This window comes from Diospyros lotus, chromosome 8 (assembly GCF_014633365.1).
Source record: "Diospyros lotus cultivar Yz01 chromosome 8, ASM1463336v1, whole genome shotgun sequence".
In the NCBI taxonomy this organism is placed as follows: domain Eukaryota; kingdom Viridiplantae; phylum Streptophyta; class Magnoliopsida; order Ericales; family Ebenaceae; genus Diospyros; species Diospyros lotus.
The window spans coordinates 12,092,257-12,236,435 of record NC_068345.1 but is presented as its reverse complement, the minus strand read 5'-3'; the positions used below and the strand labels follow the sequence as shown (position 1 = coordinate 12,236,435).

At 36.8% G+C, this 144,179-nt stretch overlaps 3 protein-coding genes across 5 annotated transcripts; 2 read left to right on the top strand and 1 right to left on the bottom strand.

Annotated features, from left to right (window-relative positions):
- The first annotated feature begins 2,788 nt into the window (after window positions 1-2,788).
- On the top strand, window positions 2,789-7,553 carry LOC127807946 (leucine--tRNA ligase, cytoplasmic). Its single transcript, XM_052346189.1, has 3 exons — window positions 2,789-3,169; window positions 3,640-5,726; window positions 6,095-7,553. Exons 2-3 carry the CDS (start codon window positions 3,665-3,667, stop codon window positions 7,315-7,317), a joined length of 3,285 nt encoding a protein of 1,094 aa, XP_052202149.1. The 5' UTR covers window positions 2,789-3,169; window positions 3,640-3,664; the 3' UTR covers window positions 7,318-7,553.
- Window positions 7,554-24,537: 16,984 nt separating this feature from the next.
- Window positions 24,538-95,075, top strand: LOC127808900 (uncharacterized). The gene is made up of 11 exons (XM_052347608.1): window positions 24,538-24,927; window positions 27,968-28,006; window positions 42,966-43,098; window positions 43,265-43,326; window positions 44,072-44,131; window positions 79,843-79,910; window positions 80,232-80,281; window positions 83,639-83,708; window positions 84,558-84,681; window positions 93,407-93,523; window positions 94,571-95,075. Exons 1-11 carry the CDS (start codon window positions 24,604-24,606, stop codon window positions 94,667-94,669), a joined length of 1,146 nt encoding a protein of 381 aa, XP_052203568.1. The 5' UTR covers window positions 24,538-24,603; the 3' UTR covers window positions 94,670-95,075.
- A 1,053-nt stretch (window positions 95,076-96,128) lies between these two features.
- Window positions 96,129-118,495, bottom strand: LOC127808121 (uncharacterized). 3 transcript variants are annotated; one of them, XM_052346503.1, is made up of 10 exons: window positions 118,211-118,495; window positions 115,703-115,877; window positions 115,445-115,603; window positions 110,162-110,255; window positions 109,357-109,427; window positions 108,500-108,551; window positions 108,076-108,124; window positions 107,850-107,987; window positions 96,880-96,999; window positions 96,129-96,793 (listed from the first exon to the last, which is right to left on the bottom strand). In XM_052346503.1, exons 1-10 carry the CDS (start codon window positions 118,423-118,425, stop codon window positions 96,658-96,660), a joined length of 1,209 nt encoding a protein of 402 aa, XP_052202463.1. In that variant the 5' UTR covers window positions 118,426-118,495; the 3' UTR covers window positions 96,129-96,657. The 3 variants fall into 3 exon arrangements, with proteins under 3 accessions (XP_052202463.1, XP_052202464.1, XP_052202465.1); XM_052346504.1 differs by having other exon boundaries at window positions 108,076-108,121; XM_052346505.1 differs by lacking the exons at window positions 107,850-107,987; window positions 108,076-108,124 and having other exon boundaries at window positions 96,880-96,994.
- Window positions 118,496-144,179: the final 25,684 nt, after the last annotated feature.

Sequence of the window (144,179 nt, the reverse complement as noted above, 5' to 3'; positions counted from 1 at the left end):
ATTTCCAACATATTTCCACTTGGTATATGGTGGAATCTTCCTAAAATGCATGAACAACTCACGATCTTTTACAATATGACTGGTTGCTTCTAAATCCAGAACCCATCCTGAGTTAGAATCAACCATAAAAGTACATGATGCAACTAATGCATCAAACGTAAAAGGAGTATAGTGTACCTTTGGTATAGTGTAATCACGTGCAAAATGACCCTTTTGGCCACAGCTAAAACACTTGATTTTCTTGGGATCTTTTCCCTTCTTGTCTTTGACCTTATTTATAGACAACTTTCCATTCATTATTTTTCCTTTCTTGAAACCTTTGGTCCACTTCTTTTTAAAAGAATTAGTTTCAGCTACAAAAGCTTTAGGATTTGTAATATCCATCACTTATGTTTCTAAAAGCAAATGACGGGTAATATCCTCAAAGGTCTTAATTTTAGTGTCATGTCCCAAATTGATCTTTATCAATTGCCACTCACTATTGGGAAGTGAATGAATGACAGCATGTACTTGTTGTTCATCAGTTAGAGTATGTCCCACAACCTTTAATCTAGTGATCATTTTGGACATCTCTCGTAGATGCCTTCCCATTGTATGATCAAGTTTTTTCATATAATTTTTCAATTTGAGAATTAATGCTCTTTGCCTCTCTAGAGAGATGCTACCAAACTTTTCTTTAGCTTTGTCCCATATGGCTTTGGTTGATTTAAGCACGACGAAATCCACCATGATATCATCAATCATTGCACTTCGCAAAAGTAATTCTTGCCATGGTATCTTTCTTTTTGAAATTGACATAATCTATCTTTTGCTAGGCTGTTGCCTTATCACTAGGATCTTTCATGATTTTGGTGATCATTTCAAGAGTTTCTTGTTTAGTTAGTATGAATTGAGCCTTTTGTTTTCATATAGCATAATTGTCATCATCAAGCTTCAAATCTTTATTAAGCTCGGCAATTATGCCCTTAGTAGCATTAGCCATTTACATACACATGCACCCATTAGCAACTTGTCCATGACTTTTTATTCAAAGTATTATACTAAACAACAAATCAAATAACATACATACTCAATCCAAAAGTATGCTTTTATCATACAATCAAAACCTCATATGCATGCATGTGATCAATGTGCTTAATATAATTTGTGAATGACAATATAACCTTAATTTTTTTAATATTTTCAATGACTGTAGCTTGCTGTAGATCCAATATATGATAATCAGTCACAACTGTAAATCAATACCAAGGATAATCAGCCTATTGACTCAAGTCGGATTTTTTCGATACCAAAGATCAGCCTAACCCATTCTTGAGTCACATTTCTTTAACCATGGATTTTCATCTTAAAAGCACCCACATATATATGATTCATCATAGTAACAGAATAACATGTATCATAAAACTAAAATAATTAAATATGAATATGAATTCGTAATATTGCTTTAGTCATGGCTAAATAAGATAACACAAAAGAAAGGTAGAAAAGAGAGTAAAAGGTACAAAACCTTGCTCTAATACCATTGAAAGATTTCTTACGGTAAAGTAGCAGAATAAAATCTTATTTTGATAACTCCAAGATAGATAACTCTACCTTTTAAATGCTAGGATCAATTTGAAGTAGAAACACAACTCCACACCAAAGGCAATTTGACTACCAACTTAAATAAGTAACAACCAAAATATTTTCACAATCCAATATGCCTTCCTTGCTTGTTTCTTATTCTTCTCATTAGAAGAATACTTATATAATCATTCAATCCTATTCTCTTTTCTTTTACTTTGTGATATATAAAGAAAAAGCTCTCAAAATTGATACCTTGGATGAAATGGGTGGTGCTCTATTTATATTTGAGTGTCACCCCTTCCCAAAGGACTTGTCTTTGGTAAAATGGTGCATGGACCTTCCAAGTAACCACCCATAACCAACTTGGTGCGAAAAGATGTGTGGTACCTTCCAAATAACCACCCATAACCACCCCTGACACCCTTTCTTGATGAAGAGACACTTATTCATCATGGCGACCTTTCATCCATAAGGAAGAGAGAGAGACTTATGTGTTGTCATGTGTCAGCAAGTGGTTAAGTCACATGTCAATTGCCTAGTGGTCCATGTACGCTTCCATGTCATCACCCGATGACATGTCACTGCCACCTTACGTGACGATACCTCACTTAGCTAGCAGTGTCACTCCCTCAATCTGGATCCAGCTACTTTGAGTTGACTTGAGTTAAAGTGAGCTGGAGTTGAGTTGGAGTGAGTTAGCTTAAGCTATTATGAGTTATTCAAAACTCACGTTGAGCATGATACTTATATATCGAAGATTATATTTTGAATTATACACGTATATAAATGACTAAAATACTTATCGTGCCTTATCACCTTGTGTCATTTTATTATTTTAAGTGAGAGATATTTTAGTCATACACCTATTATTTGAATGAGAGGTATTTTTGTCATTTTAAATATATTATCTCGTTTAAAGAATACAAATAATATTTTCCAACCTTTTTAACTTCTAATTTGGTGGCAAATTGTGCTCCCCTTTGCATATGATTCTTCCCCTTTATCCAATTTGGTGGTAAATTGTGCTCCCCTTTGCATATGATTCTTCCCCTTTTATCCCCTGCCCATAGAGATCGACAGATAGAATAGAATCAATGGACGATATATTATGATAAATAAACTCCTTTAACCCTAACAGGGTTTGGGGGAAACTAAAGAAATTTACAGACTGTTTCCCTCCGAGATTGGGGATGAACAACGTACATGCTTTTGACTATTTTAGCCCTCTGCTATATAAATGCTTGCAATCGTCTCTCTCCTCTATCAGGACTCCGCCACAGCCACCGGCCTCTTTCTCTCCTATTAACACTCCGCCCACTGGTCCGTTCGCCGCCTCCGGCCCTCGTCCTGTTTCCGAACCTCTCTCTGTGGTATCCCCGTGGACGGTCTTCTTCCAGAAATTGACTGCCTTTCTTCTTCCCGATCTCGCTCTTCTTCTTCTTCTTCTTTCGTCTTGAAATCTATTTCACCAGTTATACCTAAGGAAAAAGAAAACCCTAGTTCCTGCTTCCCTTTGTTCCACTGTGGCGTCTCAAGTCCTGAGACGTCCTCTTCAGTCAAGGATTTCTACTGATGGTCTTTTCAGGTTACAGGCAAAATTAAGGTGAGAAATGAACTCCCACGTTCTTCCATTTTTTGTTTTTATTTTTTTATTTTTTATTTTGGTTGCTCATATTCACTTTATAACGCGTGTGATTGATGTGTTTTGCTCTTTTTTCTGTTACTGGTCTAATTGCTGTTTTTAATGTATGGTTGAAACTTTGACACTTTCGCTTCATTTTCCCTGTGTGATTATTTTGTGCACAGTATTGTTAGTTTCTGCGCGTTAATGTCTGCAAGTTCGAATAGTAAGTAAACGTATATGGTTGAAAATTATACATCCGTTCTTCTTTGGTTTTAATTTTTCTTTCCTTTTTTATTATGCGAATTGTTTTTGCTTTTCTGATGTGCTAAGATCTGTTTGTTTGCTGAGGTAATGTGAGGGCCAAATTGTTTTGAGGATGTTGTCTATCTCATTCTCAATCTGCAATGGTGTACTTATCATTGAGATGATTGCTTGTTTGCGTTCTCCAGTTTCTGTCGATTTTGGGATCAGCAGATGGCAGCAGCTGGCAGTGAAATGTCTTCAAACACCGAGAGTGGTAAAAGCTATTCACGGAGGGACCGGCTTCTGGAGATCGAGGGGCTGGTCCAGGAGTGGTGGAAAGAGAAAGACGTTTTTAGAGCTGATTCTTTAGAAACGCCTCCCAACCCAGGCGAGAAATTCTTCGGGAATTTTCCTTTCCCTTACATGAATGGCTATCTTCACCTGGGCCATGCATTCTCTCTGTCCAAGCTTGAATTTGCTGCAGCATATCATCGACTTAGGGGAGCTAATGTGCTCTTACCCTTTGCTTTTCACTGTACTGGGATGCCGATTAAGGCGTCGGCTGACAAACTTTGCCGGGAGATTCAGAAATTTGGTAACCCGCCTGCATTTCATACTGTTGAAGAGGAGAAAAACGCTGACCCGGATCCACAACCAGATGAATCTGATGCAGGAAACCAGGGCGCACCTGATAAATTTAAAGGGAAAAAGTCCAAGGCAGCAGCAAAGTCAGGAGGAGATAAGTATCAGTGGGAGATAATGCAAAGTTATGGCCTCTCAGATGATGAGATATCCAAGTTTCAGGACCCATATTACTGGCTGACTTATTTTCCCCCTCTCGCTGTAGAGGACCTGAAGGCGTTTGGCCTAGGCTGTGACTGGAGGCGCACTTTTATCACAACTGATATGAACCCATTCTTTGATCGATTTGTTCGATGGCAGATGAGGAAATTGAAGAAGTTGGGTAAAATTGTCAAGGACCTTAGATACACAATCTATTCCCCTTTAGATGGCCAGCCATGTGCTGATCATGATCGTGCTTCAGGTGAAGGTGTCTTACCCCAAGAATACACTCTGATTAAAATGGAAGTTGTTCCTCCTCTTCCTCAAAAGTTGAGTGTGCTGGCAGATAGGAAAGTATACCTTGCAGCTGCGACATTGAGACCTGAAACTATGTATGGGCAAACAAATGCTTGGGTATTGCCACAGGGGAAGTATGGGGCTTTTGAGATAAATGAAACTGATGTTTTTATCTTGACGTACCGGGCAGCTCTTAACCTTGCATATCAGAAACTGTCACGAGTCCCAGAAAAGCCTTCTTGTTTGGTGGAGCTGACTGGTAATGATTTAATTGGGTTGCCTTTAAGGTCTCCGTTAGCATTCAATGAGGTTATATACTCGCTGCCCATGCTGTCAATTCTTACTGACAAAGGTACTGGGATTGTGACTAGTGTGCCTAGCGATTCGCCTGATGATTTTATGTCTCTTCATGATTTGAAATCAAAACCGGCTTTTAGGGCCAAGTTTGGTGTGAAGGATGAGTGGATCTTGCCATTTGATGTTATTCCAATAATTAACACCCCTGAATTTGGAGATAAACCTGCTGAAAAGGTCTGTGTAGACATGAAGATCAAGAGCCAGAATGAGAGGCAGAAGCTTGAAGAGGCCAAGAAAAAAATCTACAAGGGAGGGTTCTATGAGGGAACTATGCTTGTTGGGGAATATGCTGGGATGAGAGTCCAAGAGGCAAAGAATTTGATCAGGAGCAGGCTTCTTGAGCTTGGAGAAGCAGTGATGTATAGTGAGCCTGAGAAGAAGGTAATTTCAAGATCTGGGGATGAGTGTGTTGTTGCTTTGACCGATCAATGGTACATCACTTATGGGGAACCAAATTGGAGGCAGGAGGCAGAGGATTGTTTAGCTGCTATGAATCTCTTTTCTGATGAGACTCGGCATGGCTTTGAGCATACATTGAGTTGGCTAAACCAATGGGCCTGTTCTCGTAATTTTGGTCTTGGTACTCGAATTCCTTGGGATGAGGAGTTTCTTGTAGAATCCTTATCAGATTCAACCCTTTACATGGCATATTATACAGTCTGCCATCTGTTACAGAAAGGTGATATGTATGGATCTGATACTTCATCAGTTAAACCAGAGCAACTGACAGATGAGGTCTGGGAGTTCTTGTTCTGCGGTGGTCCATACCCTAAATCTTCAGACATATCTTCTTCTCTTCTTAATAAAATGAAACAGGAGTTTGAATATTGGTATCCATTTGATCTTCGGGTTTCAGGTACATGTATCTTTCATATTTTTGTTTGTTATTGCTTTAGATTTTTGCCTCACATTAGTATGACTGTAAGTTTTTGCTTGTTGATTGGCCGTTAACCTTGTGGTTTGTCCCTCAACACAAAAGAAAAAAATGAAAGAAATTAATGTAGCTCTGTCTTTTTCTTCCCCCCCTTAAAACATTCTATACAACTTTGTCACCATGACTTTTGTGGTTAAATATTCGTTGTCCTCATTGCAAGTGTTATGTTGGCTGGTTGATGTACTAGTAGTACAAACATCGTATTTTCTTCCTATCTTTCTTTTCTTTTCCTTTTTATTTCCTCCTTTCTTGACATTGTCATACTGACATTATGCTTTTCACATTTTCAGGTAAAGATCTCATTCAGAATCACCTCACTTTTTGCATCTATAACCACACAGCTCTTCTGCCCAAGCACCATTGGCCCCAGGGGTTTAGATGCAATGGGCACATTATGTTAAATTCCGAGAAAATGTCCAAGTCTACAGGGAACTTCCGAACACTTCGTCAAGCTATGGAGGAGTTCTCAGCTGATGCCACTAGATTCTCTCTTGCTGATGCTGGGGATGGCATGGATGATGCAAACTTTGTATTTGAAACAGCTAATGCTGCAATCTTGAGGCTCACGAAAGAGATAACATGGATGGAGGAGCTTCTTGCAGCTGAGTCATCTTTACGAAGTGGTCCTCCTTCTACTTATTATGACCATGTATTTGCTAATGAGATAAACATTGCTGTTGGAACAACAGAGAAGAACTACAGTGAGTATTTGTTCCGGGAAGCTCTCAAAACTGGATTCTATGATCTGCAGGCTGCAAGGGATGAGTACAGGTTTTCTTGTGGCACAGGGGGCATGAACCGTGACCTGCTATGGCAGTTTATGGATGTCCAAACAAGGCTTCTAGCACCAATTTGCCCGCACTATGCTGAATATGTTTGGAGGAAGCTTTTAAAGAAGGATGGGTTTGTTATCAAAGCTGGGTGGCCTGATGCTGATTTACCTAATCTTACTCTTAAAAAAGCCAACAAATATTTGCAGGATTCAATTGCCTCAATGAGGAAGCTGCTTCAGAAGCAAGTTTCTGGTTCAAAGAAAGTGAAGGGAAATGTATCTGCTCAACCAAACAAACCAATGATCGGTCTAATATTTGTCAATGAGCAGTTTGATGGCTGGAAAAGGGAATGCTTAAATATACTCAGAAGCAAGTTTGACAGCACAACCCTTTCTTTTGCACCTGACAGAGAGATCTTAGAGGCGTTGCAGCAGAGTTTGATTGGTCAGGAAACAAATTTTAAGCAGATCCAGAAGCTTTGCATGCCTTTCTTGAGGTTCAAGAAAGATGAGGTCATTGCTGTTGGGGTTCACTCCTTGGATTTGAGGTTGCCATTTGGTGAGATGGCTGTTCTGGAGGAGAATTCAGAGTTGATCAAGCGGCAGCTTGGTCTTGAGCGTTTGGAGATTTTGTCTGCCACAGATCCCGATGCAGTTAGAAAAGCTGGCACCCATGCCTCACTGTTAAATCAGAACCCACCATCTCCAGGAAATCCTACTGCTATCTTCCTCAGCGAGTAAAGCTTATATGAACGTGGACTAGAAATTCTTGTTTAACTCTCCTAAATTATTCTTGTTTTTATACTGCTTAAGGATAGTTATTGCCGTTGAGTTTTATAGAGTGATGCAACCTTTTGAAATGCTTTATGTTGAGAATGATGCGTTTTATTTGAAATTTTGAGTCCCCTGAGTGGCTACAGTAATTCTGTAACAAAAGTAGCTTTGTTTTTATGATAAATTGTTTTTGCATCTTTATTAGTACTGCCTTGTAATCCTGGGTCATCAAATGATACTGTTTCGTTTTTTCCCTTGGGACGGGGCGAGTGTGACCAGAGGGTATGTTTTGAAGTTGCTATCATTATAAATGATAATAGCACTAAAAATGTTCTAATGGTGCGTAATCCAGATATTGAATCAGAAAATCCTTCTTTTTTTATCAGTTGATGCCGGAATTTGATTTTGGCTGTAGGAAGTGACTGTGCAATGTAGGGCAGAGAAGTAGAAATAGGAATTAACATTGTTTAGTTTATTTCTTTTGTTTATCTCCTATTTCCTTTTGTTTCCTTTAGTCAGTATGTTCAATCAGATCCTAATTAGAGTGGGATTGTGGAATCCTATTTAGAGTAGATAAGGTTATTAGTTGCCTACGTATGGTAAGTTTAGGATGTAATTGAAAGTAGCTTTTGATTATTGATGTTGGTTTGAGAAATGATTGGAGTTTATTGATTGAGTTTTTAGTTTATTCTTGGGTGCTCTTGTTCTTGGTTTTGCTTCAATTGTTACCAAAGCTATCTTTCTCTTGATCATTCTGTGTCACTTTGGATATGTGCATCTTTTCACAGGCTCTCTTATTTTTAGAAGGCGAACAGGAGACTTGCATAAGCTTGTCTATGGACACAGAAGGGTTCATTGGAGCACTACACTGTATTTATCAGGCAAAAACAAAAAAGGATGTAAACGTTATGCTGTATTCCAAATTTCCAATCTTCTTGGTTGAATTCTAGTGTTGAAAGATGCATTAGTTTTTGCACCATCTATGCCTTAAACTTTCATTGTTTATCATTAATCTCAAATCTGTTTTGGACTGGAAAAATACTAACTTATAAACTAGCGATGTATAAATAAACTTCTTAGTGAAAATGGACTGCATAAATAAACTTCCTATTGATGCATATAGCTGTAGGAAAATAGAAGAATGCTGCTAGTAGCTGAACCTCGCAGGCTTCCCAGGTGGGTGATTGGAGTTGGAGAGAGTTGAGTCACTGCGTTTGCTTTCTGAATAATATGTCACTGTATCAAGTGATTTTGCTTTCTGGGGATCAAACTGATATGTGCTTTAGAAGAAATGGCAGTGTGGATTTCACATTAGGTAGCCTTAAGACTCTAAATGGAGTTCCTGCATCAGGTTATCAGCCATGTTCATACTGCATTCCAGGCTCTGGCGTGTGAATTTCTGTGATTGAAGGTGTTACTGTATAGTCATTAATAGCTAGATATGGGTTATATAAGGTTATTCTCTCAATGTTTGACAAATGACTTTTGAATACTGCACTGACGTTGAATATCTGGAGAAGGTAGTTACGCCTGTGGTGGCTGGAAGTGCACGACACTCACTGTATTTTTATACAGCTTTTTGCCCGCTTCCACCCAATCGCCTTTTGCAAAGAGGTCACTTTTATAACTCCAACCAATGACCTGGTCACGATGAAGCAGCCTTATTATTGTTGTTAAGGCTCATGTAGTAGAAAGAAAAAGTATTTCAAATGTGTACAACAGAATGCTGCAGGTAAAGATGTGGTTGATGGGTTTCTCAAGAGAATTGATATTGATCTTTTATTTAATATATATTGTTTGTGATGGTTGCATTTGCATAGTAAATTTAGCTAATAGACTTGTTTGAATGCGTTTGTGATGGAATGCATGGTCAAAGTTCAATTTAGCTTATTTTTAGAGACAAATTGGGTGTGGGCTTTTTCCCCCGAGGCTTATTAGAAGGAGAAGGTGAACCAAACTCGTAGGCACCACAGTAAAGTGTTCTCATGAGGAGTGTGAAGGTGTGATACTTGGGTGCTCCTTCCTTTTTCGCTTGAGGAGCTACATCTTTCAGGTGTATGCACTGCCACGTGATGGTATGCCTGAAGCTAACTACGTGTTGCTTCTTCAGTGCATCATTAGACTCTTGGTAAGCGCTGAGTAGGTGGGAGAAGTCTTGCACTTGCACCATAAAAAAGAGAGGCTGATTGAATGTTGGATATCCCCTTGATGGGAGTAGGGGTAACCCTTGTAGAAGCTTTCGTCGCAGTTGATTGTGCATAGCAGCATGGCTTGCTGGGGCTGGCGAAAATGTGTTGCTGGGGCTTTCATCATATAGATAACTCATCATTTTTAATTGATTAACGATGTTGTTTGCGTCATCTCAAGGGGAAGCTATTGTTCCAAGAAATTTGGTGCAAGTGTTTCTCAAACTCAATTATTTTTAAGTCTTTAGTTTAAGGGGGAGTTTGTTTTCAAAAGTCAAACCTCTTTTATTTATAACAAAAAGGGGGAGATAAGCATTGAAATTGAAATTGATTTTGTTAGAGAATGATATTTTGATATTTGTTTTGGTATTTTGATTTTGATGTTGAAAAGTGGTTTTGATGATGAAAAACAAAATTACCTTTATATGTTATCTTATACCATTACTTTTTAATTAAGACAAACATCAATTTCAAGCTAAAATAAAAATTAATTTCATCTTTCTCAAATAAAGATTATCTCATTAACAAAATGTCTAAATGGAGATTAGAAAAATATAAGTATTATGATTTATATGACTCTCTTAAATGATTTTCAAAAATTAGTTTTGAACCATTGATCAAAATAGAACAAAATTTTTTCAAAGGCAGAAGATCATTTGTCAACTGGTTCTAGAAACCTGTCGATCGTTTTGACATTTTGGACAAAATTGTCGATAGAACTCTTGTAAATTGTCGACCATTTTGGTTAGTATGCTTCTGGCTGTCGACTATTCATCTTAGGGCTGTCGATCGGTAGAATGCTTATTCTTGATGGTTTGTAATTTGCTTTGAGATTGTCAATAGTTTTATTATAAATTGTTAACCGACAAAATGTTTTCATAAGAAGGTGTCAACCGTTTTTCATAAACTGTCGACCGATTTTCAAATTTAAGTTAACTTGTTGATCGATTCCTTAAATCTGTCAATCGTTTCTTTGTTAGATGCTTCCAATGGCTAGTTTGAAAACTTGCTCAAGACGCTCCACCTATCACAAACAACTATATTTTTGAAAGAGCTCAAGCACTATAAATAGAGAGTAGATGGATGATTAAAAAAAAAAAAAAACAAGCGATCATATTATAAGCTTTCAAGTGCACATTCATTTTGTGTTTCATTGTTCCATTCATTTTTCTCTCCAAGGCTTTGCATTCACTTTGTAAAGTTTATTTTCAAGCCTTGCATTATCATTTGAGATATTTTTGTATCTAAGAGATTCATCTCTTAGAATCTATTCTCTGTAAAATATTTTGCATAACCTAGCTTGTTGCTAGAGGGCCTACATTAATTGTAGAAGATAGTATTGCCTAACTTGTTGCTAAATGTCTTGCTTGTCTAAGCAAGAGGTTGTATTACCAAACATGTTGCTAGAGAACCTACTTATCAAAGTAGGAGGCTTGTAATTCCTAGCGGTTTATGCTAGAGAGCTTATTTGGTGTGATAGGAGGTTTTTAATGGATTGCTTGAAAATCCTTAATAAAGAGCTAAGGAAGTGAATTAGGCTTAGTTTAAGTTGAACCACTATAAATCACTTGTGTCCCTCTATTGCGTTTATTCTTAAGATTCATTTATTGTGATGAGTATTTCCCAAATGACTTTCAAGTATTGGTTTTAAAAACTCATTTTATAAGCAAATAGTTCTTTAAGTTCAATTATTTTTTAAATAACCCAATTCACGCCCATCTTGGGTTATGGTGCCATTGCTATACAATTATAACAGTAACCTCTTGCCTTTTAGGGATCAAATGTAACCTCAACAAGATAAGAAAGGTTTACAATTTAGAACACTTAGAGAAGCTCTTACAAGATAGAGTACAAATCACAAGTTTAGATTTTCACAAAGATAAGAAAGATAGAAAGAATATGAAGATAATAAGCAATTTTTCTATCTTTTTCTAATTGAAGATGTAAGCTTGAAGAATTTTTTTGGCTCAAAATAGTAGAAATAATTTCAAAACCCACCGTCTTGTTCTTCATCTTCATCTCATTTCATAGTTGTTGTAAAAAAGAATGAGATTTGCAAGGATAACATTCTTTTTCCATAAAATAATTATTAGAATATTCAAATATTATGCTAAATGATTTATGAAAAATTTAGAGCATTTTTATAGGTTAATGTTGAGCCAAATTGCTCAAATAAACCTATTGTGTATTTTGATGTTTAACAAAACATAATTTTAATAAAACTATTTTTGTTATATTTATATCCCCTAATAGATTTTTAATATATCTTATGGTGGAAAACATATTTTAAGTATTATAGTATTTTGTGTATCAAAATGAACCAAGAAATGTTATTTTTCTAAGTCTGGAAGATTAACGCATTATAATGGGGTATATAAGAAAATATTTTATTTTGAAAAACTATTTTCCGGTATTTTGATAACTAATATTCATTGTTGTTAAAATGGATTTTAATGAATTTTTTAATAAATAAAATATATGTATTTTTGGAAGTGGTAAAATCGTTAAATCCCGAATTTGTACTACATCCAAAATTTTATTTTTTTATTGTTATAGTTTTTGATTTTTTTTAAATTTTTATTAAATCCAAATGGGGGTAGTTTCTTATTTACATTTATGTAGACATTTACTTAAATTAAATAAATGTAAATATGTTATAATATATTCATGCTATGCATTGTATCATCAAGCAAATCAAATTTTTCTAAAAATCTGGATTGAGAGTCGACTCTTGGTGAGAGACAGTCGACTGTGGGTTATGTAGAGTCGACCCAGCTGAGAACAAGTTATGCAGAGTCGACTTGACAACATTGGTGTATTTTGAAAAGTTGACTCTTACTTAAAATGGAAGTCGACTTTTGTTTTAGAACAGTCGACTTTTAGACTCTAACGATCAAATTTTTCTAGCTGTTATAGATTTATTGAAAGCTCAAGTATATATATCAAGAAGAGATTTTTGGAGAAGGCTAATGTACTATCAAGATCTATTATTCTAAGGCACACCCAAGCTCTCAAGATCTCATGCAAAGCAACCCAAAGCTCAAGTTACAAAGATCAATCAATATGGAGCTCAAGGCAAAGAAAAATAAAATTTCTTCTTGTTGGTAATTCTTGTATCATTTATATATTTGCCTTGTAATATTTGTTTTTGTATTCATATCCATATTAGTCAAAGTTTATTGTATATAGAATTATTTATTTGTATTAATTGTGGATTGTGAGTGGCAACCTGGAACTCGTTGTAATTTAGGTGGGTTATATTAGTTGTCAGGGTGAGTTAAGGGGAAAACCTTGGTGTTGTGTAAAAGTTTCCTAAGTGAACTTGTTAGAAAACCTAGGTGTGGTTATAGTGGAACCTCAAGTATCGAGTTGACCTTGAGAGAGTGGATGTAGATGTTGGAGACACTAAACCACTATATATCTTGTGTTAATATTGTGATTGTTGGTGTATTTATATTGCTATCACTCTCAAATAACATATATATTTATAACAAATATTTTTTTTTGTATAAGAAAAGCTCAAGAGTTTGAAAAGGAAAAAAATAGATTTAAAAAGTTTTTATCACTCAATTCACCCCCTCTCTTCTTAAGTGGCCATTGTGTGTCAAGAGACCAACAGTTAAATGGTCAAAACTGTGCATTAAATGCACTTGTAACGTCTAATTCAACAACTAGTTTAACAGCTATAAAAATCAAGTTTAGCACGCATTTACTCAACTAAATTTGGCTCTTACTCGACTAAAAAAGGTATTATTGATGATCAATTATTAAATTTCAATAATCGATTATCTTTTAACTGTACTCTATTATACTCATCAGATAATTAATTATGCTCATCAAATATTTGATTATGTTTGAGATACAAAGAGCTTGTATAAAATACTTGATTATCACTTACTAATAGTCGATTATACATCAACATACACTCGATTACTCATGAAATTTTTTTATTAAAAGATAATAGAACTTCATAATCAATCCCCAAACACAAATACTCGACTATGAGCTTGACATACTCGACTAATACAAGAATATATTCGATTGTGTATAACTCTCAGTCAATTACAAAGGCATTTCACTCGGTTATCACTATGACTACTTGATTGCTTTTGACATAACCAAAACTTTACAATAATTACTCAATTACAATGAGCATTTACTCGAGTGCTATTCAATCATACTCGACTATACTCAATACCTAAATCAATTATCATCTAATCAATATATATTGTTTTGAATATCATCAAAATAACATCTAAGATATCATAAACATTGAGTTTAAATATAAAACTCAATTTTCTCATCATCTAAATACTATAAGCCTTAAGCTCAAACACATAGGATACTTAAACATAAATGTCCTTTATGAAAGTTTGTTAAAACTAACTTTCCAAATATATTCACTTTGTTGCATAGAAAGTCTTAAATAATAAATGAAGTATTCTTAAAACACATGGTTTTGACAATAAGTTGAAAACAATATATGTTCCTCAACTAAAAAACTTCCTTTCTCTAGATTCAAATAAGAATCATTCTTCAACATATTTTATCCACATAATAAATATACACATGAAACATTCATAAATCAAATAATTCACCATTACTTGACTGAAATAAAGAACATAAAACATTTCAAATATATTAAGCACAAAACACAACATATATCATAAAGACATACTTATTCAAATATCTATTCATTCATACTATTACATACACACTTTTGAAATACGCATAAGTCAAGTAGCTTACTTGCTACTTAACTAACACAAAATATTTCAAATATCTTGAGCACAATACATGATGCTCATGTAAGACAAAGATTCCCTAGCTTAATCATCATGATATATCATTTATATTTAACAAAACAAGAGCACACATAAATCATATCTATGATATATTCTATAATCTCTAAAGCATCATCATTTTTCAATCATACTTACCAAAACAAGAATACATATAAGCTTAACAAAGCATATATGACTTCTATACTATGAGCTCTAAGCCATCATACACAAATGCTACTAATGCATATTTTGAGTAATTCTTGAAAGATAGAATCTTTATATTTCTATTATTCAAATGCACTTAAGCTAAACATGAGCAACACTAGGAAGTATTACTTGGAATACATCAACATATAAGTTCTTTCAAGAACTGTTCTAACTATATCTAGATTCTTTAAGATAGTACTGCTTAATTGCATCTACATACTTACTCGAGTGACTAACTATCACTCGACTAAAAGCTTGAGAAGATAGATTTTCAGCAGTTTAACCAAATGCTGCTCAACAACCCATAAATACTTGAATGATTTTGCTTATCAAGAAACATGCATTCGATATTATAAGTTTTTCAAGTGTTCTTTCATTAAATTTCATAATATTGAGAACTATAGGAATTTGATACTATATATTAAATAGACAACTTTGGCTCTATGATTTAGAACTTAGAATAACTTGCCTAAGCATGAATACATTTACTCAAGGGCAAGGATGATTGATACAAATAAAACACATTTCTCCTAGAATTGAGTAATGCTTTCACATATTTAGAGTGCGTAAGATATTTTTTTTAACCTTAAGTTTACTCTAAGTGTTATGAGAATATATGACATTTATCCATGACACTAATGCATTAGGATATTTAGGATATCCCTTGAGATTCTAAAGTAGCCTAATGACATAACAAGCATATTGACAACAAGATTAATTACAAATATATTAAGGTTATTAGTATAACTTTAACATGAAGGATAAGACAATATAAACTCTATAAATCAAATCTTAAGTACCATCTCTTGAGTATATGATCATTTACCTAACAATCTTAATGTCTAGCACTTAAAACATCAAATATGAAAAATATAATTCATTACTCTTAACCTTTGAATAATGTTGCCACATAGAACACTTAGAATATTATGAGCAAAACACTCATACATAATCTTTAGGATAACTCTAAAGAGAAACATATTAAAAGACATATCAATAAAACATATAGTTAAAACAATTTTAGCACATATAAGAGTATTTACCATACTTAAAAGATAAATCTATTCAAGGTTCTTTGACCAAGGCAACCTCAACATATATTTTATCAAGATAAATTAAGATAAGCTTAACAAATCGTTATAAAGAGGGACAACATAGTTTGCACATATAAAATATATTAATAAGCCTATGAGAATATAACAAAACAAGGTTCCTTGAGATAAATCTCAAAGCATCCTTACCATAGAACAATTCTTACATTAAAGTTTTGCATAAGATAATCACCATCAAAACATTCAAGAACAAAAACTCAAAATATGTCCTCCTCGTCTTCATAATTAGCTTCAGCAAATTCATCCCAATTAAGGGGCACAACTATTATGCTCATCATACTAGGTACTTCTTCTCATTATACCATTCTCTCAATTGTATAGTTGGTTTCATCAATGTTGTTGCATAGCCTGCTAGCCCCCCTTCCCCCCCCCCCCCCCAAAAAAAAAAAAAAAAAAAAAGAATGTGGAAGGTGAAATCATCCTTACACTATTGATTAGAGAGGATTAGATGACTTGGGTATCTCTAAGCTGCCAATGGGAGACCACATATTGCTTGGCTTAACATTATCTAACTCGCTAGTGCCAAGGATAAAAGGCTAGGCATTATGTTGCTTATTAGTCCTTAGGTGCTAATGAGAGACCTATATATTGTCAGCCCTCCCAACATTTATTTGAGTGTGAGGAGTTATTTGTTTAGACTCTAATGTTAGGCATACATTGATCCATCTTAACCCTAGATTCTTTAACAATTGAATTATGTTGCTAAAGGACGCATTGTTAGTAATCCTGAAGCCCTATATGTGCTAACCATATTGTAACTTAGCCTTTAATTGAATCTTGTACTAACAATGTCAATTGCAGTTGTAAACTAAAGCAAGAAAATTAATCATCATATGTGTGTCCTCGATCCACCTCGAACATCACACTATCTCCATTGTAGGTCGAATTATCTCTAGAACCAACCCACTCTCTATTCCAGTAACATTGAATTGTAAAGGGTTGGTTGTTCATACCTATCCAAAACCCATGTGTAGAGTAAGTTTTTGCATCCAATTGTATATACCTAGGATAAACAATTACAAAATTATAAATATGTCACACAATTTTTCATTTATATTGAGTACCTATTTACCAATTTGTACAATTATAGAAAAAAAAATAGAAATACCTATAAAAAATCTCACCTAATTTACAATAATTCTAAATCAAAAGACCATTTCTTTAAATTAATTCCTAATCAATAAATACCTAATTCACAATCAACCAAATCCCCTAATCAAAGAACTTTGCATCAAATCCCCAAATCAATAAATCCAAATTAAAACCCCAATTCAAACATTCAAAAAATCGCATCTAACGTTAAATCAAATAATCGTAAATCACATCAAACCAAAAATCGAAACCCCAGATGAAGTAATCTCAAATCAAGAAATGCAAATTGCAAACCTTAATCAAATACCTAAATTTTAAATACTAAATTAGAGTATTGTAGTCTAAAGGAGGGCACATGTATCTAATTTTGGGAGCCATAATGATGGTAAAAAGGGAAGAGACTCGTTGTGTTACGTGAAGCTAACCAACCTTGAGTCTAAGGTCATCGTCAGTCAACGAGAGTGAGTAGGCAAGTGATAACGAGATAGACAAATAGAAAGAAGATGACTTTCGACACTGTCAGTGACCTTGTCTATAGTTTATTAAGAAGAGGAAATGGGTAACTTCAATGTCAAACTAAAAGTTCAAGAGGCCAAGACTGAAGGATAACTTGTTACTCATAGGTTTAAAATTTGGGCAAAGCTAAAACGAGGTTGTTTGACATTTACAAAACTAGCTATCGTTGGTAGCATATTACTTATATACATGCTATTCCAAATAGCAAGCGAGGTTGTAAATGCTAAGTAATCTATTACGTTATTAAAGTTTTGATTTGATGAGAAAATACAAAAATTATGTTAAGAGATGATGACCAAAACAATGTGTTATGGTTAAAGAATGAGTGTAAAAAAATCAAGTGAGATACATATATTAATTGAGTAAGTCAAGATTTTAATTGAGCTGTATTATGTGTTAATCGAGTAAGTATTCTATGTTAATCAAGTAATGAAGTATTATCTCTAATCAAGCCAGAATATTGGATTTTATAATCGAGTAATAAGTTTCATGTAATCGAGTCATTTTGTGGTTTAATGTTTTTATTCGAATAAAAGTCTTATGTACTTGAGCAATTTTTCCTATCAAGAAAAGCCTTAAGACTAATTCAAAGTAGGCATGTTATTTTAATCGAGTATATCTTGTTTGTAATCAAGTAAGCATAAGTTGTGTAATAAGTAATCGATTACAAATGTAACGACCCGTTTAATGGGTCTTAGATGATATTTACATTGTGGTGTAGAGCATTTCATGTGGGCCTTAATTGTTATATGCAATTAAATAAAAATAAAATAATATTTTTGGTTAAGATTTTTGCTTGAAAATAAATTATTGTATGTGTGATATTTAAGGCATAAAATGTGTCATGAAGTGGGCTTGGACCAAGGGTTGTAGCCCCAAAGAAAGTGATGGGTTGATCAATTTCATGGGCCTAGCATGGATGGGCTTTTGAGTGGGCTTGGACCATTAATATAAGTGGCCCTTTGTATATATATATATGTGCGTTATATTGTGTGTAAAATTGGTGATTAAAGAAAATGGGATATGAAAATGGAAATAAAGGCAAAAGTCCATATTGGGTATGATAAAGTAGTGTTGTGTGTGTGTGTTGTGTAAGGGGTAAATGTGGAAAATGGGGTAAAGTGGTTGGGTTAGGTGGTTGGCGACAGGGCTTGCCATGCCCTCTTGCTTCTTCTTCAATTCATCATCTCATTTTCTCTCTCATTTCCTTGGCTCTCTCAGCACTTTCTTCTTCTCCATCATCATTTTCTTTTTCATTCATTCTTCTTTTCTCTTGGTGGAGAATAAAGCTTCAAGTGGAGGGTCTTCATCATCTTCTTGGTCTCTCCATCAAAAGGAAAGCATTCCAATTCTTTCCTCATGTCTTTTGATGCAAGATTTTATCTTTATGTTTAGCCAAGTTGATATGCTCATATCTCCAAATGATGTTTTGAAAACTTGAGTTATTGGTTGTCTCCATCTTTTATGAAATGGGGGTTTCTTCCAAAGAGGTCATTGGGTCTTGTTGTTTGGATCTCTATGGGGCTTGTTCTTCCCCATCTTTCATTCATGGAATGGAAACTTGGGGGTTAGGAGATTAGCCATGGTTGGTTTTGTGTGTTTGGTATTCATTTTGTGCTTTTTTGATTGCGCCGAGTCAACTTGGTTGGGGGTCAAGTTGACTCGGTGGAAGCTGGATTTTTTGGGCCCTTTTCTCCTATTTTTGGCCAAGTCGACTCGTCCAGGAGGTCAAGTTGACTCGGATTTTTCCTCGAGTCACCTGGCCACGGTTTGACTACACTGCGCATGCTTCGCTTTTTCGGTCATAACTTTTGATGTAGAACTCGGAATTACAATCTGTTTAAAGCGTCATAAACTAGACTTCGTGGGATTCGATTTGATATATAATATGATATATTTTGGATATGGTTGAGTCAGTTAAGGCTTTCCTAAATCTATATTAACCACAACGAGCATGTTTTGGGGAGTCGTTAAGTAATGTTTTTGGTGGCATGTCCTAAAAAATCTCTTATCTTGTGTGATACATTGATATCATTATCTTAGTGCCTCTTATTATTATTTTGGCGCGGCGGCTAAGTTCCGCAAGTGTGAGACGAGATATCCCATTGAGCGCCTTGCGCGGGTGAGGTGGCCATAAACCCGGCAGGTGATGCTCTTGCCGCTGTGGTGGCTGATGATTTTGATATATATGTATGCATTCTAGTCATGGATGTGGATTCCTAGAAGGCTAATGTGGCGCATGTATTTTCTATCATTATATATAAAATTACATGAACATGAATTAGTGGCTTCTTGTGCTATGAGTCACATATGGAAATGAATGGGTTTATGCCAGCATTTAAATTGTGAAAATATCACTCTATGAGTTGCATGTGGGCCTTGTAGCTAAGTGAAGAAATACCAATTATTGAGGTATTAATAATGTAGAAGGCATGATCTAAAGCTTGTGCTAAATGTCGGGTAGAAGTCTTCCATTGACTCTTATCTTATGCATGCCTTAAGGGATCCATATATCTTATTCCCTTTGCTATATTTATGCTTGCTGAGCCTTGTGGCTTAGTTGTTTTCTTGTTGTCATTCCAGGTAAGGGAAAATCTATAATAGGAGGAGAGTTTAGTGGGGCTTGAAGTGGATTTTAGACGTGTACAAAGATCTCCCCTGACCTAAAGATTTTTGGGATTTGTGATTAGGGCCAGTGTCGAAGATTATTTTCTTTCATATGTTTATGGACCCTTTGTTTATTTTGAGAATTGTATAGCTTGTAAGCCTTAAGAAATGTTGTAAGAATGGTTAGCGCTCATATTAGAAGTGAGTTTGTTTATTATATGAAGTTTTTGGATATGTATGTTCTGTGTTCCAATTTGGAATGGACCTTCTTTCAGATGTCCTATGCTAGTGGGTATATCCGGAAGCAGGCCTTAAATGTGTCATGGAGTAGGCTTGGACCAAGGGCTGTAGCCCCAAAGAAAGTTATGGGTTGATCAATTTCATGGGCTTAGCATGGATGGGCTTTTGAGTGGGCTTGGGCCATTAATATAAGTGGCCCTTTGTGTATATATATATGTGTGTTATATTGTGTGTAAAATTAGTGATTAAAGAAAATTGGGATATGAAAATGGAAATAAAGGTAAAAGTCCATATTGGGTATGATAAAGTAATGTTGTGTGTGTGTTGTGTAAGGGGTAAATGTGGAAAATAGGGTAAAGTGGTTGGGTTAAGTGGCTGGCGGGAAGGCTTGCCATGCCCTTTTGCTTCTTCTTCAATTCATCATCTCATTTTCTCTCTCATTTCCTTGGCTCTCTCGACACTTTCTTCTTCTCCATCATCATCTTCTTCTTCATTCATTCTTCTTTTCTCTTGGTGGAGAATAAAGCTTCAAGTGGAGGGTCTTCATCATCTTCTTGGTCTCTCCATCTAAAGGCAAGCATTCCACTTCTTTCCTCATGTCTTTTGATGCAAGATTTTATCTTTATGTTTAGCCAAGTTGATATGCTCATATCTCCAAATGATGTTTTGAAAACTTGAGTTATTGGTTGTCTCCATCTTTTATGAAATGGGGGTTTCTTCCAAAGAGGTCATTGGGTCTTGTTGTTTGGATCTCTATGGGGCTTGTTCTTCCCCATCTTTCATTCATGGAATGGCAACTTGGGGGTTAGGAGATTAGCCATGGTTGGTTTTGTGTGTTTGGTATTCATTTTGTGCATTTTTTGTTGTGCCAAGTTGACTTGGTTTGGGGTTAAATCGACTCGGCTAAAGCTGGGTTTTTTGGACCTTTTTCTCTCGTTTTTGGCCAAGTCTACTTGTCCAGGAGGTCGAGTGGACTCGATTTTGGGCGAGTCGACTTGGGCCAAGTCAACTCGGATTTGCCCTTGAGTCGACTCGGCTGCGGTTTGACTACACTGTGCATACTTTACTTTTTTTCCCATAACTTTTGATATAGAACTCATAATTACAATCCGTTTGAATAATCATAAACTAGACTTCATGGGCTTTGATTTGATATATAATATGATATATTTTGGATATGGTTGAGTCAGTTAAGGCTTTCCCAAATCTATATTAACCACAACGAGCATGTTTTGGGGAGTTGTTAAGTAATGTTTTTGGTGGCATGTCCTCGAAAATCTCTTATCTTGTGTGATATATTGATATCATTATCTTAGCACCTCTTATTATTATTTTTGCACGACGGCTAAGTTTCGCAAGTGTGAGACGAAATATCCCATTGAGCGCCTGGCGCGGGTGAGGTGGCCATAAACCCGGCAGGTGATGCTCTTACCGCTATGGTGGCTGATGATTTTGATATATATGTATGCATTCTAATCATGGATGTGGATGCCTAGAGGGCCAATGTGGCGTATGTATTTTCTATCATTATATATAAAATTACATGAACATTAATTAGTGGCTTCTTGTGTTATGAGTCACATATGGAAATGAATGGGTTTATGCCAACATTTAAATTGTGCAAATATCACTCTATGAGTTGCATGTAGGCCTTGTTGCTAAGTGACGAAATACCAATTATTGAGGTATTAATAATGTAGAAGGTATGATCTAAAGCTTGTGCTAAATGTCGGGTAGAAGTCTTTCATTGACTCTTATCTTATGCATGCCTTAAGAGATCCATATATCTTATTCCCTTTTGCTATATTTATGCTTGTTGAGCCTTGTGGCTCATTTGTTTTCTTGTTGTCATTCCAGGTAAGGGAAAATTTATAACAGAAGAGGAGTCTAGTAGGGCTTGAAGTGGATTTTAAACGTGTAAAGAGATCTCACCCGACCTAAAGATTTTTGGGACTTGTGATGAGGGCCAGTGTTGAAGATTATTTTCTTTTATATGTTTATAGACCCTTTGTTTATTTTGAGAATTGTATGGCTTGTAAGCCTAAATAAATGTTGTAAGAATGGTTAGCGCTCATATTAGAAGTGAACTTGTTTATAATATGAAGTTTTTGGATATGTATGTTCTGTGTTCCAATTTGGAAGGGACCTTCTTTCGGATGTCCTATGCTAGCGGGTATATTTGGAAGCGGGCCCTGATAACAAATCTTAGTGTATTCGAGTAGATTATATAAGATTCTGACTAGATAAAAATTAGTTGAATATTTATTTTTTGTAATCGAGTAATGATTTAGGTGTATTTGAGTAAATGCTATTTGTAATAGAGTATATATCCTCCAGAAATTTGTCAAGTCTCTGGACCATTTATGTAATCGAGTACTTAAAATGTTAATCGAGTAAAGATTTTAGTATACTCGAGTAAGCATAGCTTTTTAATCAAGCATGCATTGAAATTTTTTGTTTCAAAAATTTAATCAAATGAAAGGAAATTTGTAATCGAGTAAGTCAGAAATATAGTTGATTATAAAACATCTGTACTTGAGTAATAATAAAACTTAGTTGATTAAATATCTCTTTGTACTGAAGTAATATTTGACAGAATTTGAAAAATATAGCTGTTTCAACACATTAAATGCAATTTGTCTTGACTTTTTAGAACATTAAATGCTTCTCAGACTAATTGTACATAGATTTTAATGTTTTAACTGACATTTGAGACTATTATAGAGACAAAAAAAATAGTAGTTAAGACATAAAGAACATTCTCTTTCTTTGATGGACAGTTCAACAAAAGCATTAAAGAACAAAACATTATATAAAGGAGTTGAAACCTGAAGAACAAGTAGAATGTTGAATCTTTGATATCCTAAGTGTTCAAAAAGCCATCAACAAGTGCTCTACTGTTTACATCCAAAATAAAAAAGAGAGATCAAGTTTATGTCTTCCAATTCTTTTTATCTCTTTGTAAAAACCCAAGAGAAGTATTTGTAGTTTCAATACCACCTTATACCTTTTCTTGTACACTTTATTCACATTCATATTTTGATCTTGTAAAGGTTAAGGCTAATCCTAATAAAAGGTATTGGTTGTGGCTGATCCTAATAAAAAAGTCATTAGTTGTAAATGTTTGTAGTTGAGGTTGTTTTAAAATATACTCAAGTAAGTTTGGTTGGACAAAATTCTTTGTGAGAAGCTAAGATAATACAGTAAGCTTAGCTGAATCACTATACATCTTATGTGCTGCATTGTTTTATTTATTTTTTACTTATTACTTTGAGTCATTTATTTTTAAAAGGGTGAAAAAACTTAATTTACCCCTTTTAACATGACAAAACTTTATAATAAAGAACTAACTCCTTCTGTTAACGAGTTCTTTATTAAATCGCTATAAGGAGTAGCACGTTCAATTTGGTTTTGATTTGAAATGTTGGGTAAAAAATAACTCCTCGTTAGGAGTAGCGAGTTTTTTAGAAACATACTATTCCTAGTAATGAGTTTTGCTCACCCAACTTTCATATGCCCTTCGCTTAGCATAGAAAAGTAATGTGACAGGTTTTTGTATTTTTTAAAAGTATTTTAAAAGAATAATATTTTATTAAATAATTTAAAAATTATAATATATTTAAAAATTTCTCCAAAAAATTCTTGTATATCACACTTATAATAATATTACTAATATTTATTAAATTAATTAAAATATGAGACTAAAACAAATTCCCCAAATCCACTACATCGCTATAATTAGGCTTGGCCACGACTTCAAAATTGACGGTTCCAAAAAGTGGAACTGAAACCGAACCATCTATAGATAGTTCCAGTTTCGATTCCTTGATAGTTCGATTTCGATTTTCAATGATTATGATTCTAGTTCTAACCGATTTATATAAATTAAGTTGTTTACGCACTCTTTTGAGGTTTAAAGAAATGAAAATCCACGTACTTTACTTATTATTTGATTTTGTAACTCTCTTACCTTAATTGAAATTATTTTCAAAAGTATCAGTTATTATGCATTATATTATATATTTTTTATTTATGTAGTTTATTTTTAATAGTTTAAAATCGAATTGAAATCAATTTCGATTTCTTATTTTTAGGAATTGAAATCGAATGGTAAGTTTTCACTTCTGGTTCTAATTTTTAAGTCGAAACTAAAAAAATAGTTTCCATTCAACTTTTTAAAAAGAATAATGTTATTGGTACACCTTTGTGTACACACATTAGGCTACACAAAGGTGTACTAATGATAAAAATATCCCTTATGAGGCGCATAGAGGCGCGTGAGGTATCTGGAGAGGTGCAAGATATTTTGGTCATATATCCCTAATGTAGTTTACCCATTCAATTAACAATTTAGAGTTCACGGTTCGAACCGAACCGTTGTAAGGGCGTAGCTATATCAGCGTCTAAAACCTCACAAAGCGCCACGCGAAATTTAACCATTATTTTATTATACACGAGAGTGGAGCAACGGTCTGCGTAAGCCAGTCACTGCTGCGGGAACGAACCATCATGGCAGCGTTATCCGCCTCCTCCCTGCGTCCCTCGCTCCCTCCTCGCCCTTGCCCTTCGCCCAAACCCAATAACGTGTTATTCTCCTTCCCAGCCATTAATCCATTTCCTGTTTCTACGCTGAGATCGTCGAGTTTCCCCTCAACTTCTTCCATAAATAGGGATTCCAGTTCGCGCTCCCGCCGGGTCCGTTCAAGTTCAGGTGACCCAGAAAGGGAATTCCGTTTTCATGCCCAGGACAACGACGGAATTTCCACTGAGAGGGTTAGCAACCCCTCAACTAGCTTCTTGTCCGTTCTCTGCCCCTTGCTCAAGCTTTTCTCTGTAAGTGTCTTCTTGTTGTCCCATTCTCTTGTCTTGCCCAGTTTCGTGGTTTTGATGTTACCTTTTGGTTTTGGAAATGACTACGTTATTGCTGTTGGAAAGAGAAGGCACCTGCCATTTTATGAACCTATGTGATCATCAACTGCGTTATTGGTCTTTTCTTGAGTACTTGTGAATTATGTTTTTTATTCTGCTTTGGATTTTAATTGTGAATTTTTGGGTGTATGGTTTTCTTTGTTCCTTCCATTAACTTTGCTCAAAAGCGAGGGATTCTATTACACTTGAGCTTTTCCGCTATTAGTCAGTCATCATAGCAATGAAAGATCAATGGTGTTCAATATTGAAATATTTAAATTTCAAAAATTCTAAATTTTGGATGTCAAAGGTGCTAGGGTGTCGCAACCTGACATCAGGACCGTGATTGACGCAGATCCGTAGGAAGGCAATGATCCTACTAGGGGCATGCAAGCGTCTGGGTAAACCCAACCCTACACAGACTAAGTCCAAGAGTACCATGTACCTCGTGTAACCATCAAAACATAATGTCACAATATGAATACACCATCTCATCCATGATGGCCCTGTCAGGAGCTATGAGTATCAAAATACAAAACAAACTAGCACCGTTTATACATCTGAATTTATATGTCCACATTTGAGTAAGGATGACAACGAAGAAGTAATTCAAAAGTAACAGATTACTACAGAGAAGATAAATCGATCATAGATTTCATCAAAAAGGTATAAGATTGAAGTGTAAATTTGAAATAGAAAACCTATCCTGAAATTGAACTTTAAGAGCAATTTCACCTCAAAATATATGATTGAAACACAAAAAAATTGTGTTGTCAAGACTTGACAACAGAGATAGAGCTATCAGATTTTTCTGCAATCCATCGCAGAAGAACTTTGTAATGCGATATTTTAACAACTAGCATTAATTCTCTACCTTCTCTCCTTGGAAAACATCTTATATGGGGGCAGGATTCTTGCAGGCTCTTCTATGCAAGTTGCAGCTGGAACAGCTAGGGAAAAACTTGGCTGAGTTTTTATACAAGGTCATTGGGTTGGTTCAGATGCATGGATCTGAGTGTTGAAATCAGAAGTAACTGATTTTATTGGGTCTACCACTTTTGGACCCAGGCTCAAAATAACTCGAGAAGAGAATCGAATACTAATGCCCTTAAGCGTATTTTGTCAAGATCACTTTTCTTTAGATTTGTTTGAAATTAGGAATAATAGATGTGGTGTTGTTGTAAAACCCTTATGCTTATCTTTGTAGAGGTTTTGAAAAGATAAGTGATCTTTAGAAGGGGTTTTAAAAACTATGCTAAGCCTGAAGGCTGAAGCTTCCAAGGGAAAGTAACTCATTTGCACATAACCCCTTTTAAAGATCACTTATATTTTAAGAACAGAAGAAAGATAACTTATTTTATAAAGATTCCCTGGAAATCATTCAGATATTCCTCCGATAATACTTTTTTTACTAATATACACCCAAAAGCCAAAAATCACAACAATTCCCCTAACACGTAACAGTAATAGACACATGAAAAATGTAGAAAATTACTAACTTATTTCTGGTTTGCATAAAAAAAACCATCTAAAACCAACTAAAAAACATGTATTAAGACCCAAAAATATTAATTGGCAATTAGCACAACCCATAAGTAGTGTAATTTCCTGGATAAGAGTTTTGAGTTTTCTAAAACACCACATACCGTTCCTTATCTGAGCTGCATTTCATTAGCTTCTTCCTTGTGACTTACCACCAACAGCTGCCCACTCTATGAATCACTTAAAAAAAAAAAAAAGAAGAAAGAAAACACAAACAATCACTGCCCTTATTGAGCACACCAAATGCCTATGAAATCTGGTTGAAGTTTAAAACTTTTCTGGCATAAATAGTACATGATTCAATACCTTTTTTGTTTTTATATATATAATTGATCTTATAGTAATGTTTGCCATGCTTTACTCATTAAAAATATTTTTTTTCCCATAAATAAGAATATATTAACAGAAAATCACCAAGTGTCTACAGTTTACATTAGGGCATACCCTGAGTAAAAACACAAAAAAACTAACCCAACAGACTGGAAACAACCACACAAGACACAAAACTTACAGCATGTATAAACACAAAAACATGAACTTGACATCACATTGGATCCGTGATCACAGAAGCAGCGGTCATTAAAAATATTTTAACGTGCCCATTTCTGTATCATGTTCAGCAATGGTAAATTTAGTTCTCTTTAGATCCATACGTGAGCAGATTTATAAATGGCCATACACAGTGTATGTTTGATGTGATGAATTGACCACTTGTGTCTTGCTATGATTGTGTCAGGACCCTATGGGTTTCCGGGGCAAACTGTATCTTTACTTACTATGGTTGTAACAATAGATGGTTATTGTAACAATAGATGGTTTAAATGGTTGAAGGATGTAACAGTAGTTGGTTTAGGCTGTTGGGTGACAGTTAGATGGTTTAGGCTGCTGGGGGCGGTTAGATGGTTAAAGGGGCTGTTAGTACTGTTAGTATTGTTAAAATAACAACCAGGCTGTTGGGGGTTGTAACTACCAAAGAATGGTGGGAAGAGGGGGCTATATAAAGATTTCCTTATTCAATAAAAGAGGCATCGAAATTCATAGCAGAATCATACATTTCCTTCTCTTTCTCTTCAATTTCTCTCCTCAGATTCTTCTGTTCAGTCTCTCTCTCTCGTTCTCTTCTTTCTCTCTCTTTTCCTTCTAAACCCTAATTCCTCTCATCCGAGGAAAATTCCACTGTTAGGACACAAGGTTCTGACAGATTGTTTCACACCTCACTAATTTGCGTAGTTTGGTTTCAGGTGATTCCTTTTTATTTTCTTTTTCCAGTGATTTTCTAAATTTGCATAGTGTCTTGATTTGGTTGTTTCATACCTTACTAAATAGCTTTAAGGTCTATTGACATTTCTTGTTTCTGTGCTTGATAAGTAGCTTTAAGGTCTATTGAAAATTCTTGTTTCTGTGCTTGATTTGCTTATTTTAGGGAGGCGATCCATCTCAAGAACGGAATTTTCTTTTGGAGGTACTACTTTTCTTAGTCTCATATTTCCTTTCTATGCATTTTATTGATATGTCTTCGTGCATGTTATTATTGCTATCCCTTTGATCACTCATCTGCAACTTTGATTATTTCTTAATATCATTTTCCTAAAGTAAAGAGAGGCTCAAAGATAGGATCCATTGAAACGAGAATGACATGTAGAAGAAGAAAACATTCTTGATATTGGTCTAGAAAACATGATCTCTAATCTCAAAGCTAATGTTCTAAAGCCTAGACCTCTGAGTGATCTGGAAAAGAGGCCAGCGCTTATGGTCACCGATTCATCTACGTGGTTAATAAAAAATGAGACAAAATTAAATAAAATAGTCATTGAAATTGAAAAAGTACTTAAAAGGCTTGTCTGGTTATAGTTTTTCCTTTTTCATTTTCTTTTAGATCTGTTTTCATAGAAAAAATTAATGAAAACTTTTAAAACCCCATTTTTTCTTATATAATTTGATTTTGGTATGAGAATAATTTTCAACTCAGTGAACTTTCTGAAAATGGTTTGTTGAACCAGTTCAACGAACAAGTTTTCTTGAGTTATATGGTTCCAAATATATATGTATATATATATCATTCTGATTTATCGCAATTTATGTAAGACTTAATTTCTGAAATCAAGTTTGTCCTCGATTCAAACTTCCAGCCCAATCAAAATCCCTCTAGAACTATGATAACCCCTTATCTCAATCTCCATTTAGAATCTGAACTCAGTTCCAATTTCTTTGAAACTTTAAATTAACCTAATCTACTATGGCTTTAGAAATCCTATTTCCTTTTGGATTTTGTTTTTCCCTCTTATACTCTTTCTATAAATTCGGATCTTATAGATGTCTTGGAACATTCTCAATATAACTTGAATGAGTTAATGCAATACCATAATCATATTGGCTGATTCGTGTCCCATAATATCTACTCAGCAAATCAGTATTGAAGATGGCATATCATCCATGCATAGACATATGACTACACCAGAACGCCTCCGGATTTTCTGTATACTTAACATCAAGACCAATGATTTCAATTTTGAAAAACAAATAATCATATTTTCTTCTTCTTACATAGACTTTCAAAGACTGATTCCTTTATCTTTAGCCTTTGTTTCTCTTCCACGCTCCCACTATTTCAATTCTGTAGTTGAGAAGAATTTTTTCTCAAAGTGAACAGATTTTGTTCTAAGGGTATAACACCCGAGAACTTCAACTGAGTTTGTGGAAATCAAACTTGTTAATTGATTCAATGAACAGAAATATATTTATACAATTTCTAGGCTATCTAATCCTAATATTTAGGAGATAAGATGCAGCAAGAAGATAAACTACAACAGAATTTAAGCAATAAATAATAAAAGATAACAATCACATCTACTCCTATTATTTCTCCTGATTTCTAGGAGCTTTGATCTTCAACTTTCTGCTTATCTTTCCAACTCCTTTAGCAGTCTTCTTTATCTCTTTAATCTCGGTAACACCCCCATTTCACTTAGGACTCTCCAACACCCCCCCTCAAGCTAAGGAATAGATATCTCTCATTCCTAGCTTGTTGATGAGAGTCTCAAAACCTGATCTTGTCATGGATTTGGTGAGCACATTTGCTACCTGTTTTGCTATAGGAATATATGTCAGTTTGATGTCTCCTTCTTCAATCTCCCATTGGATGAAACTTCGGTCGATCTTGACATGTTTCATTCTATCATGTTGTACTGGATTGTTAACAATACATATAGCTGATTTATTATCACTGTAAAGCTTTGTTGGCTTTGTTAGTGGTAGTAGTAGATCTTCCATTAATCTTACCAACCAAATTAGCTCACAAATACCTTGGGCAATGGCTCTGAATTTTGCCTCAGCACTGCTTCTTGCCACTACAGATTATTTTTTGCTTCTCCATGTGACTAGGTTGCCCCACAATTTTGTGCAAAAACCTAATGTAGATCGGCTGTCCATCACCGATCCTGCCTAATCTGCATCAAAATATCCTTTAGCCTCCCTTTCATTACTCTTTTGAAACAATAATCCCTTACCTGGTGTTCCTTTCAAGTACCTCAAAATGTGGTATACAACTGCCATATGTTGTTGTGTTGGAGCATGCATAAATTGGATTATGATGCTCACAGAATAGGCTATGTCTGGGCGAGTTAAAGACAAATAGATTAGTCTTCCAACTAGCCGTTGATACCTTTCCTTATCCACCTGAGGATCATTATCTCTCTTCACATATTTCCAATTCCTTTCTAGAGGAGTGTATCTTGGTTTACATCCAATCGTTCCTGTATCTCTTAGAAGATCAAGAGTATATTTTCTTTGAGATATTATCATACCTTCTTTACTCCTTGCAATTTCCATCCCCAAAAATTACTTCATTGTTCCCAAGTCCTTTAGCACAAATTCTGCCTTTAGCTTCTATTTTAGGGCTGCAATTTCTTGAACATCATCCCCTGTAACAATTATATCATCTACATACACAATAAAAATGCATCTTTTTCCATTGGTATGTTTGATAAATAAAGTGTGGTCGGCCTTCCCTTGTGTGTACCCGAATTGTGTCAAAGTAGAGCTGAAATTTTTAAACCATGCTCTAGGAGATTGCTTTAAACCATAAAGAGATTTATGAAGCTTACATACCTTGCCAATCCTCTCTTCTTTCTCAAACCCGGGTGGAATTTTCATATATACTTCTTCTAATTCTCCATTTAGGAATGCATTCTTGATATCAAATTGAAATAACTCCCAATTCAAATTCACAACAATAAACAATAATACTCTAATGGAGTTTAATTTAGCAACCGGAGCAAAGGTTTCTTCATAATCTATTCCATAGGTTTGAGAGTAACCTTAGGCAACAAGCATAGCCTTATATTTGTCCACACTTCCATCTGAGTTGTATTTAACTGTAAACACCTATTTGCAGCCAATGATCTTCTTATTTTTCGGAATATCAACAACTTCCCATGTGTGATTGCCTTTGAGTGTCCTTATTTCTTCCATCACTGCCTCCTTCCATTTAGAATCAGCTAGGGCTTCTTGGATGTTTCGATGTATATTCACTCCATCCAAAGTAGTAATGAAGGTCCTGAATTTAGGAGATAATCTGGAATATGTCAAGTAATTGGAGATTGGATGTTTCACACATGATCTTATGCCCTTTCTTATAGCAATAGGAAGATCTAACTCACTGTTAGCAGCAGTATTTTCTCCCTCAGTTGCTGGACCTTCTTTCGGTTCTAACAATTGGCTGAGTTGAGGAGCTAGATTTTTACCTCTCCTTGAATATACTTTTATTGGTTTTTCCACGTCCAAGTCTTCTCCTATATCAGTTTCCATAGGTCCAGCTGGGTTTAGAGATTCATGAAAGGGAGGAAGGCTCGGACAGTGAGGCTTAAACGAGGCTGGCTGAGGATGATCAGCTGCAGGTGTTGGATTTGAATCATAATTAGGAATGGGTTGAAGAACTGGGAATAGAATGGGCATTGGAATAGTGGGATCCCAATGCTTGTCCTTCATTTGAGGTGTGGTATATGAGTAGTATAACTCATTCTCCACAAAGGTTACATCACATGAGATTAGAACTTTTTGTGATGTAGGACAAAAACACTTATAACCCTTTTTGAGTAGGAGGATACCCAATGAATATACACTTTAAGGGTCTTGGTTCAAGTTTATGACGATTTGGACTGGTTTGGTAGACATATACTACACATCCAAAATACTTTGGGAGGAAGATTGTTTAAAATCCGGACATGAGGAAAAATAGATGTAAGGTTGTGCAAGGGGGTTTGGTATTTTAGGACTTTGGAAGGCAGCCTATTGATGAGATAAGCGGTTGTTTAGACTGCCTCCCCCCAATATCTATTTGGAACAGAACTAGTGAACATAAGGGATCTAGCCACTTCAAGTAAGTGTCGATTTTTTCTTTCAACTATTCCATTTTGCTAAGGGGTGTAAGGACAAGTACTTTGGTGAAAAATCCCATTGGTAGTTAGATATCGGGTGAATGGATAAGAAAAGAATTCTCGACCATTGTCAGTCCTAAGAATGCAAATAGAGGACTGAAAAACATTCAAAATGAGTTTATGGAAAATCTAAAAAATGGCACATGCCTCGGATTTTTCTTTCATTAGGTATACCCAATATACTCTTGTATGGTCATCAATGAATGTTATGAACCATCATGCACCATTTAGGTTTGGAACTCTAGTTGGCCCCATATATCACTATGAATCAAATGAAATGGTTTAGATGGAGTATATGGGTTCGGTTGATAAGTGCTATGAGTTTGCTTGGAAAGAATGCAATGATCACACTTTGAGTACCAACTTTTCTTTATTGATAAATAAATTGGGGTACAAGCGTTTCAAATATGGAAAACTGGATGACCAAGACGTTTATGCCATAATAAAGTTTTAGAATCTAAGCTAGCTGTAAGAGAAAACCTATGTGGAACTTGACTAAGAGAATTCTTGTTATCGGAAAGCCAATAAAGTCCATCCCTCTCCTTAGCATTGCCAATCGTCTTCCCCGAGAATCGGTCCTGAAAAACACAATATGAAGGAAAAAATGTCACAATGCAATCCAAGTCTTTTGTTAACTTGCTCACTAATAAATAACAAACTATATTTCAGGTTTGGCACATATAACACTGATTTAAGCAATAAATCAGCCACATAAACACTTACCTTTCCTTTTACCAATGATTGTGTTCCATCAGCCATCAAACTATTTAGCTCCTTTTCTTCAATTTGAAAAATATCAAGTGTGGCAGTAGATCCGGTCATATGATCGGATGCTCCGGTATCTACCACCCAACAATCTTTATTCATCTTCCTAGTGGTCAAAGACAAAGGCTGATTACCTTTTTGTGCCATAGATGCTGAGTGACCTGGTGCTGCATCCTCCGATTCCCTTGTAACATGAGAGTTTTGTAACAACTTCTGTAGAAACTCAATCTAATCATGAGTTAAACTCAAACCTGTTCCGTTCTCACTAGTAGGAGCACTTGTTGCTGCATAGGCTGATCTCTCTTTCTCCTTCTTAGGCCTAGGTTTCCAGTTTGGGGGTTTTCCATGCAACTTCTAGCAGGTACTCTTGGTGTGATAGGGTCGGTTGCAATGCTCACACCATTGCTTCTCCTTAGAATTGTCTTCCCTTTTTGTAGTAGTGAGGGCTGATCCTGAGTTATGTTCCGTTGTAGATGGTAGCATAACTCTTTTCCTGCTCTCCTCCCGCCTTACCTCTGCAAATGCTTCTCGAAGGGATGGTAATGGCTTAGTGCCTAGAAGTCTGCCTCTTACCTGATCCAAATCTGGATTGAGCCCTTGGAGGAAGTAAAAAATTCTCTCATTTTCCAACATCTTGCTATGCTTTTGGCTGTCTTCTGCACACTTCCAGTTAGGGTCATAAAACAGATCCATCTCTTGCCATAACTCCGTTAGATTGTTATAGTATTCTGCCGCACCGAGGTTGCCTTGCTTGGTAGTCCGAATTGCAGCTCTAACCTCGAAGCATTGAGCTGTATTTTCAAGATTGGAGTAGATCTCTTGAACGGCCTCCCAAATTTTTTTTGTCATTTTATAGAAGAGATAGGGTCGACCTATCTTTGGCTCCATAGAGTTGATGATCCAAGCCATCAAGATTGAATTTTCTATCTCCCATCTTTGATAGTCTCCTGAATCTTCTGGTGGTGTTGGAATTGCCCTGGTTAGGTAGCCATATTTCCCTTTGCCTTTTATCACCAAGGTTACAGATTGAAAGTATTCTCTAAAGTTTCTTCCGTTTAACCTGTGCTGGGTGATTTGCAAGGTATTGCTGTCCAATGACAGGGTGTTGTGAGACACCACAGTCGTTGGAATTGAGATTGTTGAAGGGCCGAACTATCGGATGACTCCGCTGTAGTTGGAGCTGCATTCCCACAGCCTTGCGGATCCATCTGTCTTGGATCTTTAGGCTAGACAATGCCGAGCTCTGATACCATGAACAGATTTTGTTCTAAGGGTATAACACCCGAGAACTTCAACTAAGTTTGTGGAAATCAAACTTGTTAATTTCTCGGGTGTTATACCCTTAAAACAAAATCTATTTATACAATTTCTAGGCTATCTAATCCTAATATTTAGGAGATAAGATGCAGCAAGAAGATAAACTACAACATAATTTAAGCAATAAATAATAAAAGATAACAATCACATTTACTCCTATTATTTCTCCTGATTTCTAGGAGCTTTAATCTTCAACTTTCTGCTTATCTTTCCAACTCCTTTAGCAGTCTTCTTTATCTCTTTAATCTCGGTAACACTCCCATTTCACTTAGGACTCTCCAACACAAAGAAATCAGCATGAACATGTCAAGAAAAGAAGAAAAACCTGACTTGTATTAAGATGCAGCACAAGCTGTAAATTTATACAGTATAGGCACAGCCTTCCTTATGCAGATTTAGGAAACTACACAGCCTACCTTATACAGATTTAGGAAACTACCAAATCTAGGAAATACCAAATCTAGAAAGAAATAAAAGGAAGGCTACAACAACCGAATATAGAAAGAAATATACAAAAAAGATACAAGACATAATATACAATCAAATCACTTAAATAAGGAAAGCAAAGTAATTAAATAAATCTCCCATGGACTCCTGTGGATATGAAACAATATGAATCAGCCCCATAAGGAATATGAATCAGCCACATCTTCTAACACTCCCCCTCAAGATGGAGTGTGGATGTCATACATTCCCATCTTGTATAGAAGCTTGTGAAATATGCTACCCGAAACCCCTTTAGTAAATAGATCAGCAAGTTGTTCGCCGGTAGGAACAAATGGAGTACAAATCAAGCCACCTTCAAGTTGCGCTTTAATGAAATGTCCATCAACTTCAATATGTTTAGTCCTATTATGTTGGACAGGGTTATGGGCAATAATGATAGTAGACTTGTTGTCACAATATAACCGCATAGGAGCTGTCCAACGGATCTGTAAATCTGCCAAGATTATTTTGAGCCACAACAACTCACAAATCCCTAAAGCCATAGATCTAAATTCAGCCTCCGCACTAGATCTAACCACCACATTTTTCTTCTTACTTCTCCATGTGATAAGATTACCACCAAGAAATACACAATAACCCGAGGTTGACCGTCTATCAATAAGGGATCCAGCATAATCTGCATTAGTGTATGCTTCCACAGACATGTGACCACCTTTTTTAAATAAAATGCCTTTACCGGGACTGGCTTTAAGATAATGAAGAATACGATGTACAGATGACTTTCTTTGGGGTTATGCATAAATTGACTAACTACGCCCACGACATAGGCAATGTCTGGTCTTGTATGAGAAAGATATATGAGCCTCCCCACTAACCGTTGGTAGGATGCTCGATCAACAGCTCCTTCTTCAAGTTCAACACCAATACGATGATTTTGTTCAATTGGAGTATCAATTACTCTACAGCCCAACATACCAGTTTCTTGTAAAAGATCCAGCACATATTTTTGTTGTGAAATAAAGATACCCTCCTTAGATCGAGCCACCTCAATACCCAAAAAATATTTTAGATTGCTTAGCTCTTTTATTTCAAACTCGTGAATCAAGCATCTTTTCAAGGCATCAATACCGTCTTTATCATCTCCTGTCACAATGATATTATCAACATATACTAATAGAGCAGTGAGTTTACCCGTTTTAGAATGATGAATAAAAAGAGTATGATCTCCTTGACTTTGTTTATAGCCCAAACCAAGCATCACCTTTGTAAACCTCCCAAACCAAGCCCTGGGAGACTGTTTCAGCCCATATAGGGCTTTCTTCAATTGGCATACAACATTTTCTCCATGATTAGTCAATCCGAACCCAGAAGGAGCTTCCATATAAATTTCTTCTTCTAAATCCCCATGTAAAAAAGCATTTTTAACATCAAATTGATACAATGGCCAGTCTAACATAGCTGCTAAAGACAAGAAAATTCTGACAGTATTCATTTTTGCGACAGGAGCAAACGTCTCAATGTGGTCCACACCATATGTTTGTGTATAACCCTTGGCCACTAATCTAGTTTTGTACCTTTCAAGAGAGCCATCTGATTTATATTTCACTGTAAATACCCATCTACATCCAACAGTTTTCTTTCCTTTAGGTAGCTGGACCAAATCCAGGTTTGATTCTTTTCAAATGCAGTCATCTCCACCTTCATGGCCTCCTTCCAATTATCATTACTTAAAGCTTCAGATAGATTCTTTGGGATAGGGATGGAATTAAGGTTGGTCAAGAAGGCCTTGTGTGTCAGAGACAATTTAGAATAACTGAGGAATAGATGTAGGGGATGTTGAGTGCAGGCTCGAGTTCCTTTTCTTAAGGCAATTGGGATGTCCAGGTCATCAAAAAATGGGTTAGATGGCTGAGTGTTGCTTGAAATAGGTTCTAGTATAGCAGTAGAGACTGTAGGTTGAAGTAAATTAGGACTCTTGGGTGAATCAGGTTGAGGGCTGCACTGATCTACACAAGGATTAGATGATTCAGCATGCTTAGAGATAAAATCGGGACGTTTTCTCCTTGAATAGACTTGTAGTGGGTGAGAAGAAGAGTGAACATTCTCTCTTGGAACCAGATTTAAGAAATCTTGAGGATGATTTGTAGGAGAAGAAGAAATTGGAAAATTTGAGAAATAGAATTCCCTTGACTATTCATCCAATGAATTGGTCTCCCCCTTAATATCAGTCATATCAAAATATGATTGGTCCTCCACAAAGCTTACATCAGCCGAAACAAACAACTTCTTGGATGGAGGATGGAAACACTTGTAACCTCTTTGAGTGGAGGAATATCCAACAAAGACACACTTAAGGGCTCTAGGATCCAATTTCCCTCATGAGGAGAATGATTATGAACAAAAACCAAACAACCAAACACTCTTGGGCAAAGATTTGTTGGAATAAATTCTGGGAATGCCTTAGCAAGAAGCTGAAGAGGACTTTGGAGGTCAAGATTCCTAGAAGGAAGCCTATTGGTGAGATATGTAGCTGTCAAGACAGCTTCTCCCCAATAGTGTTTAGGCACATTATTGTGGAATAACAAGGATCTTGTAACTGCCAACAAATGACCATTCTTCCTCTCAGCTACTCCATTTTGCTGAGGGGTATAAACACAAGAAGACTCATGAATTATGCCCATCACTTGAAAGAAAAGAGATAGAGTTTTGTTGAAAAAATCTTTGGCATTGTCAGTTCTCATTCTTTTAATTCCAATACCAAATTGATTCTTAATCATGGTATAGAAATTAGGAAAAATGGTGCATACTTCTGATTTGTTCTTTAGAAGATACAACCACACAACCCAGGTACAATCATCCACAAACAACACAAACCATCGAGCACCCGAAATACTAGGAATAGAAGGACCCCAAATGTCACTGTGAATTAAGTTGAAAGGAAGAGCACATCGAGTATTATTAAGAGGAAATGAAACTCTTTTATGCTTAGCAAATTGACAAACATCACAGTGTAAATCACTATTATCTAATCGCTTGAACAAAGAGGGATACATAGACCGAAGAACTACAAAAGATGGATGTCCTAGGCGAAAATGATGAAGCCATAAAACATCCTTATTGGATTTAGCTAAAAAAGATATAGGAGAAAAATGTTTTCTATCACTCAGCCCACTAGACTCTTCAAGGTAGTACAGCCCCTCTTTCACCTTAGCATGCCCAATCTTCTTCCTCGTGTCCTTTTCCTGAAATTCACAAAAATTTGGATAGAAGATGACACGACAATTAGTGTCTTGGGTCAGTTTTTTAATAGAGATGAGATTGGTGTAGAGTTTTGGGACATGGAGAACATCTTTCAGAATTAGGTAATTGTTAACAAGGATATCCCCTATTCCAGCAACAGTAGTTAGAGATCCATCAGCCAACACAATCTTTTTAATACTGGGGCATGGTTTGTAGTTTAGAAATTTGTGTGAAGAATGGGTCATGTGGTCGGTTGCACCAGAATCAAGTACCCAGTGTGATTTAAAACCTAAATCTGAAGCATTTAAGCAACAAGAATTGAAAGTAATACCTGTGAAGACAAGATTTGAAGCACTAACACCTTGATCTTTTTCAAGAGACCCCAACAGGTTCCTTAACTTCTCAATCTCCTCCTGTTTGAGCCCCATCAATCCTATTTCTTTGCCTTTTGTATGCTCTTGGTCACTGTAGTTGGTCATATGAGATGGCTGTTGACCATTGGCAGTGTAGGCCTGAACCTTAGCCTTAAGTTGTTGTCCTCCTTTTGTTGGCTTCCCATGAAGCTTCCAACATTTATCAACTGTATGCCTTGGCTTCTTACAGAAAGTGCACCACAAACTATCTTTGTTTGTGGTCCAACTTGTATCCATGAATCTTTTTTCTTCTTTAATCCCTCTTTCACGTCCAGCTCCGTTTAGAATTCTCCAAGTGACCATGCTCCAACATAACTCCTCTTCGACCTTCTTCTGCACGTATAATAGAAATTACTTCATTTAAGGAGGGTAGATCAGGTTTACCAAGAATCTGAATTCTAACAGCATCATATTCTAAATTTAGTCTAGCCAAGAAATCATATATTCGCTCCTTCTCTACAAATTTCTTTTGGACTGCTGCATCTTCATTGCATTTCATTTGGATGCACTGATAGTGATCCAATTCTTGCCACAAGGTCTGCAACAAGTTGGAATATTCGGTGATAGACCGATTCCCTTGCTTGGTTGCTACTGCCTTGGTCCTAAGTTCATAAATCTGAGCGGCATCACGTATCTTCGAATAGGTAATCTTCACCGCCTCCCATATCTCCCTTGCCGTTGTTAAGAACATAATGGTATCACTAATCTCCGGATTCATGGAGTTCCATAGCCAAGACATGACTAATGAATCTTCTTCATCCCATGCACCATACATAGGATCATTCTCCTGCAGTCCAGATCCCCCCAAATGACTCAATTTTCCCTTGCCTTTCAAGAAAGTCTTGATAAGTTGGGACCACTTGAGGTAGTTCTTGCCATTCAACCTATAGGCTGCTTGGACAATCGGAAGTTCTCCTCCAATACTATGACTGATCGAAAGTTCCCTCCCAGTGCTTTGACTAGAACTTTCTGTAACATTAGTCATGCCTACTGATTTTTCAGTTTTGGCCGCCGTGCTTTACAATCTCGACAGGCCTAGGACTAATCCTAAGGCTCTGATACCATGTCAAGAAAAAAAAAAAAAAAACCTGACTTGAGTTGTGGAGAAACAATTTAGAATCTAAGGGATTTAAATTAAGTAGAAAGAAAACAGAATATATGGAATGCAAATTTAGTAAAAATACAAGAGTGGATGATGTTATAATAAAATTAGAAGACCAAATCTTACAAAGAAAAGACCATTTTCGATATTTGGGATCAGTGATTCAAAAAGATGGAGAAATCCACGAGGATGTCACACATAGAATTAAGGCAGGTTGGCTAAAATGAAGAAATGCATCGGGGGTGTTATGTGATTGTAAAATCCCATTAAAATTGAAAGAAAAATTTTATAGGACAGCTATAAGACCAGTCTTGCTGTATGGCTCAGAATGTTGGGCAGTCAAATACCAGCATGAGCAAAAGACGAGTGTAGCGGAGATGAGGATGTTAAGATGGATGTGCGGACATACAAGAAAGGATAAAATTAGAAATGAAGTTATTCGTAATAAGGTAGGAGTAGTGCCAATCGAGGAGAAGATGAGAGAGACTAGACTAAGATGGTTTGGTCATGTGAGAAGGAGACTAAGAGACGCTCTTGTGAGGAGAGTTGATGAAATGGAACAATTAGTCACAAAAAGAGGTAGAGGTAGACCCAAGAAGACTTTGGGAGAGACATTAAAATTTGATATGAAATATATGGATCTAAATGAGGATATGACAAAAGACAGAAATACATGGAAGTCTAGAATTCATGTAGCCGACCCCACATAGTGGGATAAAGGCTGGATATGTTGTTGTTGTTGTTATATTAAGATGCAGCACAAGCTGTAAATTTATACAGCATAGGCACAGCCTGCCTTATGCAGATTTAGGAAACTACACAGCCTACCTTATGCAGATTTAGGAAACTACCAAATCTAGGAAATACCAAATCTAGAAAGAAATAAAAGGAAGGCTACAACAACCGAATATAGAAAGAAATATACAAAAAAGATACAAGACATAATATACAATCAAATCACTTAAATAAGGAAAGCAAAGTAATTAAATAAATCTCCCATGGACTCCCGTGGATATGAAACAATATGAATCAGCCACATCTTCTAACAGAACATTCTTAATAAAAGAGTGAGGAGCAAGAGATTCTAGGATAAAAAATCTGTACGCTTTTGCTGGTCATAGAAAATCCAACACATACACAACTAGATCTGAGGTAAAAAAGTTTCCACCTCTTGCAAGGATACTATGAATTCAATCAAGTTTGCTAGAATATCTAGAAACAATTTTGAGAAGTATTGGTTAGTGAATATTTACTCCATGTAAGGAATTTTCTCATGATTATCAGGGCTGTAATCAGATGTCAATCCTTCCTTAGGCATAAGCTTCATGATGTTGAAATGTACACAACCAAGTCTAACATATCAAGTATCAAAAGGTTCAAAATAAGAAAAAATCAATATTCATTTTTGAACATACCAGCTATTATATAACACTTTTCTATTATGACACTGTTATTGAATATAATTTCCTTATTTGCTTCAAAATCATTTGGAAGTCATACTTACTAACCAAAGAATCAATACTAGATTCTTTTGGAAGTCAAGTTTATGCATAAGCTCCCCATAAACATGCAGGGTTCATCTACATTATGTTCATAGAAATTAGAAAGCAAACATATGCTTCTTGTTAGACGTGTTGTGTGGCACTAGTGTCCATCCACTATTCAGCATGTCCTTCTATGAAAATTTAGAAGTTTCATCAGTATAATCATACTGATGCAGAACCACGAACAAATGCAAAAAGATTAATCAATAAACTCAAATCAATTCAAAAAATCAATATCAATAATCGATACTACCTTCAATAACAAACCTAAACACTATATATAAGCAACTAATAGCTATAGTCCTGCCCTAATTAGAATCCATAATCTCAATCTAATTAGGATTCTACTATGGAAGAAAACTAAAATAGGAAACAAAAGAAATAAACAATAGAAATTCCTACTACTTCTATGCATAGAATATTGTCTTCCAAAATATTTTTTTTTATGTCCCTCATCACCAATCTTGTGGGGTGTTTGGATGTGGTAAAAAATGAACTGTTCATGCTCTTGACCATTATGGAGTTATGTGCTCACATAGAGTTTATTGGTTTCTGATTGTTACATCAGCACTATACAGTATACAGCCTTCAAAGAATCCCCCACGCCCTTTGTATGTGTAATCTTCTTCAAATACTGATTATAAGGAAAATTAGGTAACGATTTCAAGAGATTATAGTAGCACAAATGATCAGCACCATCCATTTCTGGAGTGCTGCAGTAGCATCGTTATGCAAAATAAATTCAGCTCCTTCAAAAGATATTCCTTCTTGCTTCCAGCAAGCAAGTTTTTTCCATCAAGCGAATGGATTCTAAAGCCACAAAACCAAGAGTAGCAAGAAAACTTATAGGAGGGATATCGTCAAATTGTTTTCTAACCAAATCACTAACTATTATTGTTAGAGAAAACCAGAATTGTGACTAGTGTAAAATCTCTTGCTAAGAGGTGTGATGATGCTTCTTGAAGAGTAACTGTGCAGGGGTTCCAACAAATCTATAATAGTGTGCATAGATAGATATTTTCACTATGAATGATTTAATATTTGAAGGCAATCCTTCTGGACTTCTTAATTTATGAATGTCTATTGGGATGCCTACCTAATATATAAATGTCTTTTGGAGTCCCTAGTTAATGTTTAACTCTTCTAGTTAACGTATCTCTCTTGGGTGGCCAAACCTCTTGGGTTTCCAACTCATTTATTTAACCTAATGTACTTAATTTCAATCATGTACTTTATTTCTATTTTGCTAGGCTAATTTACACCATTTTCCAACTGTCTGTTTTTGCATGTGTTAGAAAACTTTATATATATTTTTGGTGCTGCCCTTTTGTAATAATTGAAACTTTTAGGTGAAATGATGATCAATAATTTAACAGTGAGAACAAAAAATAATAGATCTCATTTGGTAAGAACTGAAGGATTTTTATGATTTGAAACTTCAATAGGGCTTCGCACCCCAAATTATGGTGCTAACTTTAAATTGGTGATGAAGTTTTTCTGTTAGCGTTGACATGCCATGAAAAACCTTATTAAGTGTATTGCTTTCCTTTAACTAAAGCACTGGAGTGCCATTACCAAATCTCCTCCAGCAGAGCCACCTTTCCTGATTCTCCTTTTTAACTTCTTCATCCTACCCTGATCATCCTCTGCTGTCCAAGAGAATTTATCTCACATCATCTTGAGCTTGCCCCAAAAATTGGATCACCTCCCTGACCTCCAAATCACTACCTTGTCCTGCTTCTATAAGTCAGATTTCAGCAACAATAGTTTCCTGACCAATGTAAACTGGCTTAACCTCCAGTTTTCTACCCATCCCACAATGCTTTGACCGTATCTACAAAGTTTTTCACTTTTAGCCACAAGTAGCACCTGAAAGGAATTGTCCGTACAGAACATATGCAGGGGCCAACTAGGGGAGAGTAGACTTAAGAGCATCAGATGCTCCAACAATGAAGAAACCAGGAATCTAGCCAACCTTGACATTCCAGTACTTTTGGTAATTATTAGAAGATGGAATAAATATAAGGATGCTGATGAGAGAGAACCTCTTCTTCAATATCTTAACAAGTTAATTGGATTGTTGAACTATAAATATGCTTCACTTTCTTCTTAATTTTTTATCTCTCCTTGATGCCTATGTACCTCTTGGTTGAAATAGGCAGCAACATCTTCCTTATCTACCTTGGCAAGATTGCCATGGGGATCAAGGGCCCTATCAGGCAATTCAGATCCATACTTTGAAGAGATTAATGCAGTAGATACTCCAAAGCTTTTGCAGCTTTTTGAATTTGGTAAGCTTCTTCCTGAATAACGATGGCTATTCCTAAGTGGCCATCATGGCAATGGAAAAGAATTTTCTGTTCATTAGATGTTTTAGATCAGCAAAAAGAACACATGAATTTGACCTCACAGAAAATTTCCTTTAATTATGGGGACTTACTACTTTGTTCTTGACAGAGGCATGCCCCTTTTGCAGGAGGGTTCGAGAGGCCATTACTGAGCTTGATCTTTCAGTAGAGGTGAGGAAGGGATCCTACTCATATAATTAAATAAAAATGTCCGTTTGTCTTCAACAACCATGTTATACATGTTGCAGTCTACCTTGAGTGGTATTCCTTTTCAGACTTCATGCAGGATGGTAAAGATAAAAGTCTTGACATGGTTTTTTGAGAATAACTCTTCACGACATGTCCCCTCCTGAGGGGAATGAAAAGAAGGCAGAAAAGTTATCTAATGAAGGCCATTCTGTCATTTTGGAGTGGGTAGTTTATTTCTATGGTTTTACCTGAAGTCGTGATCTTAAATTTCTAAGGCTATCTTAGATTTCAATTTCTAACTCAAAAAATAGCATTTTTACACAAGTTGGATGTATAATGAGGATAAAAATTCTGGACTCCATTACATTATACAAATTTTGATAGGCAAATGGGGAAGTATCCCTTATTTAATAATTATACCAAAGCAGCTCTGATGTGCCTATTTTTTGCACTTTTGACTAGTTTCCTTTGGTGAAATTTGAATATTTTCATATTTTTTACTTCCTTTGCCAATAACTTGGTTTTGAGTTCTCTATCTTCATAGTGTTCTATGTTCACTTCTTTTCTTTTGGTTGATTTTTGTTTTTTGCTGAGTTAACAACAGCACGCAGAGGATGACAATTAAGTTGACAGTAGGATCCTTATGTCAGCATACATATTGTGCATGTTTGACTGAGTGTTTTGTATTGCGTAATATCATTAATAAATGCACTTCTGGAACTCACAGAAAATGAAATTTCTATCTCCCATCCACATGATAAGCCCTGGAATGTTACCTTACAATCGGGTATGAGCTTCTTTTCTTCAAGTATTATTTAAATTTAGGGGATTCAAGACTCCAATTTCAATTTGGTCTCAGACACAACACATTCCATGCCACATTTCTAGTGGGAATGGTTATGCAAGGGGGAATAAAGAGTCCATGTAAGACAAGGCTCCTTGGAACCTGAATATTTTATTGTCATGCCCAAGATACAAAAAATTAAGGAACCTAATATTTTTCCCTTTCCATCACTTCTATGAAAGCTTTTTGGCTTCAGAGTGTTAAGGAGCTTAACTAGAGAATAGAAGGAGAGTTTATTCAGTTTCTTGTTTTCTAGACAGTTTATCTTCAGTTCTTACTTGGCTTATGTGGCAGTCAGTTTGTTACAAACAGAAAACCCAACCAGTGTTCCGTTTGTTATTGCCAGCTGGCATGTCTGTTAGGTTGTTGGATAACAGAGAGCAGTATATAAACTCACCGCTCTTGCTAGGGATGGGAGTGGATTGGTTAGGTTACAGTTTTTAAGATAACCATAATTGCAACTGTGGTTCTGCATCCCAAACCGTGTCCATAACTGATGGATTAACCATATATGCAATTTTTATCTGTAACCGTTTTAACAAATTGCATAATTATATAAATTTTAAATAAAAACAGAAATTTTTATTAAATTAAGGAATGGGCAACCAACACAAAGGATACATGAAATTGGCAACCAAAATTGGAAATGCACATTTAAATTAGAACTTAAAGTAATGATTACACAAATTAGAATTGGCCTTTAAATCTAGCAACTGAAATTAAAATCTTAAAATGATTACACCTTTTAGGGGAAATGATTTTGCTATTTTTTTGGGGATATTGTTAAAATATATTTTAAGTAACAATTTTATTTATTGAATATTGTTGTAAATAAATTATGACTTAAGGATATTTTATAAAGGAATATATATTTAAATTATTAATTTATAAACTAATATTATATTATATATAAAAACTAATATTATGTATGTAATTATCAGTTACAATTACAGTTGCGGTTTTTGGTTATGGTTACAATTTTTTTATTTTTTTTTTGGTTACCATTATGTATATGTTTTGTTTGTGTTATCTTGGGAGCACTGGAAACTGATCCTTTGGACGGATATGATGCCTCTCTATCGCACCCACTCACAGATCAATAGGAAACTAAAGAACAAATTTAAATTCAATAGAATAGAATTGAAAGATTGGCAGAAACATAAACCAAACCACAAGAACACAGGAATTATCCTGGTTCAAATTGCCCCTTAGGACAACCCTACATTCAGCCTTAGAACCCTTTGAGAGCAGCCTTCTTTGATTGATTAAAACGGGATCGGTACAACCTTTAGCACCTCACGATTACAAGCATACAAGATTACAAAGAGCTATCGCTAATTACACAGCCTTTTCTCTTAGGAGGCGTTTGGTACAAGAGAAATTTTGAGATTGCTGGAAATGTTAGGTTGGGAATCTATATTCCCATGTTTGGTATAACTTTTTCATAAAAAGAATCCTGGGAAATAGAATTCCCGGGAATGATTTTTAAGCAACTTTTCTACAAAAAGATTTCCATGGAAAGGGTTGGGAATCCAAGTTTCCCATGGGTTTGGGAATGTTTTTAACAAAGAAAAAGACTAAAACACCCCTTACCCTTTTATAACCTCATACAAACATATTATATATTATGTATATGTAATATATTTGTATTAAGTATATTATATATATATTTATATTATTTATTATAAAATATTATATATATTAAAGTAGATATTCATACAAACATATATATTATGTATATATATTATATATATACACACATGCATATATATACATAATGTGTAAAAAATGACATTTTTTTGACTTCCTAAAGATGTTGTGGGTCCTAATATTTTATATAGTAGAAGAAATTTATCATTTTTAAACAAAAAATCAAATAATGGTAATTTTGAAAAAAGAACATGAATTCCTAAGAATGTTGCATTTAAACCAAACATAGGAATGTAAGATTCCCAGAAAAGAATACTCAATATTCCTGGGAATGTATAAACCTAACCATATATAGAATTGCATAAATCTTGGGAATCAAAGATTTTCAAGAGCATTTCCAGGAATCATGAATCTTAGGAATTTAAAAACTTCTCTCGTACCAAACGCCCCCTTAAGCTTTCTTGTGAATATTATCCATCTCTAAGCACCTAGCACTCCACCTTATTTATAGAAATTAGGATGTTAACTCCCAGGCTATTACATAATCGGGTATGGACATTACCAGTTTACCCTCCAACTTAAATTCTAATTACAAGTTGGCTACTATCTATCTATACCCTCTGAGAGAATGATCCGCGCTCACTGCCAAAGCCAATATCATCCTTACTAGAGACAAAACTCTAACAGTTTGATTTTTAACCTTGTCTGCCATACGCAATTATAGATTAACTGATCCACGCCCATCCCTAGCTTTTTCGTAATATTTATTTTTAATTCAGCCTCTACATTTTTGATTCTCACTGTTCATTTCTGTTCAATTTTCATTCTCTCTAGCTCTTACATGGTATCAGAGCTCACAATCTACAACAATGGTGAGAGATCCTGAGCATTCTCCAAATGAAAAATCTCAAAACCTAATCTCAAATCCTGTTATTTCTCAATCACAAATTGATTTCTCTTCAATTGAAAAAGCGGTCTATTTCAATATCAAATTGGAGACTGAAATTTACCTGTTCTGGAAAGCTCAGATTTTGGCTACAATTCGAGCTTTTGACCTAGTTTCCTTCATCACGAAATGAGAGAAATCTCCTGCAAAATATGTTCCAGATCCTGATCCTAGTAATCCTGATAGACAGAAGGTAAATGAGGACTATCTCTTATGGCTGAAGTCTGATCACTTATTGCCCAGGCCCCAGGTGGCTGTTCTCAACAATGAACAGAGAAGTATTAGCACAGGTTGTTCATTTTGAGTCATCTTCAGAACTCTGGTGCGTTCTTGAAAATCTCTACTCACAACTGTAAGTCCTCTCAACTTAAGCAACAGCTTAGATCAACTAAGAAAGGATCTATGACTGTAAATGATTACATCTTAAAGATTAAGACTATTGGACATGCTCTTGCTGCTATTGGAGAACCTGTGTCTGATCTGATAAGGATTTACTTTTGGTCATTATTAGTGGATTAGGTTCAGATTATGAGACTGTTTTTTTTTCTCATCATATATCAAATGGATGAGATAAATCTAGACAAGGTGCAGTATCTGTTACTTATGCATGAACAGAGGCTCAGTGTGCAAAATTCAGTTAGATCACTTGATGGAAATTTCTCAGTTAATGTTGCTTTTTACTGGTCTAGAAATATGAATAATAATACAAGTGGTGGTTTTAGCAATAGTGGAGGTATGTACAGGCAGAGACAGATCTAATTCTAGAAAGTTCTACTGTTAGTTATGTGGAAAACCAGGTCATTATGCAGATAGGTTCTTTCATCATTTCGACAGGAATTTTCATCATACAAATTTTCCTGGTTCTAATGAGTCTATTTCTCAGTCATTCAGCAAGCTCATTTAGCAGTCACTAGCGACTCTAATGAAGATTCTTTACCTGAGACAAGATCAGTTCAATATTCCCACTATTCAGGCCCAACTGAAACTTTCTGTGCCTCTCCTGAAACCCTAACTGATCCAGCTTGGTTTGTTGACTTTGGTGCAACAAACCATATCACCTCTAGTCTCGACAATTTTTCTCTTCATTCTCAGTATCAAGGCCTTGAGAAAGTTGCTGTTGGGAATGGTAAGAGATTACCTATTACACATATTGGTCTTAGTCATTTAACCACAGACACTAAACCTGCCTCTATCTTTTCTTTACCTACTGTATTGAATGTTCCAGCAATGACTAAAAATTTGCAAAGTGTTTATCAAGTTACCAAAGATAATCAAATGATTGCAGAATTTCATGCTAATTCATGTTTAATCAAGGACAAGGCAACAGGGATTGTGCTACTCCAAGGTCAACTTAAAGATGGCCTTTATCAACTTGCACCTGCTGTTTCTTCAAGAAGTTCTTCCTTACCGGTTTCAGATTCTGTTTCAGTTTCTCCTTTCAGTGCAGCCTCAGTTCCTGCAACTGAAGATCCTTTGCTGATTTCCAATTTGTGTTCAGACTTAAGGCCTTTTCTAAAAATTTGTATTCAAGACACTAAAATCTTGTTCTGCAAGTTCATTCACTGTTAGTGTAATGCAGAATAAATCTGTAGTGACATTTGGCATGTCAAGCTAGGTAGTCCAAATTTTCATGTACTGACGTAATGAATAAGATGAATGTTTCTTGTTCTCATTCATCTCTCCCATTTTGTGATTCTTGCAAGTTTGGTAAGCTACATCAGTTACCGTTCTCTGATTGTGAAATTACATCTAAACAACCTCTTGAACTTGTCTATTCTGATCTTTGGGGACCAAATTCATGTTGCTACTGAAGGGTATAGTGTCAGGTATTATGTCATATTTGTTGATGCCTATACTAGATATACATGGCTATATTCTTTGAAACTAAAATCTGAAGCCCTTTTTACCTTTGTTCAGTTTCATAAACTTGCTGAACTGCAGTATAATACTAAACTTGAATCTTTTCAGTCTGACAATGGTGGAGAGTTTAAAAGTTTTTCTTCCTTATTTTCAGCAACATGGGATTTTACCAAGAATTTCTTGTCCTCACACTCATGAACAAAATGGTGTTGCCAAGCATAAGCATGGACACATTGCTGAAACAGGTTTAACCCTGCTTGCTCATGCCTGTATGCCCTTAAAATTCTGGGTAGAAGTCTTTACCTGCAGTTTTTCTCATTAATCTATTACCTTCTTCAGCTCTAAAGTTTTCTTCTCCTTTTGAGCTGCTCTATAACAAGCATCCAGATTATTCCATTCTTCTACCTTTTGGGTGTGCTTGTTTTTCTTATCTTCAACCCTATAACCATCATAAATTTGACTTTCATTCTTCTAAGTGTGTTTTCCTTGGATATAGCCCAATGCATGCTGGATACAAATGCCTTCAGGAAGAATCTATATTTCCAGACATGTCATTTTTAATGAGTCTCAATTTGCCCTTAAGACTTTGTTTCAAACATCTCCTATTCAACAACATTCGGTTTCTAGTTTACCAATTACATATATTCAGTCCTTTCATTTCCTTGTTCTTCTATAGCACAACCTCCTGGTTCCTCTCCTTGACAACAAAAACAATCTTCTTTTACATCTCAGCAATCTCTCAATTTAGTTCCAGTTCCACCTCCATCTGCTTCCCAACCAAAACCTAATCCTTTTCCTTGCTTAGTTCATTCTATGATTACAAGATCAAAGAGCAAGCTACTCATTCCTCCTAGTTGCCTTAATGAACTGGAGCTTTGTTCAGTTAAAGATGCTTTATCAGATCCTAGATGGCTCAAGGCTATGCAAGAGGAATTTGCACTCTTATAGAATAACAAGACCTGGGAACTAGTTTCACAGTCTCCTGATATGCATTTGATTGGTTGTAAAGTATAAACCAGATGGTTCAATTCTTAAGTACTGTTGATTCCCGTAGGATACACAAAAGAAAGGAGAAGGAAGGTTGACTAATTATCCATTAGAAGATTGGAAGCTAATCTAACCCTTGTTTTTAGAAATTTCTAAAATCAGTTTAGGATACTTTCCTAAACTTTGTATAGGTATTTTTTCCTAATTTTAAGTATTGTAATCTTTCCTATGTTGTAATTTCTCAACCCTATAACTGTTGTGTGTAAGCAATGAATGAAAGTATTCCATTCTCACATGGTATTAGAGCTTTCGTGATCGATTCTTGTTATCTTCCTATTTTGATCTAAATCCCAATGTGCCTTCATTGCACCGTATTGTTCCCTTTCATCCTACTTGTTCAGCCAATTGTTCCTCCAAATATGTTACAAATCTCTGAGACTACTCCATCCATGGCAACAAGAGAGGCTGTCTCATTCAATCAACCAACAAGAAATCCTCCTACTAGTGAGCTACCAGGAATGCATCATTCCTACTGCCTAGAAGGTAGAAACCATAGTTGTTGAATCGAGATTCGAAATCCTTATTTTACGAATCGTGAATCGAGAATCGAATCGAATCGTAAGATTTAGTACACATTTTTAATTTCAAATATAAATAATATATATCCATAGAAAATAAATAAAATATATTAAAATTATACCAAAAATATATTCATGTTGCCTTTAAATTCAAATTGTATCAAATCAAACCACTTTCAAAATAACAAACTAGAAAAAAACAACTATTAGCCATTAGGCCACCAATAAATGCCATTGTCCATAATTTTCACAAGTTATCAATCATTTTCATCTTCAAGTTGAAGAGCATCATCATCTTCATCATCTTCAATCGTAGCCAAATCCACTTGCTCTCCATCCTCTACATCTTCCTCACCATCAATCATTTCTAAATCCAATTCTTCTTCCACTTTATCTTCAACAACTTTTCCTTTTCTTTTTCTATCTAGCTTCAAGTTCCTTGGCCCTATATTATACAATATAAGTTATAACATATTAGAATTCAACTCAAACTTAAACAAACACATTAACTTAGTTTTAGAAAGTAGGAAACTATAAAGTATAGATATATACCTCTTCTATTATTACTTGGTTGAATACCTCCATCATCTTCAAAACATTCATTATCATCCATCCATGAATTATCTTGGGGTCAACAAGGATTTTCTTGTTCGGTGATCCATTCATCATCGGACTCCATATCACTGAAACAAATAGGATCATAATTTTCACCTCTTTTCTCCCTCTTAACTTGCCTCAATTCAAGTTGAATGTTATACTTCACAAAGACAAGAGCATTTAATTTTTGTTGTTCCAAACGATTTCTCTTTTTTGAATGGACGTGCTCAAATGTGCTCCAATTTCTTTCGCATCCTGTAGCACTACATGTGAGACTCAAGACTTGTATGGCTAGGTTTTGTAACTCTTTGCATTCTTCCCCATAGCTTTCCCACCATAAAGCTAAGATAGAAAAATAAAAAACTAATTAGTCTAATTAGTTTAAAGGAGCTAACAATTGAAATTTGAAAATTGAAACATTAAATCAAAATAATACCTGGTTGCTTCTTGTCTCTTGTTAAAGTAGCCATACTCATGCCAAACAATCCTTCGCCTTTTTTAAACTTTTCTAATTGCTCATCAATTTTTAGTCTTGTTTCAATATCCGGATAGATCTTTTCTATTGTCTTGTACAAACCAACTTTAACTTCTATATCCGCATTAAAAGACTCATCATATTGAAACCTTAAAAAAATGCAATACAAGTAAGAAACAACAAAGCATATACAATACAAAAAATTGTTAGTTATAGGAAATATGATTTTAGAAACTCACTTGGGATTAAGAAAATATCCCGCTGCATGGAGTGGCTTGTGAAGTTGCAAATCCCATCTTGTATCAATAATGTTCCAAATGCATACTTTATCTTTTGATGGTTGAAATTTTGTGCAATTTTCTCCTTTGCCCTATCTATCGCTTCATATATGTATCTCATTGTTGGTTTCACATCCCCATCAACAAGTCTTAAAACTTTAACAAGTGGACTTACACACTTTAAGCAATACTTGACCGATTTCCAAAACTTGTCATCGGATAACAAAATTGCTCTCACTTTAATTGCATCCACCTTAGAAGCATAATGACTTTTATCCCACTCTTCCGATGCAAACATAGCCCTAAGAGGAATCTTATTTTCCTTAAAGCTCCTCAATGTAAGAAATGATATGGCAAACCTTGTAACTCCTGGCCTCTTCAACTCTCTCTTCTTGGAGAACTTCCTAAACATGCTAAGGACCCAAGCATGTCTATAAATGTATACACGAACTTTTTTAGCCTTCTTTATTGTATCTGTGAAAATAGGCAACCCACCTATATCATTTAAGATCAAATCAATGCTATGTGCTGCACAAGGAGACCAGAATAATTTTTTTCTTTTCTCCATCAACAAGTCACCCGCAGCTACATAGGCCGAAGCACTATCAGTCACCACTTGAACAACATTTTCCTCCCCAATTTCCTCCACCAATGAATCAAGCAACTCAAATAACTTTTGTGCATCTTTTATAACATCTGAAGTATCAATAGATTTAAGAAAAACTGTTCCACTTGGACTATTCACCAAAAAGTTTGTAAGAGACCTACTTTTCCTATCCGTCCACCCATCCGACATCAAAGTACAACCAGTCCTTTTTCACTCATTTTTATACTTCTCTAGCATTGAGTTTACATTGTCAACTTCCTTCTTCAAAAATGTAACCCTAGCCTCATGATAACTAGGAAGTTTTAAACCCTTACCATATTCACCAACCGCTTCCATCATTGAAGCAAAAAGAGGACTTTTTACCAAAACGAAAGGCAATGCATGTCCATACAAAAATCTACAAATGCTATGAACAACGGGCTCCCTTTTCTTAACCATTGCATTTAAAGTTTGTTGTTTTTCTTTCCCTTTAGTGACAAAGACATCCATACTAGTTTTTCTTTTTCTTCCTACCATTTGAACTTTTGTCTCTTCTTCTTGGAAATATTCTTTTTCATTCACCTTTTGTCTTTCCAATTCTCCTAAGATCTGAATACAAAGTTCCCTCACATTATCTGGACATTGTGTACAAGGAGTCACATTATCATGATCACCCAGAAAATGGTGTTTCATTCAATTTATCCCTCCCCATCTTTCAAGTCCACAATAATTGCACTTTAAGTTCATTCTATTTCCATTAATCCAAGTGCAATATTCCCAGGTAGGATCATTATTCTTTATTGTAGATCCCTTTTTTGATGTTGACACCATATTCAACAAGAAAGAAAGCACAATATTCTTCTAGCATTGAAAAAAAATATAAAGTCAAATTTTTGAAATAAAAAATAGTAAAAATATCATAAAAGAAAATAAAAGAAGTAGAATAAATTTGACCAGACAATAAAACATATTAGAAAAAATCAGAAGAAGAAAAAAAGACATAGCACAATAGTCAGCATTGCAGTGCAGCAGCAAGAAAATATATAAAAAATAAAAATAAAACAATAACAAGTTAAGTTAACAATTACAAAATAGGTTCCCTTAACCTCCAAAGTCCACAAAAATAGCTGCAAAAGACACAGCAGTTAGCACTGCAGTGCAACAGTAAGAAAAAATAAGAAAAAAACAAAACAACAAGTTAACAAGAAAACCTCAAAGTCAATAAAAACAGCTGGTGCTCAGAAGTAAGCATGAGTGGTTGAGGCTCATGTGCCCAGCTGCCCACATCTCTGATGTCTTTGTTGGCACGTGAGCACATGAAAAATTATAGGCTTAATACATTTTTTAGTCCTTGGACTAATTAAAAAATGGTTTTAAGGATATCAACTAAATTGTGTTCATTATTCATCCCTAAATAAAATAATTTTATACACTTTTAGTCCCTACCTTAACAGTCGTTAAAAGAGGCGTTAAATTCGCCTTGTCAGCACTGCCACGTCACCACACACACACATATATATATACACACCCAGCAATGGCCGTTGTCGAGGAGCCCAGCTTGGCGGCGGCTATGGAAGAGAGAGAGGGGGGGGGGGGGGGGGGCATATTTGCCCACTCGGCCTGGCTCAACTGGAGATGCTAAGGAGTGTCGCCGTGAAGATCGCAGCGGCCCACTTGACCCAGTTTGAGCCGCTGCTTCATCAGGGAGGTGGTGAGCTATATGCTGGAAGCGGACTCGCATGGGTTCAGCATGCGGAAGTGGTGGCCAGGGTAGATGACGTGGTGAAGTGGGTGAATGACATGTGGTGCTGGTGCACGCCTTGGTGGTGAGGCTGGTGTGGTACCCGGTCGGACCTGATCATCCCCGCCCTGGCATTCTACGTGTTCGTGGTGGGAGCGTGGAATTACAGGTTTTGGGAGAGGAAGCTGTCGACCCAGTTCAATCCGAAGTTGTCGATGGTGGAGGCCATTAATAGGGACAAGCTGGAGGAGGAGTTCAACAGGATGTCGAGCGGGAGCGGGAACGAAGTTATGAAAGCGAGGTACGACAAGCTATGGAACATCATGGGGTGTCTGCAGATGGTGCTGGGGACATTGCGACTGAGGGGGAGAGGGTGCAAGAGCTAGTGACCTGGAGGGACTCAAGGGCGACCGCCATATTTGTGGGGCTATGCTTGTTGGTGGCGCTGCTACTGTACATGGTGTTGTCGAAGATAGGGGTGTGCATTTAGTTATAATCGAACCAAACTGACCAAAAAATCTTAACCGAACCGAACCGAACCGAACCGAATTGCATGTAATAACCGAACCGACCCAACCGATTAATTCTAACTAACCGAACTAACCAAAACCGAAATAACCGAAATCTAAACTAAGTTAACCGAACCGATAATCGATAACCGATTGGGCAAAATCAGTAAAAGAACAAACCGATTTGCAGAAATGAAATACAAGAAGAACATCCATTGAATTGATACAGAAAAATGCAAAACCATTTAGAGATTGAGAGAAATACAAATCAATTTGTGCAAAAGAATGAAATACAAACAAAAAACCCAGCAAAGGAAGAAATATAAGAAACTAACCTCATTGAGTCAAAAAAAATTGAAAAATTAAAACCCTAACCTAACGTCAATACTAACCTCTATTTGACGGTCGGTCATCGTTGGTACTTGGTATGGGTCGATCGTCCAAGCACAAGGAAGGGAAGAAACAAGGAGACGAAGCCTCGTGCGATCAGCGAAGGGAAAGGCGTCGGTCTGGGTTTGATGAAGGGGACGACGATCGGCGAAGGGAAAGGCGGGAAGCGACCGACCGTTGACGGTAAAGGGAAAGGCGTCGAAGGTGGAGGCGACACCGATGGCGACGGACTCGAAGGATCTCTCTCGGCATCTCGCGTCCATCTTGGTCCAGCCTTTCAGTTCCAGGTGAGTAAGAGTCTCTGCCTTGGGTGTTGCAGCGTTGACGTCGGCATCGGAGGGGGCGATGATGTCGCCTTGCCAGAGCGTTGGAGACGATGGAAGGGAGAGAGCGGAGCGAGGAAGGATCGATTTGATCTTTCGCCTTTAGGGTCTTCTCTCCTCTGCCTCTACGTGACTTCGATTTGACTTGGGTGGGGATATTTTCACTTTGCTTTATAAACCCAAAACTGTGTCATTTTTGTAAGTTTAGTTCGGTTCGGTTATTTCTGTTATTTCAAGCAAAAAACTGAATCGAACACCGAAAACCGAATTTTCTAAAAACATTAATCGAACTGAAATTTTGAAAAAAAATAACCGAACCGAACCGACCGAACTCGTTGGTTCGGTTTGGTTACTTCGGTTTAATCGAAGTTGTGCTCACCCCTAGTCGAAGATGGTGGCCATGGCGTCTGGGTTTTATTAAGTAATATTAATATTAATATATTGTATTTAGTAGAGGTAATTTTGTTGGCCAATCACATACTTAGCATTCAAGCTTAGGTGTTATTGTTAACATAAAAGGAAAGGAAAGAAGAAGAGGTTGCAGCTTGTTTTGGAATGCTTTATTTAAGAAATGATTTATTTAAGATTTTGATTAGATTAGTTTCTTAAAACAGATTAGGAATCTTTCCTAATCCCATTGTATCATAATCTTTCCTAAATGTGTTGTAATCCTTCCTATTGTAAACTTTCTATAGCTGTAATTTCCAACCCTATAACTAGGGCTGCACATAATGAATATTTATGCTTTCTGTTTGAAATCTTCATGGTATCAGAGCCACTTTCGATTGCCCTATGATTTCCGGCCTTCATTGCTTTCTGTATTTCAGTCCATTCCCCAGCCTTCATTGCTGATTCCTTGGTCTTCTTCCTTGATTGTTTCTGGCCGATTGTTGCCATATTTTTAGTCACTCAAGCCTCGAAATTCCTTCTTGTCTTTGCCTTCATTGCTAGACATTTTTCTTTCTGATCATGTCAGAAATATCAGAAATAACGCCAGTTTCAGCCATGACATCCGGTGAGAATAATGGAGTTGATGCTCCAATAGGAGGTTTTTCTTCCAGCGATTTACCAGGGGTGCATCAGTCATACAGGCTGGACGGATGCAACTACTTATAGTGGGCACAGCTGGTTCGAACATTCCTAAAGGGGAAATGACAGATTCGCCACTTGACAGAGCCTAGTCCACATAAATCTGATCCAGGGTTTAATGCTTGGGATATAGAGGATTCCATGATCATGTCATGGCTATGGAACGCCATGCAACTAGAGGTTAGTAAAAATTATATGTTCTTGTCCTCTGCTAAAGATATATGGGAAACGGTTAGGCGTACCTACTCTAAGATTCAAGATGCGTCGGTTATTTACGAGATTAAGATGAAGTTACATAGTACTAAGCAAGGAGTCTCAACAATCACTGAATATTACAACAAAATGAATGGTTTTTGGATGGAACTTGACCACTACCAGAACATTAAAATGGAATGTGGGAAAGATGCAGCCACTCTTCATTCAATTTTTGAAAGGGATAGAGTTGTAGAGTTCTTGGCTGGACTTAATAATGAGTATGATCAAGTTCGAGTGCAGATTCTTGGAAGGGAAAAACTTCCATCCCTTAATGAAGTGTTTCAGTTGTTCGAAGTGAAGAAAACAGGAGGACAACAATGCTGGGTGATATGACTTCTGAAGGATCAACAATGTTTACAAACAAAGGAGCAGGGTCCAGATTTAAACCACTGCAAGGAAGAGGTGATGTGCAAGGTAGGCTGCATGGAAAGGAAGGTATGTGGACTGATGGACAGAACAAAACGCATAGAACAGAAGGATTATGGTGTTCCCATTGCAAGAGGCCGAGGCATACTCGAGAGACATGTTTTAAATTGCATGGGAAGGAGGTTGTGTTGCAGAAACTAGGGGGCTTTAAGAATATGACTTCTCGAAATCAGGCCTATTTTTCAAATAGGCAAGAAGAGTTGGTGGAAAAAACTGAGGCAGCACCCGAGTTGGAGTAGAATCAACTGAAAGCTGATGAAATCAGCAAGCTTGCTGATGAAGTTAGCAAACTCAAGATGTTCTTGAAAACTCTTTAGGATGGATCATGCTCTATTGCCCAGCAAAATAATCAACCAGGTAATAGTTTCCATTTGAGTTCTTTAACAGCCTCTAAAACCAATAGGAATGATATATGGATTCTAGATTCAGGAGCTACAGACCATATGTCCTCTAATCCAAATGTTTTTGATACCTATCAGCCTCTTGTGACACCTAAACAGATTGTTATTGCTAATGGGACTTCTATTCCTATCAAAGGTCAGGGACAAGTCACTCTCAGTCCTAAACTTTCTATTCAAAGAGTCTTGCATGTTCCTAATTTGTCCACTAACTTGATTTCAGTTCATCAACTCACTAAGGATCTAAATTGTCGAATCGTTTTCTCTCCTTATTCTTGTGAGTTTCAGGAAATGGCTACGGGGAGGATGATTGGAGCTGCTGAGGAGAAACATGGGCTGTATGTTTTGAGAAAGGAGACCTTGCAGCCCCATCACTTTTAGTCCAGATTTCAGCCTAAATCAGCCTGCACTTCTCAGTCTTCTAGTAGTGACATTTGGCTTCATCACTACCGCTTCTGGCATCCACCTTTTCCCTTACTCAAAGCTATGTTTCCTGTTTTATTTGAACATGTGGATCCTAGTGTTTTTCATTGTGATGTATGTGAACTTTCCAAACATCATCGTGTTTCCTATCCTATTAGTAATAAAAGATCCTCACATCCTTTTGCTCTCATTCATTCGGATGTTTGGGGTCCATCTAGGATTCTCAATTATTCTGGGGCTAGATGGTTTGTTACCTTCATAGATGATTGTACTAGAATGACTTGGGTTTTCCTTCTTAAGGATAAGGCTACTGTTAGCACTGTGTTACCGCACTTTTATTCAATGATTCTAACTCAATTTGGTACTCCTATTCAGAAATTTCGAACTGATAATGCAAGGGATTATTTTAATCAACACTTGCATAAGTTCTTTCAAGACAAAGGGGTTATTCATGAGTCTTCCTGCATCAACACTCTACAACAAAATGGAGTGGCTGAGCGGAAGATGAGACACCTCCTCAATGTCACTAGAACACTTCTTCATCATCATAATGTTCCAAAAATCTTTTGGGGAGAGGCTATCTTGACCGCAACCTATGTAATCAATCGGGTACCATCTAGGGTTCTTGGGAACAACAGTCCTTTTCAATGCCTTTCTACATTTTTTCACTCTCTTAACCTACACACCCCTCTTCCTTTTAGGGTCTTTGGTTGTGTAGCCTTTGTTCATGTTCCACCTCATACTCGAGACAAGCTGGACCCTAGGGCACTTAAGTGTCTTTTCCTTGGTTATTCTCCTACACAAAAAGGTTATAAGTGCTATCATTCCCCTACTCAAAAATTTCTTGTTTCAAAAGATGTGACTTTTGTTGAGTCACAACCCTACTTCGGTCATTCTACCCTTGGTCTTCAGGGGGAGAATCATACGATTGAAGACCACGTGTCCAATCTCCTTCCTAGTCTTGACCTTGGTCTACATTCTTCAACATCAATAGACCCTAAACATTCTATTCCTAATCCTGCCTTGCATATTGGTTCTGTCCCCTTATCTTCGAGTGATCACTCTGGTTCTGTCCCAAATGAGTACCCAAGCCCTAAGCAAACTCATCAACCTGGATTATCAACATCTCCAGTAAGGTTCAAGGGCTCTCCTTTTGTGTATCACAGGAAACAACAGTTCATGCCTCATTCTCAGCATGAAACAACATCCAATCCCTAGCCAGATTCTATGAAGGTTTGTTCCCTTGATCCTGTTCATTCCTTTGCTACTGATTTGGATATTCCTATTGCCATTAGAAAAGGTGTTAGAAGATGCACTCAGCATCCTCTAGCCAACTATCTCTCCTATCACAGGTTGTCCTCAAAACATATAAGTTTTTTGACCACTCTAGATACCATTGTTATTCCTAATTCGGTGGAAGAGGCTTTAAAGGATAAAAAATGGGAACTAGCCATGCAGGAGGAGATGCAGGCATTAAAGAAAAACAACACATGGGATTTGGTACCTAAGCCAAAGGGAGTGGTTCCAGTGGGCTGTAGGTGGGTGTTCAACCTAAAGTACAATGCAGACGGCTCATTGGAGAGGTATAAGGCTCGATTGGTGGCCAAAGGCTACACCCAGACATATGGAATTGATTACCTGGAGACTTTTGCTCCAGTGGCCAAGATGACCACGGTAAGAATTCTCTTGTCCTTGGCAGCTCATTATGGATGACAATTACACCAACTAGATGTGAAGAATGCATTTCTTCATGGTGATTTAGAAGAAGAGGTCTTCATGGAGCAGCCACCAGGATTTAAGGAAGGAAAAGGAGATGAGGTGTGTAGACTTAAAAAGGCACTATATGGCCTCAAGCAGTCACCAAGAGCTTGATTTGACAGGTTCTCTAAAGCTATGAAGTGTATGGGGTATCACCAAAGTAGAGGAGACTATACTCTCTTCTTCAAGCACTCGGGAAAGGGAAAAATGACTGCATTGTTGGTTTATGTGGATGACATCATTGTGACAGGAAATGATATGGATGAACAGCAAGATCTAAGGAGCAAACTGGCCCAAAATTTTGAGATCAAAAACTTGGGATTACTTAAGTATTTTTTGGGAATAGAGGTAGCCTACTCCAAAGAAGGTATATTTCTATCCCAACGTAAATATGTATTGGATCTTTTGAAGGAGACAGGTTTATTGGGAAGCAAAGGAGTATGTACTCCAGTAGAGCCTAATGTGAAATTAGGAGAAGACACCAAAAGCCCACCAGTGGATAAAGGTAGATATTAGAGATTAGTAGGGCGTTTGATTTACTTATCACACACTAGGCCAGATATAGCCTATGCAGTGAGTTTAGTAAGTCAATTTATGCATTGCCCGACAGAGAGTCATATGCAGGCTGTAAGGAGAATATTGTGCTACTTGAAAACAGCCCCAGGTAAAGGAATCTTATTTAAAGTAGGAAGTGTTTTGGATATACAGGGGTATACAGATGCAGACTATGCTGGATCTGTAAGTGATAGGAGATCTACTACAAGGTATTGCATGTTTTTAGGAGGGAACTTGGTCTCTTGGCAAAGTAAGAAGCAGAGCATAGTGGCAAGGTCAAGTGCTGAAGCCGAGTTTAGGGCTATGGCACTTGGCCTATGTGAGTTACTATGGATGAGGATTGTGCTAGAAGATTTGAAGATTGATGTCAAGGAACCAATCAAGTTATTTTGTGACAACCAATCAGCCATAAGCATTGCACATAATCCTGTACAGTATGACAGGACCAAGCACGTTGAGATTGATCGACATTTTATAAAGGAAAAGCTTGAAAAAGGTATCATTCAAATTCCTTATGTTTCTTCTGAACAACAGGTAGCAGATTGTTTGACAAAATGATTGCCAAATAGAAGATTTGAAGATCTAATATGCAAGTTGGGAATGATAGATATTCATTCACTAGCTTAAGGGGGAGTGTTAACATAAAAGGAAAGGAAAGAAGAAGAGGTTGCAGCTTGTTTTGGAATGCTTTATTTAAGGAATGATTTATTTAAGATTTTGATTAGATTAGTTTCTTAAAACAGATTAGGAATCTTTCTTAATCCCATTGTATCATAATCTTTCCTAAATGTGTTGTAACCCTTCCTATTGTAAACTTTCTATAGCTGTAATTTCCAACCCTATAACTAGGGCTGCACATAATGAATATTTATGCTTTCTGTTTGAAATCTTCAGTTATTAATTTAATCACTCACACCTCACCCAGCAAGCTTAGCATTCTAATTTGTGGGATTGACTAATAATGACTAATTAATTAATGGAGAAGATTGAAAGTGACATTGCCCAGCAAGTTTGACTGACGTGACGTGCTGATGAGGCAAATTTAATGCCTCTTTTAATGGCCGTTAACGTAGGGACTAAAAGTGTATAAAATTATTTTGTTCAGGGATGAATAGTGAGTACAATTTAGTTGATATCCTTAAAGCCATTTTTTTGATTAGTTCAGGAACTAAAAAATGTATTAAGCCAAAATTATAATATCATTTTCAAGGATGAAAAATGATTTGACGAGAGAAGTGGCTAGAACAGAAGCACTGGTTTCAACACTCGTCAAGACTCCCAAGCTAGATTTTCTCTAGGAATAGGCATAGAATAGAAGCACTGGTTTTAAGCAAACACAGTCTTCTTCTTAGGATTTGTATGGTCTCGCATAAAGCGAAGAAGAAGAAGAAGAAGAAGAAGAAAGAAGAAGAACTAAAGAAGAAGAAAGCAACGCACCTTGAACAGAACCTGAAGTCTCGCGGTCGTAGCTCTCGAGTCTCGCCTTTGCTTATGTCGTTTTATCTTATGCTCATATGCAGCGTTTTTGCTTCTCTGTTTCAACTTTCCAGCTTCCAGCTCCTAACGTTTCAGGTACTGCTGTTTCACCTCATTTCTATTTCAGTTTTGTGATTCGTTCGATTCACTCGATTCGTCCGATTCTACCGATTCTTTGCTGATTCTTTCGATTCATAGTCGATTCTAAGCAATTTTCGATTCACCCTATAGATTCGACTCGATTTCTCTTGGTATCGAGCCGAATCGTGCGATTTGCGATGCGAATCGCACGATTCTAACAACAGTGGTAGAAACTACCTTCAATGGTCATAGCTTGTGAGGACATTCCTAAAAGGTCGAGGGAAGATAGCCCACTTAACTGAACCAACCCCCAAGACATCAGATCCCACATTCAGCATGGGATATTGAGGATTCCGTGATCATGTCCTAGCTTTAGAGTTCTATATAGGCCGAGGTAAGCAAAAATTACATGTTTTTATCTTTTACAAATGATATTTGGGACACTGTTAAGTGTACTTATTATAAAGTACAAAATGTCTCGGTGATATTTGAGATTAAGACAAAAATAAGTAGTACTAAGCAAGGGTCATTGACAGTAACTGATTACTATAACAAGATGAATGGATATTGTCTTGAATTAAATCACTACCAAGATACTAAGATGGTGTGCAGTGAGGATGCAACCACCCTTAATGCCATACTTGAACGAGACAAAATTGTAGAATCCTTGACAAGTCTTAATGTCGAGCATGATCAGGTAAGGGTACAAGTTCTTGGAAGAGAAAAACTTCCATCTCTCAATGAAGTTTTTTCTATAATTCGAAGTGAGGAGTATCGAAGGATAGTTATGCTTAGTGAAACCAATTCTAAGGGATCAGCCATGATGACCAGTAAAGGGGAATGAACTAGATTTAAATCTCAACCAGGGAAGCCTGACTTGCACCCAAAATCACAAAATCGAGAAGGGTTGTGGTGCACCTATTGTAAGGAGCCAAAGCTCGCTTGGTAAACGTACTTTAAATTGCATTGGAAGGAGGCAGTTCTGAATAAGATGGGAGGTTTCCGTAGTTTATCCTCTAAAAACTAAGCCTATCTCACTAACAAGGAGCAGGAGGAAGCCCCCGCAGATAAGGTAGAGTCAGCTACTGGATTTGACCTAAGTCAATTGAATGTAGATGAAATCAGTAAGCTCAAGAGTTTCTTGCGGACTATTCAAGATGGGACTTGCTCTCTAGCACAAATAGATACTTGTTTTCACTCTGACTCTTTTATTGCCTCACAAATCAATAGGAATGATTTGTGGATTCTAAACTCAGGGACTACTGATCATATGTCTTATGACCTAAATGTATTTGAAACCTATAAGCCATTGGGAACTTCCAAAAGAATCACCGTAGCCAATGGAACTTTAATTCCTATAACTGGTCAGGGTAGGGTAATCCTTAGTCCCATTCTTCCAATCAAACAGGTTTTGCATGTACCTAACCTATCTACCAATCTAATTTTTGTCCTTCAACTTACTAAAGATCTTAATTGTCGTGTTATTTTTTCTCCTCATACATTTGAATTTCAGGCACTAGACATGAGGAAGATGATTGGTGCAGTTGAGAAGCAAAATGGGTTGTATTACTTGAAGAGGGAGAGTGTTTTTCCTCAAGGGGCTCTGCCTATGCTTGCAGCCTATGCTTGCCTGTTCATCTTAGTCTACTTCTGCTCTCACTAACATATGGCTTCATCACTATTGCCTTAAACATCCTCTTTTTACTTTGCTAAAAACTATGTTTCCTTCTTTATTCAAGGATTTAAATACTAGTAATCTTCATTGTGTTGTGTGTGAAGTGTCAAAGCATCATCGAGTGTCCTACCCCATTAGTAATAAATTATCTTCTATTCCTTTTTCATTGATCCATTCTAATGTTTGGGGACCATCTAGGATTCTTAACTATTCTGGGGTTAGATGGTTCATATCTTTCATAAATGATTATATACGGATGACTTGGGTATATTTTTTAAAGGATAAGGCTGGTATTAGTGCTATTTTACCACTCTTTCATAAGATGATCTCGACTCAATTTGGCTCTCCCATTAGAAAATTTCGTACTAATAATGCAAGGGATTACTTCAATCAATACTTGCATCAGTTTTTCCAGCAAACAAGAATTGTCCACGAGTCTTCCTACATTGATACTCCTCAACAAAATGGAGTGGCCAAACGAAAAACGAGGCATCTCCTAAATGTTACTAGATCCCTTCTCCACCATCATCATGTTCCTAAACATTTTTAGGGAGAGGTAGTCTTAACAACAGCCTACTTAATCAACTGAGTTCCATCTAAACTCCTAAACCATCAAAGTCCATTTCAATGTTTATCATCCTACTTTCCTGATGTTGGTCTGCACACTCTTCTTCCTCTTAAAGTATTTGGTTGTGTGTCATTTGTTCATATTCCCAAGCACTACTGAGATAAACTTGATCCTAGGGCCCTTAAATGTGTCTTTCTCGGCTACTTCCCTACTCAGAAGGGTTACAAATGCTATCATCCTTCATCTAGAAAGTTCCATGTGTCTAAGGATGTGACCTTTGTTGAATCTCAATCCTTTTTTGAATCCTCTAGTCTTAGTCACTAGGGGGAGAATATACATTGCGGTGACCAAGGTGTTCTTCCCAGCTTGGATTTAGTTCCTACGAGCTCTAGTGACACAGAAGTAACTGCTCAATTTGACCCACCTTCTCACTCACCCAGCTCAAGTGAGCAAGATTCACCTAACCAAACATAGCATCCATAGACCATGTGCCATCCCCAATCAGGTTTAAAGGCTCTTCCTATGTATTCAAGAAAAGATCTTAGCCTATTCTGCATCCTCAGCCTAAATCAACATCAGTTTCTAGCTTAGGTACTGAAGTCACTCATCCCTTGATTCCTTTTAACTATATTCTTGATGATTTGGATCTCCCTATTATTGTCAAAAAAGGGGTTAGAAGCTGTACTCAGCATCCATTGGCTAACTATATTTCCTATCATCGTCTTTCCCAAAAGCACAAAATCTTCCTGAGTTCTATAGATACGATTTTCATTCCTAAGATAGTTGATAAGGCTTTAAAAGATCAGAATTGGAAGCAAGCTATGCAAGAGGAGATGAGAGCTTTAGAGAAAAATTAGACTTGGGAACTGATGCTTAGACCAAAGGGGGTTATTCTAGTAGGTTGCAAGTGGATTTTTAACTTGAAATACAATGGAGATGGTACATTGGAAAGATATAAGACCCGACTAATGGCTAAAGGCTATACTCAAACTTATGAAATCAATTATCTAGAGACCTTTGCTCTTGTGGAAAAGATGACAACAGTTCGAATACTCCTATCTCTAGCAGCATACTATGGGTGGCAGTTATAGCAACTTGATGTGAATAATGCTTTTCTTCATGGGGATTTAGAGGAAGAGGTGTTCATGGAACCACCACCAAGATTCAATAAAGGAGATTTGGGTAAAGTATGCAAGCTTAAAAAGGCACTCTATGGCCTTAAGCAATCACCGAGAGCCTAGTTTGATAGATTCTCTAAGGCCATGAGACACATGGGATATTACTAAAGCAGGGGAGATCATACTCTATTCATTAAGCACTCAATGAAAGAGAAGGTGACAACTTTATTGGTTTATGTGGATGATATAATTGTAGTGGTCCACTCCTGGATAGTTCTGCTAGCATAGGATATCCGAAAGGAGGTCATCACAAGAATGATATAAAACAATAACATTCAACATCATAAATACTATCCTTAGATAAAATCAGCGGAAGTTAACATAAGGGTTTACAACATCATTTGTATACATCCACTTGGGACCATGGCCTACACATAATGTATACAAGGGCATTAATAAAATTTACAACATAAAATTTTCTCACAATATGCCCTCATCAAACCAGTAACATGGACCGTCTAGTCTGGGATTTGTCTCTGTACACCTCTAGACATGGGTTGTAGCTCCACTGGACTCGCCCTCAACCACTGATTTACCTTTACCTAGAATGGCACGAGAGTACAACAAGGTGAGCCACAAGGCTCAGTAAGTTTATATATAATGCATGGAGAGATAGAATCAAAGGCATAGATAACCAAGATATAGTAAATAATGACTCTATGAAAATGTGTAAGTAGGATACAACTCACAAGTTTTCCCATTCACACCCATTTCCATGCCTTGATCATTATACATACACGTATTCATTTCCATGCTCATGCACATGCATCAATAGTAAGGAATTTTTTACATATTCCATATGGCTCCCACAACCAACATATCCATATATGTATACATACATCATTAAAATAATTCCACAACAAAGAAAGTTGAGCCTTGCCTACCGGGCCTATGGCCACATCAACCTGCGTCAGGCGCTCATAGGATATCCTTTTCTCACCCATGGACATAGCTGCCGCGTAAAATAATAGGTGCGCAAATCAATATAATCATGCATCACAATGATCACATATACATATCCTAATTTCATGTCAATCCTCAATGATTAAGAAAAATCTCACATCATGCTTATCATGCACAATTACATGAATTAAGGTGTGCACTATCTCATGATCACATGGTAAATTTCAATACATTAATTTTCTCATTCATACTTATAGAAATGTCCAACCAATATTCATGGTATATTTTTACCCCAATAACAACCGCAAGAAGCCAAAATTTATACATACAAGAAACACCAAATCTTGCATGACCCTAGACCCTAATCAAGAAATGTGTCATTTCTTAAAAAATATAGGGTGATACAAAACTCTATCGAGGCTTCCAACAAGACTCCACAAAAATACAAGAAAATTTCAAAACTTAGCAAAACAAGGGAGATGCAACCCATTTATCAAAATAGGGGTTTTGCATAGGCAAGAACCATGATATTAACATAGGAAGTATAGCAACACAACAAATTCCCAAAATTTTCAGATTTCAGCTGCAACTTCGGGGATCTATTCCGGGCTCATAACTTAGTCAAATATTACAAATAATATACCCGAATTGAAGTCCTGGACCTCTAGTTTTTAAAACAAAAATGGATTCGGAATCGGAAATAATCACAATGAGTTATTGCCCAAAGACCGAAGCAAGGTAGAATTGCTATAGTAAAATTACAGCATTCTGGGTAGAATTCAATAAGGCTGTTATAGGTTCAAATCACGACCAAAAATTTCAAATCCTATACTGAAATGAAGCCTATGATGTCTAGTTTACAAAGCAACAAACAGATTGCAAATCGGATATAACCACAAAAAGTTATACCGCAAAAACCTAAACAAGGTCGAATTACATGGAGCAGTAAAGTTATGAATTTTTTTGGTAGAAATTAACAAGGCCACTGGGGGCTCAAATTGAAGCCAAAAAATTGAAGCCGTGTATCAAATCGAAGCTCATGAAGTCTAGTTTATAAGGAAACAAACAGATCTTAAATCGGATATAAACATAGGAAGTTATGCCCCCAAAACCGGAGCATGGTCAGATCACGCGGGAACAGTAAAACGCAACAGTGTAGCAGAAATTCACAAGATGATTACAAGCTCAATACTTAGCCAAATGATCTCAATAATATGTCAAAACGAAGCTTAGGAAGTCTAATTTCGGATACAAAAAGTGGATCTCAAATCCGATATAACTACAAAAAGTTATAAGCCCAAGAACATAGCATAGACAGTAAATCCGAAATCTAAGAGTTCCATGAACAGAATTTAAAAATGGATGGAACAAGCTTCATGAAATGGAAGGAACAAGATCAAAATCCAAAAAATCAGAATTCCAAATGCAGAAATTCGGAAAGGAAGCGAACAAATCTGCTGAAACAGAAAAGAGAGGAAGAACTTGCCTTTCTTTTGATGGAGATAAACCAAGAAGAACTTGTCTTCCAACTTGAAAACTCACCCTTGAAGCTTCAAATGAGGGAGATGGAAATGGAGATGAAGAAGAAGAAAATCAAGAATAAGGAGAAGAAGAAGACTTCTCGGAAGAGGGAAAGGAGAGAGAGAAGAATGATTGAGAGATAAATGAGAGGAAAATAGGGAAAAGAGAGGGCATATGTCTCTCACCAAATAACCCTTTTTGACCTTCACTTGCACACACAACCGCAATTATTCTCATGCCCCTCTTGGACATTTGCCATTTCTCATTTCTTTTTCCATTTTCTTTATCAAACCCATTTATACAATTTCCCATTTACCCTTACCTTTTTCACACCCAACATAAGGACCTCAAGCCATTTCCTGACATTTCACAATTAATTTCATTTCCCTATAATTTAAAACATCATTGCAAATGGGTTCAACCCGAACCCATTAATTCAACTCTTATTAATTAGGCCCAACTCACATAAGCCCAAAGAGTTTATTTTCCAAATTGGCCCAACCCATTACATTTGAATTTAACTAAATCCACAACCCACATGACTTAGGCCCAATCCATTAGAAATGTGTTTTATTTAATTTTTAACTATCCCAAGCCTTTGGGTTTTTCACATTAGGCCATCCCTATACATTAAACTCAACCCATTTTATTAAATTTTCAATCCCTTAATTTTTTTTTTATAATGCCAATTTATATATGCACCGAAATAAAATAAAAACATCATTAATGCCATAGACCCAATAACAGGTCGTTACAATAATTGTTATAGGCAATGATGTTGAAGAATAAAGACTCCTAAAGGAAAGGTTGGCCCGAATTTTTGAGACTAAGGATCTTGGTATACTCAAGTACTTTCTGTGAATAAAAGTGGGATATTCTAAGGCATGTATTTTTCTATTCCAACGCAAGTATATCCTGGATTTGTTAAAGAAAATAGGTCTGCTAGGAGGAAAATGAGCTTGCACCCCTGTAGAGCCTAACATTAAATTGGGAGGAAATTCCAACAATCAACCAGTGGACAAGGGGAGATATCAAAGATTGATAGGTCGTTTGATCTATCTCTCACATACTAGACCCGACATTGCGTTTGCTGTCAGTTTGGTAAGCCAATTTATGCATAGTCTTACTAAGGAACACATGCAGGTATTGAGAAGGATCCTATGCTATATGAAAACAACACCGGGCAAGGGAATTTTGTTCAGGTCAGGAAATGATTTGGATATTAAAGGTTACACAAATGTGGATTATGCAGGCTCTCTAACGGATAGATAGTCCACAACTGGCTATTGTGTGTTCCTAGATGGGAATCTAATATCTTGTTAAACTAAGAAGCAAAGTATTGTGACCAGGTCTAGTGATGAAGCAGAATTCAGGGCCATGACACTTGGTCTATGTGAATTGTTATGGCTAAGGATTGTTCTAGAGGATCTAAAAGTTACTACGAATGGACTAATCAAGTTATTTTGTGATAATCAATTGGCCATTAGTATTGCACATAATCTTGTGCAACATGATAGGACAAAGCATATAGAGATAGAATGACATTTTATAAAGGAGAAGTTGGAAGCAAGTTTGATGTATATACTCTATATTCCCTCTGAAAAACAATTGGCTGATCTACTGACAAAGGGGTTGGCTGCTAGAAGGTTTGAAGACTTGGTATGCAAGTTGTGAATAATAGATATTCAGTCACCAGCTTGAGAGGGGGTGTTGATTTCTGTAGGATACACAAAAGAAAGGAGAAGGAAGGTTGATTACTTATCCATTAGAAGATTGGAAGTTGATCTAACCCTTGTTTTTAGAAATGTTGGAAGAAGAAAGAGAGGAGAGAGAGGCCGGATGGATAAGGATTGAGATTGATTAAAGAGATCATAGCTAAGTATCCTAACAGATAAAGGAGAATAAAAGATAAAAGCAATCTTGGAATCAGCTAAGGATATCCAAGATATACTGATCCAAATCTGTAAATTAGATTAGTACAAAAGTTGTTGTCATATTCCTGTAAGATGGGAGAGTTTTCAGGAGATTTTTTAGGTATTTTCTGTATTTATATCTTCCTAATCAATAGAGTTTTCATGGTGGAAGAATTGTTCATTCTCCTAACATATTCTTTCATGGTATTAGAGCCACGTTCTTGTGGCACCTGATTTTTACATTTCTTGTTGCATAGAAGAGTCTTAGAGTCCACGAATGGCTGAAAAACAATCAGCTAGTGTGACTTCTACCATTAATCCTCCTCTAATGAAGGATACTCCAGTTCCAATTGTTCCAACAACCATTGAAAGCCACTCTCTCAAGATCACTCAACACAAACTAAATGGAACCAATTACAGAGAATGGTCCCAATCAGTTTTACTTGTTAAAGGAAAAGGGAAGGTAGGATATCTAATTGGTGCAGTCTCCAAGCCGAGCCTTGAGTCAACTACATATGGCATATGGGAGGCCTAGAATGCCATTGTTATGGCTTGGGGATGGTGAATTCCATGGAACCAAAGATTGGAAGGACCTACCTATTTTACAAGACAACTAGTGAAATTTGGAAGGCAATCCAAGAAATATATTCAGACCTGGAAAATATAGCCCAATGCTTCCAGATCCAGTCACTCATTCAAACCACAAGACAAGGTACAAGTTATGTTACTGAGTATTATAATTCTTTAACAGAATTGTAGCAAGAGATGGACTTGTTTTATGAGATTACATGGGAGTATTCTGCGAATGGAAGGAAATATGACAAGATGGTGGAGAAGGAGAGAGTCTTTGACTTCTTATATGGCCTAAATTTAGACCATGATGAAGTAAGGGGCAAGCTACTTGGGACAAAGCCTTTTTCCTCCATAAGAGAGGTCTTTGTAGAGGTGAGACTAGAAGAAAGCAAGAAGAAGGTGATGTTGACTTATTCGGGGCATTCCAACAGTGAGGTTTATAATCCAACCTCACCCCTTAATGTTTCCCGAGGGAAAATACCTATCACAGCTAAAAGAGAGCCTCAAAAGGAGAAGTAGTGGTGTGATCACTGCAATAGACCTTACCACATTAGAGAAACTTGTTGGAAGATTCATGGGAAGCCAGCAAACTAGAAACCAAGGAATCAAAGGAAGAGAGGACAATCCGGAGGACAAACTACCCATATGATGGAGTTTAAAAAAGGAAATACAACAAACTTCACCTTAACAGCATACCAACTGGAAGCTTCACAATAGCTAATTAAGTCAAACTCAAGGCCTTGACTATGAGGAAACATTTGCATCGGTGGCTAAACTTAATTCTATTCGAGTATTACTATCCTTAGCAGTCAACTTAGACTGGAGACTACATCAATTAGACATAAAGAATGCCTTCTTAAATGATGAGCTGGAGGAAGAAATTTACATGCGGATACCACTTGGATTTGAAAGAGATGACATTAAAGGAAAGGTATGCAGGCTGAAAAAATCTTTATATGGCCTTAAACAATCTCCTAGGGCATGGTTTAAGAGGTTTAGTGATTCCTTAAACCAGCTTGGATACAAATAAGGCCAGGCTGATTACACTCTTTTTACAAAGATGGAAGCTGATGGAAAAAGGACTATTCTAATAGTCTATGTGGATGACATAATCTTCACCGGTGATAACATCCAAGAGATTGAAAATTTGAAGAATCAACTAAGGGAGGCATTTGAAGTTAAAGAACTGGGAGAACTGAGATATTTTTTAGGCCTAGAAGTTGCTAGAAGCAAAGAGGGTATCTTCATATCACAAAGGAAGTATACCCTAGACTTGCTAAAAGAAACAGGCAAGCTCAGGTGTAAGCCTGCAAGCACTCCTCTAGAGCCTAATTGGAAGAATAGAGAAGAAGTTAATGAAGATAGTCAAGTTAACAAAGGGAGATTTTAGCGCCTAGTAGGTAAATTAATTTACTTATCTCACACAAGGCCATATATTGCCTATGTTGTGAGTATAGTTAGTCAATTCATGCATTCTCCAACCAAAAGACATGTTGAAGTTGCCTACCATATCCTAAGGTATCTCAAAGGAACACCCGGGAAAGGGCTTATCTTCATAAAGGAAAGAGGAATAAGGAGTTATGAAGATGTGGATTGGGTCGGATCCATTGAGGATAGAAAACCCACATTAGGGTATTGTACCAAGCAATGGGGGAACTTGGTCATGTGGAGAAGCAAGACGCAGCAAGTAGTTGCTCGCAACAGTGTAGAGGCAAAGTATAGAGCCATTGCACAGTGCATTTTTGAAGTGATTTGGATAGAAAGGTTAATGAAAGACCTTTCTATGTCTGTGGATTCTCCTAAACTACTTTATAGTGACAGCAAATCAGCTATAAACATAGTAAACAATCCGATACAGCATGACTGAATGAAACATGTCAGGATTGATAGACATTTTGTCAAGGAAGAGATAGAGAGAGGAGACATAAGGCTTACTTATGTTCCTACTGAAGACCACGAAGCAAATATTTTGACCAAGGCTATGCAAAAACAAGGATTTGAAGCTTTTAGAGGCAAGTTGGGAATGATGGATATCAATTCTCTAGCTTGAGGGGGAGTGTTGGAAGAAAAAAGAGTCGAAAGATAGGCCGGATGGATAAGGATTGAGATTGATTAAAGAGATCACAGCTAAGTATCCTAACAGATAAAGGAGAATAAAAGATAAAAGCAATCTTGGAATCAACTAAGGATATCCAAGATATACTAATCCAAATCTATAAATTAGATTAGTACAAAAGTTGTTGTCCTATTCCTGTAAAATAGGAGAGTTTTCAAGAGATTTTTTGGTTATTCTTTGTATTTATATCTTCCTAATCAATAGTGTCTTCATGGTGGAAGAATTATTCATTCTCCTAACCGATTCTTTCAAGAAATTTCTAAAATCAGTTTAGGATACTTTCCTAAACTTTGTATAGGTAATCTTTCCTAATTTTAAGTATTGTAATATTTCTTATGCTGTAATTCCTCAACCCTATAACTAGGGTTGTATTGTTCTGTGTTAGCAATGAATGAAAGTATTCCATTCTCACAAGTACAAAGCTAGATTGGTTGCTAAAGGCTCTCATCAAACACTGGGCATTGACTATTTTGAAACTTTTAGTCCAGTGATTAAGGCTCCTACTATTAGAGTTTTTATCTCTTTGTTAGTTACATTTAGCTGGGATATTCAACCAATTGATATAAATAATGCCTTTCTTAATGGAGATTTAGAAGAAGTTTATATTTCTCAACCTGAGGGGTTTGAAGATTCTAAGTATCCTGCTCGTGTGTAAGCTTAAGATGTCTATATGGACTTAAACAAGCCCCACAAGCGTGGTATACCAAACTTAAGTCTGCTATTAAATCTTGGGGTTTTCAGAATGCAGTTTTTGATGCCTCTTTGTTCATTAAAAGAGTGCAGTCTGTTGTTCTATTTGTTTTGGTGTATGTTGATGATATCCTTGTGACTGGTTTAGGCTCTGCCCTCCTATAATCTTTCATTCATGATCTAGATGTTACTTTTGCCCTTAAAACTCTTGGTTCAATGAGTTATTTCTGGGATTTGAAGCTCATAGGAATTCTACAGGGTTATTATCTCACACATTCCAAGTATACTACTGATTTGTTGGTCAAAGTTGGTATGGTGAATTGTAAACCTAGTCCTATACCTTCTACAGTTGGTACTCAGCTTACTGATGAGAGTGATCTTTTTTCTAATCCTAAGCAACAGCATTGGCAGGCTTGTAAGAGACTACTAAGGTATCTTTAAGGTATTCTTGGACTGGGACTTTTCTTCACTCTCTCATCTCACTTAAATATTGAGGTATATACAGATGCAGATCATGTTAGCTGTAGAGTCACCAGAAAATCTATAAGTGGTTTGTGTGTCTTTTTGGGTGGAAATTTAGTTATTTGGAGTTCTAAGAAACGGTCCGTCGTGGCCAGATCTGTTGGTGAAGCAGAATACAAAGCTCTAACTCAAGGAGTCACAAAGTGCTGTGGTTAAAATCCTTGTTTTCTGAGCTTGGTTACCCTTTTTCCAAATCACCAGTACTATTGTGTGACAATACTGCAGCAAAAAGTATAGGTGAAAATCCTGTTTTTCATTCTGGGACTAAACATATTGAGATTGAGATCCATTTTGTCTGGAAAAAAGTTGAAATGGTGATGTTGATATCAGATATGTTCCATCTGAACATCAGGCAGTAGATATTTTTACAAGGGGGCTTTCTTGGGATAGTTTCTTATCTTTGTGTCACAAGTTATATTTGAAGATTTCTCCTCGGTTTCCTTTAGAGGACAGTGCTGAAGAGGGAATTTTAAAAGAGTTTAAGACTCAAGAGCAAGCAGAGCACAGTGCTTCTATGCAAGGTAACATGTGTCATTTGAGGGGGAATGCTAGGGAGGTGTCATTTTAGGAAGTAAAGAACAGGAGGAGAGTTTATTCAGTTTCTTTTTTTGTTGATAGTTAATTTTCAGTTTCTTACTTAGCTTATGTGGGTGGTAGTCAGTTTGTATCACGACGCCAAGGGTATAGGAGTAATTGCTCTATTGCATGTATTTTTCTTTGTTGTACCTTAGGCTGTTGTAGTATTGTACCTACAGTTAGTTATTAATTGAAAGGATGTAACAGACTATAAATAGGCTAAAGAAGAAGAGAATGGTAGCTAATGAGTGAAATTTGAATTCTGTTTCTCTCTCATGTTTCTTCTAAATTCTCCCTCCATTCTTCTGAAATCTTCCCTCCTCCTGATTTCTCCCTCCCTTTCTATTCTCTCACTTACATTCCCTCCAAATTCCATTCTCAACCCTAGGTAAACCCTAGGAGTGTGACAGTTTGTTACAAACCAAAACCAGAACCAATGGTCTGTTTCTTACTGCCAGCTAGCATCTGTTATAACAGTGAACATATATAAACTCACTGCTTTTGCTGTACTATTTATTTTTAATTCAGTCTCTACAGTTTTGATTCTCTCTCTTCATTTCCTTTCAATTTTCATTTTCTCTCTAGCTCTTACAAAGAGGATTGGAAGCTTCCCATAAAGGAGGAGGGTTGTGTTAGGTAGCCGACAGCCAACGTAAAACTTAGTCGGATCCAAAACATGAACTCTAGACAAATTATGAAAAATCGTTTGGGCGTGGGCGTAACCCTTCATAGCGACGCGCTACACTGCCCCCGTGTAGTGACAAGTGAGCTAGGGCCGCTGCATCGGCGCCCGGATGTAGTGATAAATGAGCAAGGGTTCCCGCATTTGTTTGGACTGATGTGGGTAAAGAAGCTAGTCCAAAATCAAAATCAAAATCAAAACCAAAATCAAAATCAAAACCAAAACCAAAATCAAAATAAAAAACAAAATCAAATTCAAAGTCAAGGCCAAAAACAAAATCAAATCCAAAGTCAAGGCCAAAAACAAAATCATAGATTAAGGATTGGGTCATGGAACATAGGAACATTAACAGGCAAAGCTATGGAAGTGGTGGATGTGATGATTAGGAGAAAAATTAATATTATGTGCCTTCAAGAGACGAGATGGGTAGGGAAAAAAGCAAAAATTTTATCAGAAGCTGGATATAAAATATGGTACACAGGAACTGATCGAGCGAAAAATGGAGTGGGGATTATTATGGATAAAAGCTTAATAGATGAGGTAGTGGATGTAAAGAGAATAGGGGATAGGATTATTATGGTGAAGATTAGTCTAGGAAGAATGACTATGAATATCTTTAGTACATATGCACCACAAGCGGGGTTAGGTGATGAGATAAAAGCAAAATTCTGGGAGGACCTAGAGGGACTCATACAAATGATACCAAGAGGAGAGAAAGTGATTATAGGAGGTGACTTAAATGGGCACGTGGGTAGAGATGGAAACGGATATAGAGAGGTACACGGAGGGTATGGATTTGGGGAAATTAATAATGAGGGTAAATCTATCCTAGATTTTGCTATGGCATATGGGCTCATTATAACCAATACTAGGTTCAAAAAACGGGACGAACACTTAATCACATATAAAAATATCACCTCAAGCACCCAAATAAATTACTTCCTCATGAGACAAGAGGATTGGTTATGTTGTAGGAATTGTAAGGTGATACCGGGAGAGTGTTTGACTACTCAACATAGACTTCTAGTACTTGACGTCCAAGTAAGAAATTGGAAGAGAAAAAATCACACAAAACAAAATCCAAGAATCAGGTGGTGGAATTTAAAAGGGGAGAAACAACTAATCTTCAAAGAAAAATTAAGGGGTAGAAGGGAATGGAATGGAGAAAGACAGACAAACCAAATGTGGAAAGAAATGGCTAATGCTCTGAGAAGCACAACAAAGGTAGTCCTTGGAGAGACAAATGGTAGAGCCCCTAACCTTAAGGAGTCTTGGTGGTGGAATGAAGAGGTACAATTGAAAATTAAAAATAAGAAAACTTGTTATAAGGCGGTATATCAATGCAACAATGAAGAAAATCAAAAAAATTATAAAGAAGCAAAAAAGGCAGCAAAAAGAGCTGTTAGTGAAGCAAGATCAAAAGCATATGAGAATCTATATAAACGACTTGATACAAAAGATGGAGAAAGGGATATATATAAATTAGCTAAAGCAAGAGAAAGAAAAACACGGGATTTAAATCAAGTGAAATGCATAAAAGATGACAATCAAAATGTTTTAGTAAATGAGGGAGCGATTAAGGAGAGATGGAAGGAGTATTTCACAAAATTATTCAATGATGGTGGTGACACAAGAGTTAGGTTGGGACATCTTAGTAACTCCGAAGGGAATGTGAGCTACACATTCTATCGACGCATAAGTTCAAATGAAATAAGGCAAGCATTAAAAAAGATGAAAAATCATAAGGCAGTGGGACCAGATAATATACCAATAGAAGCATGGAAATGCATGGGAGAAGAGGGCATCTCCTGGCTAACGCAACTATTTAACGCCATCCTTAAATCAAAAAAGATGCCAGATGAGTGGAGGAAGAGTACTTTGGTTCCTATATACAAGAACAAAGGAGATGTTCAAAACTGTGAAATATAATGGTGTAGAGACAAGGGTCAGAACATGCGGAGGGGATACTGAACCATTTACAACTACAATAGGACTGTATCAAGGTTCTGCACTAAGTCCATACTTATTTGCCCTAGTAATGGATGAACTCACTAAAGATATTCAGACAGATGTGCCATGGTGTATGCTATTTGCAGACGACATAGTGTTGGTGGATGAAACAAAAGAAGGAGTGAACACTAAGCTTGAGTTGTGGAGAAACAATTTAGAATCTAAGGGATTTAAATTAAGTAGAAAGAAAACAGAATATATGGAATGCAAATTTAGTAAAAATGCAAGAGTGGATGATGTTATAATAAAATTAGAAGACCAAATCTTACAAAGAAAAGACCATTTTCGATATTTGGGATCAGTGATTCAAAAAGATGGAGAAATCCACGAGGATGTCGCACATAGAATTAAGGCAGGTTGGCTAAAATGGAGAAATGCATTGGGGGTGTTATATGATGGTAAAATCCCATTAAAATTGAAAGGAAAATTTTATAGGACAGCTATAAGACCAGTCTTGCTATATGGCTCAGAATGTTGGGCAGTCAAATACCAGCATGAGCAAAAGACGAGTGTAGCGGAGATGAGGATGTTAAGATGGATGTGCAGACATACAAGAAAGGATAAAATTAGAAATGAAGTTATTCGTAATAAGATAGGAGTAGTGCCAATCGAGGAGAAGATGAGAGAGACTAGACTAAGATGGTTTGGTCATGTGAGAAGGAGACTAAGAGACGCTCCTGTGAGGAGAGTTGATGAAATGGAACAATTAGTCACAAAAAGAGGTAGAGGTAGACCCAAGAAGACTTTGGGAGAAACATTAAAATTTGATATGAAATATATGGATCTAAATGAGGATATGACAAAAGACAGAAATACATGGAAGTCTAGAATTCATGTAGCCGACCCCACATAGTGGGATAAAGGCTGGATATGTTGTTGTTGTTGTTTAGCTAAAAAGTCCTATTTAAATTTTTATCTAGTTTATTTTCTCAAGCTGTAATATTCTATTTAAATTTTTATCTAGTTTATGGTAATGGTAAGGTTGCTCTTTTATGATTATAAGGTCATAGGTTCGAGTTGTGGAAACAACATTTTTTGTAAAATTGCATATAAAAATAACCCTCCCCCTCCTCCAAACCTCGCAAAAACTGGGGGTCTCGTGCACTAGGAATGCTCTTTATTGTAAGAACTATTATTATTAGTCATTATGATTACAAGGAGGTTCTTATCTTTCAATATAATCAAATTTGAAAGATTATGTACCATGGTTTAGGCAAAGCCAGTACCTCTTTGACAGAAACGATTACATAGGTAGTAGTCACTGTCTTATGTGGGGGAGGGGGTATGTGTTTGTGATAGGCACATGAAATTGATTGCATGGCCCCATTAACTTCCCATCGGCTGTATATCAATCTGTTTATTAGTCCCATAATGTGCTTAGCCACCTTTTAGCATACCCCCACCCCCACACAAATGAGAAAAAAAACAGAGAAGAAAGATAAAATTAGTTAGCACAACCTTGGGCCATCCTTCAAAGTTGTCTAACTCCCTAAATCATTTTAGCGCTTTTAATATCACAATGTCTCTTCAAATTTTGTAGGAGCTGAGTGTAGAGGATTCTTTTTCCCTTTCATCTACATTTTCCCTACCTTCTATTTAGTGCTTGCTTATTTTTATTTTTTTCTCTTTTATTTTGTTAGTGAGCCAAACGATGTGGAATGTAATGATAAGATTGGATTTGGGAAAATACTCAAGTTCAAGTACAAATTAACTTTGTGACCATCATGCATGAACAAGTTCAGGTTTGTACAGTTTTCTATTATACTTATGAAGTCAGTCCAACAACAACTACAAACCTTTATCCCACTAGGTAGGGTCAACTACACTAATTCTAGATCTCCAACATTTCTATTTGTGGTCATATCCTCTATAAGCCATTAATCTTATGTCATGTCTAAAGTTTTCTTTGGTTGTTCCATCTCTTTTGCTACAAATTTTCTCCATTTCATCCACTAGCCTCATAGATGTTTCTATCAGCCTTCTTCTTATATGTCCAAACCATCTTAATCGTGATTCCTTCGTCTTATCTTCAATAGGTGCCATGATCTTATCTCGTGTTGTCTTTCCTTTATGGCAGCATGAATTGTAACATTCTCATCTCAGCTATGCTCATATTTTGTGTATGTTGGCACTTAACTACCCAACATTTTGAGCCATAAAACGAAATGTTCTTATAGCTGTCGGGTAAAACTTTCCTTTTAGCTTTAAAGAGATTTTAAGATTGCGTAAAATGCTGGATGAACTTCGCCCCTTTGCCATGATTCTGTGAGTAACATCCTCTATAGTCTTCCCTTTCATTTGAAAAAATTGATCCAAGGTATTGAAATTGATCTTTTTTGGGGATTACTTGATAAAAAAAATGATCAACTTCGATTTCTTGGAGGATGTTAGTAAATATCCAATTTGTCTAACTGATAGGAATTAGTGATTGAGCATTGTCTATTAGATCCAACATTGAGCTGAGGTATTGGCTTTGTATGAGCTCTAGCTTGAAACTCAAGCTAAATGGGGGAGAAGTTTAACAGAGCTTCTAGACCACTTGGATTATGACCTACTAAAAAATAGTTGGTTCATTAGCACTCTCTCTCTCGTGTGTGTATTTACTTATGTTCCAAGTACAGTACACGTGCTCCAATTTTATTTGATATCTATGTTGATACTTACATTTTTGAGTAAACTCATATTGATGACAATTCAGTTTCTGTTTTATCAATTGGAAACTTTATAGCATAAAAAGATACCATCATGTTTGTAATGCACATTTTTTATTTTTACTTTTTTACTGAATTAGAAATAAGACTCTATGGTCATGTTTGGTTTTCTATATTATCACATGGCAGTATTTAGCTTATTGGGCCCTATTTTGAGCAGAAGCAATGAACTAATCTCCTTGCAGATAGAATTTTACTTTACACATCTTTTGAATGATCTCAAGTGAGCTTCTAAACAAACTCAAGTGCCATATATCCATTTTTCAGCCTAATTTATGGAATGGCATTAACTTCTTGCTTAAGAGCATAATGGTTTACATGAGACTCTCTTGCAGTATCAGAAAATTTTGATGTACATAATTTTTCATGTACATCTAATTAGTTCTTGGGCATTGTATAATGAATGGAAACAAAGAAAATCAAGGCAAGAAAGGATGAATAAAAGAGAGAAATGGCAATAATATATAGGGATTCTCTGTCTTTAACTTCTTGCGGTTTATTTTAATGGATTTTTTTGGCAACCACTTTTAGAAATTATGCTGCTCCAGATCTGAATTTCTTCAAAATTATTTGTTTTTTGGTCTGATGTTATCTGTATATATATGTTAATCAGCATAAATATTATATACATGCAGATCTATCCTTGCCCAAAAGGTTCTATAAAACACAGGGAAATGGTTAGAAGACTTGGTGGCAAAGAGCAGTATGTAACTTCTTCATGGAATTTATGTCATCAACTCTATTTTCCCTTCTATTCTGAATTTGGATAACTTCCTGAGTAATTGGTTAAAAGAAGAAACTTGTTCTGGACTCTGGAAACAGTACCATGACATCCCATGTAGATTCAGTTCAAATGTCCTTAAAGAGTGATGCCCAAATGGAACTTATTTCAAGCATAATGATCACAGAGCTTAATTTCAAAATGAATTTTAATTGACATTGGCATATATTTGACAAATAATATCTTATAATCATTGTTATATCCATGTTATCTTTGTCATTTTAAATAGAAGTTCTCATGCAGGTTTCCTTTCCTTTTTGATCCAAATACTGGAATGTCAATGTATGAAAGCAGTAAGTTGTTCCATTATCCATGAATGTATATTTTACTGTTTTCTAGCATCCATGTTTCTATATATATGATCATATCATGTTCTTCGTTTTCGCGTCACTGACAGAGATCTCAATATGTGGAGTCACTGTAAACAATGGCTTGGTAAAATACCATGATTCTTTTCATTTCATCCATTGCATTGGATTTGAGGTTTTCCTTTCATTCCAGGCTTCTTTTTCCTAGGAGCCCTGGGGGGGTGGGGGTTGATGGTGAAGGGGATTCATTGTTGTGTTGTAGTTCAAGCCAAGACCACTAGTTAATTAATGGCAGTAGTAATGAAAGCTGATAAAGCGGACAGATGAACCAGGAGCCTTTAGCAGCAGGAGGCTAACCATGAAACCATGTTATCAGAAAGAGGGGGGGAAAATCAAACCAGGAATGGGAATGTAAAGGTAGATTCCCTCATTCTACTTTGAAGTTCCAAAGAAAGGTTTCAATGTCTTCAATCCCCCAGTATTAACCTTTAAAAAATAAATTTCTACACCCTATTGTAATAAGACTCTTCTTCTCTGCCTCTTTCTCCCCACTCGTGTTCTTCTTCTTTCTTTCAACATTCTGTTAGTTATCATAGAAGGATATAAAGAGGTTGGCACTATTGTTTGCTATTGGATTCATAATTTGAATTCATGTCACCTACATATTTTCTGGTGAGGATGGAGGGAAAAACCTTCGCCCTCCCTTTCACTTAACAACTGTACTAGAGTGCAATATGACACAAAATGTTATGAAGGATTTGAAATTTGAATTTTATCACCTTAAACTCTATACTCTTGTTTAAACAATCACCTTTTCAATTGGCCTAAGTTTCCAAAAGTGTAGAAAGGTTCAGTATGACTTCATGTTGGTCCAGAATAAGCATATCTTGTTTACTTTGCCATATTCCTCTAATCTTATTTTCTATGTCTTCATGCTAGTGCATAAATAAGCAGATCTTCTTTGGAGATTGTGTACCTCTATCAATAATATGCACATTGACATGTTCAATTTTTATCATCTGAAGACATAATATTTGGAAATGTTAGATTATGTTCCTGCACTTGATACTCTGTACATCATATAGCAATGTAAAAAGTCAAGGAGTGCAGGGCATAACTTTTTTTTCCCTTTTGCCTCATTTTCACAAACTTGGGGAGAGAAGGGAAAAAAAGAAAGATGGTTGAATATCAGCTCAACAAGAGGCTAATGGTGTACAATAACAAACAATAGTGTTAAATAAGATAAGTAAGGGGGTATTAGTGTATTTATCTTTAAGTAAATGTATGTATATATATGCTTATGTTGTACTCTTGAGTATAATACAAATAGTTTCTTTGTATACGTTTAACATGGTATCAGAGCCCAAATCCTAACCTAACCCTAGCCGCCGCCATCGTCAGCCGACGCCATCACTGCCGGTCGCTTCGCCTGCTGTCGTCATCACCGCTGGTCTCTTCGTCGGCCGCTGGTTTAGGGTTTAGGGCTTCTTCTTCTCCAGATCGCGGCTCCTCTTCTCCAGATTCGGTCCGGCCGCGCCCAGATCTCGCCTTCTCCGTCGCTACGCCTGTGCCATCGCCATTGCCGCTCCTGCGTCCTTGCCGTCGCCACGCCCGTGCTCGCACCCGAGATCGTCCTCACTGTCGCCGCCTCTGTCCCGGTCATCTCTCCGTCGCCTTTGCCGCGCCTGTCCAGATCCGGCCATCCTCAGGTGAACTCCGGTGACAGCTTCAGCTTTTGTGCTCCAGATCTGGTATTGCTCCAGATCTGTTCTTTCTTCTCCTTGGTCGTGTAACCCAATCTGCTCCAGATCTGCCATTGCTCTAGATCTGTCTTCCCTCTCTTTGGTTGTGTAATCAAATCTGCTCCAGATCTGCTGTTCTTTCTGCATCATGGATTCATCTCCAGCTCACTCGTCATCCACAAGTCACTCCACCATGTCCACACCAGTGACCATTCCCCATTTTTCGAGCACACCGGTTATTACAACAGAGAAATTGAGCGGACATAATTATCCCTCTTGGTCATGTGCAGTTGAAATTTGGTTTCTTGGTCATGGCCTTGAGGATCATTTATCAAAGACTATTTCAACTGTTTCTGAGGGGGATCAATCTCTTTGGCGGAGAGTGGATGCCCAGTTATTGAGTTTATTGTGGCAGACCATTGAGCCGACCTTAATGCCGATATTTCGACCTCTTTGGGAGTGTAGTGCCCTATGGACTCGGGCTCGTGAGTTGTATACTAGTGACATCACTCGTATTTATGATGTGATTGGTGCTTTGTTCAATTTACGACAGACTGATTTGGATATGACCACATATTTGGGTAAGCTTCAAGCTTCTATTACCGACTTTAACGAGTTGATGCCCTTTGATACCGATATCAAGAAACAACAGCAACAACGCGATCAAATGTTTACTATCCTCTGTTTTCATGGAATTTGACCAGAGCTTGACTCAATTAAGACACAGATCCTCAGCAGTGCCTCTCTTCCTCTTCTGACAGAGGTATTTGCCAGACTACTTAGAGCCTCCTCTATTACTGTTGATCGTGGCATGTCCGTTCCTGGAGATCACTCCGCCCTAGTTATGACCCTTGACTGGTCGTGGTGGTCGTCGGGGTGGTGGTCCTCCACGGCCCCAGTGCTCCTATTGTAATTGCCTTGGTCACACTAGAGAGACTTGTTATTTCCATTTTGTTAGAGAAAATGTGCTCTCTGGGGATGTAGTTACAACATATGTGGGTTCTAATGATCAACTAACTGATTTACTCACCAAGTCATTTAGAGGGTCTCGTGTGAATTATATTTGTACCAAACTGGGCATGCTCAATATATATGCTCCAGCTTGAGGGGAAGTATTAAATAAGATAAGTAAGGAGGTATTAGTGTATTTATCTTTAAGTAAATGTATGTATATATATGCTTATGTTGTACTCTTGAGTATAATAGAAACAGTTTCTTTGTATACATTTAACAAATAGAATAGAAGTTTCATAGAGGATGTAGTTGTATATAGAGTAAATTGACCAGAAAATGATGAACATGATAATTCTTTTTCTTGGTTCTTAATTTCCTTGAAGTATTTTTGTACCCTATATCTGTTCATACACTTGCATACAGGTTGAGTTTTGAGTTTTGAAGATCTGTAGTTACAGGTTTAGTTGGATGATCCAGTTTAACAGTCACAATTGCACAAGGCTGTTTATCCTTTTTCTCACTTCTTTTTCAGTATCCAAACTTCCTTTTGCACCCTCAGTTCCACTTGTGTTCATGGTATATTATTTTGAATGCTTCTTGACCAGTTTTTAACTCTGAGAGTTATGCCATTCTTGTTTCTCTCTAGGTGAGATCGTAAAATACCTATTTAAGCAATATGGCAAAGGAAGAAATCCTTCAACTGGTCTTCTAGAAAGGTATCCTACCATGAAAATTTCTAAATTACCATGGAAAAAGTTTGGGCAGTGATTTGTCTTTGTAATTATTGTTATAAAGTGAATGATCATGAAGAACATAATCTTGCTACTGAGTACTATGAATTCCATCTTGTTTTTTATTGTATAAATTTGGAAAGTTGACCTTGTCCAATTCAAAATTTACTTTTCTATTATTCTTGGAAGAGGATGGAGGAGCCATATTGTGACAGAATATAAGAGGCTTCTTTTATATATTTTCCATTTTCTGTTTGTTAAAATACATTTGTTTGTGCAATTACACCAGTCAATTTGCCAGTTGCTTTGGCTAAAAAGTTGATGTTGCATTAGGAATATAGTTGTTTCCCTAGTCACTATTTAAGTTGGAATGATGGTTCGACAATGTTGCTTTTCTTTCTTTTCTTGCTCTTAACAAATGTCCTTACATGTATTCTTTACTAGCTTCTTTCCTATTCATTATACATCGTAAGTACTACAGGTGCAAATATATCTCTTTGGTCCATGCAAACCCAAAACCTTTCTGATGGGACTTGGTTAGAAAAATCCCATTCTAGAGGTTAACCACTATGAAATTTGGAGAAATAACTGAGTTGAACAATCAAAGTGGAATTTTTCTTTTTATCTTCAATTCTGAGTTATAGTTAAAAATTTATTTTTGAGCTGCTGGTGCTACTGGGGAAAAATTACATTATAGTATTAATGCCCTTGCTTTTGATGACGTGTTTTTATCTTTATTTGTTTTCTTCTTCTTCTTCTTCTTCTTCTTCTTAAGGCTTTGCTGCCCTCTTTTAGATTAATTTTTCTCTAATTGGTCCTCCTTTCATCACACAGCACGCTATTCACTGGATGGATGCCCACAATTTTTCGAGCAGGAAGAGGAATGACATTATGGGAAAAGGCTAGCAGGGAACTGCCATCCAAGAAATTGGAACTTTTCTCTTATGAAAATAATCCAGTAAGACAATAAATATGCATTGTGTATCTGTGCAAATCATTTAGGTTTCCTTTCTTTTCTTCTCTTTCCAATTATTTTATACTGCTTTTCCAGATTGAAAATTTTGTTGTTAGAAAAGGAGATGGGTTGAGAGGAGACATGAAACAGAAATCATCTACTCAACAACCATAGACATGGATAATGGGTCCTCAGGGAACCAGAGACAAATACTTATTGACCTCATGCCAAAAATGAATGACTTAACCCCTTTTTTAGGTTTCTGTGCAATTTTTCACTGGCTTCGCAAATACAGAGCACAGGTTAGATTCAATTGTCCTCAGGGAATGAGATTGTTGTTGCCTTGACCAGCAATAGGAATATGACAGCCATTTGCAACAGCAATCCCTCTGTGGCCCAGAAGGGATTTGTAGGTTGCAAAAAAAATGGGATACGGTGTCATGTTATCAGTTGCACCTAAGTCATGAATCCATGAAGAAGGATGTGGGCTAGCATAAGCATTAAAGGAACAAGCAGAGAGACACTTACCAAAGGCAACTAGAGAGCATGCAGAACTAGAGCCAGAAAGAGATTGGATGAAACCTCTCAATTTTTCAAACTCCTCCTTACTAAGTCCACCAAGTTCATCACTGCTAGCAGAAGCATCTTGGGACTAATTTGTCATTTTGGCAATGTTTGCTGACTGTTGTGCTTGTCCCTTGAATCCACCAGTCCAACTTAGAACCTGAGCCTTTCCATAAAGCTTGAAAACAATTTTTTCTTGTGTGTGGTGGCTTCTTACAAAAATGTGCACCAAAGACCATCCTTATTGGAGGGCTTAAGGCTGTCAGTCTGACTCCCCATGGTAGTCCTTCCTCCATTAGGCTTCCTTGATACCATGACAGACCCTTTAGTTTGTTGAGATTCAAGCATAACCAAGCACCTACTTTCCTTGACCCAAATGATAGAGAAGACTTCCCCCCAATTGTGGCAACTTTCCTCTTCCAAGGATTTGAACTTGAACAGGATCAAATTCAAGATTTAGACCTGCTAAGAACTCAAACACTCAATCTCGTTCAATGAACTCCTTTAGGATTTGGGCATCCTTGCTGTCTTTCATCTTCAGATTCTAATAGTGATCAAGTTCTAACCACAAGCCATTCAGAGTATTGTAATAGTTAGTCATAGAAAAACTTGTCTGTTTCGTGGATGCGATTCTGGTTTTGATTTCAAACATTAGGGCTACATCCTGTATTTTTTAGTATGTCTTCTGAACAGTTTCCCATACCCTACTGGGCAATGGATAAAAACATGCAGTTGCAGCTAATTTCAGGCTGCATAGAGTTCCATAACCATGACATAATTTTCAAATCCTCCTTGTCCCATGCTGCAAATCTCAGGTCCTCTTTTGATAGTCCCATCCCATCAAGATGACTCAGCTTCCCTTTACCCTTAAAGAATGTCCTTACCACTTGAGACCGTTGTAGGTAGTTTCTCCGATCTAACCGATATGACGGGTTAAGATTCTGGAAGTTGCTCGCTGAAGGGTTGTTAGTGACTCCAGTCAGCATGCTGGTGTTAGGATCAACTGAGGAGTGGCTAGGGTTGCTGGTTTCAGAGATTGAAGACATCTGAAAGTAATGGGTAACAAAACATTGAGGAATCATCAATAGAGGTAACAAAACATTGAAATCTTAACTTTGAGGTCGCACAACTTGGAAGCTTGATTTCAAAAGAACTAACAATTAAGGACCTGTACCTTGTCATTGTCTTAGGAAGCAAAAATTACACACTGATCTTTTCAATTGACATGAGACAATCCGAATGACAAAACTGATGCAGACAGGGAACTACGAACTTCAACTTATCCAAACAATAATGAATATCTAACATAGATGCCTCAACATATCAGGCTACAAGGGACAACACTGTATCAAAGTAGTACACACCTTCGTGTTCATGTCCTCCTTTAGTATTCTCTTGACTTCAAAATCTTAAATAACATAATCAGGAAAGAAATTTCATTGAGGAATCAAAATATTCAGCAAGCTTACTAGAACATGTAAGATGAGGGGATGTGAAAGCATATATAAAGCTGTCAGGAACCTAATGTTTGTATAAGGGTTTCTTGGTATTTTTGGGTTGGTAGTTAAGCAGTTGTACTGTAACAAGCTGTTCAAAGTTGTACTTTGTATTGGCAGCCTTATCGGCGTCGAACTAAACTGCCTGGATTAGTATAAAAACCTAATCCAGCTGAATGAAAGATCATTGAAGCATTTTTCCAAAGAATTCTCTGTTTCTTTCTCTCAATTTCTCTCTCTCTCAATCTTGTTCTCTCTCTCTCTCACCTACTTCTGTGAATCCTTCTCACATTTCTCTCTAAGTTCTGCCCTAATTCTCTCAATTAGCAGATAATTGACCTTGTCAGACTTGAAGACCTGACAAAAGCTTAAGGCAATGAAATAGAGGAACCTGAATGCATAATCCAAACACCACTAGTAGTGGTAGTCCAGCCATTTGTTATGGTAACATTACAGAAGAAATTTGGAATATTGAAATATTAGAAAATAAACTAGATATCTCTTGCATTTGATTTGAGTAAAAAATGAGAACTTAAGGTTTGGAAGTGGAACTAGTGAATTGGATCCCAACATTGATCTCCAATATGTTGCCTAAACCACAATGGATATGTCTCGAGGGTTGTCAGGCCAAGTGTGCCTTCACAACCATAACTGTTTTAGTCAGCAATACCACCATAGAAACTACAGCCATACTGTACTTTGAACAGACTGATTGGCCAGTGCTGAACGAATAGGATGTGTATCAACTAATGTTAGCTCCATATAAGCAGCATACAGAACCTAAAATGTTTTGGGAAAAGATGAAATTACACATACAAGTCACTAGTAAATAATATCTAAATGCACTTAAATTTTCCTTACATATAGGTAGGTGCATCTATCCATGTATGATAAATTTCCTTACATAATCTCTAGGTGCCATACATACAAGTCAAATCACTAGAAATAATAACCAAACAGACTCCCTAATCTCCTTACGTTGTCTGGGTGATTGCATATATTAAAAAATGTGGGTCTATGGAATTCTATAGTAGACTAAAAACATATGCATCTTCCTAACTCAAGTATCAATCTCTGTTTGATCTTTCTCCATGAGATGGCAATGTTTCTCATAACCAGAAAGAGAAACCTTAGCTGCTTTGGATCATTGCTGAATATTACTTTGGAATTTTGTTAGTTTGCCACTTGTCCTAAAAATATATATAAGCTATTAAGAAAGGAACCCAACAGTTTATATTAAATTTTCTTGTACCCCCCTGATTAAAACCACGTGGTTGTATGTGGGGGGACTACACCAACTTGCATAAACTGTCAAGAGTAAACCAATAATCCAATCTGTATTCTCTTAGGGTAGAATTACCCAATTATATGCAGTTGGTCAATGAAGAGAAGAACATAAACTAATCTCTAAATTAGGCAATTGCCATGGGGTGCAAATCAATCTGCTATCTAGTTTTTCCTTTATGAAGTGTCTATCCACTTTAACATGCTTTGTCCGATCATGCTATACCGAATTTTGAGCAATATTGATAGTTAACTTATTATCACAGTAAAGTCTCATAGGTTCTTTCCACTTGATTTTTTGGTATTCCAAGATTATCTTGATCCATAGTAATTCACATATTCCCATGGCTATTGATCTGAACTCTGCTTTAGCGCTTGATTGGGCTACAACACTCTATTTCTTACTTCTCAAAGTCACAAGATTATCTCCTAGAAATGTGCAATACCCCGATATTGATCTTCTATCAACAACCAACCCTGCATAGCCAGCATCAATATAGGCCTCAAGATATAGCACTCCCCCTTTCTTAAACAATATGCCTTTACTCGGTGTCCCCTTTAAATAATGTAGAATCTTGTACATTGCTTTGAGATGTGTTTCTTTAGGATTATGCATGAACTGGCTGGCTACACTCATAGCATAAGCAATGTCTAGTCATGCATGTGATAGGTAAATAAGTCTTCCTACTAGCCTTTGGTAGGAACCTTTATCCACTACACCATCTTCTGGGACATCTCCTAGTCGGTGATTAGGCTCTATGGGTGTATCAACAACTTTACTTCCCAACTTACCAATTTCAATCAACAAGTATAGGATCTATTTCTATTGGGATATAAAGATTCCCTGCTTAGAGTGAGCAATCTCAATACCCAAAAAATATTTCAATTTGCCTAGCTCCTTAATCTCAAATTCTTTGGCCAAGCAGCTTCTTTAGGTTTCCATTCCTTCCATATCATCACCAGTTACTATAATATCATACACATCTACAAGCAATGCAGTCACTCCCCCTGAGGCCGAGTGATGTACAAACAAAGTGTGATCACCCTGGCTCTATTTGTACCCCATACCAACCATGACTTTGCTGAATCGTCCAAACCATGCTCTCGATAATTGCTTCAGTCCATATAGGGTCATTTTCAATCTGCACACTACATCTTCCCTTATCTTTGATCTAAACTCTAGTGGTACTTCAATATAGATCTCCTCCTCAAGGTCGCCATGTGAGAATGCATTCTTGACATCAAACTATTGCAATTTCTAGCCTAGGTTGGTAGCCAAAGATAATAGCACTCTTACAGTGTTCATTTTAGCTATTGGAGCAAATGTCTCAAGATAATCCATCACATATGTTTGTGTATATCCCTTAGCAACTAATCTTGCCTTGTACCTTTCTAATTACCTATCTGATCTATACTTCACTATGAACACCCATTTACATCCCACTAAGTTCTTCCCCTTCGGTAATTTTGCCAACTCCCATGTTTGATTTTTTTCCAATGTTGCCATCTCTACCTCCATGGCATCCCTCTAGTTCTCATTGCCTATTACTTCGAAAAAGGTCTTAGGTATGGGGATTGTGCTTAGGCTAGTGAGCAAAGCTCTGTGTTTAGGAGACAAGTTTGTATAGGACATGAACAAGTGTAGAAGGTGATTGGTACAAGTTCTTATTCCTTTTCTAATGGCAATAGGAAGGTAAAGGTCATTTGGATCAAGGTCAGTTACAAGTTCAGTGACAAGTTTAGTTCCAGGAGTGGAAATAGTAGTTACTATGGTAATATTAGGAGTAGGACCCGATTAAGATTATGGAGCCTGCATAGGTTGAGGGGCTGGTTCTTTCCTTCTTGAATACACCTGTAGTGGACAAGATGAGGTCGGTGGATGCTCCCCCTATATCATGTCCTGTGAGTCCTTGAACTCAGATGATGGAATAGAAACCGAAGGATTCGAATAAGGGAATTCAAGGAGAAATAAATCTTTGTCCTTGTCTTCCAAGAAAGAAGTTTCCCCCTGAAGATAAAGACAATCAAATTATGAATTATTTTCCACAAAGGTGACATCAATTGAGACGAGAAACCTCTTAGTAGGTGGATGATAACACTTATGAGAGGAAGAATACCCAACAAAGATACATTTGAGAGCACGTGGATCAAGTTTTCCCCTATGTTGAGTGTGTATATGGACAAAAGATAGGCAACCAAAAACTTTGGGGGTAAGACCATTAGAGGCATTGAAATCAGGTGAGGAGTTGGATTGGACTATGGGAATCAAGACTCCTTGAGGGTAGCTTGTTGATAAGGTGAGTGGCTGTCAAAACTACTTCTCCCTAGTATTGTTTTGGGACATTTTTTTGAAATAGGAGAGCTCTTGTAATAGCTAGAAGGTGACCATTCTTTCTTTCAGCCACCCCATTTTGCTAGGAAGTATGGACACAAGAAGACTCATGAATTATGCCCTTGTCGTGAAAGAAGAATGACAAAGACTAATTGAAATAGTCTTTTGCGTTATCAGAACGAAATCTTTTTATTTCAACACCAAATTGAGTTTTGACAATATTGTAGAAGATTGGAAAAATGGTGCACCTCAAATTTGGTTTTCAAAAGGTATAACCAAATTACACAAGTGCAATTATCAATAAAGGAGACAAACCATCGAGCTCCATATATTGTTGTGAATGATTGTAAATGGAAGAGAACTTTTATTAGTGATAGGGAATGAAACTCTCTTATGTTTTGCAAGTTCACACACATCACAATGGAAATCCTCAACATCTAATCCTTTAAACAATAAAGGAAACATTAATTTAAGAACCCTAAAAGAGGGATGACCAAGACAAAAATGATGAAGCCAAAGCTTATCTTTATTGGACTTGGAGGACTTAACTATGAAGGGAAACTCTCCCTTTATTAACATGCCCGCCAAGATCTTTAAGAGAGTAAAGCCCACCTCTCTCTCTAGTTTATCTTTCTTCTCCAATGACCCCAATAGACTTCTTAGTTTTTAAATCTCCTCCCAATTGAGCTCCACTAGACTTGCCTGTTCTTGGAGTTTTCCTTCATCAGGTTGATGGATAATAGCCACATAAACTTGCCCTTGCCTTCTCAGTTGTCCATTCTTAGGAGGCTTACCATGAAGCTTCCAACACTTCTCTATGGTATGACAAGGCTTCCTGTAATAGTTGCTCCATAAGGAGTCCTTGTTGTTCATTTTTTATGAATCGGATGGCTTCTTATCCTCTCTAGGTTGCTTGTCCAAACCAGGATTCTTCATAGTTACAAGAACTGAACTGTTTGTAGAAGAAATCTCAAGCATCACTAAACTTTGTTCTTCCTCAGCACACAATTGCAATGTCTCATTTAGAGAAGAAGTCAGGTTTTCCATTCCAAGAAAATCATAAATTCTTTCTTTCTCAACAAACCATTTTTTTATAGCTGCATCATCACTGCACTTCATCTAAATGCATTGATAATGGTCCAACTCTTGCCACAATGTTTGCAAGAGGTTGGCACATTCGGTGATTGACCGAGATCCTTGCTTGGTAGTCGTCACTTTTGCCTTGATCTCATAAATCTAAGCAGCATTATGGACTTTGGAGTGCATGAGTTTAACTGCATCCCAAATCTCCTTGGCAGTGCTTAGGAACATAACTATCACTGATTTCTGGCAGCATGGAGTTCCACAGCCAAGACATGACCAACGAATCTTTCTCATCCCAGGTTCTATATGTAGGATCATCCTTCTTAGGCCCGATTCCAAGTAGATGACTCAGCTTCCCTTTGTCTTTCAGAAACGTGCAGATTAATTGAGACCACTTCAAATAGTTCTTTCCATTCAGTCTATATGCTGCCTAAATGTCCTCCCCACCCGAAGTTGTGCCATTGCTTCCAGCGAAAGGTGCCTTTGTTGTACTACTGGATTCAATTGTGTCTGTCATGGTTCTATGGTTTTAGGGTGTTGCTAAAGTGGACCAAATGTCAACACTTGTTACAACCAAAAAGGAAAGACTGAAGGCAGTGCCCAATTCCAGGAATATGAACCTAGGGCTCTAATACCATGTTAAGAGTAAACCAGTAATCCAATCTGTATTCTCTTAGGGTAGAATTACCCAATTATATACAGTTGGTCAATGAAAAGAAGAACAAAAACTAATCTCTAAATTAGTCAATTGCCTAATCATAGTCTACCGTAATTAGGAAACACATACAGCCTAGAATACAACCTGTAATATACATGCAGTCAAGATAGAGATAGGATCTCCTAGAAAAGGAATATGGATCTCGGGAATATGTATCTCAGTATCCTCTAACATAAACATTCACAGAATTTGAGTCACAAGAAATATGAATAATGGGAAATGAAGACAGAAGAGTATTGGACCAACTGGAACCTAGCTCTAATGCCATATCAAGTTGCTTATCCCAAAACTTAAGCCATTAGGAAAGGGGCCCAATAATGTAAATCAAGCTTCTTTCCAGACACCTTTGGGTACTTCCAATGAACAAATCACCAACAAGGAGAGAACAGTGACAATACTTGCAGAAAAGTAAGAGCTAAGTTCGCACAAAGCAAGAACTGAACAACACCAAAAACAGAATATCCACTTAGCACAGTCCCGGAAATGGCTTGAAACCATCACACACACGAGACTTCATCAGAGGCTCCATCTATAGGCAGCTTCCTTTGTCCAGCTGCTTTTTCGAGACAATCTGTATACACATACCAGTAGTGTATTCACAGCCTATGAACTACAGGGTTGCTTGTTATATAGCACTAGCTTACAGTTGGTGCATAGAATTATATTGACAACTGCTAAGGGCCAACTTATTAGGGTGGTCTTTGCATGTGTTTGTATTAATACCACATATTTGCATTACTTAATTCCACATCTTTAACTACTTCAAATTGTTGGGATAACGATTTCTTGAGTGGAGTTATCAATTGATCAAACCATGGTTGAATCAAATCTGATAAAAGAAAAAAATGCATGTCTTTCAATCAAAAAAAATCTTATAATGGTGCAGTTTGAAATAGAGGTTAAGGAATTTGGTATGGGATGTGGAATACCTAAACATGATTGGTTAAAGGCAGGCATTTTTGGCATATGGTTATCTAAAATTACAGCTTTTACTTTAGAAATGGAAATAAAAATTTCACCATAATAATTTCAAATAATTGGATTGAGGCTTTGTTGACTTGAGTTTTCCAGAAATTTCATGTGCCTAAAAGGAAAGCATAATATTTGATTGAAGAAAATATTAGAACTTGTGCGCCATGGAATGGAAGTAGAAGATTAAGGATACTTCCAGTCTGACTATTTTGCACCCAAAAGAATGCAGCTTTCTGTTATATCTAAAATGGTTTCTCTCTCACTCACTTCACTCTGTAGTATGCTCGAATTGTGCGTGAAGCATTATGTGAACTAGAGCTTCCTTACATCCTTCAAAGTGTGGGAGAGAGATCTCAGCGAATGACTTTACTACTTGAGGTATCTGGATCAAAAGAGGTTAGCCTCTTTCTTTCTTTCTTCTTCTTCTTCTTTGTTTTTTGTTGAGTAGTTAGCCTCATTTTGACATCCATTTCTTGCTAAACATTGTGTCTTTGGTTTATTTTCAAATAATTAAATAAAAAAGGAGCGCCCCCAGTGCATGGGCTCCTTGCTTTATGAGGGTTGAGGGAGAATTATTTTTGTACATAGCTTTTCCCTTTTTTTTTGCAGAGAGATTGTTTGCATGCCTTGTGCCCATGACCTTCTATCACAAAGGAGTAACCTTATTGTTGCTACCAAAACTCATCCTCTTTCCAAAAATATAAAAAGAAAAAGAAAGTAAATAAAAAATATAGCTAGGAAGAGCTAACTATAAGCTTTCTGATGGACCTAAGGTTGCTTTTGTAATGTGATGTATGCCTGGCAAGAATGTCTTGATGGGGAAGTCAAGCTAGCAATGTGAAGCAAACACCTTGAATCTAACATGTCATGACCCAAAAGGGGGTCTGTGACTAATGCCTAACCCTTAATGAACTATAGGCCCATTAGGGTTAAACAAGCCTCTATCCATAACAAATAATAGCCAATAAACTGACAATAGCAGTATTGGTTCTATAATAATAAATTGAATCAATGTCTGTACAACCGTGCCTGTAAATAAGCCATATCAAACTGTTAAAAATGTCGCAACAAGAAAATAACCAATGTCCACAAGTGCAAACACTGGGCCTACCAAGAGAAAATGACTAAACTGAACTGAACTGAACTAATCAAACTGTCTAATGTGTAAATTCTGTGGCCGAACTGTGATCTAAACATATATGTACACACACACACATATATATATATAACACATATAAGTGAGACTGAATAGACGATATATGACAGAATTGAGACAAGAGATCTGTGGAGGAAATTATCCATCCAAATAACTGTTCCCTGCATTTGGCATCCCTTATTGCAGAGGGGGCTTTGTTGTCAATGGGTCACTAGCTTAAGAATAAGTCCTCAACTTTTATACTTTTCAATTGAAAAAATCAATCACTTACAACCTTTATGTTCCAGGTTCCGTACATCATTGACCCCAACACCGGCACTCAAATGGGTGACTACAAGAAGATTTTATCTTATTTATTTCAGACATATTCTACTGTTACTGCTTAGTTGCAACATCCGCCCAGATAATGGTCAGGCTGTTGAAGGGGCGCCAAAGATGCCAACTGGAGGAGTGCCCCGAATAAAGACAAATAGCACAGGGTACCATGCAAACTTATGTCTCCCCGTAGGTGGTGTTATCATCGGATGCTAAGGAAACCAGATATATGGTAGTGACCCGTGACTGGTGTTATCTTTCTGCCCGGCCTGCCTTCTCATCTTCTTGTAATGACGAATGCGTATTCTTTCTTGTACAGAATATGATGGTATTGGTGTGCAATTGATGTACAAAACAGAACTTGCAAAGGAGGCCATGTTTCTTGTCTGCTTTTACCACCATGCATGATTACTGTGGCATTCATTATCGTACAATCTTGATGTTCACAGTATCATTTTGGCATTTGTGTTTCGTTTTGATATTTCCCAAGTTTCTGCAAGCCTTGCTATCATTTTGATCCGTTGGAATCTGCGTCTTTTTCTCTTTGCTTGTTCCACTGTCGTCTTTCAATTCAATTTGAATACCACTCTTGAAAATCACGTATATAGCGGTATGGACAAAAATAAATTGAATTGAAAGACGACAGTGGAACAAATAAAGAGAAAAAGATGCAGATTCCAGCGGATCATATAACGGAATAAAACATACACGTTATACACAAACTTGAATATTTAAACAATACATATATTTAACACATTATTATAAATAAATATGTATCTATTGTCTGATGTAAGGATAGAGTATAGAAATTATTTCTATACTGAGATCGATTTCACCTCAAATTAAAGTGGCCTTAGTCTGATCACATCCAATATGCAATTCGATATAGTTCTAATTTCTTTTTTTATTTTATGTTACACACAGAGGTTCTTCATATTACTAGCACTTATATTTCAAAATTATACACGTGACACGTATAATTTATAATAGTAGTAGAAATTTACAAAGGAAGAAGAAAAGGATGCGTGTTAAAAGTAGAAAGCCATCTGCTTCCTTTTATAAAATTTCTCCCCTTCCCCAATTCCAATTGCAATTCACGTCCACCGACCGCCCCAACTGCCCTCTCCAATTTTATGCCATGTGAGGCTCAATTATTGTGGTTGCTGGGGAGCCAAGAGGCGACTCTTCAGGAATCTTTTTTCTCCTTGCTTGTTCCAATGTTGTCTTTCAATTTGATCTTTCCTGCGAATGTGAATTAGGCATAGGCAGCCACCTCATTAGGGTCCTCGGTTCTTTAAACCATTGCTTTACGATAGTCGAGAGATTGCTCTTCTATGCTGCTGCGCATCCTAGTTTGAAGAAAATTTCCACAACTCATTTTTGTCACATTACGGTGAATCCAATAGTGTCACAAATCAATGGGTTGGGACATAACTCCCAAAGTAGGCAATGTTATCACAAAAGAATCAAGCAATTCAAGTTTAGGAAATCATCTCCTTGAAAGATTCAAACAAAATACGAACTTCTCCACATAACAAAAGCCATTTGTGCATTAATATTATGACGCCATTCAGTAGTAACTTAATACATAAAAAAAGTGCTTTGCCATGGCAATGCAACCAATGATGAAGATCTGAATCATTCCTTAACAAGGATAGGATTTGAGGACGGCTAAGCACATTGGGTACATTTGAAAAAAAAAAAAAAATGAGATCTTGGTAGGAATTCCCATTGCACACCCATAGCCTGTGCCTTTGGTTCATGTATACCACATTACATCTGTAATCTCATCCTCCCTGCAGTGTTCTCCAATTTGAGTTCCATCAAGTCGTATTCCTTACCAAACTCAGATCCTGTAATAGTAACCTAAGGAGTAAAATGACGACTGCTGTTTTCTACTATCCTTAAAGAAAGGGCCTCCTAATATCTAAAAGAGCTCATGATTTATATGGTGGGTTTCTCGGCATCAGATTGCAAAGAAACATAAACGGATTTTGGGAGGGGGAATACCAAGACAGCAATTGGTTTTGTCAGATGCAATCTTGATAAGACATATAATTCATGAACTAAGAGAAGCTGCAAACATATGATCACGCCTACTTTCAACGAACTTCTGTTGATATTGCTGAAAACTCCCTTCCTTGATTGCTTCACGGATCACACGAAAGAACCCCAGATAATGGTGGGTGTTATGGCTGAAAGTTTAACATCTCATGAACATTGAGAAGCATATGACCATGAAAATAATAGCCACAATAAAAGAGCATAAGGGAATACTTACATTTCTAATAGAATTTGAGCCAACATCTCATGAACATTGAGCAGGTGATTTATGTATGCTTTTGTGTGGTTCTGGCATGTATAACAACTACAGCCGTCTACAAGAGGAGATGTATCTTTCCTATCAAAGGAAACAAAAATTAGAATCAAGATGTGTCAACCCACAAACACTCTGGGTTTTAATGTTGTACTCAGAAAAGGAACTATAGATAGATGTAATTTGCAGTGATTCTCACACAGAGTACAGTAAAAAATGCAAATATAATTTGTCAAGTCATACCACAGTTTTCCCAAGTCGAAAAATCTTTAGAGCTGTATGTAATCAGATTCAATGTTATATTTAACTTTGATATTGACACAAAAACTGTGCATGTACTTCAATACAAAGCTAAAGGATGGTTCCCAAATCCACAAGTTGGAAAGCAACTAAAAATATTTCAAGAATTAAGCAGTGATAAACTATTATAAACATTGAACAAGCCCATAGCTTTAGCCCCCAACAGGTCCCTAGAAGTCACAAGCAAAAACCTAGGCCCTGCCTCAACCTAAATTTTTGAAATAGAATATGCTTCTGGAGAACTCAACACAGAGGTAACATGATGACAAGCAGAGCACTTGAGCAAAGAGTTCCATTGGCCAAGTTGATGATATGTAGGTGAATTGAATCTCAATCCTCAGAAAGAGATTAAGGATGCATAACAGGCCACCTAATCAGATTGGCACTTAGAGAAACAACATGGAATGATCAAATATCTAAAGAGAGATAAAAAAGATTCACCTATCACCTTTACAAGAATGCACTAAAAGATACATCTTAGAAGGCTAAATCCCCAAAAGCAAGAGATGTGCACCTTCATAGGTTGACAATTGGAGATTCAAATTGCTGGAATCTTGGGTAAAGAGAGCAGGCAACAGCTGTTACAGCTCTAAATATATGGTTATTATGGAAAGGTTGACCATAGTGGTGCAAGGCTATAAATGGCTGATTCTATGGCAGTAATCAAGGAAGACAACAAAGCAATCAATCTAAAATAATTGTGAATGTATATATGTTGAAATTAGGATGTTGATTGTGTATACTTTCCAGATGTATTCTTTCCTTTTTTAGATTCCTGAACTGTAAATTCTGAGGTTATAAATAGAGGATAATCCGAAGAGGCAAGGCGTCTTTTGCCTATAATTTCAAAGCCTAGTTGTTGCTATTTTTACATGATATCAGAGCCACAACTAGGCTAGGTGCAGAAAAGACAATAGTTTGAGCAAAAATGTCCCAAGAGGAGTGTCGTATCCCTTGGATCCAACAAGGTTTTCTCCTTTGCTAGGAAAGTTTAGGCAGAAATTTAGGGTGGGAGAGGGAGAATAAGAGAGTAGAGGGATGTTATGACCCTAGGGTTTGGCTAGGGTTTAGGAAGGGAATTTGGAAGAAATGGAGGAGATTAGACTGAAAGAGAGGAAGAAATAGCAAGAGTTTGAGAAGATTTACACAGAGAGAGAGAGAGAGAGAGAATGGAGGAAAATTGAGAGAGGGAAAATGGAATTCAATTATCTTTCATTAGCCTCCATTCTCTAACTACTCAAGCTTATTTATAGGCTTACAATTGGATATACTAACAGCTATAACAACAATACAATCAAAATAAGAAACCTATAATTCATATGACTATAATATTCTTGGGGATTCCTTGGGGTCGTGGGAATTCCCTCTCCTTCAAACAATTCTTGTCTCCAAGAATTGGCAGCTACTGACCCTGTTCTTCAGCCAATTCTAGGCTTAACAATATGGTTTATTCTTCGCCTCTTTCTCCTTCTAAGCTTGGTCCCGTCTTCTCTTACGTTCTGTTGCTTTTGTTTTTCTTGCGAAAATAAAATGTAGACTCCAAGGATTGCTACGTCAATATAGGTGTCAAAAGGGCCGGCCCGAGTCGGCCCACGGGCTTTTTAAACGGGCCCGGGCCCTTTTGCCATGGATAGGGCCCGGCCCAGCCCGGCCCACGGCCCCCCTACAAAGGGGCCGAACTGGGCCGGGCCGGGCCCTTAGCCCACAGGGCCTAGCGGGCCCGGCCCAGTGGGCCCGGCCCTTTTTTTAAAATAATTTTTTTAAAAATAATACATATAATATATATATATATATAAATATCAAAATAAAACATATATAAAAATTAATTTTTTTCTTTTAAAAATATTTTCTATCTTAATTCTTAAATTTTAAATATTATTTCATTATTTTATATTTCAAAATTCTATATGCCTTATAATTTTTCTTGTGAATTGATATGAAAAATAATGTACATATAAAAAGGAGAATATTTATTTATAATTTAAATATATAAAAAATTTAACTTAAAAATTTTAAATAAATTGATGGTTATTATTTATATATATTGTGAAATTAAATTTTTTAATATCCAATATCAATAATTACTAAAGAATAACAAAATTAAAAAAAAAATGAGTAAGGGCCTCATGGGCCCGATCCATAAGGGCCACAGGCCGGGCCGTGGGCCCAATTTCTTTGGCCCAGCCCGGCCCGTTTGAACAGTAACGGGCTGGGCCGAGCGGCCCGCGGGCCGCCCGGCCCTTTTGACACCTCTATACGTCAAGGCTCTCTTCTCCAATGTCACATCTCCCAAACCATATGGCAGTAACCTCCTCTTCCACAATATTAAAACTCTCGGACCAAATGGCAGCACCCTTCTCTTCCTTCACCTTCCAAATCTTGTCTACACCAAGTAACATGACAGCAATGCTGTCATTATGCCCAATATCAAAATTATTCACAACAGCGGGAGAATTTTCTTTGGCTACAATTATCTTAACCTATGACCCCTCTGTCTTTTCCAAAACCAAAGGCAAGGAAGCCATTCTCTTAGAATCTGCTTCCTTAGAACCATTCTTGCCTTCAGCCTCCAGTTTTTGCCTTTGGTCTAAGTCCTCATCAATTGCCCCCTCAACAGCTTCAGTATCAGCTTCCTTAAGAGCCGTTGTAAAGTTGTTCCAATCCGGGTTGTTTCGTTAAAACTCCTTTAGCTACATATGGTCCTTTACAAACTTGTGAGCTGCTCTTACGATAACTTTCCGGCGATAGTCCATGCTTTCTACAAATGGCTTCTAGCGTCAATTCTTGCAGCCTCGCTTTCTCCACTACTTGTTCCACCGTAGTAGGGCAGAACATTTTCACACTAAACCTTAAAGCATCATGAAAACCATTAATGAATCTTGATACAAAATAATGCTCTGACAGGTCTAGCTAAAAGCTCCACATTATAGACCTTAGAGCTCCTCAAATCTAACCTGATAATCTGTCACCGATCCCCCCTGCCTTAATTTGTTAAACTCCTCCATTACATTAATCATGTTCTTCTCCCCAAATTGGCCACACAGATCTTTAGCAAAGTCAGTCCACCTGACCTCCCCTTCCCTAGGCATTGGTGTATGATTGGGAATGTGAGAAAATGTTCCTCTTACCTGAATTTTCGGTCCCAAGGCTGGGAGTTCCTCTATCTCTTGCAATCCATAGATCATAGGGAGGATACCATTAATGAACAACACGCTGTTTTTGCTACCTCAATTCCAATTATCATTTGGTTTAGAAACAACCTTCAAAGTTCAACTGTTGTTGAACAACCTCCAATAATCGCCTGAATCACTAGCTAGACCAATCTTTGGGTCTGATTCTTCTTCATTGAACTTCTTGAATTCGTTGGAATTGCAATAATCATTGCCCGATTAATATCATCACCTGCTACGATGCAGCAGTCGAAAATCGACTACTACGAATATGCCTTCTAAGAATCTGCTTCGCCTGCTATTTACAAATGCGTCTTACTTCTTCATATAATTCTTGATCTGGACCTAGTGTTGTGTAACTAACAGTCGAAATTGCTCCTTGGCCTGATCGCCCATTACGATCAAAATTGCTATCGATCGGCAATCGCTCGCCCCTGTAATAGCTTCCAAAGACCACAAGCTGCTTCTAAAAAATATCGATTCCCTTCTCACCACTTCTGGCTAAAGCCTCCTCCTCGCCTCAACCTCACTTCAACAATCGAGGATCGAATTTGTTTGGCCTTCAAGTTTGCCTACCCACAGCTTCCAACTTCACCAAAATTCCGTCACTAGAACCTCACAAATCTACCTCAATCAGCCCTATCCTGATTCGCTTAACTCCCAAGTAGCAATCGAGATGCAACTGATTGATTGCACCTTCAACAATTTTGAGTCTCACTACAAAGAGCTTTCCGAATCACAATCAAATCACTGCTATCCATTTCCACAGCTGAGTTTCCAGCCACAAGGCTACCACCTGCTTTGTCTTTAGCTTCTAGATTGCCTGAATTGCCTAGCCTTGTTTTGCTCCTGGCCACTGATTCGTAATCGACAGCCTTCCTTACTCCTAGAATCTCAGTTCCACGCTTGCCCAGACCTATTCCGCCTTCTATGTTGGTCGATTCTGCTGCAACCCATAAAAATCTGCAGGAATCAAGTCAGAATTTTCCTAGAACTCACCTCTCGTTCAACTTCCAAATCTGAGTTGAGAATCACAATTGAAATCGAGGCAATTGAGAATCGCCACTTGCGGAATTCACTTCTGAACTATTTTCGATCGTGCCTTCCTTCCCACCTCGATCACATGCAGTGACCTAGACCGGTTCCGAGAGTCACTCGCCTTGCGTTGCCTGCAATTCTGATCGTTACTGATCTGCCGAGGACTATTGGATCTGTTGCAGCTAAGTTGTCACAATCCTGCTCTGTTGTAGTCTTTCTAAGGATACGATTGGTTTTTGTGGCTGCCAAAAATCAATCGAAATTCGTTGACCACTGTCGGAACTCTCCTGACCTACGTCGTCTTCAATTCCGAGCTGAAATTGCTTTGCTTGGCTTCGCCTTCCAAATCCGAGTTCAACTCCGGCTTACAACTGGTCGCTATCTGCTCACAACCAACCCCAATCAAGATCCATAGTGGATTTGCCACCCAATCACCGTCCACTTTAAGCTTGCATTGTCGAAAATCGCTGCTTCTTCCCAAACTTACTGCCAAGGATTGTTGGAATCATCGCCGCTTCCGGAAATGCCTACTGCTACCGAATTTCGTAGTAGCCTTCAAATTTCAAGAATCAACCTCCGTGGGATAGCAGATGCCGACCCATCAGAGATTAATCAACAAAGAAAGCTGCTGAGGAACAGTGGCTCTAATACCAAATGTTATGACCCTAGGGTTTGGCTAGGGTTTAGGAAGGGAATTTGGAAGAAATGGAGGGAGATTAGACTAAAAGAGAGGAAGAAATAGCAAGAGTTGGAGAAGATTTACACACGCAGAGAGAGAGAGAAAAAGAAAGAATGGAGGGAAATTGAGAGAGGGGAAATGGAATTCAATTATCCTTCATTAGCCTCCATTCTCTAACTATTCAAGCCTATTTATAGGCTTACAATTGGATATACTAACAGCATACTAACAACTATAATAGCAAAACAATCAAAATAAGAAATCTATAATTCGTATGACTATTATATCCCTAGGGATTCCTTGGGGTCATGACAAGGGAGAGAAGAATTGAGAGGGGAGAGAATTAGAGGGAGAAATTGAAAATGGATCAATTCAAATGATTCGATGCCTACAAGTGAATTTGGGTCGAGTTTATATACTCGGTCCCAACAGATTGGCGCCAAACAGAACGGCCACCATTACCGAATTCAAATTCTTATAGTTCTAGTAATTACACTTGCTCCCCCTATCTCATACTTATTACAATAGATCTCCCTCTAGGTACACAACTCCCCCCCCCCCCCCCCCCCCCTTTAAGCTAATCCTTGTCCTCAAGAATGGTAAAAAGGTTGGCTGCGTTGGGAAACTGCTGGAGGAATTATGGAAGGTATTCCCAAGTACTGTTGTCTGGATGTAGTGTAGATCATTGCACTAGCACTTGGGTGATAGGGGCCCTTTGTTGAAAAATCACCCTCTTGTCTAAGGCGGCCACTGGGGTGGCTGCTGGCTCCTACTCTCTGAGAGGCAATGGTAGGGGCTAGCTGGTTGTTGGACTCTCGATAGCCTTTCTGAGCAAGGACACATGAAACACAAGGTGAACTTAGGTTCCTTCCGGTAGTTGAAATCTATAAGCTACTGGCCCAATCTTTGTTGTGATGGAGTAGGGCCCATAGAATTTTGGACTTAGCTTAGTCACCGGTTGCTTCAATATGGACTTAAGTTGGGGTTGGCTGAGTTTGAGGTATACCTCTTCTCCTACCTCAAACTCCCTCTCACTCATCTTTTTATCTGCCAGTTGTTTTGTCCGGTTCTGTGCTTTGGCTAATTCAATCTTCAGAGTTTGTAAGATGTTTTGTCGGTGTTGTAGATACGTATCCACAGCTGCCACTAAGGTTGGCTTTCCAATCATCGATACTAAATTGGGCTTGTACTCGTACTAGGCTTCAAATGGCATCATCCCAATGGAGCAGTGGTGGCTAGAATTATACCACCATTGCGCTAGAGATAGCCATTTGTTCCATCATTTAGGCTGCATAAAGCAGAAGAGATAAGCCTCCAAACACTAGTTGACTCTCTCCAATTAACCATTTGTTTCAGGATGGTATGCTGTTGACATGTGAAGCTTAGAACCCAATGATTTCAACAATTCTTGCCAAAATAGGCCAGTAAACACTTAATCCTTGTCTGAGATTATAGTCTTGGGTACCTCTTTTAACTTCACCACATTATCCAAAAACTCTTTAGCCACATTATAGTCTGGTTTAGGCCACGATAGCATAGCTGATATCTTCTTGGGATCGGTGCTAACTCCAGCACTAGACATCACATACCCCAAATACTCCACCTGCGTTTGAGTAAAGGCACATTTGGACTTTTTGATACACAACCAATTGAGTCTAAGGAATTGGAATGCAATTCTAGGTGTTCTAACTGTTGGGTGAAGGAGGGGCTGTAGATTAAGATATCATCAAAGAATACCAACACGAATTTGCAAAAGTAGGGCTCAAAGATATGATTCATTAAGGCTTGAAAAGTTACTGGTGCATTGATTAAGCGAAGGGCATTACAGTGAATTCAAAATGCCCATAGTGAGTTTTAAAAGCAGTCTTAGGAATATCAGTGGGGTTCATCTAGATTTGGTGATATCCGAACCTTAGGTCAAGCTTAGAAAACATTGACGCATTGGTTAGTTCATCGAGTAGGTCTTCGATGATAGGAATAGGGAATTTTTTTTTTTAATGGTGATGTTGTTAGGTTGGTGGTAATCAATGCAGAAATGCCAAGTTCCATCCTTTTTCTTAACTATAAGGACGGGAAATGCAAAAGGGCTTTTGCTAGGACAAATTAAGGATTGGTCTAACATTTCCTTGACCAACCTTTCAATCTCAGTTTTCAGTTTAGGGACTTGTTTGCAGAACCTAAGGGCTTACCTCCTAAAAGACCCTTACAGCCAAATGCAGAAGTAGTGCATCAAGGGAAGTCAATTCATGTACCTGCTAGGGGTTGGTAGCTAGGAGACTATTGGCCATCAAACATCTCCTTGTTCTTCCTGATAATCATTGGTCTCAATTGTAAAGTGTTGTGCCACCTGGGATATCTTGCACTTAAGTAACTTGTGTAGCCTCTTCCCTCTGATCAACTTACAAGCCTCTATCTCCACATTTCCCTATAGAGTAATTCTCCTTCCTCCCTTCGCCAACGTAACCTCCATTTTGTTAAAGTCAAAACTGATGGGACTGACCTTCCTCATCCAGTCTACCCCCAAAACTATTTGGCAGCCTCCCAATTTTAGTAAACTAAGGTCAACCTTGAACATTTCTCCTTGCATTGTCCAACAAAACCCCAAACATGCTAATTTACTCAATACTCGACTTCCATTAGCCATTGTAACAGCTAGTGGTTGAGTGCTAGACAACTCACATTTCATCTTCCTTGTTGCTCCCTCGCCAATGAAGTTGTGGGTGCTCCCACTATCGATTAGCACCATGAGAGATCCCTCCAGTACCTTTCCTTCCACCTTAATTATTTTGCTATCAGCCACCCTTTTTATAGGATGGAGAGAAATAGTGCCATTGTCTTCCTTTTCACCTTCTTCTCCAGTAACTAGGATTTCCTCCCCTGCATCTTCTTCCACTTCTCCTTCTTCCAACAGGAGCAATTGTCTTCCACAACGATGCCCTAGGTAGTACTTATCTCCGCATTTGTAACATAGTCCAGGGGACCTCTTCGACTCCATCATCCTTCCTCCTTGTTGCATTACGTTAGCTGCTGGTGGCAATGCTGGCAACTTCGGTATTGGCCCCGTTCTATATGTCTCCCTTATTGGCCCCCTTCCCACGATTGGGGTTGGAACGGATCCATGCCCCTTAGCCTGACTCCTATGTACCTTCATCAATGCTTCCACATTCATCTCCTGAAGCAGAGCACTCTCCATTGCTTCTTGTACCATTTGTGGTCTAGTCATCTTCACTACGGACCTTAGCTCCTCATTTAGGTCGATAAGAAAACTTGACACGAAGTAATCTTCGGTCATGTAGGGATTGCAGCTAAGCATTAGAGACTTCAACTCCTCAAACTGGAGTTGGTACTCTTGCACTGATCCATGTTGCTTCATCTTGTTGAATTCTTTCACGATATCCATGGTCCTCCTTTCTCTGAATCTTTCACATATCCCCTTGACGAACTCCTCCCATTACAATCTCCCCTCACCCATGACCAACCATGGTACCACACATCTCCTACATTGTTCAAATAGGCCACCGCCAAGCTAATCTTCTGATCCTCAGCCACCTGATGTATCCCAAACAAGTTCTCGCACCAGCATAACCACCGGCAAGACTTCATCTCATAAAACACCAGTAATTCCAATTTTGAAATGGGGAAATTAAAGGGATTGGAATTCACTTGAATCTCCAGTCTCCTCTCCATCCCATTATCCCCTAATATTGTCGGATCACCCTCCACCTCCGACGAGCCAACCACCCTTTGGCTCGTACCAACTCCTGGCAAGATCGGATCCAATCTTCCTCTCGGGGGAATGTCCGGTGATAGCCTCGCCTAAGCTTGACTTGAGAACATAAGCATGAACTGTTACATCTGATCGCGCAGCATGTTGCTTTGCTCTCGCATTTCCTCTCTAATTTGGTTGTACATATCTCCACGCAATCGGTTTGTTACCTCCTCCAATTTCCAATCAACCACCAATCCCAACGAGTCCTCCATCGATCCGACTCGAGCTTGCACATCCACCATCGTAGTTGACACTTGTTGGAGTTGCAATTCCATCTGTTTCATGCGGGTACCATCCGTCATTGCTGAGTTCGTCAATTCCTTGGGAAGCCAAGAGCGAATGCTCTGATACCAATTGTCATATCACTTGGATCCAATAGGGTTTTCTCCTTTGGTAGGGAAGTTTAGGCAGAAATTTAGAGTGGGAGAGGGAGAACAAGATAGTAGAGGAAGAGAATAATTGAGAAAGAATTGAAAGGGAGAAATTGAATATGGATCAATTCAAATGATTCGATGCCTACAAGTGAATTTGGGCCGAGTTTATATACTCGGTCCTAGCGATTTAGCGCCAAACAGAACAGCCACCGTTACCGCATTCAAATTCTTATGGTTCTAGTAATTACACTTGCTTCCCCTACCTCATACTTATTACAATAGATCTCCCTCTAGGTACACAACAAGGAGGTTAGATCGTCCAGTGTTATAAGGGCTATAGTGCCTAGCGAGGGGCCTAAAATTGCAGTACCTTCTAAAAATCTATCCTTGCTTATTACTCCAATGAAACTAGAAGGAAGTAACTATCTAGCCTGGTCCTACTCCTGCAAATTGTTCATCAAAGCCCAAGGATTGGAAGACTACATCACTAGCATGAAAAGCTAGAAACCTACCACTAGAGATGTACAAGCCTGACAATGGGAGATAGAGAACTCCCTTGTGATGTCTTGGTTGATTAACTCAATGCAACCAAACATTGCCAAGGGCTATCTACTACTGGATACAACAGGAAAGATCTGGACTGCTACATCCCAGACCTACTCTCAAGTAGGGCATGATGCGCAAATTTACGAGATTCGAAAAAGGTGCATGAAAGTATTGAATAAGATGAATGTTTCTTGTTCTCATTCATCTCTCCCATTTTTGTGATTCTTGCAAGTTTGGTAAGCTACATCAGTTACCATTCTCTGATTGTGAAATTACAGCTAAACAACCTCTTGAACTTGTCTATTCTGATCTTTGGGGACCAAATTCATGTTGCTACTGAAGGGTATAGGTATTATACCATATTTGTTGATGCCTATACTAGATACATGGCTATATTCTTTGAAACTAAAATCTGAACCCCTTTCTACCTTTGTTCAGTTTCATAAACTTGCTGTAACTGCAGTAAAATACTAAACTTAAATCTTTTCAGTCTGATAATGGTGGAGAGTTAAAAGTTTTTCTTCCTTATTTTCAGCAACATGGGATGTTACCTAGACTTTCTTGTCCTCACACTCACCAACAAAATGGTGTTGCCAAGCATAAGCATGGACACATTGCTGAAACAGGTTTAACCCTGCTTGCTCATGCCTGTATGCCCTTAAAATTCTGGGTAGAACCGTAGAAGTCTTTCAAACTGCAGTTTTTCTCATTAACCTATTCAAACAGAAGAAACATGGGAAAAGGCTAGCAGGGAACCACCATCCAAGAAATTAGAACCAATTCACAATCAGAGAATGGTAACTGATGCACTGGTATTATTTCAGAATTAATTGTATTCTTTACAATATTAGCAGGCTGAAAGAGACAGCTAGTAGATTTCAAGCTTGACAAGACTATTAAAATTCATGACAAGTCAACCACATAAAAAGCATACCATAGTATTTGGTTATTGTTCCAACCCCCTATGTCTCTCCTCATTCACAAAGTCTTCAAGTATCAAAAGGGGAAAAAAATAATACTAGAAGCTCAATAGGATGTGAACTCTGGGACATCTTTACCTGTAAACTGTTGCCTTCAGATTAATCTTGGTTATGTCACTTCCTATATTACTAAGCTGAAAGTTAGAATCATTTCTTTCTATTCTTTCCAATGGAAATGTGAGCGCAAAGCCTCCAATTGTAAGATGGTAAATATACCTGCACAACAGTCATGTAGCCCTTTAATTTTTTAAGCAAGAAGACATGAGAGAAACTAGTACAATCATCTTTCGAGTAAGCTACATACGTGGACTCAAATAAATCAACTCCTGCAGCAACCCCTTGCAGGACCTCTTCTACAAAAAAAATAAAAAAGACAACTCCATTTGGAAACAAAAGACATAGCAAACATTAAAAGTTTAAAGCCAAACATCTTATTGGAAAAGAGCACACATCTCTAGGGAAAAGTTATCCTTCTAGAAACAAATGGAATTCAGATGGTTTGCATAAAGTGGCATGAAAACAAGAAACAAACTTGATACCACTGTAACTGAGCCAAATTACTAGAGACCAAATGTTAGACCTTTGAAAGTGGTTCTCTCACATACTTTTTATAGGTGGTCTGCAAAACACTGGCTCCAGATAAAGATTTGTTACAGAAAAATCATTCCTCAAGCAATCACAATACCAACCACAACAAGAACAAAAGAGTAACAAAGTAAGGCTTATACCAGGAAGTCCAAGGCCACAAACGTATCTCGGCTTCTGCTCCGGTAAATAATCCTGATATCAGATCCCATAAACTATCAGGAAAAGATAGAATTTTCAATAATGCCATACCCTGAAGTAACTAAACTAAAATAACCACCAAGTTGATGATTAAGATAAATTTATTTATACTTCAGAGTCAAAATACATTTGCCGACTATTTCCTTATCTGCATCCTGAATGACCTCTGCCCTGCTACCTCCATCGTAAGACTATAATTTTTGTGAACTGGATACTTCTATTTGTTGAAAACTTGAAACAGTTTATGTGGACTTCCGTAACACTAGGAGCCTTTCAAATAAGATTTTAAATAAACCTTTTACATTAGTAACCTCAAATTACAGGATATTGAAACAAAGAGTAGCATTGTGCTTGTGATTCCCCAGTTTATATTGCTGGAAAGTGCATGGCTGTGACAATTAGTCATCACAACAATTGCTTTTGTCACCCAGCATATGGTGTAAATTGAATTGGTAAGGACTATCCACTCATCCTGCCCTTTGAAGTAGCTTGAAAAATTAAGATCTGAACAAGGTAAGTCAAGGTAAGTCATTGACCATTATCTTATACAGTGTAGCTTTAAAACTAATCACCAAACAGAGCTTATATCTGTAGTTTTGCCTGTCAGATTTCTTTTTAATCAAACAGCAAGTAAGATCAACAAGTGAACTAATTCAGTGATTGGAATAGCTTGTCTCAAACTTTTGAGGAACTTGCCATAGTACTCAATGAAAAAATTCTATATTTAATGTTAGTGCAATTATGTTAAAATAGTAAATGAAACAGAATCATAAGAGAAAAGGGTAAAAGAGAATCACACCATAATAGCATCAAGGAGAGGATGGCGCTCATTCATGCTCTCTCCATGTCCAAATCCCCCAATCCAGTATCCTGCGTACAATGTTATACATCTGTCTTGAGAATATAAAAAGAACCAACTTGACTCCAATTGAAATTAGAATACCTATTCAAACAGAAGAAACATGGTCTGTGAAAAAGAAGTCAAATGAGAAAACCAGTGCAGTTTGGGTAAATGAAAGATGCAAAACAGCACAAGTTTTAGTAGTATCTACTAGCTCCAAACCATGCAGAGATTTTGTCCTTGATGTTCCACAGGATAGATGGTGACAAGAAGTGTGTGGTTGCTTTCTTTTTGGATTCCTGAATTAAAATGGAACTATGAGGAATGGCCAAATATGACTAACAGTCTGTGAGTAATGAATTGACTATTACTAATTCTGTGCCAAAATGCCAAATCTACACCAGACAACCAAGAGAGCATATTAGGAACCAAATTCCTATTATAGCCTGCCACTTCAGCCCTCCAAATTCCTAACAGCCAAAAGAAATGGGAGGGGAGCCACTAGTAGATGCATTAATAGCCAAAGACAAGTGAACACATTCACTTTCCAAATCACAATTCCAAGATGAAAGAACTACATCATAAGATCTGTCTAAATCACAAAGTGGAGAAAACTGTATCTGAAGTGTCATGCAAATTAATTCAAGATTCATTCAAAATAAAGAAGAGGACTGTAACTGTTGGTCAAGAATATCTTTTAAACTGGAAACAGGCACCTTATTACATAAAGCATGTTAAAGAAATTGGCAAAGTTAGTAGAAACCTGATACATTTCGCTTTGCTACTTCCTGAGCACAACGCTGGCGTTCTTCCACACTAGAGCCTCCAACAATGGCTCCAAAAATAGCTCCACCTGTCTAAACGTCAGTGTTTAATACATGTCAATGTTACACAAGTAAAAGTAAAGTTTTTCTCATCAGAAAGCAGAGCCTAAATTGTTTATATGTGCTAAGGTCATTACTACCCCATCCTGAATATAGTGTCTAAATCATGTGAAATGCGACATATTTAAGTCATGACAACCTTATCTTGTTTCATGGAAATTTTTTGGATTCCATAAAACACATTTAAAAAATAAATAATGGTAAGAGAATTGCAGTTTTAAGAAATAATCTTCATATGCATGTCAAAATAAGGGTGAAAATAAATCTTAGATCTATGATTACAAATAAAATGCAGAATTTGCAATACAAGATTTCATTCCATTATTTTGCTTAAAGAAATGAATACAGTACTCTTCCACACAAAATACAAACCTAAGTATAGGAGGTGTGAACATTCACAAATAAGGAAAGAGGGGGAAATGCAAAATAGGTAGTGGAAAGTGAAACCTGAACAGAATTGGGCTGAAGATAAATGAAGTTCAGGAAAGCTAATACTATGAACCAAAAAGGTGAAGAATGGTTTTAAGATTTAACAAATGGAAAGATCTGATAAAGATCTAGTAGACTACAGATATGCCATTCACTAGACAAAAACTACAGGTCTAGCATGCAAGTTAAAGACCTAAATCATGATAAAAGTATTGTAACGACCCATTAGTGGGTCCGGGTGATATACTTTGGAATGGAATATGTGTTTGACTAGAGTAATAAATTTTGGTGGTTCATATGTGATATTTGTAGGTAATTGTTAAGGAAGTGAAAAAGTCAAAGGGTTGACTTATATGGTGGTGGGACCTGAAATGGTTTAAGGTATGTGTGGAAATATTGTAGGGTGTTGGTGATGTTTAATTAAAGTTAAGCTATCATTTAAACATAAGGGAATTTCATTTTAGTGTTGAGGGCATTTTAAGTCATTTTGTGGAATTGTGTATATATATATGAGGGGTGTTTGCATGAGAAGAAGTTGGAAGGCAAAGGAAGTGAAGAGAAGGAGAGCCATCGGGAGAGGGAGATCAAGAAAGGTAGGGTTCTCTCTTTCTTCTTCCTTTATTTCTTGAGTTTAAAGGAGCTAGGGAGTTAAAGATCTTCTTCTCTTTCTCTCTTCTTGCTAGTTGTTTGTTGGAAGTGTGAAGTAAAAGGTTCTTGGAGGCATACCATCTCAAGTGACCATCAAGAAGAGTCTTTAAGGCAAGTTCTTCTTCTCTCCTTCCCCCTAAACTTCGGATCCTTGGTGTATTGAGATAGGAAGTCTGAAATTCTGGTTTTAAAAAAAGGGCTTGTTCATGTTGCATGTCTATGTCAAAATGAATGTAAATCTCTCAAGCCCCTTGTTTGATCTTATGAGTCTCCTTTGAGTATAAAAAAAGCGCTTGTTCCACCCTATAAACCTTTGGGAATGTCAAATCCTAAATCTGGCAGTGAGGATTCTCTCTGATTAAGAGAGAGTCTCGCGGAAACTACGAAGGAAGATTGAGTCGAGAATTGGGGAGGGAAAGTTAGAGAGGGAGAGAGGAAATGAAAGAGAATTGAGAGGGAAATAATACTAATTCAATTATCCAAAAGTGAGTACAATTGGGTTGAGACAGGGTAGTTATACTGCTCAACTGGGAATAGGCGCCAAAATGGTTGCCCAAAATTCCTTCTAGAATCAACTACTTGCCTACCCACTTGTAGGCGTTAGTTAGCTTTGCCGCACATGCTGCTAGCAAGCTCACTCGCTTTTAATAAAAAAAAAAAGCTACTAATTATTACAATATTTGTCATGTAGCAACTAGGTATGTGACAGGGAATGGTGCGTTTTGTGACAGGTAATGGATCGTGCAAGCAATTTGGTGAAGCTTGCATGATTCAGGTCCCTTCCCTCGAGCCAAAGCCTTCTGTTAGTTGACAGATGGCTATGCATCTGTCGACTAACCACTTCATATAAAGGGTTAGTCGACAGATGGCTAAGCATTTGTCAACCAATGGCCCAAAGGGCCTCTATTAGTCGACAAATGACCTAACTTCTGTCGACTAATTACTTCATTTCAAAGGCTTAGTCAACAAATGGCTGGGCATTTGTCGACTAAAGCAGCTAGTTTTCCCCCTCTTATGGTGTGATGGTGTTGGGAAGCCTCTTTTTGGTTCCCGAGTGGTATTAACAGGTTATGGGGATTAAATATGCATTCTTTGGGGTATTTTTGCTCGAATCTTGGCTCATATGGCATTTATTGCATGGTTTGAGATAGAGGTGTGTGTTATGGGCATGATTGCATTTATTTTTCTTGTGCATGGTATGCGAGTGGATCAAGGCATTGGGTGGGAGCAAATTTTCCTTAAGGGTGTATGTACTCATGAGCATAACCCTAGGAGTGAGCTTTCCGGCCCCAATGACCTCGTGGCACGTGTGGTGATCATGACCTTGGGTGGGAGCTGATTGTCCTCGAGGGTTGTGTTGTGTGGGTGCATAGCCCTAGGAGTGAGCTATCTGGCCCCAAGAGTCACTTGTGGTGGTGGGTGCAAGGCTAGGAGAGTTGGTATTGTTCATGGTATGTTATATTTAAGGGTTGTATACACATTGCACGAGCATGTTGCATTAGCCTTACTCCTCTCTTTCATGTTGATCATTGTGACTTACTCGCATTGGTTCATGCCCTTTTGCTATTCTTTGTTATACTTACCGGGTCTTGTGGCTCACTTTCTTACTTTGCATCATTCCAAGTAAGAGCAAGGATAAAGCTGAGGGCGAGTCTAGCAGGGGCTGATCGTCTGGGGATAGATGTGTATAGAGCTCACCTAGAAAAATGTCTCGAGGCCTTTGGTGTGAGTGGTTAGAGCCAGTTAGGCTCTCAAGCCAAAGAGAGTGTATGTATATGTTGATGTTTTTGTTCATGACTCGATGTTTGGCTAAAAGGGATGTACTCTTATTTCGATGAAATGTATATGTACAATTTTAATGTAAAATGTAAAGTGAGGTTTGGTAGTGTTGTATTTAGATGCTTGCTAATGAGAACTCATGAGTTATGTTAGTGGGGTTTGATTTCAAATAGCTTTTATATCATTCTATTAATGACCCTCTTATAGATCCTCTATGCTAGCGAGGGCTCCGAGAGGCGGGTCGTTACAAGTATAAAGGTCATGTCCAACAAGGACAGCATAGTGGCTTAGGGTGAATTCTCCCAGTGGAGAGGAAAATGTAAGTGTTGTTAAACTTTTCGTCAAAAACAAAGAAGAAAAATAGTAATATGCTGTTCATGGAGTCACTGCTGAACAAAAGAAAGAGAAATTTGTTATATATGTAAAGTTATGGTCTCAAAAAAGAATAAGCTTAGGATGAATGGATAAAAATTCATTGACATTACTTAGGGATAACAATAGAATATAAACTCTTCAAAAGACTTGAGAAACTGAGGGAAAATTATTTGAACTAGTATACTCATAAAATGTATTGTGTTTCCATATTGTACTTGTTGGTTTCACCATATCAACTAAGTGATGGAACACAACTATATTAATTATCTTCATTCACCACCCACCACCATCTCATGAAACTTCTCCATGTGAAGATGGTGTTCAAACTTCATTTCATCATTACTCCGCCAGGGGATATTATCCACTGCCGGTCCCAAACCCGGATAAAGGAGGAGGGTTGCGTTAGGTAGCCGACAGCCAGCGTAAAACCTAGTCAGATCCAAATATGAATTCTAGACAAACTATCTGTTGGGATGTAACCCACATAGAAGTCTAGAATTCATGTAGCCAACCCCACATAGTGGGATAACGACTAGATATGTTGTTGTTGTTGTTGTAGTATACTCATAAAAATTGCCACAACATAGAAAACTTGCTTGATCTTTCCACTCTAATTGAGATTATGTCAATTGACTTTGTATATATCCCTTCAAAGCCTTCTGAAGCAGGACTTTTACTTTCAGAATTAGAAACAAAAACCGGATGCATCTCAAAAATGCTAGCCAACTGGTTTGGGACTCTATGGTTCATGACAGTTGATTCAACAAGGACTAAAATCATAAAGATAAAGTAAAATGATAATCGCGATGAATTCTCCAAGGGAAATAAGAGAATGAAGAAAAAAATAAGAGAAAATTGGGGGCAGGAAGACATAAGGTCCTGAGCTTCACTACTAAAAAGAGACTTGTCTCATTATGAAATAATTGCCCATACAAGATACTTCAGTGCCATGACAAAAACAATTATATTATAGACACATTATGAAGTCAAAATCATGTCCAGGAGACCAAGGTGGCCAAGTAAGTTTAAAAGTTGACCTCAGTTAACTCCAAAAGCCTATTAAAAATGAAATGCCAAAAACTAAATTGTTAAAGAGAATATTGTATTCTTGTTATTGTAATATAGTAGGTATACAACGGGTGTATATAGGGTCTCTGACTAACCTAAAAAGGTAAAAAAAACAACTATGGAAAGATTACGAAGAATATATAAAAGATCTATAAAATATTCTAGTAATATTGCCAAGATATTCTAACATAAATAACAAAGCCCTCAAATAAAAGAAAATGACAACCCAACTTAAAAAATAATGAAATCACCAAATTACCACTAGGTCCCCTACTGTAAAATCTAAAACAATTACAGAAAAAAGCCAAAGAACTAAAATAAATCATTTTACTATGCAAGCTGTAAGCTAGAAACAAATGTGGTCAGAAGCTAGTTTCCTCCTATTGTGGAATCTCCTATCACCTATACTTCTATGATATTTACATCCACTTCCATCCGCTCTTCATCTTCTCCTTTTCCTTCTTCCCCTTGCAAGATACTTAGAATACCAAAGTGAATCAACTTGGCCTTAAATTTTTTCATACTAAGTTTAAATCTATCCAAATTCTATTTTCCAACTTTCGACCTTTTGACATGAGTTGAATACTTTCCTCCTCTGTGATCTTTTGATTTAATACTAGAATATCAAGGAAAGCTAACATGCAGAAGAAGTGAGCTCCTTGTTTGAAATCCAGGGCATGCCTACCTTCTTAAATTCCAAAAATTTATTGATGATACCCTATGCTTCATGAAGCTTATCTACATGAATTAATATTATAATGAAACATAATTTCAGTTAGACATGTATTCTGCTAGAATACGGATACCTAAAATGAAACTGGGTAAGACAAAAGCAGAAGAATACAAATGTGAAGATTATATACCGAGCTTAGTGCAATGCAATCATCAAGCCATTTTAAAGTTCGGTCTACTGAGGTTTTGTTTCTCTTTGCTGAAACCCATGCAGGCACTTCATCAGCTAAAGTGGCCCATAAATTTGGCTTCATGGAAGAAATCATTTCCATGTATTCTGAAGGTTTTATCTGCAGGCATACGGAAATTTGACACAACCAAGCAAATAATTTCCAATAAGAAAACCAAGTGAGAAGGTTAATGCAATCAAGGATATTTGGGAGAATTACCAAGAGACGACCACAAGGAGTTTCAAAAGATGCTCCAGTCTTGTTGGTACTATCACAATCTGGAAGACATGAAATAGAGTCCCTTGGTACAGTTGCAAATCCATGTTCATGCAAACCAAGAAGCCGATGGAGCCCTCCAATACTTGACATCGTTTTTAGATTAAGTCCCTCTAAGCTGCAGAATCAAACAATGACATAATTGTGAGCTAGTCAGCAAAAATTAGAAAATTCCTATTTCCTAGTATACAGGACCATGACTAGCTTTACAATTTTTTATTCTTAATGTTTTTAATGTCAAAGGGAATGCCTCCCATGTAAAAAGGAAGTTAAACAATGATGGCATGCACAGCTGAAACAGAGAGAGAGGGGGGGGGGGGGGGGGGGGGGGGAGAGAGCAACACACTCATCAACATAAAAGAGGCCTAGGACAAAACTTACTGATCAAAAAAATCTACAAAATGATAATTCCTGAACCCCAACTGTAAAGCATAACAAAAGAGTCTTTTAAGTCTATAAAAGAGCTTCTTCATTCCTTGAATGTACCTAATTTATTCCCACAGATCCAACATTAAACAAAGAGCAATGACCACAAAGAAGATCGAATGACCACACTTTTCTCCTAACCCCCCACCCTACCAACCCACCACCAATACTCCATCTCAAAGAAAGCTACAGGTTAAACCCCCAACACTCCTTGCCACACTAGAATTAGTGAGAATGTGCACGTGGATCCAACATCAAAGTTACAGAGGCCAAACAAGCTATGACATTTCACCTCCAAATCAAATTGTCAGCAATCAAGAGCTTCTCATCTACTGCACTAAAGAAACAGGCAAACTTTGGAAGGAGCTCCAGCACTGTAATATCTCTTCAGTTGAATTTTTCCCTGCCATTTTCCTTCAGATCCCAGAAAATAGCCTTCACCTCAAATTTTCTCTATGTACAAATAATTAACCTCTCAAATGCCTCAAAGGCCATAAAGCAGAGTGAAGAGATTAGTCACGTGCTCCATCACCAACTCTGGCACATCCCTTCTCACTTCAACAATGCATGAAAACAATAGGAGCATTTTTTAGTAGAAATCCTCAAAACGGTTGGAATCAAAGATGGCCAATGATTAAACTAATATCCTACAGTTCCTTGACACTGAGGGGGAAAAAGAACAGAAAAACAGCAAAATAAGCACATATTTCAGATATCCATATAATATTTACATAAAATATCAGGAAAATAACCTTCTTTTTTCCAAGAGGTAAAAATATTAGCAAATTATTAAAAAAAAATCAATCTACTGCCACTTAAACGCAAATTAACTTAAGGAAATCTTTGAAGAAAAATAACTAAAATAATGTTGAAAAAAAAAGTAGAAAGAACTTTTCTACATGACTACGTCAAAGGGGATAACCTCAAGTATTACCTATTGATTTGAATTGTTTTTGTATCCCAAGAGGGAAAGTGGTTTTGAGCAGCCAATTCAGGCTTTTCAATCAGGTCCTATTAAGGTAGTATACTATAAGCTATGGAGAGTGGTGTGGGTAAGTATGATTGTGAGGCAAGAGCATGAATTTCTTGGGAGGTAAGAGGCCTACATGAGATCGACTTTTCTAGAGAGAGATCTAAGAAGCTTGGGACAACTTCAGAAACTCAGACTGATTTTGATTGGGAATGGAAGGGGGATCATGTTTTGGCACAATGTGTAATATGGAGGTATTCCTTCATTACAGCCCATCATCACATCATCAACCATACCTTATCCTTACAGAGTTAGGGTTGATGAACATTCATAATAACTTCTAAAAGTCACATTCACAATACAAATCCATGCAAATAACAATGTGGCAAATTACGCTTGATGTCCTTCCTAATGCAAGCCTAAGCCTCTAGCGAGGGAATGACAAAATAAAGTTTCAACACCGTCTTCAGATAAAAAAGTTTCAATGAAATGGTGGTGAATGATGATAATTGATATGGTCATGTTTCATCACATAATTAATATGGTCAGGTTCCTTCACTACATGCATCTGCAGGAATATCCTTATTGCCACGAACAAAGATGCTACGATGGCAGATAAGTGAACATTTTGAAGCTGGGATGCCTCTCTGTAGCCATATGGTGCATTGTTGGGAGTTGAGGTGATGAACGAGTACGTTAACATCTTATACAGGTGCACTTAGCAGGAATGAGAAGATAGAATGATCTAGCTAAGAAGGGATTCAATTTAAATCAACCTATAACAACACTAGCGGTATATGGAAGGGTTTATAAACGGGTAAGTTGGAAGGGGGGAGGTCAAAGACTTGCTTGTTTGTACGCTATAGCAGTTTCCGAAGGAACACGCTAGCAGGCTAATATAAGACCCGGGAATGCAGCAAAAATGCAAAGCGGTAAGCTCATGGAAGAAATCACAAACACCTGGTGTGCATTTTAAAAGTGCCATTAATAAATCCCGAGAAAGTAGTGAAGTAAAGTGCATAATGCTAGTATAGTAGTAGATAAAAAGGCCTTACAAGTGAAGAGGGCTACACTGGAGGAGGTGGGAATCAGGGGAAGGAAGGCATGGAAGAAGGTCCGGCGAGATGAAGGAAGGAAGGCCTTTGCGGGTGGAGAGCAGAAGAGCCGGAGTCTCTATTTCTAGTTGCGTCTCTGTTGTTGGGTTCGCCAACTGTAGAACGCCAACTCTTGCTCTTCCCTTCTTGCTCCATGCCTGCACCGCGAACTTCATTCTTCTCGCTCCCTCTTCTCTGAGTTCACCGTCAAACAAACACCATTGTCACAGTTTAGTTTTGGGTAAATAAGCTTTAGATTAATGTAATAAATGCTTTTGACGAATCTAGATATTTAGTTTCACCTTATAATTTTACTTAAATGTTTTAAAAGAATCAAAATATAATATATTTTAAAATTATTTCTTTTCCTTATTCTTCTCTCCTATATGAAACCAAAATAAAAAAAATATTATTTTTTTTAAAAAATAAAAATACAAATTATATTTATAAGAAAATTATAATTTTTTTTATAAATATAATTTTTAATATAAAAAATAATTATTTAATCTAAAAATAAACATAAATTTCATAATACATTTAAATAAATTTTGAAAATAAATTTTAAAAAAAATAAAAAATTTGAGTTAGAGACGAAATCTTTTTTATCTTTATTCATGAATGGAAATGAGTTTCCAAATCGAAAATGAATTTTTGATATTTTTTTATATTACAAAATAGCCATAAAAACTTTTATAAAATTGTAAAAGTAGCCCATAAATGTTTTTTAATGTTTCGAAAATGAAAATTATTGTGGGTTGTTTTAAAATTCTCCTAAGTTTCAAAGCAATTTTCGAGTCCACTATCCCCTGGACCATCTCTAGGATGAGAACCTCTTGGTCCCGATGGGTCCTTTGGGATCGACCTAATCATGCATCTTTTTTGCCCAAGTCCAAGACACCTTTCGAGATCTCCCGGGCCAAAGTCATCCGATGGCCCGAATCCCTTTCGGGCCCACCTGGAGATAGCCATCAAGGTGTCTTACCCCGAAAACTTTTGCAAACCCTCTGGCCTCATTCGATACGTCTTTCCAGAAAAGCTTTCTATTGAGCCAACTTGCTATATTCAAATTATAATCAAGTTTTGATGATTAAACAAAAATGATATGTTGAATAAATATACTAATTGTAGTACATAATTATTTTTAATTAATTTATAAAATATTTTGATATAGTATATGTATTATCAAAAGTGATATTTTTCATTAAAATTATTTTTTAAATAATTAAAAATTTATTTAAAAGTATTTTGACTATTGCTACAATATCCTATATTATTTTGACTAGTATCATAGTATTTCAACCATTTGCTACAATACTTACTATTGTACTTTCAACAAATGCCCCAAGCTCATTTTGAAAATCATCAACTGTACATTTTGCACATACAAAGCAATCACAAACTCTCAAACGCTCTTAAGCAAAAATTCAAGTAATCTAAGACTCTCAAATCTTTGTTACTCATCCATCGAAGAGCCACAAGGCAAGAAGAGAAATTGATTTCAAGCTTACTACAAATTTTTCCATCAAATTTGAGGCTACTGATTTACTTTCTTATTTTCATACCATTGCCTTGTATATTTGTTATTAATTACTTATTCATTTGTATTTAAGCGTGGACAAATATTTGCAATCACATAAACTTTTATTGTGGATTGTATTGGTTGTCTAAAACCGTTAAAATCTAGGAGTGCATCTAGTTTCCAAGGTACGCTAAGGAGAAAACCTTGGGAGGTGTTTGGTACAAGAAAAGTTTTTAAATTCTTGAGATTTATGATTCTTGAGAATAAAGATTCCCAGAATTTATATAATTCTATGTTTGATTAGTTTTAAACATTCTTAGGAATGTTGGGTATTCTTTTTTAGGAATCTTACATTTTTATGTTTGGTTTAAATGCAACATTCCTGGGAATATATGTTAATTTTCCAAAATTAGCCTTATTTGATTTTTTTGTTTAAAAATGATAAATTTCTTCTAATATATAAAATATTGGGGTCCACAACCTCTATGTCACTTAAAAAAAAATCTCTTTAAGAAGTCAAAAAACATCATTTTTTTACACATTATGTATAATATATATACATAATATATATGTTTGTATGACTATCTACTTTAATTATTTTTAAAAAATTTTATATACAAAATATTCAGTTATTGTTGCTAATAAAGCTTATGATACATGAAGGTCAATATATGTGAAAATGCAAGTAGTAGGTATAATTGAAATAACGAAAACTGCATGATTGTATACTTTTATTTCACTACTTTGGTGGTTCTTTCTATTCTAGAACACAATATTGTTTGTACACGAAGAAGTAAAGTTGCATTACAAGAACCTAAACAAGTTCATAAAGGAAATTTTAAAGAACTATCATGACATGACAAAATAAAAACCAAAGTACTTTGGCATTCACAAGTGCTAATATCAATTTAAAGTTTGCTACATAAGTAGTTACATAAATCCACAAACCAAAATAAAATCCAATTACTAAAGTCTTCACATCAATTTAAAGACTAGGATTGGGCCACTAACATCTTTTTTGTGTTTAGGATCCACCTGCATAAAAAAGTCAGTTATATTGCTATCCTTACATATAGTCATACCAACTCGAACCCTCTCTTGAGTAGTCAATCCTTCAATCTTCATAAGCTCTTCAAAAATTGACATCCTCCTATTACTTCCCTCATATTCATACTTAAAACAGGAAGTCAACTCCTTAATATTCTCATTAGTGCTCTCATAAACACAACCAAGCCTCTCCATAGTTTTAGATACCATTTCAATCATTGAATCATTATGTCTCTCTCTTTTTTTACCTTTTTTTAGCAGAATTTGACCCACTAGCATATCCCCCAACCTCTTTAGCACTATTGTCATTAGTGGATATTTGTTGGGTTTCCTCAACAAAGTCCGAAAGTCCATCTTCTCCATTCTTAGTTTCAGTAACATTAGCTTCTTTGTCCATTGCTTCCACAACATCTGATGGATCCTCCGCATTAGCTTCATTAGCTACATCTTTACAAAAAATTGGATCCAATATGTCAAAGTAAAGGAAGGGCTTATTATAAAGCCCTTTAGCAGAAGGATGGATCTGTAAAATAGAATTTTTTTTAAAAATTATTTAACGAATAAATCTATATTGATGAAAAAAAGAAAAAAGTACAAATCTGTTACTATATTTTACCTTTATCCGTTCTTTATATATTTTTTTTTCAACCACAATCAATTTGTCTTTATCATTCTAGCCAAATCCACTAGGACCCCTAGGCCCCATCATTTCACAAATTGCATTATAATGCCTCTTTAATTACTTAATCCTTGACCCAACATGAGGGTTAGCTTTCAAGGTACAACCAGACATTTTCTCAAGCATCATTTTCTCCAAATGAGTAGCAAATCCAGGCTTGAATCCATTGTCGCTCTTCCAAGATGGCCCAACTTCAACTAGACACTCAACAAGTATTGCATCCTCTTCTAATGTCCACTGATGGTTAGTACGTTTTATTATAGATTGACTATTGTTTGCCATCTAGTGAAGGAAAAAAAAGTTCATTATATATCAAGAGAAAGGCATAGACAAAAAGACAACAATTATATAACATAGGTAAAACAAACCAAATCACAAAAAAAAAAATTATGAATACATATTATTACATCATAATGAAAATAAAAGATGGAATTATCACCATTGCAGCAAAATTAAGAAACCACTAAGAATTGTCAATTATTACAAATTAACATAAATGAAACATGGAATTATGAATATTTCAAACACTTCTCCTCCAAGTGTTAAACATTTGTTGTGCAAGGTCATCCCTTCAACGTGTCCAAGCATCAGATGTCTACATGAGTTATTCTATCAGCTTCCAGAATATTTTCATTTTCTTCCATGTCAAATATACGATCTTCTAAGGGGTCAACTACCATCTTTCTTCTGATATGATTATGAAGCAAGCAACATGCAGTTATAATCTTGCATTGTGTTCTAATAGGATAGAATGACTTAGCTCTTAAAATTTCCCAACATCCCTTCAACATCTCAAAACATCTTTTTATGACATTCCCAGCAGATGAGTGTTTCATATTAAAAAATTCCTGTGGTGTTGCAAGTTGTGCCCCATGTCTCCATTCACTAAGATGATATATTTGCCCTCTGTAAGGTGCAAGGAACCCTTCCCCATTCATGTAACCAGTATCACATAAGTAGTAGTAACCTAAAAATAATGACTAACACTTAGAAACCATATAAACAGTTAAAAAAAATTAACCAAAACAAACTTGGGGTTACCACAAATAAATTGAAGTACCTTTTGGAATCCTTAATCCATTCCTACGAGATATAGCATCTCTGAGTACCCTAGAATCAGCAGCTAATCCCTCCCAACCAGGCAAGAAGTAAATAAATTGTAAATCTTGAGAACAAACTCCTAACACATTTGTTGCTATATCACTTTTCCTAGTCCTATATCTAGGCTTATCATCTTGTAGGACATTTAACTTGATATATGTTCCATCTAAAGTTCCTAGACAATTCTGTTAATTCTATAAAAAAAAAAATCACAAAGTCATTAGTTTTTATTTCATGATTATTAAATTAACATTACCTAAACTTATATGTATTTTTAATTTTACCTTGAACCATTTCCATTGGTCATCAGTTGAATTTTCAAGGACTGTCTCAGGTTGTTTGAGTAAAATTGTATGACATTGTAATACTACATGCAAAACTTTGTTGAATTGTCTACTTATTGTTTCACCAGACCTCATAAATTGCCTTTTAATTACTCTATTTTTAACATTATGAGCCAAACTGTGCAAAAAAATTACAACAAGCTCTTCTACACACATGTGCCTAGTTGGTTCAAGCCTTCCAACAGTTTTAAGTAACTCACACAATACATAAAATGACCTTCTATCCATCGTATTTTCAATACAGGATGTATCATTGATATAAACAATCATATTAAAATTGACATTCCTTATCATAGCCTTATTATGGAAATCCCATGTTACCTTTTTCCTAGTTCTCCTCATTGCAAAATCAGCTAATAACAAAGCACATATATTCATCGAGAATAGAGTCAATTGATTCAAACACTCCAAATGCATAATAAGTACAATGATGAGCCTTTGCTTCCTTCCATATATAGTGCAACGTTGCCATAATCTAACATAAAAAATATATATATACATTTAGAACTTTTTAATTCATTTAGTTTATAAATAATTATCAAATAAATCAATCCAAAGCCAATCTAATTTGCACCCTAGATATTATCAAATATACTCCCCCCTCAAATCAAAATTCCAAACAACAAACATTACCATCATCATCGACAAATATTGTTCTCAAATATAAATAAAAATACTAAATTATAAGACAAAACATTATGTATGTATATGAATAAAACATAGCATTATATATGTACATGCATAATACGTAAAATATATATATAATAGAACATTGCAGGTGCTTAATATGGCCAACTAATTGATGCAACATTAACATAAAATCTAAAAAAAATAAACAAATAATTTAATGGATAGGACATAACATATCTATTGAATATATTATATATCATATACAAGTTATAGTATTAACAAAGCTGAGATGGAAGAATATATTATATACATGTAATATATTATATCTATTGAATATTATATACATATAATGGCTAAATCTCATTGTGTTTGATTCTTTGACTCACTTAAACGGACGAAGAATAAATGGCTGACAGGTTGAGATAGAAAGACGGAAGGAAAATTACAGGGGAGACACCCACGTCGCAGCGCCGCAACAAGGGAAACATAGATTATAATAGTGGCCGATTAGGGTAGAAGGAGAATGTAAATGGGGGCAAACATCATATATATATATATATATATGGGGGGGTGTTTTAGTCTTTTTATTTGTTAAAAAGTTTTCCTTGTCCATGGAAATCTTTTTATGGGAAAGTTGATTAAAAATAATTCCAGGGAATGCTATTTTTCTATGATTCTTTTTTAAAAAAATTATACCAAACATGGGAATATAGATTCCCAATCTAACATTACCAAGAATGTAAAAATTTCTCCCATACCAAACACCTCCTTGGTATAATGGTTGCCTAAAACCCGTTGTAATCTAGTAATGTATCTAGTTTTCAAGGTGAGATAGGGAGAAAACCTTAATGAAATTAGTTTAGTGAAACCCCAAGAGTGGTTAGATCTTGAGAAAGTGGAGTATGTGTGTGTGGAGACACTGAATTACTATAAATTGCATATTGTCTTATTTTATTTATTTTTGCTATATCTTGTGTGGAGACGCTGAACCACTATAGGAGTGTCTCATTTTATTCCGGCTCAACTACGCATCCCACTATTTTTCCTATAAATAAATGTCTCTTGGAAGGCAAAAGGACTTTTCTTTCGGGACTCAACCTTTCAGACCTCTAAGACTCTTTTAGGATAAACGAATCTCACCAGATGCTTAGACCTTTTAGATTCTCAAGCTATTATCCCAACTCTCTCAAGCCATTCGGCCATCACTCTATAAAACCCATCTGAGAACTCAAACATAACATGAACACCTCGTCAGGATACTTATCATATACATACACTTGCATCATCCTTGTGACGTTGGACATACATTTGGACATTTCTCTCAGACTATTATTTTACTTAGGCATCAGAGGGCCCGTGTAGGAAAGTCTCCCGCGTGCCTTTCTGACTTTCATTTGTGACTGTAGGCTAAGTTCCAGCCTAGCTCACCCGAGGGATTGGAAACCCCTTCTCCTGAAGACCCATCAGGGCATCTTCATCCTGACTCCGTAAAGACCCATCTGAAAGCCCCCAAAGACACATTTGGGTTTCGGCCCAACCTGTTCTAGATCCATTTAACCTTACTCATGGCATCTCGAACCCTCTGCCATGGTGAAAGACTCTATTTTGGCTAATCCCAAGATAAATAAATTTAATTGTTGTAGTTAGGTAACAACAAAAAAGTTTTTGAAATGATGAAACAGTGTCCTCTAGAAGTTTTCGTGCATCATAGCTCCATTCTTTATATTTTTCTTTCTTTATTTTCTTTTCTTTTCCCTTTTCCCTTTAGGCACTTTCACTTTCTGCAGCCCAATTGCACCAATGAAAATCTCCCAACAAACCCCAGGAGAATTTCCTAGGTGGTCCCTCACGAGGTATTTCCATGAGAAACATACAAACAATTACTTCCAAAATCTCCTCATGTAAATCCACAACGAATGAAGATTATCTATAACAATCTTAGTCTATATATATCAAAGATTGTTATCATTTCCCAACAAATTCATCTATAAATAGAAGAGGATCATTCCTCCCAAGTAAGTTACTTTTTACTAGTTCAAGTGCTCTAATACGCTGCGCTTTCTAATGTGTTTATTTTTATAGAATTCTCAAGGCTTAAAGATGGTTCTTCTTGGCAAATAAATTTTATTATTGTGTTCAAGCGACAATAATGGGTGTCATCTATGAGAAATCAATCAAAAAGGCGATTATACACAAATATTTAAAAGGATTCATACAAGATCTCAAGCAATATGAAATAGACAGAGCAAAGAAAGGATTGACATTAGTAGTCATCTAAATCTCTCAAGGAATCGAGAGACTTTCCTAGAAAAACCTTTTGAGACTGCTCCACTAACAATTCCTTTAAGCGAATATGAAGCACTTTGGAAGCAACGTGAGACAAATGGAAGATGTTATACAAAAATATTACCGAAAGAGATTCATGAGGTTTTTCGAAAACATTTTTCAAAACCATATAAATGTAGTAGAAATGAACTAAAATCTCTTACAAACTTAATAGTTTCAACCATGTGTATATATATATCATTCAAAATGAAAACCATAATAACACTAACTTTTACCTTATGGTAAGAAGTTAATGTTGGTTGCACCTTGTGCAAAGTCTTGAACCCTTCAGTCCTCCTCCTCAAGCTCCCTCATGCCTCCTTCACAAACAACTCCTTACCTTGGCTGACTAAGCCTCTTTCACAAATGTGAAAGACCAAGTCAGTCCACACCAAAATGGCTACTATGACAAGACTTTCTCACCTGTGGCAATGCTGAAGTCTATCAGGATGATGTTAACTATAGCTATTTACTATGACTATGAGATCTTGTAGATGAACGTCTTGACGACTTTTTTGAATGGATTTTTTTGATGAAGAGATCTATATGGAATAGTCTAGTGGATTTGAGTTCATCGATCCACGTCAAGTGTGTTTGCTGAAGAGATCAATATATGGTCTGAAACAAGTATCAAGGAGTTGAAACATTCATTTTGATTATGAGATCAAATGGTTTGGTTTCTTGAGAAATCTAGATAACCATGTGTATACAAGATGGCTAATGGGAGCAACATTGTGTTCTTACTCTTGTATATGGATGATATTTTAATTATGGGTAACAATGTGGAAATGATGATGTCTGTGAAAGACTAGTTGTTTAGAGTATTCTCCATAAAGGATCTAGGAGATGCTACCTATATTTTGACGATTAAACTTTATAGAGATAGAGTTAGCAAATTGATAGGTCTCTCCCAAAGCTTGTACATAGAGAAGATGCTAAAGAAGTTTAGCATGTTGAATTCCAAAAGGGGATAATTGCCTGTTTGGATTGGAGTTCATCTCTTTAAGGAGATATCCCCTAATACTCTTGAAGAAAGGGATTGTACAAGTAAGGTACTTTATGCTTTAGAAGTTGCGAGCCTTATGTATGCAATGATATGTACGAGGCCAGATATTGCATACGCTATGAGTGTTGTAAGTCGATATCAGTTCGATCCTGGTGATAGTCACATGATTGCAGTGAAGCATATTCTGAAGTATTTATGAATGACTAAAGATATGTTACTGATTTATGGATGAGGTGATTTCCATATGGATAGATTCACTGATTCAGATTTTCAATCAAAAATTGATGATCACAAATTGACACCTAGTTTTGCATATCTCTTGTGTAACAATCCGCCCTCCCAAGGCATGTCACTATTATGGGATTTTCTTTTTATATATATATTCTCTCCTCCCACAAAATCGTATTTAAAAATCCCTAACATACATATATTTAACATTCCAAATGATAAGCTAAGGAATGGTAAACTAACCACTTGCAGAAGCAGAATCGAAACCTAAGGAAATATTGTAATTGCAAAGGAAGTAAATCTATACAAAATTGTCTTCAATAACCACAAAAATTACAATATCCGATAGACAAATTTAACATAAAAATAGCTGAAACATGCCTTCTAACAAGGTTCTCACAACTTGTCCTAGCATAAGTGTAGGACTTTGCTTCACGACTACTGGTACAATTACATCTCAACAATCTCTTTCTCTTTTCCACTACTCGTCTCGCCTGGAACGTTGAATATCCCAAGGAGAAAGTCCATATAATTAGAAGATGAAACTTCTAAATGAGAATTAAAACAATTTTCGTAAATGTATGATGCATGGGTATAAAATCAACCGACACCCTAAAGTAGATTTTGTTAGCATTTTAGCCCTAGCATGGAACCCTAGGCAATCCCGAGAAGCAACACATGGCACGGGACACCCCTATGGTCATTCTGAAAATCACACTTGGAGAAACACAGGTCAAACTACTAGGGCAACATCCCACCCCATCATGTTTAACATAGATGACGCAAATAATGATATGCCAATAATATCATATCCAATGTAATATCACATTTACCGAGGCAATATAAAATAAATATGCATATGTATGACAAGATGCACAATGTCACATAAACTTTGCAAATCCCTAGCAATTTCATACTCAAATTATACCACGTATAAAAATTTTGGACAAATCACTCACCTTAATTTAGCTTCTTAGACTTTCTCGGTATGCGTGCTCTGACCTTGAAACTCAAGCATTGGCAAATTTTCTACCCAAAATTTTCAAAAATTAATAAAACTAGATTTCTCAATTTTTCTGAATTTTCCCCCATTTTTCTCTATTTTTTCTTCCCCTTTTCCCTTTTCTTTTTCCTATTTTTCTCTTTTTCTTACGTTCTCACGCGCTCGCAACCACTCGCCCAACGCGTGCTCCCACGTGCCTGAAGCTGGTCATTTTTTTTACCTTCTCCTCGCTGCTGGCAATTGGCTTTGGCTAGTTTTGTTAGACTTTTCTTCTCCTCCTAGCTCAGTTTTTCCTCCTAAACTCTATGGTACCCCTATTGCACGATAATTCTAGCTGGAACACCCTCAATTTGGCCGTTAAATCTCATCTCCATTGACTTCTCGACTTTTTGACAAAGATTAAAACCACCTCAAATCTACACCAACCTCGCTCAAACTTTCCAAAAATAATCTCCACAAATTGGAGAACAAAGCCCCTTATCAAAACTCTCAAACTTTTCTCTATTGCTCGGATTACACAATTTAATTTTGTAAAACCCTCAGCCCATTTCCTTATTATTTATATCATCTTCGACTTATTTTTCAACCAATCACGATCGTGACTTACACTAGAAGGCCTAGGTCTAGGCCATGATGGCCTAAGACATCCTCAAACGGCCGAGATTTGATTGTAACGTCGACGACCAGTGCGACCATTAACTGCCTTTGCAAGTTTCACACCTATTTTTTAGATTTTCCCTTTTTCTTTCAATTTATTTCACTTTAGCCCTTTGGTTATCTGAATTTACACTTGGTTCCATAAACTTTGATAAAGTACATTTTTACCCCAAAGTTTTGAAAATTTTTGCTTATGCTCCAAAATAATTTCACTTGAGTCCTTAAGAAATTTTTGGGTATTACATACTTGAATAGTGGTGCTATGAGCTGGAAAAGTTTCAAACAAGAAATCACAATGGATTCAACCATAGAAGCCGAATATGTTGCAGCATGTGATGTTGCTAAGGAAGTTGTTTGGATCCCTTCCGTCACCAGTACCTTTGTATTGTGACAACAATAGAGTTATCGCGCAGGGGAAGGAACCCAAGTCTCATCAGAAGTCCAAACACATTGAACACCGATTTCATTTGATTCGAGAGATTATAGCACATGGAGATGTGCAACTGTAGAGAATAGATTTAGTGGATAATGTAGTTGACCCATTCACCAAGGCTATGACTTAGTCACAACTGGATTGGCATCTTGAGAAGATAAGTATCCAATTCCTACCAATGGTGCAACACTAGATGTACATGTGATGTAAATTTAACATTAGTGCAAGTGGGAGATTGTTAGTGTTGTGTGCCCTTATGGTAGATTTGGATGACATCTAATAGGCTTGTTTGTAATACATTAATTGTATTTTTGTATAAATCTATAAAGGATAAGGTTTTCTTCATTCATATTTTCTTTAATCAATTATATGAATAAATTCCTAGATTTTTTACGTTAGAATCTTATTCTCAAGGTGTTGAGACCATGTGACAAGATTCTCTAGTAACAAGAATTCTTAAATTATTCCTAGTCCTTAGATTTTTTGGATAAGGACTCTATTTAATCGAGTATGGACTAGTACAGGGGTTACTGCCTCATTTGGAATGGGGATATCGATGGGATGATGGTGTGTCACGCACCATATGACATGAGGTGTTATTAGTAGACTTGTGAGTGGTCGTTAGGGAATGATCAACATAATGTGACACCGATGACTGACCACATGGCATGGTGGATAATGGTCCAGTCATCAAGTTACGATGGTGCGTTGATCTTTAGACTTGAATCAGCATAGTTGTTTTGTGTATTAGTGTGCAGGATTTGCTAATGAGCATAACCATCCAATTTGGGAGGTGGAAACATTCATATATGTGGTTCCGTATTGTTAATATATGGGGGAAAGTATTGGAAATAGGATCTGTCACCCTCGTCGGTATTTGATGAGGTGAACGTCCTATGTGATCTATTATTGATGTGATGGGACAATTCTTAGTCAGAGCATATTGAAAGTCAAAAAATGTATTTCCTGAGGTGTCATCTAGTCACATCAATTAGGTTTGACACATAGTTACTGAGTTTGTGAGTTTGTCACTCCATAACTCTTGCTCAGTTGGGGTATTAGGTGATGAAAAGATTATAGTACAGGGTAATTGTCAACTGTAACAAGTTCACTTGAAGTGAGGCTTCACTGCCACCTATATTGTCCTGAACCATTACTAGGTGCTATTCAGGAACTCTCAAAATGTTATTAGGATTTGGAGAAGTTTCAATGATGGGTCAAGGAGTTGACCGATATCAAAAAAGATTTTGATGTTATCTGATTGCAAGCGGGTAGTGAACCTAGAAAGTCACACACCATATAGTGTTGCGTTTGGTATCAACATTATATGCCCAAAATGTCTCTAGAAATGGTTGGTCAAAAGTTGACCTTTGGCCTCTCTTGCCAATAATGCATAGTGCATAGTTTTAATGCATAGTTCATAGTGCATAGTGTGAAATTAATTATTGATTGTACAATAGATTAGCGATGGATTGCAAATAATGCATAGTGCATAGTGAAATCAATTTTTGATTGCATAGTAAAATCAATTATTGATTGCATAGTAATAGAAGGTGGTGGATGTGAGAATGGATTGATTTTTGAGAAGAAAGAAGAAAATGGGTAAGGGGTTGATAAAAGGACAAAGCTAGGATCTTTGCCTTTCTCTCTCTCTCTCTCACTCTTTCTCTCCTATGCGTACAACTTCTTCTTCCTCTATTTCTTGTGAAAAATATTCTACTACATAAAAATATTTTACATGTAATTGTTACGTATATAATTTTGAGATGCGAGCATTAGTGATAGGCAGAACCTCCGTGTCTAGCATGAAAGAGATGATTGGAATGGTACCATTCGACATGCTAGGTATGGACAGACTAGGACCACCACAACGTGAGGTGGACACGGTCTCAATACAAAAATTGTTTATGTACCCTAAGCTTACATCAGACAATATGTATATATTTATTTATATTCAATTAATGAATATTTGTGTTGCTTAAATACCAAATCTCTGTTGACGTATATATTATATTTCGTTGCGTGTGTCTGATACATGGTAAAAATTTTATTTTTACTTGTACCACCATACTAGTGATTCCCTTCAAAGTGTGATGAGAAAAGTAAATTTCATGGTAATAAAGACATCCTTGTCAGCTTATAATGAGATCTTGGGATTCCCACTTTTAAATGATATGAGGGCAGTAATTTCGTTAAGATACCCCTTGATTAGGGGTGTGCAATCGGTTATAACCGAATCGAACCAACCGAAAATTACGAACCGAACCAAACCGAACCGACTAACCCCACTAACCGAACCCGAACTAACCGAAACCTAAATCATGATAACCGAACCGAACCGAAAACTGAACCAACCTAGAATACTAAAGAGACCGAGCATCTGTTACCACCGGCCACCTGGCCGGCCAGTGATTCCAATGATCAGAACCGATCATTGGATTCCCCCAACCATGGTGATTCATATATCAAAAAATGACTTTGATTAGATGGTTGGTTTTTGTAGATCTAAAAATTAATTCCATAGTTAACAAACTCAAACAAGTTTATGGAAAAATAGAAGTTTCCAAAAACCTACCAAAGGGCGAGCACAGTGGTAGAAATCGAATGAGAGAGAGATGCACTCATCGTAGGCGTTGAAGTCGGCGTTGCTGTGTGACTGTGTCAGAGGTCCAAGTCGGCGTTAAAGGTAGAGAGGAAGCATCGCATCGGCGTTGACGACGGCATCGGAGGGGGCAATGGTGCCGCCGTGCAGGAGAGTCGGAGACGATGGGGGCGAGCAAACGGAAGGACCAAGGATCGGTTCGGTCCTTCCGCCTTCTGGGTCTTCTCTTCTCTCTGATCTACAAAGTACGAAGCCTCAAATAGCAAGAGCCTTCATCTTCATCTTCGTCTTCTCCATCGGCGACGGTAACGTCTTCTCCAGTGGCCAGATCTGGGATGAAATGAAATGAAATGGCGAGAGAGAAGGAGAGGAAGAGGAAGAGAGAGAGTGACGAAGAGAAAATGAAATGGCAGTGAGACTTGGGGTGCTGCGCCCGCGTGGGGGGGGGGGGTCACGGTTCGATTCCTGCGGGGAGGGGGGGTCACAGTTTATTCCACGGTTCGGTTCGGTTTTGGGCTATTTTTATCAAAATAATCGAACCGAACTGAAGAACCGATTTTTTTTTTTTAAATAAATAACCTAAACCGAACCGTGTATTATGGCTAACCGAACTGAACCAGTCCGGTCGATTCGGTTCGGTTAAATCGGTTTATCCGATTTTTTGCACACCCCTACCCTTGATGAAATTTCCAACACCTCACGGAGTAGGGCAAGTTTGAGGTGACCAAAAGAATGTGAGAAATTGTTGCATTTCCTCTACAAAATAAAAAAAAGAAAAATAAGAAACTCCCATTATAATCAAAGGAGTCTTAAATAACTTTTGGCCATGAAAAAATTAGAAGCTATAAGTCTTAAAGGCTACAAGAAGAGAAGATGCTGAAAAGTTAGTATATGTGGAAAGCTAGCTACAAGAAGATGTGAGAAGGGAAATAATCAAATGCTTATGAGCTAATACGAATACCTTTGCGTGGACATCGATAGATATGCTCGAAGTCAATCCTGAGGTGATCTTTCATCACATAAATATTGATCTGAACATAAAACCTATAATGGAAAAAAAATGAAATATTGTCCTAAAAAGATAACAAGTTTTGGAAAAATAAATTGACAGACTCCTAAAGGTATAAGTCCCTTAGGGAATGGCCACTCAAGAGGGGGGTGAATTGAGTGATTAATTTTTTTTTTTCAATTTTAATGAATATTCTTGATTAATGATTTTATAAAAAATATATATTTGAATAGTGTTTGAGATTAATGATAAAAGCAACCCACAAGATGTAGCAAGAATAAACAAATTGAGACACAAGACAATATATAGTGGTTTGGTGTCTCCACACACACCTACTCCACTCTCCCAAGCTATTAACCACCTTTATGGTTCCATTAATCTCACCAAGGTTTTCTCCCTTGCTCACCTTAAAAACTATATACAGCTAGATTTCAATGGCTCTAGTGTAACACCCCTCCCCTGAGCCTACCCGACTCACTAGGAAGACCCAGAGAAGGAGCGTTAGGGGAACCATAAAAGACTTGAGAGCCATGGAAACAAACATTCATGAACCCAAAAAATTTACATTCATACATGCCATGTCATCCAAATCTCTTCCATTTAAGATTTCAAAACATACATAAGGTATTTACATTACATGCCAAAAAATTAGTCTCCTACTCTATGAAGGAAGCAAAAACATTTACAATATACGATGGCTTCTCAAAATTCGATCCCCAAATCTTTGGTCTAAGTGTGCCACAGCACACACCTCTAACCATCCGCCCTATTAGGATTCTCCTCAACTATCTCTTTACCCTTACTTGGAATGGTGAGGAATACAAAAATGAGCCACAAGACTCAGCAAGAATGAAACAATAAAATAACATAGCTGAAAACATGACCTGAAAGAAGTCTGGTGGGTGATATTTTAAACAGGCAACGTAAACCATTTTCAAAACTTCCACTCACCCAGCTGTGATACATCATGCTATAAACATACCATACATCATGCAAGCACATGCTGATAAACACATATGGCCAATTGGCTGACATAAGTATTATACATACCGACTTGTCTCTGAATAATTGCAACCTATTGAATAGAACAAATCTTAGGGCCCACACAATCTCACCCATGGTGGTCATCAATGGGCGCGCCCCTAAGTTGTCACCCAAAAGGCTTAAAACCCCAGTCGAACATAAGCTTACTAGTTTTGGGGGATATATCCCGCAAAATCATCCGCTTCGCGCGTATTAACGTACCATGCAATGTAATGCATCACTTTCATGCTCACATACGTAAATGCTCATGTAACAATCAAAAATTCATGACTAATGCTCACGCATGCCCAACATAGACATCATTATGTTTACACCGTGTCATACCCATGATGCACATATACCACACAACTCAAGTTATGCCACATTAAGAGTTAACATTTATGAGATCATAAGCTTTTCCACTTGATAAGCAAGGTTAAATGTCTTCTTTTCCTAATTAAAGGCTTGGGGAAACTTGGAATCATGATAGATTAAATTTGAAGCAAATTGGAACATTTTTATAAATTCTTACCAGATTAGTCGACTAAGGATGTAGGTGAGTTGACTAAGGGTTGGGTTTAGTTGACTGTTGAGTTGGCTTAGTCGACTAGACTGAGAGTTGGTTTCTTTGGATCGGGGTAGATTAGTTGACTTGACAGAGGCTGCCTTTTTGATAGTCGACTCACGGTAAGTTGACCAGATACAATTAGTAGACTAAAGTTGGGTTAAGTCGACTACTCAAGCTGCGAAACCAAAAATGAAAGCAAGAACCAAGGCACGGAAGATGTCAAATCTTTCACCATGCTTTACTTAGAAAAAAACCGCCACTCCTTAAGAAAGTTTGGGGCTGAAACAAACCCTAAATAGCTCACAAGAAAAGCTTCCAAAAAGGATTTTTAAACTAAGACTTCTTAACAAACACAACCCACAACCTTTACCCTTCCAACCCTTGAGTTTCTTTCTAAACCCATACCATCACATGAATCCCCATATTTGGTATCACTACATACACCTCACCTCTCTTCTCAAAACCCCCAAACCAAATCCCCAAAGGAAACTTTAATGTTTAGAAATGGAGGAAAAGAGAAGAAACTTGCCTTGTTTGCTTTTTCTTTAATTCTTAATGGCTTTGGGGTCTTTAAAGAGGAAGAAACTTGCTTGAGGATGGAAGAAGAAAGGTTGGCTCTTGGAATGGAAGAGACCCGCGAGAGCTCTCACCAAATGCCTTTTTTCTCTCAAATTTTCAAATTTTCCCCTTTTGTATTTTCCTATTAATGTTCCCATTTTCTTCTTGCAATTTTTTAACCACACAATCTTTCTCCCTTTCTCACACTTATTATAACCTCTAAAATGAGACAATTACCTCTACTCCATGCTTCTAGATGGTCTTTCCTTAGCCCTTAAGTTTGACTCTTATTCTCACCAATTCCATGCTTCTAGAAGCCATCTTCAATTGCCTTTTTAAGCTATCCGAAAACCTCACTTCTCCCATTCTCCTTTGGCTATTTTGACTTTTCAATTCCACATTCTTGCTTGACTTTTCCACACTTCCTATTCTTACTTTCGACTTAGACTTTTCCACACCTCTCATTTTATTCTTGACTTAGACTTTTCCATCAAGCTTCCAACCAGCATCTCTTGAATTTTCAACTACACTTTGACTAACTCACAATTTACTATCCCCTTATTATACCCAAATAATTTACATAAATTATTGGAAATACATTAAACAAGAAATCTACTTACCTAACTTTTTGCACAAAAATTGTCAGTTTCCCGGGCAACTCGTCACTAACTCCCGATACCTGACAATAATTAAATTAGGCTTCTTAGACCGAATATTTTGATATTTAATTTACCAAAGAAAAATCGGGGTGTTACATCTAGGCAACCACCAAGGTTTCCACACTAGCTCACATTGGAAACTAGATACACCCTTAGATTTTCTATAGTTTTAGGTAATCAATACAACCCATAGTAAGTTTAAATGATTACAAATATTTGTTTACAATTGGACACAAATAAATAAGCAATTAAAAATAAATATACAAGGAAATAAAATATAAATAATTAAATCAATGACCTCAGTTGAAGAAATTTGGATTTGTTGTAGAAGACTTGAAACACTTTTCTTCTCTTGCCTTGTGCCTCTTCGGTGGATGTACAACGAAGCGTTGAGAGCCTTGGATTGGTTAGATTTTTGTTTGAGAGCTTTTGGGTGCTTTAGATATGCAATATGTGCAATTTATGAACTTCAAAATGAGCTTGGGGGCATTTATAGGCATATGCCAAAAACACTATAGCGTATTGTAGCAATGGTCAAATTCACTTTAGCAATAATAACATACTGTAGTAACGATAATATTATTGTAGTAATGGTAAAATCACTATAACAACGGTAATATTACTGTAACATTTTAAAAATATATAAAATTTTATGCATTTCAAATAATTTTAATGGAAAATAATATTTTTGGAAATATATATACTATGAAAAAATATTTTATAAATTAATTAAAAATAATTCGATACTACAATTAATATATTTAAAAATACTCTTTTTGTTAATCATCAAAACTTAATTAATATGAGTAAGTTGGCTCAACAAAAGGCAGCCTTTATTGAAGAAGTATATTACCCTAACTGGTTGGTAAATGTAGTGATGGTAAAAAAGGCCAATAAAAAATGGAAAGTATGTATGAACTTACAGATCTTAACAAAGCTTGCCCAAAAGACTATTACCCCGTTCCACGAATAGATAGGATAGTTGATGAAATATCGGGATTTGAATTATTAACCTTTTTAGATGCCTTCTCTAAGCACCACTAAATTATGATGTATCCACCTAATAAGGAGAAGACATCATTTATCACTAAAAAAGACACCTATTACTATTAGTTTATGCCTTTTGAACTGAAAAAATGCAAGAGCCACCTATCAAAGTATACTTAATAAGATCTTTAAGGACCTTTTAAGCAATACTATGGAAGCTTGGGTCGATGATATGATTGTGAAAAGCTGGAAAACTAAGCTATAACACCCCGTTTTTCTCTTACTGAGCGTGTCACTATGCTGGGGCCCAAAATATACATAAATTATTTTTCCTTTATTTCTTGATACATAACTTAACCTTAAGTACCGAATTCCAAACAAAACCCCCAATAAATTATTAAAAATGCGGAAGTGATAATCGAAACCTGATATAGTACATAATCAATTCACTTTATTTATAACATAAGAATTCGTACCATAGTTAATATCATATCCTTAATATTGAAATACATAAATACATGGAGATTCCATAATATTCTAACAAGACTAATCATCAATAAAGCAACAGCTAAAACATATCCGAGTCAGCTCGTTGAATCCATCGACCTCGTCATCACGTGCCGTCATATCTCAACCTGCTCCTGCCTAAGCTGCAAGTCTAAACTGGAACGTTGAATGTTCCAGGGGCATAACCCATTAGAAGATGAAACTTCTAGTGAGGGTCCAAAAACATATATATGAATACATGATGCAATAACATGAACAACATTTTCCCTTAATGTAACTTCCAGTCTCACTAACCCTGTAATACCCTAAGTAATTATGAATAAAAATTAATACTATCCTTAGTTATATTTTATTTAGATGATGCTTATATGATATATTAACTTGATATGATGTATAATTAAAGTGTGCTTACTTGATAAGTATGTTAATATGTAAAATATAAATAAATATATAAATAAAAGTGTGTAAATGAAATAATATGATTTAAAACAAAAACTGTTTATGCAAAAATAAGTATATATGTACGTATATCGTGGGAATATATATAGTATATATATAATAAGTATATAAATGCATGTATGTCATGGGTATATATAATATATATATATATATTTAAAAAAAAAAGAGAAATCCAAAAAATCTAGATTTCTGCAGAGCAGTGCGCGGCCAAGGCATGGCCGCGCCTGCAACCGAATTTTAGGGGAGATAGGGGCCATTAAATGGCCGAAGCGACGCCGGCAAGGCCTCAGGGACGCGTGGCCGTCCATGATAGGACGAATCATGTCGGATTTGGGCTATAAATAGCCCTGTTCGAGTGAAGCAAAGCATCCAAAAAAATTTCTTCTTAAGGCAGTCGATTGAGGTAGTGTTGGCGAGATTTGAAGTTAGGGTTTCGATCTTTGAGGTGTGGGCATCATTTCTGGAAAATTTGGAGGCCAACGAAGCAGCGAAGAGGGAGATCCAAGCGTCGCCGAAAAATCGGACAAGCTGCCAGAGCCGAGACTTCATCACTCAATTGAGGTATTTTTCTGTGTTTTTTCGCAAATCTGAAGTTATAATTGGGTTCGGGAGGTCGAGTTTTAGTGAAAGGGGAGCTTCTTTCAAAGCTTGAAGCAACCGGGGCATCGCCGGCGGCGAAATGGCCGCTGGAGAAGACGGTTACAATTAGGGGCGTGGTTGCACGCGCCCGCGAGTAGGAAGACGGCGCGTGCAGCCCACGCGCCCGTCAGAAAAATAGAAAATAAGAAAAGAAAAGAAAAGAAAAGGAAAGAAATAAAGAAAAATAGAAATAGAAGAAAGAAAATTTTGTAAAAAATTTTATTAAATCAGAAATTTTATTTATGACATATTTTGTGAAAAATATTTCTGAAAATGTTAAATTTATTAAGTATTTAAGTGGTCTTTCTATTATGGAAATAGAGAAAAATAAGATTTTAGTCCAGAAAAATTCCAAGGAAAATTCCAGAATGATATAAGTATTATTTAAGAAATATTAGTGAAAAGAAATTGAATAAAATGAAAGATTAGGTAATTATTACATATTTAGCTATTATGAAATAAGGGAAAAATAGGAATTTAAGTTGGAAAATTCCATAAAAATTCTAGAATAATAGAAATATTATATAAGGGATATTGGTAAAGAAAAATTAGATTTTTTGAAATACTAGATAATTTTTATGCAATTTTTGAAGAAATAAGATTTAGAAATAAATTATGGAAATTATGGAAAAATAGTAAAATGATATTCTAAAAACAAGTTTAATGTCTAGGAGTCTTTGAAGGCAAGAAGCAGCCTCTTGACACAAATTTCGAGACCAACATGTCTTTCAAGGCAACTTAACTGTAAGTGTACTGTTCCAAGCTTAAATGTTGAAAATGTTTACGTCATATTGACATACTATGAAATGTAACCATCACGTAGATTGCATCCATGACATGACTATGAAATGCATAAATGCACGTTGATATTATTGAACACATGCATATGAGGCCGTAGGGAGTACGAACTGGCATCGCTGCTTTACCAAGGGTGCACCCATACACCCCGGCTTCGAAAGAGGTGGTCGCTAAAATGGTAGGTAGCATGAGGGTGCAGTTGACACCTACGAGGTAAGATATTGCATACACACATGACATAGCATTATGTATCCTTACTTAAATGGTTCATCATCTAACTTGGGTTCGCCCCTGGAACATTCAACGTTCCAGTCGGGACTAGCAGTGATGACACCGAGGCTGGAGGTATGTAGTGACGCGAGACGTCAGGGAACGAGGAAATGTGTTATGTTATGTTATGTTCAAGAATTATGTACATTTATTTTATTTCAGAAGCGTATGTAATAACTTTGAATGTATGAGCAGGTTCGATTCAGCTTCCGCTTGTATTTAATTTCTAGTGTAAACATCTCGTCAAGCACTAGATAAGGTCTTAGGGAATTTCGGGAATAATGTAACTAAAAAAAAAAAAATAGACCAAATTTCCTAAGACATAACACGTCCGAGAAGGCGGGCTGTTACAAGCCCGACACAAAATCCTAGGCAAATCCCAAACCTCTGCAGGATAAGCCTAACATTATTCCATCATTGCCCTAGGAGAATTATGGCTACACTTTGGGGGTGACATCCCATTCCCATGCACAAATATCAATGTGACAATCATGTCATGCAAATATCACAATTTTTCATGCAATATGACAAAATGAATCATATCTTTTATAATTATCATGCATGTATAAGCAATCATATCTTTCATAAATATCATGCATAATTATATCATATAGGATAGAACAACTCACCTTTGCCCAAAGATCAGGACACCTCGAAAAGCGCGCATCGTCTCAATATGTGTGCCCGACCTCGATTTTCTTGTCAACTCTCAAAATTTGCACCAATCACATCATCTCGATCACCTCAATCATAAAATGATATTTAATCACTAAATATCCTCAATATTCTATTTATTTCATTTTCCCTTCATTTTCTCTCATTTTTCCTTTCCAAAAATCCCAATAAATGCCTTGGGACTATTTTCTCAAATCTAATTTCACAACAATTCATCATAGGCTATTAACTTCAAAAGAAAAATACTGGACTTACCCGGGTGTTGTGTTTTCATGCAAAATGAGGTTCTTTGGTGCGGAAATTGAGATATCGGGAATCCTAAATCCAAATCTTTTTGCACAAACCTCAATAAAACATTTTTCTAGGAATTTAGGAAAATTTTGCACATTTTTCTAGGCCCCCACGCGCCGATCGTCTTCTCTGGCGTTGGCCATGTCGACAATGCTGGTTTTCAATGCCACCTTGTAGCCTTCATCCAGTTGATCCATTTAGCATGATTTGGAGCTTGAAATGAGCATTGGAAGTGCCTCAACCGGGCAGCCAAAGCATCGGCTTGGCCGTCGGCTTCCTTTTCCAACGAGCTCTAGAACGGCCATCAAACGGCCACCAAAATGCTCCAAAGTTTCCAGATATTCTCTACACCTCATGGGCTTCAAAATCCCCTTATTTTGGAGCTCCAATTCGTTCATTATCGCGGCCAATTTTGAAGCCAAACTCTCTCTATTTTCGGCTATTAAGAACCCCTATTTATATGCATCCTCGATGCCTCAAATGCCTTTGGCCACTCGACCCAGTTGCCTTAGAGCTTCACCCGCCCCTGGATTGACCTCGAGCAAGCCTTATCTGACCACAAAATTGATTTGCAGGCATGCACCACTTTGGCCAACTTTCGGCCGTTTTTTCTTCAAAATTCGGCCACCACGATGGCCCTTGTCGGCTGATGATCACACCTACGTGATCCCCGACCCCCCTTCCCAGAGCTAGTCCAGTGGCTTTTGGCGACCCTTCGTGGCCCATTTTGGCCATGGCCAACTGGCCATGTGCTGGTCATTGGCCAACTTTTGGTTTTTTTGCATTTTGGCCCCCTAACTTTTGGCTTTCTCATTTTGGCCTCTTTCACCCAGCCCCTCGACTTTTGATAATTTCTTTCAAGACCCTCAAGTCCTAAAACATCAATTTGACCCCTGAGGATTCCGAAAAAATATCGTTTCAACCTCTCTCTAGCAATTTTAAAAAAACTGCACTTAGGCCTGAATCTTCGTTTTAGCCCTAAACCTCTTCGTTTCTTCCTGAAACCACTGAAGGGTTGTTCCTTATGAAAAACTGAAGCCCTATCAAGCTTCCGTTGACTTTTGGGAAGTCGTCTATAACAATTCGGTATTGTAGCCTAATTGGCAGCTGCATTTTAGTTGTACCGAAAACTATTACGGATCTTATTTCTTTCAATGCTATAAATCATATCTCGGGGTGCTCGTTAATGCCACATCATTTTCCTTTGGCATCTATGCTCCAGGGAACTCCTGGCAGTCGATTCAGTCATTCATATGGTAATAAATTACCCTTATACCCTTAATTTATCCTTAAATTCCATTTTTGCCCCAAGATAAATTACTCTTGAGTCATTTAAAATTTCTCGAGTATTACATAAGCCCCGTGTTAAAAAACTTGTTAGAGTATTCCAAGTACTCAAACAATATAATATGAAACTCAATTGTAACAAGTGTTCCTTCAAAGTTCAATCTAGAAAATTCTTATGGTACATGATCACTCAATGAGGAATCAAAACTAATCTTAAAAAGATACAAGTTATCCTAGATATGAAGTTACCTACTTCAATCAAGGATGGTTAATGGTTAACTAGGAGAATAGCTTCTCTAAACAAATTTCTCTCAAAGTTAGCAAAAATAATTCTTCCTTTTTTTCGAACCTTAAGGGCAAGGAAAAGTTTTGAATGGAAAAATGAATGTTAAAAAGCTTTTGAGGCATTAAAAAAATACTTAAAAAAGTCTTGTTGTTAACTAAGCCAAAGACTAGGGAGACATTGCTCATGTATTTAGGAGTGAGTGACACCACAATTAGCGTGGTATTATTAAGAAAGGGTAAAATGGATTTACCTATCTATTATGTTAGCAAGGTATTACAAGGTGTAGAAACTCGATACCTTTACACTAAAAAGGTCACGATAACACTAATTATGGCCTCTAGAAAATTAAGACCCTGTTTTTAAGCTCACTCCATCGTAGTCCTAAAAGAATAACCTTTCTAGAAAATATTACAAAAATCAAAATGCTCAAGATGACTCACTAAATGGGTAATAGAACTTGGTGAATATGACATCCATTTCCAACCACATTAGGCAATCAAAGGCATGAAAAAAAACCCTCAAAAAATGATAAACCAGAGTAAAAATTATTCATGGATGAGGCATCAAGCTCACAAGGTAGTGGCTCTAGAGTGGTGTTGATATCTCCTGAAGGTGAAATCTTAGAATATTCATTGTGTTTTGCCTTTTCAAGTTCAAATAATATTGTAGAATACAAAACTCTCATTGTGGGAATGAACTTGGTAAGGAAGCTACTAGTAAAAAATTAATTGCCCATAGTGACTCAAAATAGTTAGTTCAACAATTTTAGGGTCAATACAAAGCCAGAGAACTAGTGATGGAACAATATTTAAAGAAGGTTCAAGCATTAGCACAATTATTCGAAAGTTTCTAGCTACTATAAATTAACATATTATTAAATAATCGTGCTGATGCCCCATCTAAACTAGGATTTGCAAAAGAAACAACTAGAAGAATGGTGAACATGGAGGTCCTTCAGTAACTAAGCATTGAGGACAAATAAGTGTTTACTATTGACATTACTGATGATTGGAGAACCCCCATTTGAGAATTCCTTATGATAAAAGTCTCAATTAATCTAACAAAGGCAAAATGAATGAAGGTTCGAGAAGCACAATTTACTTTCATTGATTGAATATTGTATAAAAGAGCCTTTACTATGCCCATACTCAAATGTCTAGGTCCCCAAGAAGTTAAATATGCTCTAGAAAAAGTTCACAAAGGAATTTGTGGAGAACACCTGTGATCAAGAGCATTGGTTGCCAAAGTGCTCTAAGCTGGCTCTTTTTGCCAACACTATATAATAACGTCTTGAAGAAAGTTAGAAAATGTGATAAGTGACAAATGCATTCTCTAATATAAGGCAAACTTTCCATCTCTTCCATATTTTTCTCACTTTAGGACTTTGCTTGGAATTTTAACTTAAAATGACTTGCAAGTGGAGAATATATTGGTTTTGCCTTGCTCATAAAATCTTTGAAGCACTTTTTCAACATATTTCTCTTGAGAGAGCCACAACTTTCCTTTCTTTCTATCACGAGGTATCTTCATGCCAAGAATGTGATTTACTAGTCCTAAGTCCTTCATAGCAAATGACTTAGTTCTTTCTTTAATTTCTAAATCTTAATGACAACATGATCAACTATCAAGATTTCATAAAGTAGAAGAATGATGAAATCTTTATCAAAAAATTTCTTTACAAATATGCAATGATCATAAGTAGTTTTATCATAAAGGAATCAAACTTTTTATACCATTGTCTCGGTGCTTGTTTAAGCCCATATAAGCTCTTTTTCAACTTGCATAAAAAAAATGATCTTCCTTAACTTTAATTTCAAATCCTTCTAGTTGCTCTATATAAATCTCCTCTTCTAATAATCTCCATGGAGAAAAGAGTTCTTCACATCAAATTTTCCAATCTCTAAATTCAAATTGTTTTGGAAACTAAACCCATAACAACTCTAATATAAAACATTTTTACCACAAGTGAAAATATCTCTTCAAAATCAATTCCCCTCTGCTAACGAATTCCCTCCACAACTAATCATTTTTGTACGCTAGTTGTGAGCTATTATCTTCTATCTTTAATCTATAAACTAGTTTGTTCTTAGTGCTTTCTTGCCTTTAGGTAATTTCACCAACTCAGGTCGTATTCTCTTGCAAGGATTTCATCTCATCTTGCATACCTTTTAACCACTCATTTTTCTTATCATATACCAAAATCTCTTAGTAACTTTGTAACTCTCCTCCATCAATAACCAAAACATATTCAGTAGAAGGATATCTTTTAGATAGTTAATGGTCTATGGAAAATCTTCTTAACTTAGACTCTTTATGTGATTGAGAAGACACTTCATCTAA

Bases quoted from the DNA above. Each gene is read 5' to 3' on its own strand.
- LOC127807946 (XM_052346189.1), top strand. From the start codon at position 3,665: ATGGCAGCAGCTGGCAGTGAAATGTCTTCAAACACCGAGAGTGGTAAA. The intron at 5,727-6,094 runs GTACATGTATCT...TCACATTTTCAG, and splicing joins ATTTGATCTTCGGGTTTCAG to GTAAAGATCTCATTCAGAAT.
- LOC127808900 (XM_052347608.1), top strand. From the start codon at position 24,604: ATGGCAGCGTTATCCGCCTCCTCCCTGCGTCCCTCGCTCCCTCCTCGC. The intron at 44,132-79,842 runs GTATGAGCTTCT...ATATACATGCAG, and splicing joins GAATGTTACCTTACAATCGG to ATCTATCCTTGCCCAAAAGG. The intron at 80,282-83,638 runs GTAAGTTGTTCC...GTTTCTCTCTAG, and splicing joins AATGTCAATGTATGAAAGCA to GTGAGATCGTAAAATACCTA.
- LOC127808121 (XM_052346503.1), bottom strand. From the start codon at position 118,425: ATGAAGTTCGCGGTGCAGGCATGGAGCAAGAAGGGAAGAGCAAGAGTT. The intron at 110,256-115,444 runs GTATATAATCTT...ACTGACGTTTAG, and splicing joins ATTGCATTGCACTAAGCTCG to ACAGGTGGAGCTATTTTTGG. The intron at 97,000-107,849 runs GTAAAGATGTCC...TTCCTTTGATAG, and splicing joins CTGAAGGCAACAGTTTACAG to GAAAGATACATCTCCTCTTG.